Source organism: Nymphalis io, chromosome 25 (assembly GCF_905147045.1).
Source record: "Nymphalis io chromosome 25, ilAglIoxx1.1, whole genome shotgun sequence".
Lineage (NCBI taxonomy): Eukaryota > Metazoa > Arthropoda > Insecta > Lepidoptera > Nymphalidae > Nymphalis > Nymphalis io.
The window spans coordinates 7,110,019-7,232,863 of record NC_065912.1 but is presented as its reverse complement, the minus strand read 5'-3'; the positions used below and the strand labels follow the sequence as shown (position 1 = coordinate 7,232,863).

The window sequence follows — 122,845 nt, the reverse complement described above, 5'->3', positions numbered from 1 at the left end:
CCGTTAAGCACGAGATGAATTATAAACACAAAGCCTATTGTGCGTGTTATAAATTGTATTAACTTGTATTATTTAAGTAATTTTATCTCCTTTACTGCACTGAATGTAGCGTTTGTGTTGGCAGCATATGTACAAGGCGTAGACTGAAAAGCAGCCTAGCTGAGACTACGACTTTTTGAATTATGATATTGTTAACTATTTTTTTATGGTTTTGTACCTTAATTTTTTTGTCTTCATTTCTTTTTAGTGAATAAAGTTATTTATTATTATTATATCAATAATAATTCAACTATTTAAGAAGTAACGAGCATACGTGATCTTGGCGTTATACTTGATAGTTCACTAAGCTTTAGGCTACATCTAGATCATATAATAAAAAAAGCGTCAAAACTATCTGGATTTATTAATAGACAGTTAAAGATATTTAAGCAACCAAGTGTTTCTATTCTTTTATTTAATACCTTAGCTCGAAATATCCTGGAGTATTGCAGTGTAGTGTGGAGCCCTTGCTATCAGGTGCACATAAATAGACGCGATTGTGTTCAAAAGAGATTTTTATATCACCTTTCTTACACCGGTAACAAATGTCTCGAAATGAAATCGTATGCACAGAGATGAATTTTTACAAAGCATGCTCTCTTTACACTCGAAGGAAAATAAATGATATCATCTTTCTATACAAGGTAATTCATGAACTTATTGACTCGTCCGATATCCTGCAATGCATACAATTTTCCATTCCTCGCCCAAATAGTCGCATGCGATATTGTATGACCTTTTGTCTTCCTACCTCTAAAACAAATGTACTTAGCCACTCGCCTTTATACCGCATGTGTTTCTCTTATAATAGTATTCGTTTTAATTATGATATTTTTACAGACAGTTCTATAGCCTCATTGAAAAAAAGTTTAAAAAAACTGTTTCGATAGATTAAATTATTTAGCAATTAAAAAAAACTTATAAGCTTAGATCTTTGTTGCTGTCACAGACTAGACGCTTTTTTCGCAATTAATCAAAAACGCATGTCGTGTCTACATCAAGAGAAATGTAATCATTTGAATTTTTTGATTGTCATTTTGTTTTGTAGACCTATGAACATAAAATAAAAAAAATCCGCTGGTAGTTATATTCATGTCAATGAGGTCGCTATAGTTGCTGACCTTGCGATCTGTGATTTTTCGGCCATCTCTAATTCAATCGATCCGGAGAAATCAGCCACGCAACTTGTGGAAACAATGTCTTCCATCGTTAAAATCTTCCTGTCTTATTCCTGTTCCTAGCAGGAAAAGAATAATTAAGCCTTATAATTACCCCTGGATTAATTCGTTGCATTCGCTATCGTGATAAACTGTATAAAAAAAATAAAAAAAATCCAGACAATACTATTTTAAAAACAACATATATCCGTTACAAAAACTTCTGCAATAATTTATTTAAAAAATTAAGTCCGAATACGAATGCAACGAATTTGAGAAAGCTAGGAAAAGCAACAAAAATACTTGGAAATTGGTCAAATTCTTTGGTAATATACCTAACAAAAAATCAAAGACATCTGATGACCTGCTAAAGGTATGCTCTGATCCAATTAGTGCCCTAAACACAGTTAACAAATTTTTTGCTAATATTGGGAAAAATTTGGCTTCTAGTACAATAGTCTCACAGCAGAAGTATAGCCCATACCTTCCCAATACTCTTCCTATGTCTAGCTCAATTGTTTTAGATAACGTCGATGAAGCCGAAATCAGATCTATTATTTTCGGCCTAAAAAACTGTGCGGTGGGTTGGGACGGCATTACAACATCTATAGTGAAAACTTCTAAACCTATCTTTACCCCTTTGCTTACACATATTTTTAATCTTTGCCTGACTAAAGGAGTTTTCCGCAGGGTCTTTAAACAGGCCATCGTCCACCCTATTCATAAGAAAGGAGCGAAGGACAATGTCAATAACTACAAACCCATTTCGGTCTTGACCACTTTTTTGAAAGTTCTGGAAAAGGTCCTAAATCGTAGGCTTATCTCTTATTTAAACAATTTCGGCATATTGGCTAATAATCAATACGGGTTCAGAACTAGCAGATCCACGGAAGATGCCGTTATGATTAACGACACGGTTCAAAACATTTATAATAATAAAAACACCATTGGCATTTTTCTGGACTTATCGAAAGCATTCGACACCGTTTCTATACCTTTATTACTACAGAAATTGGATAGAATTGGTGACAGAGGATTGGCCTTAAGTATCTTCGAAAGTTATCTTAGTGAACGGACTCAATATGTCTCTATAAATAATCAAGTAAGTGATGAGGAAGATCTTTTCTATAAACCATAGAAAAGATCTTCCTCATCACTTCCTTAAGGCAGCGTTCTCGGGCCGACTTTATTCTTGGTCTACATTAATGATCTGTGCAGGCTTAAATTACCAAACTGCAAAATCGTAACATATGCCGACGATACCTCACTAATTGTCCATGGTGAAAATTGGTCAGATGCTTGAAATAGGGCAGAATTGCCCTTGCTATCGTAATGAACTGGCTGTCCTGCAACTTATTGACTCAATATAGATAAAACGCATTATATGACTTTTGGCTCCAGCTATACTTTAACGGCTACGTCATTTCCTATAGTTGCTCATAATTGTTCTGAATACCAAGTTACTGTTCCTTGCAACTGCAATACAATCTCTCGCACTAAGAAAATTAAGTATCTCGGAGTAACGATAGATGAGAGGCTAAATTGGAATGATCACATTCAGTCTGTAATTTCACGTATAAGAAAAATAATATATGTATTTAGAAATCTTAGGGCATCTGTTAGTTTCCAGACTTTAAAAACTGTATATTACGCCCTTGTGCAGTCTAATATCACTTACTGCATCACAGTGTGGGAGGTGCTGCTAAGATCAATACATTTCGATTAGAGAGAGCACAAAGACTTTTATTAAAAATTATGATCTCTCAGCCTATCCGTTTCTGTCCAGTTGAACTATATAAATCCTGTAAAGTTCTCACAGTGCGTCAAGTGTTTATACTGCAACAATTCTTCGGAGGCATAAAATATTCCCTATAATACTAAGCTTGTATCTAACAAACGCTAAAGTGATAGGGTTTGCCGGACCATTCCATTTAAATCAACAATACAATTGCATATAATAGAATAAATAAGAAGATAAATATTGTCTCACTAACGTCTTACCAGTGTAAAATGCAAATGACCAACTGGCTTCTCAATGGTTCTCACCAGCTGGCTATGATGAGATTGAATTATTACTTAAACGATTAATATAACATTGACCTAACTTATTTTTCCTTCCTTCCTTCCTTATTATACACTTAACAAATATTTTTAGTATATATATTTAGATGTATGTATGTATATATTACGGAAACGTGGAGCGGGAGTGAGGTGGTACTGTTTTTCAAGAAAGGTGATAAAACCCTCTTGAAAAACTACAGACCAATCTCCCTCCTGAGTCACGTGTATAAGCTGTTCTCAAGAGTCGTCACGAACCGTCTCGCCAGACGACTTGACGAGTTCTAGCCCCCAGAGCAAGCCGGCTTTCGATCAGGCTACAGCACCGTGGACCACATCCATACTGTTCGGCAGATTGTGCAGAAGACCGAAGAGTACAATCAGCCGCTGTGTATGGCATTTGCGGACTACGAGAAAGCCTTCGACTCCATCGAAACCTGGGCAGTGCTCGACTCATTGCAGAGATGTCATATCGATTGGAGATATATCGAGGTACTGAGATGTCTGTACAACGCCGCTACAATGACTGTCCACATCCAGGACTGTAAGACGAAGGCGATCCAACTGCGCAGAGGGGTGAGACACCCTGTCTCACCCCTCTGCGATGATGTAATATCCCCGAAACTGTTCACCAACGCGTTGGAAGACGTTTTCAAAACGCTGGATTGGACTAGGTATGGAGTCAATGTAAACGGCGAGTACATCTCACACCTTCGATTTACCGACGACATCGTCATCATAGCAGAGTCGCTGGAACAACTCACCGAAATGCTGCGTAGCCTAGGCGAGTCTTCCCGGTGTATCGGTCTCGGTATAAACTTGGACAAGACCAAGGTCATGTTCAATAGGCATGTCGTGCCGGGACCGATATACGTCGAGGGGAAACCTCTCGAAGTTGTTAGTGAATATACCTACCTAGGACAGATAATACAAGTCGGTAGGAACAACTTCGAGAAGGAAGCCGATCGAAGAATTCGCTTGGGATGGGCAGCATTTGGCAACCTTCGTCAAGTCCTCAAGTCGTCTATTCCGCAAAACTGGATGCGGAAGGCGGAGGACAGGGAGCTTTGGCGCACCTTGGGAGAGGCCTATGTTCAGCAGTGGACAACGATTGGCTGTTGATTGATTGATTGATGTATATATTATATTTTGTTAAATTAAATGATATTTTATCTTTATGTTTTGCAATGAACAAATAATAAATAAATGTGCTGTCGAATTGGAGGGCGTTAGTAGCTACGACACGGTATATGTATAATTTGTTCAAAAAAAAAATAATAATAACGTAAGAATGTATAACTGATATAGGTTGCTAATAATTAAAAATTAAAGTCAATACAGTTAATTAGTGTTTATTTCACCAGTTACATGGGAGTAATCAACAAAAACTATAATATTTTTTCTTAAAAACGCGAATGAACTAAACTTTATATATATATATTTTTATTTCATACAAATATGTAGGTATTTAAAATGGACAAAGTGGCAACATCGTTGATCAGACATCGGGAAGTTGACAGGCAATCAGATTATGTACACACTAAAATGCAAAATAAATAATTTAATAATAAACCTGGCAGTACATGAAGGGTCTGAATAGAGATTCAGGGTTGCCATTAAATTTATAATCGCTAAATATAAATTTCATTAAGAAATCGATACAAATCTAAATATAAGCACAATTAAAGAGTATATAAAATAGCAACTTAATTATAATACCAATATGGACACGAGTTTTAAAATAATGATGACTACGTGAAAGTAAATCAAAATATTTATATATACATAAATGTAGTACGCGTACGTTTACATAACGTAGACTTTTTCGACGCGTTTCATACAAAACACTTCCTTCGTTTTCGGGCATATGATCGATCCGTGTTCCTTCATCATCTCCTTCAGTGCCTGAAATCATTAAATTAATTACGATATTAATCACTGTTTACTGAAATAGATACTCTCTGTTCCTCAATTATTACTGTGAAGAGTGAGTCAGTTTAATTGTAGGCATTGAGGGTGGAATATTAAACATACTATGTATACTTCTTAGTGTCAATGCCTATGGATAGACCTGACAATTTTACATCGGGTTACTCGTGCATGCTTTATAAAAAAAAAGTCGGTGCTGTGAGACACCCAAAATTTTTATTCTAATTTAAAAAAATACATTACTGGTGGTAGAGCTTTGTGCTAGCTCGTCTGGGTAGGTATCACCCACTCATCAGATATTCTAGCGCAAAACAGCAGTATTTGGTATTGTTGTGTTCCGGTTTGAAGGGAGAGTGAGCCAGTGTAATTACATGAATTTTTACAGGCACAAGGGACATAACATCTCCGTTCCCAAGGTTGGTGGCGCATTGGTGATGTAAGCGATGGTAAAATTTGTTACAGTGCCAATGTCTATGGCGTTGGTGACCACTTAGCATCAGGTGGTCCATATGTTCGTCCGCCTTCCTATTCTATAAAAAAAAATTAATGGTATTGAAGTTACATTTCATACGAGTTAAGTTAATTTTAATTAAAAAATAATTATTTAATTTTGACGTTTTTACAAATATAATGATAATATGCGCCGGCCGGCCAGATAAGGTGCACCGCTCGGTCGTTAACTTAACAAACGTGTATTACAAGAGATACTAGTTCGGCACTGAAGCGGGCGGACCTTCTCGCCGTAGACCTGTCCGTTGGGCAGCACCATGGGCTGGTTGTGCTCGTTGAGCGGCAGGCGCGACAGGCGGCACACGAGGCGCGAGTGCGAGCAGTGCGCGTGCGGCAGCGTGCGCGCCAGCGCGTTGAGCGGCGGCTGGCACGCCGGGCACGCCGACACCTGCGTGCTCTCGCTGTAGCACTGAGTGCGCGGAGTCAAGGCGCTCACGAAACGAATTGAAGCTACTAAAATTCATTCAATACCATTTTGCTACTTTTCTCTCTCTCGGTTCTCATGCGTAGTCTAATAGTTTTAATGCGGAGGCAAGCGAGTGCGTGATCGATTACTGTGTTTTATAATGGACTCGATTGTAAAGCGGCAGCAAAAATTTCAAGTAAATCTAAAATCAACGAAATGGACAAGCAGCACGACTTTTTCACGTTTTAACTCGTTTATTCAAATGACCGCGCCGATAAATACTCCAAAAGAATGTAGAGCGAGTGTTGAGTGCGAGGTGTAGCGAATTCAATATTGTCATTTTGACCGATTTTAATCAGTGACTAATCTCAAAGATTCTCCCGGTGGGGGTCGAGGGGGGGGGCTATGGCAAAGGATATGGCGTGTTGAGCGCGGCGAGGCCGAGCTGCAGCGCGACGGGAAGCGCGGGCAGGCGCGCGGGGTGCAGCAGGCGCGCGTGCTCCCAGCGGAACTGCGCCACCAGCGCGCCCCAGCGCCACGAACCCAGCAGCGCGCGGTACGGCTCCACGTCTGCGGGAAACGGGGCGTCACGCTGGGGATCCTAGGTACTCGTTTAACCTATTCCGGGGGAGGGTGACCTTCCCGTGCCGAGTGATGTACGATATAGTAAGCAAATAAACTGCGATATTTCACGGAGTACATACCGGTATCCTTCGGGAAGGCCAGCATACCCATGCAGTGTTGGATGTCCTCCAGCTGGCCCTCCTCGTAGGAGGAGAAGTGTTTCTTGGCATACCGAACCGCATCCAGGCGCTTATCCTCGCGAACTAACTCTATAAACTCCTATAAAAAATTATAAATCATAAAATTATTTATAAAATCAACGTAACGTCTTACTAAAATAAATTAAATATGTAAAACTAATTAAATAAATCAATAAAACTTATTTATATAATATAAAACCCCACGTACCTGTATACGTATTTTGAACTCCATGGTGGAGTTGAGCTTGCGCAGCTTGGACCTGTTGTCGGCGCACCACTGCAGGCAGCGCGCCGTGCGCCGCGCAGACAGCTCGGCCTCCACCTCCGCCGCCGCCGTGTAGATGTCTGGGGGGGGGGGGGGGGGGGGGGGCAACCTTTCGCTTACACGTCCATTCATTCGGAATTGTATTAAACTGCAATGATTTTGCAGTATTTTCCGCTCGAAACCACTGATTCTTAGGATATGGATGACAGAATGTAGTTCCTGCTTTACGTGTAGGATTGGTTGCGCTTAACGAAATTCCTTTAGCTCTTATGACACTCACGATATCTCTTGATAGCTCGTGAGAGCTGATAAAACTTCTATTTGTCATGGAATCAATGGAAGCTTTTTTTTTCTTTTTTTTTTCGCTTAAATTTTATTTCTAATTCCATTTTTCATCACAAGATATGAATTATTGAGATCTGATTAAGCGTTAGAGCACCAACTTGTAACTTGTAAACTATAAGTTTAAGACTGAGGAGTATTGCAACCTTGTTTTACATTCCAACTACAGACATTCTTGTATCAAAACTAATTACATAAAAAATTTGGTTCAGCGATTCATACGTTTGCGAATTCGATTGCGATTAAAGTAGAAGACAAAACAAAGTAAAAACGACAAGATATTTAAAAGTAATCCACTTGTAATCCTGAATAACTTCACTTACGTGAAATTTCAAGGCATTTGAGGTAAGCACAAAACCATCCAATTATATATCTTATGAAAACTCTCATTCCGAGACTAACCCTGCAATAGCTTTATTTTATATCAAAAATATTATTGTTTTTTCCTGTCGTTTGAAGGAAATATAACAAAAAATATTTAAATACATTTTATTTTTAATAAAATTCAATGATAATTTTTCTTACCGACATTAGTCAGTTCTCTGAGACCGCGAGCATCTGCCAGTTTGTTAGCGGAGTCGTAGTAACCGTTGCGAAGGAAATAATCCACTAGCATTCTGTCCAAACGAACTTTGCGCCATTGATTAATTTGTGTCTGAAAAATAAACTAAAGGTACTACACGTTTTTCAAACTAGGAAGTCTAGCCTACTGTGCAAGGAGATATTATAGTGCACAAGTGTGTGCGCAAACACAGTTGCACTCTCTGTTCCCTAACTCTCATAATCCGATGGGACGGCAATCCGACACGACCGGAAAGAGTTCTGGCGCAAGACCAACCGCTTTACGTGCTATCCGAAAAGTGTACACACTTCCATCTTCCAGACTCCAAGCTGCTACTGAGAATCTTCGACGGAAAAACCGTATTAATTTTTATCGTTTGCAACTAGACCAATTAGGCGAGCCAGTAGATACACGGAAGGGTAGACATAATCCTTACTTTCATACTCGAGAGGACACGAACGGAAATAAATCAGGCATAGAATAAATTTAATCTGTCCAATCCATTCGGGTTCAATTTCGTAAGCGTATATCTGGAGCCGTACAAGCTACTAACTAAACAATTAATCCAGTAATTAAAATAGCCTTTACCTTTGCTTGTGGTGCGCTGGGATCGGCTAAAGCTTCAGCCTGTTCTTTGAGGTGCTCCAGACGCTTCTTACAAACAAATGCAGCTTGGACTTCTTCTGTTATTGCTTCAGATGCTTTTCGTTTCATGGTTGTTAACTTCTCTACCTTTAATTTTGAATAAGTTAAATATTAGCGCCATATATATATATATATATATATATATATATCTATTATATCTATTATAGAATCTATTATAGAATATATCTATTATATTCTATAATAGATTATAAAATATATCTATAAATATATCTATAAATATATCTAGAAATATATCTATTATAGAATATATATATATATCTATTATAGAATTGGAAAGCGGACGAGCATATGGGCCACCTGATGGTAAGTGGTCAACAACGCCCATAGACATTGGCGTTGTAAGAAATGTTAACCATCGCTTACATCACCAATGCGCCACCAACTGCACTGCTGTTTTGCGGTAGAATATCTGATAAGTGGGTGGTACCTACCCAGACGAGCTTGCACAAAGCTCTACCACCAGTAATATAATAAGAGTCTATTCACGGATTGAAGCCTACAGCTATAAAATTTTCGGTTATAAGTTATTATTTTAAATGCCATTCCAATCAACGTTTATAAGTACAAAGTCAAATGCATATATGTGGTACAAGATTTGACTAAGAATTGATCCCAGTGGGACTCCTACTTTCACATAAAATAAAAAAGCTGTCAACTGCATCATTATATCCTTTTTTAAATTGATTTGTAATGGCCATTTTAATGTTAGGCTAGTAATAAATACGGTCAACAAATAAAGATTTATTTTTCTGGAGATATTGTTCATAATTATTTTCATATAGATGTTTAAACTATGCAAATTAACTATCAAATATAAATTAATTATTATGTATAGCATGCAAATATTTCAAATTTGCTGCTATGATGTTAAGCTTTCTGAATAATTCACTTAGTTATAAAAGGATCTGTTCCACTTGCAAGGAACACTTGCCTTTCACGCCGAAGGTTGTGGGTTCGATTCCCACCCAGGACAGACATTTGTGTGCATGAACATGTATGTTTGTCCTGAGTCTGGGTGTAATTATCTATATAAGTATGTATTTACAAAAAAAAAAGTAGTATAAGTAGTATATCAGTTGTCTGGTTTCCATAGCACAAACTTTGTACAAGCTTAATTTGGGATCAGATGGCCATGTGTGAAAAATGTCCCAGGATATTATTATTATTATTATTAATTACGATGCCTTGTTACGTCATTATAAAACATTAAAACGAATTCATCACAGAGATATTGCAGAACTTCATTTGTTACATAAAATTATGGCAGGAGATATAGAGTAATTAATGCACAAAGTTTCTAACGTAAGTTCTCCAGAATGAATTTAAATTCCCCACTAAACACAGCTGGTATATGCTACAATAATTTACAAAAAAACTGTTAATTTTGATATATTTTATAAATCTTTAAACCAAAACTTAAAAAAATATTTTATGTAATTTTTTTTTTACAAATACATTTTATTTTTAGTTAAGAAATTTCAAAAATAGATGATTTTAATTTATTTTAGTTATTTATTTTGTTATTTAAGTTAAAGATGTTTTTTTAGTTTTTCGTCAATTAGAGATTTTTTAATTTTTTGAATGTTAAATTAACCTGTAATTGTTATTGTTATTTTTAAATGGACAATAAGACATTGATTGATATATAACGTTAGCTTCCTATTTGATAAAATAAAATAAAGCCTCATTTGCTTTTGAGAAGAGAGCTTGGAGCTAATACCACATTGCTCTAATGTAGGTGGGGGACACATTTTTTTCCAGCAGGTTTCCTCAGAATGACGAAATTCACCACCGAGCATGAATCACCTTATTACCACAAATATGTAACTGTATCTTAACAAGAGCTACAGCACAAAATTCTATTATAAATCAATATCAAATTGTTTGTGATTTGTATTTACTAAAGGTTTAATACAGTTGTTGGTACTACTGTTTAGATTTACCGTAGATATATAGTAGGTAGATCCCAAGATTGGTGGCAATTGAAAATTGTAAACATTTTTGGTGACAACAGTTGTGGTGACAACTTAGCAACAGGTGGCCCATTTGGCAGTCGAACTGGAGATAAAAACAAATTTAGTAGTTAGACTATCACTTGCAACCAATTTATATACAGGACTTATCGTGAAATTGAATTCTATGAATATCTTACCATACCACCGAGCAATTTATCTATCTCTCCAGAATTGGCAGCTTTCTTTGTAGCCGTGTCAATATCACTCACTGATGTAGCTACTTGTCTCGCTTCCACGTCTAACACCCTCTGAGCATTACGATACCTTTTGTTAAATACCTCGTATGGTACCTGAATTAAAAATATACGATTTCAGTTATAGTTTTATATATTAGATATACTAATACAACTAATTGTGGGTTCCAAATAATATAATGGAAACATTTTGTAAGTTATGATATGAGCATTTGTAAATAACTTTGTTTGGTAATTTAAATAAAAAGCTCACAAGTCACAGTATCAAAACTGACTTGTTTCTTTAAAAAAAATTCTATTCAATTAAGTATTATTTCAATATATTAAGTTTTATTACCTATAACTAAAATAAGGGATAAAAATAAACTAAGTAATTGTTGTATTTATTGCTATTTTTCGTAGTATTCCTTCAATTTTTTCAACAAATTAAGTGTAACCTTTTTACTGATATAGTAAAATGATTGTTTGTTTGCAAAATGCGTCGTAAGACTATGAACGTTTGAAGAGACTATAAATATACTGTTATAAGTAAAACTTAATCAATATTTAAATTAGATTTTTAACATACCTTCAAAGTAGCATGTTCTAGTGATTTTATTTCGTTCATTGTAGATATTTTTAGTTACTGCTTCGAAAAACGGGTACACGCCTCGGATTACAGACTCCTCTACACAACGAAAACAAAACTCAGCTGATTGGTTGTTGACTACCATTCGATTATCATAACATAATACACAGCTGACAAAACTTTGTTATTAATAATGCAGTTTATTTTGATAGATGATTATTGTACTTAATGATAATGAAATAATTACGTTTTACAAAAGAAAAACGCAAATATAATTATCAAAACGGGGTAGGTAGGTAATGAAAGAATACGTCAATGGAGGTCTAGTCTAGTGCAGAATCCAAACTACGTGGGATCGTTTAGATTTTTTTTTTATCTGTTATTAATTTTTGTTTCTATTCAAAGAATTATTTTATATTATCAATTAATATAATAAAATGTTAATTGAATATAGTTAAGTTAAAATTTAACATGTTTAATTTTAATTTAACTAAAGCAAATTCTGTGTTATCTGTATTGAACAAGATCAAATATGTATTTTAAAAACTAAAAAATTTTAATATATTTAAAACCAACGATTCATATTTAGTAGAATTTATATATGTATAAAAATTAAAATATTTTTTAATATTAGAATATTTATTTACCATAGACAGAGAAAGCTTTTATTATCTATGCTTTTGTCGGCGCGTCACCGCGTCACTTTCATTACGCGAATCCGCCATTTTGTACGTAGCTGGCGGTGATTCAGGGTTCGCTTTCCCGGCTAAGTGTTTATTGCGTGAAAAAACTGGAAAACTTCGATCAATTACTTTCTTAAACTGACTGCAGGCTAAAAAGACAAAAAAGTGATACGATTTTGCTTCTGTACCAAGTGCTTTCGTGATTTGTGTGTGCCCTGTAATTGGAGCGCGTGGCTGGTTACTCTTTGTTGTTGGATTCTGCGTAAAATAGGTAAGTTCTATATAGAAATCTTTTACAAAGTTTCTCTATCATACTTATTAAATAACTTGACAAGAAAGTTAGAAAAGTTTTGTTGTGGCATCATAATATACGAGATTCAGATAGCGTCATCGAGTTGGTATTAAGTGTGGCGCAGTGTGCTAGGGCTCCCGGCTTCGTTATACTTGCGGTTGTATAAGCCGCGTCATAAGTTGCCAGGCGCTATCAAACTTAATTGATGAGATATGTTCTAGAATTAACTATTCGAAGTGACTATAGTATCCATGCGGTTCACTTGATAAACGTCGGGACGCTGACCTACTTGTTGTAGAAAGTTGGTGCAAAATAAAGTGTAATTCCATAAGTTGAATTACACTCTATTTTGCACCAACTGAAGAATGAATGCAACTTTAGCAAAGAATTTATTTAGCTTTGTTTATGTATTATTTTGACCACTAAGTCTTGCAAATATATATATATATATATATATATTTAATATTTTACTTTATTTCAAAACTTTTTACAGTACAAATTATTATAACTATTTAGGTAAAATATACTTACTGTTACAGGATACAGTATATAATAGGCGACTTATAAATTAAGCTTAATATTTCAGTTAGTATAATACAAATTAAATTTATGATTGAATACATTTAATAAATACATTACTAATTTGAGTGTATGTTTTTACATATGGTTTGTAATGAAATTAATAAAGTAAATTATCATTTACTTGTTTTGTTTAAATTGATAAATTTACTTTACTTAAAAATCCCTGACTTAACTAGGCTTAGTAGGTTAGGGTCACCCAAGTATTAAATGAAATACATAAACTTATATTAATTGCATGCATGTATAAAAACTAGCATATGAATTGTTATTTAATATTTGTGAATAATTTATTTAAAAAGTTTTTGTAGATATGTCAACTTTAGCACCAAACATTTCCTTATATCTGAAAGACGGAGATAATATTACTGTTTTTGTCATATTAATTTATTTATGAATACTCTTTAATTTTTGTTTTGATATTGCAAACAGTATTTAAGGTAAAGGGTGTGGTTTGTGTAATATTTCAAACCATTTTTCGTAAAACTTTATTTACGTAACCGAAAATGAATGAAAATTTCTGAACATGTATGTAATGAAAACAGCATACAACGACATTTTGTATTTTCATAATAAAACTATAATTTCGTAAATCGTATTTTTTATATACATACGACTTTTCCTAAAGTACAATGAAGTGGTTACGATGTTGACGGCGAACCGAATTTGTTTGTCAATCGCTTCAAATATATTTATTTGACTTGTTAATAATTAAAGGTATTTTATTTATAAACGTTGCATTTAGTTACGCATTGATTTCTCTCTTTCTTTCATTATTGATTTAAAATTTTAAAGAAGAAGACACGTCATTGCTTACTAATCAATTTATTATTTAATAAGCTAATCATGTTTCACTACTAACTACCACTGATCCGTACATGATATTATTATTATTCAAGTGTCCGGAGCATTATATATTATTATATAATTTTATTTACGTGATTTATTGAAGCGTGCTCTACAGATCGCGTCGAAGTGAGTCGACACGATATGAGTTCGATTAAATTATAATCTTTACTAATGAATTACGAGACGTTATTTTTGTAATGCCTAACAGACAAAAAAAAACTACTAACCAATATATAAACTTCCGAAGATGTAACACTTTTCGGAGGTTTTAATGTATAATATTATTATATAAGTAGTTGCGTTTGTGTGAGTGTCTATATAAAACTTTTATATCGTAATATATGTATATACTTTATTGGTTAACGCCTCGCACGGTTAATAAAGCTCCCAGTCGGCATGATTTTATTCCGACATCTTAAACAGTCATCGTCATATTTCAGCAAATTTACATGCCTTCATTATTAATTATGCATCTAAACATTCGTTATGAACGACGCCGTCCATCAGTAAAAACCGTACGAAAATCCGTTCAGTAGGTTTTGAATTACAATATGTAAACGTATACAATATAATAACAATAAATAATGTTATTTAGTCACAGTATCAACATTGTTCCAGATGTCCCCTTAGTAAAGTTAAATTAGTAGATACTCGGAACTAACTTCGAATTAGGTAAAAAGTTTGAATGGATTTCATTCGAAAGTTAAGCTCTTCATTATTTACCTATTTAGCTTTTGTATTTGTTTTGAATTGTATGGTTTAGTCTTGTTTGAATACTTTTCGAGTTTCATTAATTGATTGAAGTTTCTTTGAGATTGGAAACAATGCCGTATAGAACAAACCGAAACTTTTCTATTGAATATAAATTTGAAAACAATACTAAATGTTTCGACTTTGTTTTTTTTTTTTTTGTATTTCCTTTGAGTCGTTGACTTTTGTTCGTAAAATGTATTAAGCGTCTTTAAATTTTGACTTTGTATTCAAAGTTTGCTCGAATTGTGTTTTAAGTTGGAAAGTTTATCCGCAAATATTATTTTTATTATTATAAGCCTACTTGAATAAGGATTTTTTGATTTGTTTAGATTATTGCCATTTATGACTTTCTATGATAATTTTGACAAAATCGACATAAAATTCAAATTCGTAATACTTGACGATTGTACCGAAAGAAAAAAAAAACGTGTTAATGAAAACAGTATCTTAACCGACAGAAAGTTATTATTATTAGTTATTGATAATTTTTAATATACTATTTATATATAATGATAATTATAAAAATGCTTATTTTGTTATTAAAGTATTTCTCTTTATCGTCAGACTCATACTTAAAAAAAAATAATACATGTGTGATTTTTACTTATTACTATAAAAACAATTTTTAGCGATTAGCGTAAAATTTTGACTTCGGTAATACCAAACATTTCATTTGCTATAATGTCCGCTTACCTAATAATACTCGCATTTCGATACTATTACTTTAAAAATTAAACTAACCTTACACAATACACATATATACAACCTATTATGTTTTAAAAAATCCTTATAAAGTAATGCAGTCAAGAATATCATTTGTCCTATGAATACTTATATTATTAGTGTATAAATAAAATACTACTTAAACAGAGAACAGAGTTTTTATAAAAGAGGCACGCGTGATTTGTAAATGTACATTTTATATTTGAGAGTAGAAATATATTCCATAATTCCATCTTATATTTGAGAGTAGAAATATATTCACTTTTATTAATTTGATTTACCCCCTTTCCCTTCTTTATTCACTTCCAAATATCTTAGTAAAATGTGATTTTGCTTTCATTATATAAAAGTATGATTCATTGATCGATTGCCTCGTTGGTCTAGTGGCTAGATGTAAGGCCACAGACCCCGAGGTCTTTGGTCTGGGATTTGAAACAAGGAAGGTACAAATCCCAGGTCGGGCTAAAAAAAATTGAGTTTTTCTGTCGAAAATTCTTAGTAGCAGCCTGGAATCTGGAAGTTAAAAGTGTTTACACTACCGTACCACGTAAGGCTGTCCTACGGCTGAACTCTTTCCGGTCGTATCAGATTGCCGTTAGGGAATAGAGAGTGCATCGTGCTTGCGCACATACTTGTGCACTATAATGTCCTGCGCAGTTGGCTAATCTCTCTTGACATTGGCCGCCGCGGCCGACATTACTTTTGTTGTATATTCTAGTAGCTAGCTTCGAAGGACAGATCCTGTGGGTTTGAATCCCGGACCAGAAGAATAAAAGTTAGTAATTTTAATATATTTACAAATTCACATAAAATACTTTTTTATAAATATTAATGATGCCATTTCTCGTAAAACGCGTTCTAAGTAAGCTATACAGTGTGTTCGTAACGATCTATGTCGTAAACAAAGACGCAGCTCGCCTAGACCTATCTCTACACTATATATAGCGACTGAAGAACAGTCGCATGTACATAAGACATGCCTATGTATATGTAGTTTGATATAACAGGGACAGCTTGTACAGTTCGCTTTGTAGGGTTGTGACGCTTTGTATATATATATATATAAATAAATATATATATAATTACACTATCGTTGTACAAATAACCTAAGGCGTACAATTATAAAGTAAAAGCATAAAAATAATCAAATTTATAAGTACAATGTGAATAAAGTTTTATCGTATTTGTCCAGTGATATTAATTATGTAATTACATTTAATTGGATAGATCTAGTTTTGTTTTTGATATCTTTATAATACGTGATAAAATAATCCTTCATTAGATAGATAAAGAAGGATAGTACTATATTTATTTTTTAATTTAAATGTGTACCTAACCGTACGTAAATTCACACGACCGTGACCGCTGTAGACATATCTCTGATATATTAATTATCAAAGTCACGTATCTTATAATTATCGATATATTCTTAGCAATATTATTCAGGTTTTTTTAATGACAATCTTATGTATTTAAGGCTTGAGGTCTACGCCGGTGTGCAAATATTTTCACACACGAACAACAAGAACAATTTATTTGATCTTATGTCACAGGGACGTCTATAAAATACGCTACACACAACTCGACACATCCATACATTTCGGTCGATACATCTCAGCAAATAGTACGATGTGTGCACAACCACATCCGTTCTCACGCACACACTCGCACGACAACCGGCTCTGCCGCTTGATCGGCTATCGATTGCGTTGCCTTTACGGACATGGATTTATTTCACATGTATACTCTATGGGCTTTGATTATTCTTTTGTAGAAAAAAAATGTATTGAAAAATCTCCGGTATGAAAAAGTATTTTAGTAGTTGCTTTCCGTTTACAGTTATATATAAATATATGAACTTATCTACGGAGCTCTTTTTAAAGTGTTCAGAGATTATTTTAAAGAAATTTTGCCGTAAAAAAGATTTAATTTTGTAAGAGTATTCAATTAAACTGCATTAGATTCTGATTGATAATACAGAGGCCAATAAATTATTCGATTAATGACAAATCTTTTAAAGTCTTTTTTTACGAGGAAACCTGTTAAAAGAACGTAATTGGATTATAAACGCCCGTCTTTTTGTATTAATCTTGACCCGTTTTTTGACGGGGCTTCAGTATCGTAAAGTTGAACGAAAGGGAAGGGGTTCGAAAAGTTTTAATCACCCAACGAATTCAGTATTCAGAAACAAGTTGGACTCGAGTTTGACGCAAAAATTAATACTTTAGGAAGCTGAAGATAAGTTTTATGGTACCTCTTCCATGTAGCGCGTAAAGGCTGAAGTTTGTTTAATTCTCTTTAAACTCGTCTGAATAGCTGCTTTTCGATTTCTAGTTAATCAGTATTTTAACCATATTTAAATCGCTTGTTTTGTTCTTTGAATTTAATGTTGAGCTTATATACTGTACTTCATTTAATAATATTAAATGATACATTAAATCTCGGAAAGGGCTCTTTGAACTTGGCTCAAATTTTGTATTTAGAGAAGGGTTTGTGTATTAAATATATATGTGTTATATGGTGTCTTGCAATTATTCACATTAAAATAATTTTTTTTATAAGTCGTCGAGACACTAATATATTTGAGGCCAGTCCAGTTGACTTGTGAAATACTGTCTAAAGTGTCAATTGTCTGAAATTCAACTTTCGTATTAAATAAACGCCTAAAGACGGTTGTCCGTCTGGTTCTTGTTATAAAAACTGCTGAAATAATCGATCACAGTGTTGTTCCAAGTTACGATTCACGATATAAAATGCAATGTCATTTCGGCTTCCTGTCCGTTGATACGCTTTAAGTGAGGGCTATTATGATCATTTTAATGCGTTTTTCCTTACTCTATAGTTGTATTATAAAAGGCGTTCTGTTTAAAAATATTCGAGTTTACTTATAAACGATGCTCAGCAACGGTTTAGGTAAAAATATGATTCCGCTCTTTCTGTCTTAATTAATTTTACATTCGAAAAAAGTAGACAGTATTGTTTAACTAATCATCCGCTAAATAACGTATGTAAGGCCGCGGTTTTTTTTATTATTCACCGTTTCCTTTTCTTCACCAATAAGTAATATGATAATATGATAAAAAATTACACCAATATAATTCATTGAATTTACTATAGCTAAGTTGTCTAATTTCTATACAATAATTTAATTTCTGGTTTAAAGAGTATATTTATTTATTTTAGTAATTTAAAAATAAAAAGAGAACAAAACATCGTACGTTAAATTGGAATGTTTAAAAATTAAAAGTTTAATAAGAACTGTACTTATTAATTTAAACTAACAATAGCTATAAATTCAAATGAATAAAAACATCGTAAATACAAATTTATAACAAACGTCGCGCCTTGTGGCCCATATATAAAAGTATTTTTGAACGGAACTTTCTTTGTCATGCGTTAATCCAAAACTGCCAAGTTGTAATATATGCGCATAAATTGCTCGCCAAGAGACATCAACGTGTTAATATTTTTTTTTTTTCGACAACGGACTCTTTCCAAGCAAATTAGTCTCGTCTGTCACGCAAAGCGTTTTCCCCTGGTGCCTCTATACACTACTGTGAGTATTTATTTTACGTAGAAACTTAACAATGTATAGGAATGTACTATGGCTTTAAAATAAATAAAGCTGAGACAATGCTTCAGATAAATCCAATACCTTAAAAATTCAAAATAAAACTAACATTTTTATTGTTATTTGCACTTAAACTAAATCAATACTTACATTTTTTTATAGTATAAATAGGCGGACGAGCACATGGACCACCTGTTGGTAAGTGGTCACCAACGCCCATAGACATTGGCATTGTAAAAAACGTTAACCATCGCCCATGCGCCACCAACCTTCGGAACTGCCTGTAATTTCCCTGGCTCACTCACCTTTTAAACCGAAACGCAACAATACCAAGCACTGATGTTTTGCGGTAGAATATGATCTATGATGAGTGGGTGGTACCTACCCAGACGAGCTTACACAAAGCTAGTACCAGTAAATTACACAATTAATGTATATGTACTACATAAGTTAATATCAAGCAATAAAATGTATTTTGTGAAGTATTATAATTTTTTATTGTAATAAATTTAAAAAGTATAGATTGAATTATTTAATAACATATTATAATTGTGATTAAATCTATATAATATACAAATATTATCTTGAAATGAATGAATACGAACTCTCCGCATCGAAATCACATTCAAGTACGGTCGTTCAATAATATTATCGAAACCTATATAATTCGAATTACGTAAAGCTCCATTGTACTGCGGACCAGTCTCCCCGGCACTTCATCTCACCGATGTTGGGTGGACTCCCCCATTGACCTACCTATTAAATTTGTAATTACCAAACCGCTTTGCGTATTGTTGTAGAAATGATCTCGTATTGATTTTGTCCAAGTTATCGTTAATATTAATCAGCTTATTAAATAAAATTTTAACTTCGTAATTGATATGAATGAAATGTAATTTGAATAATACCAAACTTTGTATTTGTTGAAAGATTTTTTTTAATAAAACTAGACAAACCCCAGCAAGGCAGACATCTACCTGTATATATCAATTGTCATGGCAATCTCTTAAACGGTAAAGAAGTTAATATACTGCAGCGCCATATATGGCGAGCTGCAGCAAAATTGGTAAGATAGTATAATAATCATCACCGCGATGAAATACATTCATGGGCCACCAGTCATGGAAATCAATAGACCTCGACACCGTTTATCCGAACGAATCAAAAATATATACCAAATATGTTTAAATTATATTTAATATATAGGTATTCTGATTATGCAATTTATTATTCTTTATTTACATAATGATTAAATAGTAATGAAGTAGGAGTTTAAATAAGGGATATCAGGACGTCCTTCGAGGGCCTAGTCAGAGGAAATCGTCATGCAGCAAACAAAACAAAACAATGAATTTTTATTTTATGTGTTATTATGGGAGATAAAGGCAGTATTATAGGTAAGCGCACTGGCAAATGGGCCATTTGATGATAAGTGGTCACCACCGCTCATTTACATGGCTGCTGTAAGAAATACTAATCCTTCGCTAAAACCTTGGGAGTTATGTCTTTTGTGCCTGAAATAACACTGGCCCACATACCCATTAAACCACACGGAAACAGACAACAACATACAAATTAGTGCTGTTTGACGATAGAATAAATAATGAGTGGGCGGTGTACCTACTGTGTACGGCTTGCACAAAGCCCTACGACCAAAATACACCTAATATAAAAGCTTAATCCTAAACTGAGATGTTAAATTAAGTACATTTGTGAACAAAAATCTACGAATTGTGGGGACTGAATGAAGATGTCAAAAGAAAGTTTATTTATAGCGGTTCTTCGATGCGGCGGCTATAAGTATGTCAACTTAATTGACATCATTTGTAACATCGGGACGGATGACTGCGTTCGGGCTCTTGTTGCCGTCCACATTGATTGTCTATCTTTAAGTTTAATAAAGATGTAACGGGACTGTTTATTTATGTAATAAAAAATATTGGTTTTTTTTCTTACAATACTGAGGTTTTTTTTTTAATTTTTATAAATAGTATTTTGATTAAAAAAAAATTATAAGTTATCAGATATCCACATCTTAGTTTATTAATTAATCATTGTATGTTTAAAACGTCGGCGTCCGTTTGTAAATCTTTAGTTAAGTAGTAAATCTTTTAAAACGAAGTCTTTATCTGTTAAATTTTAATCAATGATGTTATATGTTGAACTTAAAGGTCTGATTAATTATTTTCGTGATATTAACATAATGTATATATATATATTAATATCCTTTATATTTATATTAAAATGTTCGAATATTTTACTAAATTACATTAAATTTTGAAGTAGGTACCACTGATTCGGAATGTGTGTTGGTTCTACCGCCAAGAATGGAGAATTGTATTCTTCTTTCAATTTTATTACCCAAAAATATCATATCTATATATTTAAGGTGCCAAAGGAAATTTAATATTTATTTCAGTTAACTTGTTTCTCAAGTACAAAAGAAGAGGACAGAAGTTTTTTTCATTTAAAAAAAAAATCATATACAGTCCTGTCTTAATAAGCAGATTTGTTCACCGACTTACAAGCCAAGCTATAGCTGGCTAATAAATGGCGACAGTGGCTGCGAAATCGTGTAATAAAACATAACTGTTATTGCACCACTATTCACGTTTGAATTCATAAAATATAATTTCTAACGCAGATACGTTGTGTACATAACAACGTGTTATCTACGAGTAATATCGTAAAACATACTATTGCTTGCACATTTTCGATGTTCCGGAATGCAATTACGTGTGTATCGTCGTATTACATAGGACAAAGAGAGATTGAACAATGATAAATGTGATTTCAGCACAAAGGATGTTTGAGAGGGAGTAGAGCAGGGTTCAAGTCCCTCGAGGAACGCTGACAGTGGGACACCTTCCTCAAGATTCGAGATACGACCTTGTTTTGTCCGCTTCGCTAACTCGCTTATTAAGGGGCGAGGTTATGTACGGTTAGTTTGATTTGTATGTCGAAGTTGGCGTTAACGTATATAAGTTAGCTCCACTGTGTTTCACGAATAATTAGATTATATACATTTTTTATGAAGTAATGTATTAAGTATTCTGCTGATAATTTTGTTCTGTTTGAGATAAATCGATATCGTCACTTTTTAAACAATTGCCGTGAATGTTGAAACGTGTATGTATTTTTTTTAATTTAAAAGGTTTTTTTAATATTCACTTGTAACTGGCAGCTATATGACACTTCAGCACAGCAAATGATGTTAAACCAACCGTCATAACAATTTATATTTTATATATATAATCTAACCCAATAGATATACCGTTAATGTTGTAGTTATTGTACGGATTACGCATAAACAGATTCAAATGTAATATATTTATTATTGTTTGAAATGATGCTTCAAAACATCATTGTTTAAGTTACAATTCTATTATGAAATACTTTGTTAATATGTTATACTTTGTTTCCATTAGTTGGACGGTACATATATGTACTGCAGTGCTATTTTGTAGGGCGGGCGACACGTCGTCAGTCGCGAAATGTCGAAACCAAGTTCCGATGATAGAGCTATTTTGTCGCGATTATAATTTAAATTTTACAATTATTATAGTCTATTTCAAATATCACTTTCTATTATTTCATCGCTTCATCGTCTTCTGCGATGAGTTTTGAATTATTACTTATAGAATAGAATCATTTAATACATGTTGTCAAAACGTTTCCTAGAGAAACGTTTCAATAATAACCATTATCAAAATACCGTCGGTTTAAATTCAGCATGTCTCAATCTACTGATCGTGGGGGCGTCGAGTGCTGCAATATTTAAGGTTATCTAAAAATACACGTTGCGTTGGCTTTACACACGTAATGAATATTTTTTTGCGAGAGGCCCTCGTAGACATTTTTTGCGATTAATTGCGTCGACATTGAATATAAATTTCGAAAAGATAATTAAGTGTTGCTTGTACTTAAATTATTAATTTAATAGTAATGAATAAGTTATTGTAGATGTATGTACACTAAATATAAAATATTATATGGAATAGTATGAGTAATAAACTTCGATTACTAGATTCAGTTCGCAATAATAATAAGTGGTGTTTATATTTTTAAAACTATACTTCAATTTATATAACAAAATAACCTTCGAGGAATAATAAGCGAATGAACTCTTGTTGTTTTTTTTTTTAAAACGACACAGATCTTGTTTACATTTGCTCTTAAAACTTATGTATGGCAACTTGTGCTTAACTGTCAGATATCTAAGCACGAGTATTTCTTTTTGGATGTAAATGAGCGATGTCCAAAATAAATTTTAAATGGCCATTGTAGGCGCACACCGCACGTGCAGTATCATACAAACGATACGATACGTCTGCCAAAGTTATATAAACACAAATTGGATAATTTGTGTTCAATTTGATAATTTCATTTGTTTATTTAGAAGACGCGTATCGATAAACAATATATTATTCAATTACACAAACCCAATACACTTCATCTTATTTCTATAGTTCACGATCAATAAATGTTTTACTTATCTCATTGTATCGTTAATCCACTTGTGTTAATGTACGATATAACCACAATGTCGTATAGTCGAAGATTTTTTAAACGTAATTAGAATTACGACAAATTTCCTTGATTACTATTTTAATAGCGATGAATAAAATGTATCAGCTTAAATCGCATCGAAATAATCGATTTGATAAATTGATTCTACGATCACCTGTTGTTATGACATCGGTGTATTAATATCCTACGGAATGTTACAATCTTGTTAAATGTATTCATAAATTATATAATGTATATTTTTAATTTATATATTACATTAATTTAGTAAAATTGTTTTTAATCGCTAACTAGTTTATAGGCAATAAATTAAAAAGGCCATTCATTAACCAGTAATATATCCAGTTGGCAACAATTTTGACCATAGACGTAAGAGTTTTATTGCACACTTGATGTAATTAATCACATATTATACGATGCGGAGGTCGTTTGGTATTTAATGGATGCTGTCTTCGTCTCCTCGCTGAGGCCGTTCTCCCGGCGATGGTATTTTACGGTTTCCGCTTATTCAGCATGTTAATAAAAGCCAGCTGGTTGGGATGGCTAATTGGATTTCGTTTTGTATCGGATACAGCCTTTGATATATATATATAGAAAATAAGAAACACGTCTTAAAGGGTTAATCACCTTTCAACCATTTTTTTTAAACTTTTAATTTGCGTACTTTTATACAAAATACATTATAAAAAAACATACTCGGCGTGATTTAATTCAATGTTTAATAATATTGTATAAAATGTTATTTGATTCAGTTGGAAACTTCCGCGGTTTGTCTAGGTATAGAAGTCAACTTTAACCTTGCAGGCGAAACTCTTAAATAGGTCTTGGAAACTCGACGAACTTTCTCGTACACCGCGTAGTCTTTACTTGAACTTCTATTAAAAGAAAGGAGAAGTCCATAATTTATTCTCAGTTGCTCACCTTTATCATTGGCGATAGCACTAATACGAAATGTTTTATTACTAGAAAAAACTACGTTACAACGAAAAACAAGTCGCTAAAGTCGCACGACGTCGAATTTGATATAAAGCTTGGTGCTGAGTCACGTAAGTGGCGGCCGTGGGGAGCTGAGTAGGTTTGCAGAGAGGGGAGCGAGGGGTGGCGGAGGGGGAAGAGGAAACCGCTCAGCTCAGCCACCTATTGTAGTATTGTGGAGGCACGTTGTTTTTACTGAGAGTGGTGTGTCAGCGACACACCAGGACGTGAGTCGACGCGGCACCACTGAACTAGGTTTTTAACGTCAGTGCGGAAACAAGATTTATGCCATAACATGTTATTATAGCTGGAGATATATTCATACTTTACTTTCAATAAAATAATATTCATTTCAAAATTATTATTTAGCGGCTTGAGATAAGAATAAATGATAAACCCCTTATCGATGTGACGTGACACATACCTTAATGTTACTCCTGAGTGCGTGATATTCTGATAGTTTTTACTTTAATAGCCAGGTATAATAGTATGATGGATTAAAAAAAACGTTAAATATTTATAATACATACAACAATGTTTTATTAAGCGCGTCGAATTAAGGACACATCTGCCTATTTGCGTCATTTATGTAAAATGATACTAAGCCTCGTATAAATTACGATCGACGCTCGATTTTCTAACTTTCTAAATCCACGAGGCGTTCTTTATAGCGGACGTGGACGTAGGATGAGTCAGCTCGGAACTTACAGCGACAAAACTGTAAAAGGCAATTACTTAGTCGACACAAAGTTGGGCACGATTCGTCTGGGAGCAGTTGAAACTGTTTGAATTTTTATTTTCATCGTGTACGGGCCTCGAGCCCTCATAGTTTGCTCCTTTTGTCTTGTTTCCGACACGAATGGTTGCCGATGTTTTCGTTTTAACTTCGCCGTGCCGTTGAATCAATTTTGTTTCAACTTCGTGTATTCTTTATAATTGTCATTTCGTTGTTTGATCGCGGTTCTAATTTTTTTTTTCTAATGATACATTCATTAACAACATTTAAGTAATAAAAAATATATATGTAAAGATAAGATATTTTAACACTGTTTATGTTATTTGAAATAACTTTGTCCGGAATCATTCTACAACCACATCGATTAATGTCAACGAGGTTATCATTATTCATACTTATAAAATACCGGTTAAACGATAAAAATTAAGCTCGAAGTAACGTCATATCAGGAACATAAAAGATGCCGCCAACAAGAAATACTTCTGTCTAATCTAGAACGCGGAATACCCAAGATTATTTTACATACCATTAACCGTGGCCGAAACCACGGACGGACCATTTGCAATTTATTTATTCCGAAACCGAGTAAATTATGGATAAGAATCTATAAATTTTAGTGGGGTGTATTTTTATTACCACTATGATATGTTAAAGGTGCGAATATTTTAAATTTTATTTTTAATATCGATAGTAGATTCAACGAATATAATTATTTAGTCTGGTTATATTAAAATGGACGCCAATTTCAATCGAGTCATTTCGATGTCAACGGTCACGGTGACTCGATAAAAATTAAATTCGCGTTAATTACTATCTCTCTGAATGAATATATAAAGTATTCTGTAAACTTAAACTTTAATTTCTATGGAATTATTTACATCTGATATGACTTATAAAAATGAATGTCTTTTCCGGTAGCATTTCTCAAGATATGTTATGTAAAAGTGTATCAACCATCTGAGATAGTTACACGTGTAACAAGATAAGTAGATGATCTTTGTGATATTTGCTTGTATATCTGATCCAATGTCGAACCTGTTCTTAGATTTTTAATAAGAAATCGTTTTCCTTACTAAAAAAAAAATTCCAAATTGTTTCATATAATTTTAGATTTTAAACAAATCATGTCATAGTTTTATAATCTGTGTGTTGAGTTAGCCTATATGTTTGTGCACAATGTTAATCATAAGATATAAATTGAATGGCCATAGAATGTGTTCTTTGTGTGCCATTGGCTTCCTAATGAAATAAATGAATAGCCTCTAGTAAATAAATATTTAACACTGCGTAAGCGATATGATAAGTACTCGGGATATAAACCTCCCGTTACTAAACTTAATGTTTACTGATCCAAATTTAGTATTGTGAATACTGCACGTGTCAGATATGCGTGGCAAGTGATATTTCGCGGCGTAGTGACCATATGGGTCAATTTTTTTCCAAAACATCGAATATAGATACAAAAGTGTGACGCAAACGATAATAATGTATCTCGATGTCGTGGGATTTCTCTATTCGTGTGGTTTAGGAAATTGTTATTTAATGACTGTTTGTAAATACGAATGACAAATAAACAAATATGATTGTAATAGTAGTTTTTTGTTATTTTCCACTTCGGTCTAACAATTTAGTTTTGCTTTGTTAAATTTATAAACCATTTACTTAATGACTTTTAGTTTTTAAAATTGTTTACTGTTAAATCTTTACAATTATGTAAGTTAATTTACTAATGTAGAAACGTAATCGTAGAGCTAAAATATACGCTAATTATAATGAATTATAAGCATGTATCTTATCACAAAGTATATTTTGCAATTCAAATACTTTCACATGATAAAGTTTCCGAGAACGTCGAAAGAAATGCGAAACGGTTGTGCAATCAATGGAAAAGTAACATCGTCGGCGTTCCCTTTATGCGAGGATTGTGCGGAGTTGACAAAAAGTTGCCGACGCGCCTCCGGCTCTGCACACCTAGAAGTGTAGTTGTAAAGGCGTTTATGTATTGAACTGTCAGGGTTGTCACTATCGACAATTTCGTCTCACCGCTGGCTCCGTTACCGTAATATTTAATTAGATAAATATCTATAGCGTACTTTTGACAATAGTTTATCATTAGATATTTTCTTAGTACTTTCAAGTGATGTTTTATTATGAAAAGAGTTTTAAGGGAACACGAAAAAGTATAACTTTACAAATTAGTTTTAAGAGAGTCGTGAAATAGCATTATCTAGTACAGCGATCGTTTCGAGAACTGGTTTCCGCGCCAGGTGGCACCTGACCGGCTTGTCAATGTCGATTAAAGAAAAAAAAACTCATCCACGACCCAGCCGGCTAGCAGCGTAATTAGCGTCTTCTGTAAATTTCTTAAAACTTTACATTATTAGTAAGTATTGTCTGTTTGTTGACTTATTCCACTAGCAGAATGAACAAACAGTTTTTTTTACGATTAAAGAAAAAATAATTAGGTACTATGCAATTTAGTACGTGTGCAGATGGTTTTAGAAACCTTATTACTTATATATATTATTTAAATAAGAAGTTTTCTGCGATGTTTTTTCTTTGCATGTAATAAAAACATTATTATAAGAACTTGTTCTTTGATTATGTTGCATTAAAATATACAACATTAACAGTATTTCAGCCAGTTATTATATACCTAAATAAAAAATAGCTATTTATATTCTTTCAAGGATTCGATTTAGTGACGGCACTTACGCACTGAAGATAGCTTAATATTGAGTTACTATAAAAAAATCTGTATGACAAAAGCAACAAAAAACGAAAAAAAAAAACGTCAAATTCTTTAATTATATCCGCACTGGGTTGAGTCAGAACGCTTAAACGTCAATTAAAAAACGCGGAACATCTGTTTTGTTAAACGACCGTTTGTCAACGTCCGATATAAACGATGACTTAGTAAACGAGAAAGAGTCAGAACAACGAATTAGTATTTGTCCTATTTATTTCTGTAATCAATTTCAAAGTAACGAATTAACCAATTAGGACTTAATGTCAGACAATTATCTAAAGCAGTTTGTCTATAGTGAATTAGCTAACGTGTTGAACCAAACGAGCCTACTGTCAAGATGATTAAAGTTTAACGGCGTTTTAAACTATTGCTAAATTGAAGTAAGATTATTCTATTGTAAAATTATAAAAAAAAATTCTAGTTAATCTTCAGTGACTTTTAGGTGAGTCAGGAGAGCATAGACTCGATAATAATAAAGGTTTGATTAACGTTGACAGCTGTGTTAGATGATCGGCCATTAGATTAGCCTTGCGGAAAAGGAGTATGGGTGTATTATTGACATAAAAAATATTCTTAATTAAGTATAATGACGATAAAGTATTTTCTATATTTCATAATTGTCAAATAGATTGATTATTTTATATACATAAACTAAACTATATAATATATAAATAATGAGTAAAGTTGAGAAGTTTCTTATAAAAGGAAGTGTGTGTTTGTAAGATAGTTTTTTCACTCAGCTACAGCTATAACGAATCCACGTGATGTTGATCGAAACAGTGTATAGACAGAGAGAGGATTATTACATATTACATTTTATTTCAGATAAAATGCACGAAAGCCTCCTGTAATTTGTGTCTGCTTTTAGATCCTTATATTCTTAGAACTTCGATATATAGTTTAATAAAAAAAATAAAGCATCATTAATAAAATCCCGCGACGCGAGTTCCTTGCCGTTTCTTCTCGCTGGAGGCTGCTTCCATAACGGTGGTGGAATTAACATAGCGACGATTCAAGAACGCTTTATTGTAAAATTTACTTGAATATTTTTTCTTTCTCTATTTATAAAGTATGATGCAATAAGAATGTAATATGCTTGAATGAATCACAGCGTTTGCATACGGACGCAATTGATCTAGATAGGTTATATACGTGATTATATTTACCTATGTCATTTTATATATAAAAGCGGATATTCTTTATATAAGTTTCAAGTTACGTTTTTATCTACAATTTTTATTCTTAGTCACCTCTTTGAACGATTGAATGCAATAAAATTGCGACGCTTCGAACGTCTATAAATTAGTATTCCCTTCTGAGATTTCTTATGAAAATCCATCGGTAGCCAATACCATTGTACGCGAAAGCGTTAAATATTACTCTTTTATATCATAATGTTATTTGTTTGTCATAAGTTCAAAAGTCTCTCAATAAATAAATATAAATGCAATTTGCACATTGCTGTCCACATAATTTATGTATCGGCTTTGAACATTGAGTAGATATTTATGTTCGAATGAAGTCGATGTACATATTTATTCACGTGAAGGGGCAAAGAAAACTATCATGTTTTGTTTGTATTATAATCGTTTGCACGTGAATTTATTATTCTTAATAATCATATTTTTTTGTGTTATCGTCGATATATATTAGTTTGTTCTATATTTGCACTCTTTGAAAATTGCATCGCTAACATATTTTCTACTTATAATTATGACAGACGTCAAGTTATCAAATTATATTGCAATTTGCAAGTTTTCTGTGTCATTTAATAGTGGACTATTCCTTGTATGTAAACATAGACGGCCCATAAACGCAGAAATTAAATGTTTATTCGAATTATTTACAAAGTAAACTTAACAAACACGTTCACTTTGTAACTGGATTACTACATAGAGCGAACACAAAAAAGTTCCATAAAGAATTCGAAGCACACTTGGATAGATAGCTATGTAGGAACGCTCAGAAGTCGACTCACATCTCGGCAGGGAGGCTGGGGTGGAGGGTGGCGCCAAGGTCACCGGCCTGTCTGCGTAACCCAGCGCGACCTAGCTGTCGCCGGGCTCACGCTTTACGATTAATATCGACTTTGGGAGTAAGCCGAATATATCTATGCAAACTGCTATTGTTTTTTACGTTGCGCTGTTGTTTTTATAGTTTAAGGTATTTTCGAATTCGTTGATATATTGATGGTAAAATAAAACCAGGTTAAAAATATAGACAATAATAGAAAAGTATTAAAATGATAATTAATGTTTTGATTGTAAACTTGTTTTAGAAAAAGTGAAAAAGTTGTTAAATATTAAATCATTATTATCTAATTACATCATAATGAAATCGTTACATATACTTATAAAATTGTTTGTCACAGCCAAAACTATTGAGCCTAGTAAGCTGAAATTTGGAACATAGGTTTTATAAAGTAAGAATAAGCTAATAAAATAAGGTTTTTGGAATTTTAAGCTTTATATGGGATTTACAACGTTGTATAAATTTTCACTGTAGAAATTTACATTTACAAAGTTTGGAAGGGCAACCAGTAGCTTAGTATAGCGCGTTTAAAACAAAAGTTCTGCTAGATGTATCTGAAGTTTCTTAGTAGTTTGTAATTTTCTAAATACAATAGAAAAAAATCCTATCTAATTAATACACTGCTATAAGAACGAGTGGCCATATAGCAGCGCACACATACACACACACACACGCACGCACACACACACACACACACACACACACACACACACGTCTATTAGACTATATGTCTGTATGATTTATGTGCGCGCATTAATAGTAGTTATATTAATTAAGTTATTAATCGTATTTACCCTAACGCATGCTCGTCCCAATTGTTTTATGTAGAATAAGGTAACACAAGGACGGCACGTGTAGAGTAAATGGCTTAATTTATATATGTTATTATTTTTTGACTATATGCTCAATATTTCATTTTCAGGTAAAGCAATTAAAAGCATAGCAACACCCCGTCGCCGCGGCGGCCGGTGAGTCATTTTCGGCTTTCACGTTAATGAATTGTGCCCGCGATATTTATTTTCATGAAAAAAAAAACATATTTCGAATAAACATGTTATTAATATATATATATACTTTTTTGATAGGTATTTCAATTCTTTAAAACTGATTATTTTAAAATGTTTGAACTGTGATAACCATATTACCGGTCTAGGAATTACATGTTCTTTATTTGATATTGTTAATATATAGCTGTTAAATATAATAAATGTATATTAATCATATATAGTCCTAAGTCTCTAGTTTGCGGCTAATATTTTAAACATAAAAATAAAATAAAATAGAACTTCGTTGGCTTGTTTGCCTCGGTCAATTAAAAATTGTAAACCTAACACGTCTTGATAGATTATACTTTCGAGTTCGTCGTATTATAACTACACATACGATGTGAATGGCTCATGACTATATCTGTTTTAATGATTTATAGGAAAACTGTTGTGTTAAGTATTTACATGAATTAATTTGGAAGATTTCTCTTTACTAACATTACAGTTTCGAGTTTGTAATGTACAACACAGTTATGCCGGATTTATTAACGTATGTTTTAGACGTCGCTTATGAAAAAAGATATAGGATGGATGGAAGACGAATGAGTAATTAATACTAAACAAGTTGGTACAGAAAAGAATATCATTTGAAATTGTAGTATAGTACATAGGTTGCTAGTAAGGCTTTGTGCAAGCCCGTCTGGTTATTCTACCGACAAACGACAATACGTTGCATTGCTGTGCTCCGATTTGAAAGGTGAGTATTCCAGAGTAATCATAGGCACGGGAGACATAACACATTAATAGTTTAGGGAATGGTAAATATATCTTAGAATGTCATTGGCTGGGTGGTAGTAAATACATATCAATGACGTACACTGCCCCTCTATTTTCCTTTTTTTATTAAAATTTGTATTAAATTTAAACAACAATAATCCTTTACTATGAAAGTGAATTCTTAAAAATTTAATGTAAATTAAATAATTTATTTAATATTACATTGAAACATAAATAATTATGTCTAAGTTAAAATATTTTACACGTTAACACAGAAATATAACAATGTCGATTTTTTTTTTTATTAATTATGTCAAATTTTAAATAGTCCCTCCCGATTCCCACCCGATTAAATAATTGATATTAATAATTAATGTAAAGGTACCACTACTACTATAAAACCGATAACAATAATATATACCTACTGGGCATATATTAATTATAAATTGTAACCGTACCGTAACCGTAACAGCCTGTGAATGTCCCACTGCTGGGCTAAAGGCCTCCTCTCCTCTTTTTGATGAGAAGGTTTGGAGCTTATTCCACCACGCTGCTCCAATGCGGGTTGGTAGAATTCACATGTGGCAGAATTTCAGTGAAATTAGACACATGCAGGTTTCCTCACGATGTTTTCCTTCACCGTAAAGCACGAGATGAATTATAATCACAAATTAAGCACATGAAAATTCAGTGGTGCTTGCCCGGGTTTGAACCCACGATCATCGGTTAAGATTCACGCGTTCTAACCACGGGGCCATCTCGGCTTTTTAAATATAAATTGTAATATTAATAATTATAAATTGTGATTTCGTATAATGCTATAATATAAATTATTTTGCTTCGAATTCGTTAATTGGTTCACTCGTTACCTTAAATACATTCGTCGTTATTATGTAAATATTTCATAGTTTATAATAAGGTAAGCCAGTTAAAAGCGAACTCACCGCCACGACCGGTATGGTCGAAATTATTAATTCAAACGTATTCAATATTATAATATTACGTTAATAGTATAACGTTCGTGGTTATGTATTTTAAACATCGAACGTTTTTTTTTATAATCTGTTAAATGTATTTAATAATATTATATATTATACAATTTTGTATGTATTTGTTGGATAAATACTCTTTTGGTTATTTAAATTTGTTATCCGATTTAGACTTGGAATTGTTTTAAACAGACTTTTGAATTTTGTGACTTGCTGTATTCGGAATTAAATTAATTTAATTTTCTTAAAATAATATACTACTCTGTTTTATAACGCATTCTAACATAATACAAGTATTATTTAATTTATATTCTATAAAAATGACCGTTAATGGAGTGCAATCATATTATTTAAATTTAGATTTGTAAGTTGAATTCATAGAATGTCTGTTTTGTTTTCAGAAGTTTTAAAAAACCTATCTAAAACTTATAAAACCATTGCATCACTTTTGTTTGCCAAGTTCGATCGGTCGGTCGAGCTGCACAATGACGGCGCATCGCAACTGCCTCCCTCAACTTTGAACTATATTTCACTGCTCGCTGCTCCCCATCGCCGACTCGAACAAACTTCCCAACATAAAGTAACATCTACACCAACTTCCATACTTCTTATGAACAATCGATCCATTATACTTAGAACTGAAGTTTTACTTTATAAGAGAAAAAATACTAGTTTTACTTTGGCTAATTAAATATTTAATTATATTATAAACATTTAATAACACATTACACCATAGTACAGGTACTGTTAAATTATTATGTCCATCATATCATAATGGAATTTATACAATTAAAAATTAAAATATTTAAAAATAAATAATTAAATTGTATAATTTTGCCAATTTAAAAATGTTACGCTAATGATAATCTGCCGCCGCTAAAACGGGATTAATATTCCGAACACAATTCTTACCAATCGTATATTTCATTGTAACGATTTGCATACGATTCTCTCGGGCATTATTATTCGCGAAGCCGTTCACCTTGTACGCTTCGTAGCGTGCCACGTGTTACTTTTTCATCATACTCATAGTAACAGCGCGGAGCTATCGACGATGATCGCTGTTTATGCCGTTTGCGCTCAACAATCGATGTCTTTGTGTTCGAGTACAGGACGACTAGCGTCTGTTATTATTAATAGGTATTATTGCTAGCAGGAAAACGTGTCTCGAAATAGCGCAATTGTGCGACGTCGAGGCGGCCGACGTCCGTCATTATTCACTTTTTGCTAAAGCGCACTAGCATTGGGCGGCCTGGTCGTTTGGTCGACGCGGACGTTTTTGCGCCACGCTTCGGTTAATACGCCGTTGTCATTTTTGGACCACTTCGATTTCCGGACTCGAACTGGCCGCTCGGCGAATCGCAAAAAACTATTTCGGCTTTCATTTCGGTCCGTTCTGCTTCATTTGCGTTGATTGCTTCATTGCTTGTTGTATTAAAATTGCTCTTTAGGTATTATCAGCTTATTAGCATTACTCGTTTTCAAAAATGTGGTTGATTACGCGTCTCGTCGCGTCGCACAGTTGATATATGTCCATATTAAGACAATAGCTGCCTTCGCTGACAGATGAACTAATTTAGACAAGTCAGACCATACTCGCTTCAATAGAAGTAGCGAGACGTATCCGCTCGTTTTTATTGCTTTGTAGGCGACTTTAGTGAGTCATTGTGCTCGTAATATTGATTGTCTTTGTGTCGCTGAGTAGTCGGCTTACCCTTGTGATATTCTATTATTACTTAAGCCACACAAAATCAAATAATCGCATTAAATGTCTGACCTGAAATGAATGACATTTGTTACAAATTTCTACTTCTACAGTTAAACAGATAGACATGTTCAACCTCTAACCACCTTCGCTTTAATATTACATGTTAAATTGAAGCAAACGTTCTTATCAATACATTAATGTTGCGCAATTCTCGCCGTTAATAAATAAACACGTGTTATCTCGGCGGTATTCGAGAAGGTTCGGCGTTCGCGTGTCGTTGCGCCCGCGCGCTTTCGTACGTCCTATACATTGCCGACCGAAATCGTTCGACTCGTGAATAACTATCGCCGGCTCAACCTCGCAGTGCCGTTTGCAGTGTTCATAAATTGCGTTTTCGTCGGCGTGAAAGGCGACCGCCGCAAGCGGTGCATTCACCGCTCGCCGCGCCGTGTCGAATTTATCGCAAGATCGATACGTGCGCCTATCCGCCAACGCGCTCCGTACCACACTTACCTGCGCCTAGCCGGCGACGTCATCACACGTGGCGGGGACGCGCTTGTGTGAGTGCGCCACGATTATATGGAATTCAGCGATTACGCCACTTATCTACGCCCGAGCCGGTGCGACCGCGCGAACAGTAATAATAATAATTAGCCGCCTCTTTATTGTTATTCGAGGCGACCGGCGTTCGCTCACTGTCATCGACAGATAAACTCGCCTCGCAACCGAACCCGTCGCGCACGCCTATTGCAAAACGTTCTACGATTGTGCTTATTGTTTGGAACGATGTTTCATTGTGATATCTAACAGTGAGTGTACCTGCGAACCATTGTGAACGGATCGTTCGAATACAACGAAGGACTTATCAGGTACGTTTGTCGAGTAAACTTCGCTAGTATCGTAAACAATAGCACGGTGCCTGTTTACCGAGTGCCAGCACGATAAACAGGTGAAGTATGCGAGGGTTCGCCTAGGTATACGCGTTCAGTGACCTTGTGACGCGACGCCATGCGCTATCGACTCGCTTCACGTGGCCGCTAAACTATGTTTATTTTCTGATTTACCTGATTTGATGGCTTCGTAATATTACAACATCCATGCACGAAATTGCTATTTGTTTCGACCGATAACAATATCGACTTGTGTAATAGCTATGTACGTTTGTTTTGTCAAATTAATATTCGAAGTTATTGAACGAAGTACATGTATAACTGAGCGCGGTCAGTCTTAAGTTGTAAACTTCTTTGATTAAACTTTTGAGATCGTGCGCGGAGTTGCCGTTTGAAGTACCTACTCTCGCCAGTACAAGGTGTTTCTGTGTTGGCAACTGTAAACATTTCTCATCATGTTTATTTATGCGGTTTTACTACGAAGTTATATGTATTTATATGCGGAGCTATCTCTGCTATTTCAAAAGTTTATCTTCAGTTGAGAACATTAATTGGGTTTACAATCTTCAGGCCGAAGTTTTGAAACTTGTACGCAGACGAGATAAAGCCCTGTTATGTAAATTAAAAAAAAAAAAGATGACTCGTAAATAATGTTTTATATTTTGCAACTTTGAATTACTTTATCGTATCGTCAAATATTATATTATTTCGTTAGTTGTTGAAAATTAAAATCATTTATCCGTATAAAATCTTTATTTCGAACGTAATATTATATAACTGTAAACAAAATTAATGAAAAATTAAAATATGATATTATATTAATGTCATGGATTGTTTAAAGTTCGCTTCATCTTCTATATGAATAAAAATGTTTGTTTGTTCTCTATGCGTTCCTTAACTATTGTGATGAAACTTGCAAATATTCTCCTAGCTCAATAAAATTTAATTTAGCGGCAGCGGTGGTAGCAAATTTTGAATAATTAATTATCATTAATATAACTTCAAAGTAAACTTTAATTTATCTTAAATGTTTTCTCAACGCTACCAACTTTAACACATTCATATTTCCGTACATGTTAATTATGAAACTAAAAGTACACGTAGGAAGCGATGCACGAGGAAATTGCATAATTTAAAACTGCATACGATTCGTGTTATATCAAGTTTTACGCTGTTCACAAGCAGCTAAGCGCTTACGTTGCGTTCCGAATGTCGCTGTCGGCGCATATCAAAACGTGATAGTTATTACAATATACGTACGTACGTGGTTATAATATAAGCAAGTGGAAATGTTTCACTAATGATGTCACACTAGTGAAACGTTGATAGCCCTGATTATGATTTGCGTGCGGGAAACCGTCTCGTGTTTTAAGACCATTGTGATATTATAACGCACATATATATATATGAAAATTATATTCTGCATCACTTATAGTCTATACGCATCGTTGTTGATCATCAACGCATTAGGCCGTTGTGATATATGCCCGTCTTTAGCACATACGTATATCAATAAATATGTACAAATATATTTATTTTATATAACAAACAGTAATGTATAGATTTAGTGATTTTAACTGACGTATATATTACAATTACGCGCGTGGGTACAAGCGTCTGAACTAAGCCGAGCCTGTGTCTCAGAGGCTATGTTTGAACTCCATATGTTTGAATTTCGAAGCCGTCTAAGATTTATCATCAGCGAAAAACAGAAATATAAGTATGATAATGAATAAATGAGTTAATATAAATTATATAAGTTAAGTTATAAACGATGTGCCTGTTATTATTATGGTTCACTCAATGACATTATAAAAAGTGATGAGTTGATAGGATCCCTCCCATTAAACAGAGGCAAAAAGACAAAATATATTTATAATAATAATAATAATTTCACCATCAGTATAATACCTCAAATATTTTTAGACAGTTTGGACTTAAAATAGTTATATAGTAGGGTTTTTGCAAGCCATCTTAGTTCCGAAGGTCGGTGGCGCATTAACGATGTTAGGATCGTCGATCGGATCGATAGGAGGATGTTGTGGTGACCACTTACTATCATGTGGCCCATATGCCATTGCGTCCCCCTAGCTATGATTTAAAAAAATACGATATTATTAAAATGGCTACATCATAATATAATCATATAAAGAGTAAAAGTTATTTTCAAAAAGGTGTTTTTCTACCGTACAGTTAAATAATATTTATGTCGGTATCATAGCAACTGTTGACAGTACATACAATATAAATTAATAATAGTAGTCTCTGATGCATATATGCAGTGACTTATTGAGCGAGAAAAGCCATTTCATTGAACGATTACTAGCGAGACCATGAAATAATCCATTCATCATCGCCTCTGTTGTTCAGTTTCAAATGAACGCGTATATTATATATAGACTAAATATCCCAACCGAGATGGTCTAGTGGTACGAACACGTGAATCATAATCGAAGATTGCGTGTTCAAACCTCGGCAAAACACATATGAAGTTTTATTTGTTGAATAGTTGAAGTTTACAATAATTCATCTGGAAACCATGTGCCGAATAAATACACATGTAGCAGCGTGATGAAATAAGCTCCAAATCCTTCTACTCAAAAGAGCGGAGGCCATTTACTGTATTTATAAAATATATTAAAAATCTTAAATGATCTCGGTTTCAATTCAGCGATTCTCGTTTTCACATAATGATTCCGAGCCAGCGATCGTCAATTGTATTATATTCTCCAGCTTTCTATTCCGTTCGTGTCCGCACAGTCGAGCATTGTAAACTCAGTTCGACCTACGGCACTACAACTTTCTTTGATCCCTGAGCCGCGCTGCGTGTATTTTCTAGGCTGGTGCCTATGTGTGCCGCTATACCGGTTTTAATGTATGCCGCACTGGCTCGGCAGGCCGTATAAATAACGTCTGGTTACTCGTTAATGGACATTTTGCTGTTGCGATTATAAAGGTCGATGATATTTAGAAAATCTCTCCAGTTTCTAAATTTTTTTTTTTAATAGTTTTCGTTATATTGATAAATTTATGACATCATTTTCTTTGACGAGATAAAAATGTGTAAAGGGTTTGTCTTTAATATCGTCCGATAGATAATAAATCACCTATGACATTTCTTATCTCACAATGTGTGGATATAAGAATCCTTTTGGTAAGCTTATAATAATTGATTGTTATTTTAAATTGTTTTTTTTTAATAATATAATATAATTTATCATTAAAATTCGATTCTATGTTAGCCTTGTACTTTAAATTAAATAAAAGGAGAAAGTTAACCTCTCTTCTCTGACCTAAGACTGCAATAACAATTATTATGCAAATAAAATATGGATTTACGATTTAATAAACAAATAAATAAACAAATCGTTATATATATCGATAGTAACAGTAACAGTAACAGCCTGTTAATGTCCCACTGCTGGGCTAAGGCCTAAAGGGAGAGCCTTTTGAGGAGAAGCCGAGATGGCCTAGTGGTAAGAACGCGTGAATCTTAACCGATGATCGTGGGTTCAAACCCGGGCAAGCACCACTGAATTTTCATGTGCTTAATTTGTGTTTATAATTCATCTCGTGCTTAACGGTGAAGGAAAACATCGTGAGGAAACCTGCATGTGTCTAATTTCATTGAAATTCTGCCACATGTGTATTCTACCAAACCCGCATTGGAGCAGCGTGGTGGAATAAGCTCCAAACCTTCTCCTCAAAAGGGAGAGGAGGCCTTATATATCGATAACTGTTATATATTTATACAATAAAAAAGAGGTTTATTTCTTATACTGCTTAACTAATAAAAATAACAAACCAAATATACATTGAACCTATGCCGGTATAAGTTATCATCTTCTGAGATGCAGCGCGTTACGCAGGTTTTATTATGTAAGATTACATATTCACCCGTTTTAAATTCAGATTACAGATGTGACATGTTTGAAGTTTTTTTTTTTACATATATAAAAAAGATTTATAAATAATTAGCTGTCACCAGCGCTTCACTGACGCTAAAAAAAAGTATCCATCTTCTATTCCAGGACAAACTCCGCGCATATATCAAGTTTCATTTTAATTCGTCGAAAAATATCTGGTAAAGAAATTTCTAGGTAAAGTAAATGCACGAATTTTCGTTTTTGTAATATTAGTAAGATTAAATTTATTATCTAATATAATAAATATTATCGCTAAGATGAATTTATATTAAAAAACTTTTTAGATCAAAGCTAGTTAAAGAAACAAATTGTTACGAAAAACGAAACAACATCACTAAATTGATTAGAATATGTTAGTTGATGAGTGACATGACGATAATCAATAATGACGTAGCTCGGTTGTGTTGCGATGTGATTTTATTATGAATTACCAAGGTATATATAAAAAAATTAGTGACCGACTTACTGACTAAAATATCGAAACATAGCCTACAAACTGAGGTTAGCACCATAAAAAAGTACTTCTTTACAGTACAAGTTAGGTTAGCACTAGGGAAGATTTTTTTTGAAAATTTAACCCCTAAAGTAGTGATTGATGGAGTGAAAGTTTGTACAAAAAGCCTTCATTTTTAAAGATGATATTGTTTTTTTTATATAGAATAGGAAAGCGGACGACCATACAGGCCACCTGATGATAAGTGGTCGCCAACGCCCATAGACAATGGCATTGTAAAAAATATTAATCATCGCCAATGCGCCACCAACCTTAAGAATTACACTGTTATTATACTGACTCACTTACCCCTCAAACTGGAACACAACAATACCAAGTACTGTTGTTTGGAGGTAATATCGAAAAAAGAAAAGAAATAAAAAGACAGCATTGTATAACTATTCACTTGCTAAATAACATTTAAAAAATAAGTCCGTTATTTTCTAATAATACTCATTATCGATATACGAGGAATGTCTACGTATTTTTCACATACAAAATAAATACGAATATATTTATTACTCGCACCGAAATTTGCCATGTCACAGTCCATCTAAAAATATTGCACTTGGCACTGAATGAAACGGCGTTAACTCTTTGATACGAAGCCAAGGTATTCTTATATAGTTTTGTTATATACATTTCTCTTATCAGTAACATTTTCGACACTCGAGTTATAAATAGTGATAAGAATGTCTATTTTGACTTGTGCATTTAAAACTGTTAATAACACTTATTTCTTTGAAGATTTGATTCTTTTGTTAAGACAAAGTCTTTCATGAAGACAAATAAGTAATTTTTGTTTTTCACTAAATTTTGTCACCGTGACGTGTCTTTTTAGAATAGAATTTACGTTCACAAAACTCGGGCTTACATTCCGAATAATGTATGTATGCCTTGTTTTTGTTTATTATCCTTAAGTATCTTATTATTTTTAAAAGTTAAATTTAATGTATAACACAATTAATATTACTATATCTGTAAGATTTGTAAATTTTTTACAAGATTAATAAGGACGCTCGGTGTGAATTATCATCGTCAATTAAAAAAAGATTTCATTAAAATGAAATTAAGCGCCGCCATCTTAGTCTTGTAATGTGACGGGCTGATCCGAGCGTCACTCGACCTCCACGAAGGCCGAGCCCGGCTTTTATTGATTTTTTATGCGCGTTGTCCATTTCATTCCTACCTACCAACGTCCAACGCCCCACTCGATATCGGGCCGCGTATTATAAATGTATACAAAAGAACATCCGTTTGGGGCACTTTTGCATCTTTTGTCAACTTAAACCTACTTGTTAATTGGTCCAGGTGGCAAAGGAGGCACATAGTATTTACTACATTTCATATAAATCTGTTATGTTTCACAATGAAAATAATAGACCAAATGATGTAGGTAAATATACATGTATGAACAATACAAACTTAATAATAATTCTATTCTTATTAATATAAATAAAATTAAACATAAGGGTTTTTAAAATTTCGAGGAAAACAAATGAATTTGCATGTTTCGAACATTTTTTTTTCTACTGGTTTTTTAATTTTTGACATTAAAACAGTTGACGACAAAAAGAACAAAAGTTACGGACAAGTATTCTCTTCGCCTATTTATATATAGATTTACCATTAGATACAAAATTTAAGCGACAATAACTTAATAAGAGTTCAATGCATCTGTAATTTAATCGAGTAGTTATTCACTTTGACGTTTCACTAAACCACACCTACATAAGTGTATAGCTTTGCAACTAGCTACGTGAAGGCAACGCTCGCTATTGTCGAATGAACTCGTCAAACTCGTTGTTTTGTATAGAACGTGCGATTGTTGGAATGGCTAGCAATCAATCGATTTTCACGGTGGACCACATACACGGCGCGGTGTTACGTTCGTTAAAAGTATTGTTTATTATATTATATGTTTCTTTCGTATATATCACATAATATATCCTTATTACCGTTTGCTCTGCGTGGTTCCGCGTTAAACGTTAACGCCCCGCCTCCGTGGGTCGTAGCATGTTGTTATTACTTTATAAACTTTTCTCAATAAGTAAGCAATTTAAAGCAAAAAAAAAAATACTAATTCGGATTGGTCGATTAGCGCATTGAAATAAATAAACTATTCGACTTTTTATTTCTAAAGTATGTTTTTAATTTTGCATATATGTAGAATGATTATTTTATCCAAAAAATATTGTGAGCGGAGCTGGGAGTGAAAACTAGTGCATTTTAATGAAGTTTTCAAATTAATTATATCAACGGAATTGTATTTAAAATTAGAACATAACATTTAATTATAAAAAAAATAGCTATTTAGCTATTAAATCTATTTGTCGTATTTCTGATTGTTTGAATCAGAGCATGAACGTGCTTACAAGCAGTTTGTAAGTTCGGCGAATATCCTAAAGCCATCTCAGTGACATATTTATGGCACATTATTAATTTAATGTTCTTATTTGTTTTAGGTTAAAGTTGGGGCAGAAAACAGTTCGGATAACAGAGTAAGTAATTATTTTATGTTTATTAATTGATTTATACGTTTATCAAGGAACTTTTTATATATTTAACTTGAATGAATATATTTTTACGAGTTTGCATTGGTACATTTTAGTAATGCTTGTCAAGTAAGTTTTAAAAATTGTGACGATTTCATATCACACCACGTCGTATGGAGCATTGGCTTTCATGTCAACTACTCTTACCCTCGTGTCATCTCGACGGAATACCTATTGTCCACATATCGTTAGACTCTACAATCCGTCTTTGTTAGAATGAGTTATGTTCCGTGCCTCGACAGTTCGCTAGATGAACGTTAACCGCACTACAAATCATCACTCCGACCAACTCTCCGCAAGAATACCCCTCCCACCACCTCTCGCCGCCTCTCCACTCCGTCTCAACTAATTCCCACCCTCGATACATTCTAGCACCATAAACGATTCTAACACGAACATACCGACGAAGTAAATGCTAGAATTGCACGACTCGGCCGCTGTGATCATATCGGATCGTTTGAACACACGATCATTAAACGTATATCTGTTAATAATAATTGCGATTGTCTGGTCGTACGTGCGCGGCGAGTTATGGCGCAGTTGCCGGGCGGCCCCTCCCCCGCGCCGCTAACCGCATCTTGAGACGAAATGGCATGCTGCAGTTTGAATGAGTGCCCAGTATATACTTGCATAAGTATGTTACGGGGTAAACGCAACTTGCCGTATCATGAAAAAAAAATGTATAATGCATTCTAAATGTCAGTTATAATTACTTTTAACGCTCGAACTATGTTGGAAATTTTACCGTCGTGAATACTTGAAGATTCATTCATTTACGTATATTTTATATGTAGCAACATTATTAGTTAGTATACTTCTTTAATAAAGTAAATGTAATTAGCATTATTGGGTTAACCTTTTCATTAAAAGTTGATAGCTAGTGCATCAACTGCAGTCACTGAGCCGAGTTTAACGTTATTTCAGACATATTTATGACTCGTCCACCGAACATAAAAATTGAAATGTGTCCAAAAACGGCAGCTGTAAAATGTAGATAAGCGTTTTTCAGCTTACGGTGCTATATAGTACTTTTTCCGTTAGGTTGCACATTTTTACGAGCACGCTCGACGGACCCGAATGGCGGTAATTTAACACAGGCGGGCGGGCAGACTCTCACGACCGGTCCCCTACGTGATCTCCGGCGACGCCCGCCGACTCGCTAATAGCGAGAATGTAAGGCCCCAAATACACTTACACTTACTTAACCATGAATTCGAAACGTAATGCCTAATACCGATATTGACCGATATCGAACGCAGCCATCTCGTGAATTTTTCATATAACGACGATACTTTAATAATAATATAACATTGCAATGTAATAAATATTTTAATGTTTTTATAAACTGAATATGCAAGAAATGTGATAATATTTATGTTATACTACAATCGAACCATTTCAAGCAAAGGATAAACGTAAAGCCAATGCGGAAAGGTCACTTTATTTTTATTCTAGATTGAATTTTTTATTTATAATTTGTCATAAAAGGCCTTGTTAGATGAGATTTTTTTCCATTTTTTGCGAATCGCTCTCTGAATTTATATCAAAGGCAGCCGCGGTGATTGCAATTGCGTCGATTGTCACTCGTTCGTCTGAATTGACCCGCCTCAATTATTGTGACCAGCGTCCATTAGCACCCTCGCCATCAATCTCGAACAAATACGCTCCAATTTATGCAAGGACTCTTCGGGTCTATTACGTCCTTTTATAGCTACTGATAGTCGACAATAGTTGGGTCTGGAATAAAGTTTTATGCTTCGAAATTTGTTCAATCCGTTTCAAATTATTTGGTAAACTTTATTTTAAAAGGTAAGGTATTAAGGTCAGTTCCTTGAGATTTACGATTATTTGCGATCGTAGAGTTCTAGGAACAAGATTCGACAATCACAACTCGGTAGTTTGATATTAGCTTAATGTATTTAAGTGAAGTATTTTTTTCGTACATGACAAATCGTAGTCATTGAAGAAGACTTAAAGACTCCTCTTACAACCCGGGTTCCTTCAAACGAGGCGTGAAGAGGCATCTTGCGGGCCGGCAAGGAGGGGACGGCTAGTACAGAACATTCTTCCCGACTGTACTGGCCGTCGTCGCGTTTAGACTCTACTACCACTTACCATCAGGTAAAATGACTTCATTTGCCATCCCGGGGCATATAAAAAAAAGAAAAAGAAGAATAAGAATATTGTTAAAATAACCGAAATATTTTTTGCATTTAATTCGGCGTTTTATCCAATAATTATTAATGATATATATAATGTTTATTAATGACGCAAGTGTAAAGTAAGCCTAAAATCTTCAGCCTTTCGCAAGAAACAAGAGTCGCTATGTATTGGTATGCGAGAGTCGATAACGTTGAACAAGGCCGGCGTTTCGTCTGTGTGTACGAGACAGGTGTGTTGTATCGTGCAGGCATACTGGTTATTCATCATTAGCCCGGCTATGGACCGGCGATGATTTTTGGTTGATAATAATAATAAAATTTTACTTTCATACGTTCCGTCTGCTAAAAATTTTTAATGCAGAGTGACTAAATTAATATTGCTACAGCTATTTCGTTTGTTTTATAATTTTATTTAGTTGTGCGCTCTGGTTTCTGTGTCTGTTTCATACAGTTTGCAGTGATGCTTGACATGTAAGAAATATTAAACATTCCTTAAATCGCCGATGCGTCACTTATCTTGGGAACTAAACTAACTAGCTCACTCACCCTTTAGACCGGAACGCAACAATACTAAGAATTGGTATACAAGGTAGAATATCTGATGAGCGGAAGTTACCTTCCAATACGTTTGCACAAAATCCTATTACCTAGTAAACGAAACTAAAAACTAGTTGTAAGTATATACGCCAAATTTTATCATAATTATATATCCATAAATGGGTTACGATTTTATTTATTTCCGATTGTGTAATACCTGTCGCCTCGCTTTTGGCGTCGGCGACGTTTTATTATAATTTCTTTTGTTATTTGATGTAAATTATACTTACTTATTATTATCGATTTAATAATTCTATTGTAAAGCACGGAAAGGAAATTAAAAATAATCTTATAACTGTGTTAAGCTGGCCTAAAGTAACATGTCAATGAAGCCGTAATTTTTTTATGCTTTTTACAAACGAATTCCTCGATTCATTAACATATTTACCTATAAATTTTGGGGGTGAATACTTAAATAATGGTGTTTCTTCTTTCAAATGTCAAATTAATGATCACCTAAAGAGAGAAATCGGTCTTCAATTAAACACTCGATAAACTACGCTTAGTAAGTAAGGACAAGAAATGAAATAAGTATTCGATATGTCACATTTCAAAGATTTACGAATTTAATGGCGACAGAAATCGCTTCGGCTCGAATCGATTATACCTGGGTATCTGTTACTGCCCGCTGATTTTTATATTGATTGCTCAGTACCTACACAAAAACCAAGTTTTGTAAATCATTTTTGATTAAAAAAAAATATATCAGTCCATTAATAACTTCTATATTCTTTAATTATATATTATATATGATATTGAAATAAGACCTTTCCACGTAAACTATTGTAAGAGTTCGTTTATTCTTATTACTATGTACACACGTATGATATTAAATGTTCTAACAATCGATATGTACTTAACGAGATTAGGTATGAATCGAGATGCTTACATAAACATGACGTAATAGTGCCATGTTTGTTCTATAGAGCACATACAGGAAAATTAATTACGGATGATTTTTTTTTCTTTGTGACTTTAAATTATTTGAAATTGAAATATATTTTAGCTGGAGCTTTTATTGTCTTTTGCTAAACTTCTTTTTCATCATTCCGCTTCGTTCGCGTGTACCAAAATAACTATAAATAACCGATAATCGAAATTGATACTAAATAAAAAATAATTATATTATTTATAATAACTTTAATTTATTCTTGTAATGTAAATATTTTTATGGTAACGGCTTGAAACTTGTAACGGGAATTCGTATCTCATCAGGTAATTAAAAATTGATTTAAGCTGAACCATAATAATTAATGTTGTAATAATAATTAGTTCCAACATTCTTTGTGTTATTGTTACATTTTATATTATAGCATTATGTTCGAATTTACCATAAAATACGAGACTATTTTTTAAATTTAAAAGAATTTATGCTTTAGTTTTTTTGTGACATAATTGTCTTGTAACTGTATGGCTATGTTTTACCTCAACATGTATATATCAATAGCATTTTTAGTAAATAAGGAATTTACCTCATTGTTGATTTAAAACAATGTATAAAACGCAAACACGAGGTAATATTTGTCCCTAGTTAATATCCGACTTCACGCCGTTTTGTGTTACTAACGGCACTAGGGTTGCTATATATTTAATATATTGTATTAAATAACGAATAAGTATATTTACATGTGATTGTGTTTCTTAGAGGAAGAATCGTATTTAAAAAACAGACGGGAAATATAAATGACATCATCACGATGAGGATAACCACGAAGTTTTTAACACTTGCCAACCCTGCCGGCCCTTAGTATTGAGAACGATACGGTAAACAGGAAAATGCCTGGAGGCATCGCTGGTGGCCTTCGTCATTGAAGAAATTCTGCAGTTTTGAACTTTATTACTTTGGCAAAAAGTAGAAAATTGTTTACGTACTCCGTTGTTTAGTTAGAAACTGTCGCTAAGGGTATGTTCACATCTTTGGAAATGGAAGCTTTCTATACATTCTAGAATTACGATGAGTATAAAGTCGAAAAGTAATAAGTACTCTAGCGGTAATATTACATTTATATACTTATATGTGTAAACTTCTTAACACATAGGTAATAAAATATTATTGCTGGTTAAATTATATATAACATAAAAGGATACTTATTCATACTCGCCTGTAGTCTAATGTTAGAGCAAAGCAAATATTATTCGTTTCGTTGCCGCGTTTAAGCTATTCAAATTATTATACGAATTCCTCGTTACCAAGCAATTAGAGTCCGTAAATACATTGCAATGAATATCAAGATCGTGCGTCGAGATGACAGTTGAAGTGTAGCGTTGCCCAACGTAACTGTTTGACAGATGATTTGCAAAACGTGCGTCACGTTCGGCGAATTATCCAATAGTCGCGTTTATTTATTTTATGTATGGCTGACAATATAACTATTTCGTTTTATCGTGAGGGATGTACGCTTATTTTGAAACGTTCATACTAACTCTTTATGGTTCCGTTAATCTTACTAATTTTATAAACTATAATATTAAAGGACAAACATAGAGAAATGTTTTAAAGTCCAGGAACTTATACGAGAGTACTCAGAATTCACAGAAGTTTCATCACTATCGGATTAATGATTTAGGAGAATATAGAGGACAAATAAATAAATATTTATATTCATTTATAAAGATAGATATAAATAAACTATGTGTGTTTTAATGGGTGTTACCCCATCATGCCCAAATGGTTAGTCGCATATAGAGCAAAGCGGAGAACTCGATAATGTAATAATAATAATGTTATAATAGTACATTTTTCTAGTAATTACATAAAAAAATCTTCGCATAAGCTATGAACACAAAACAATAAATTAGCTAATTGTCAATATTACTAAAATTCAACATCACCCGAATGAAGTATCAGGTAACAATTATTATTTAACACTCAATCTTATTTGGTCCTTGTTTCGTTGAGTAGTGTCGTGTAGGCCATGTTTATGTTATTTCGGGTCGATGAACTAAGTACATAATACATTTGTTACTAGTGTTATAAAAACAGTAAAAGTTCTCGATATGTATATATACGATTTTGTCACTTGTATGAAATTAAAAAAAAAACAAGTAGCCGTTGCAATTTAATTCAATAAAAATGTATATATATGTACATTAACATAATATAACCTTATATATACAAAATATGTATCACATTGTTCGTAATCGGTTATAATTAGACTTATTCCAATGAATAACAATAAAAAAGTCCTTTAAATATATCGTTAACATAATACAATTTACAAAAGTTAAAAAGATACAGCCCTTAAATGTCATACGTATGTGTTTAACGCTCCTTTTCTTTGAGAGGCTTATTTCAACAAGCTTCTACCATCAGCAGAATTTTAATCCAACTATTGTGGCATTCTTCCCGATGTTTTACAAATTTAGTGATGCTTGCTCAGACTTACCCTTGCTCTTTTTATAAAACTCACATTTTCTAATCACTGGGCCATCTCTGCTCTACGATTAATCTGCGACTTAAAAGCATTGACTAGGCTTTGTGCAAGCCCATCTGGGTAGGTATCACGAAATCATTAGATATTCTACCGCTATACAGCAAGCAATATTTAGTATTGTTGCGTTCCGGTCTCAAGGGTGAATGAGCCAGTTAGTTTAGTTCCCTACGTTGGTGGCGCATTGACGGTTTAAGAAATGTTTAATATTTCTTACATCGCTAATGTCTATGGTGGGGACCACTTACCATCGGGTGACCATTTGCCCATCCTTCTATCTATAACATAAAAAAATATAATTGTAAGGTCCGTCCTACTACTAAAACTAACATCTCATCTTCGTTGGATTTCTTTTCTTTGAATATTTCATATCAATCGTTTTATAAAACCGTGTCCATCGTTATATAATACCGTTTTAAATCCCGCACCGTGTTTACAATTCAAATAGAAGTTTCCCAGTGGCAGCGTCGAAACAAAAGTGTACAAAAAATATCTACCGTTCGATATCAGGATAAATAAAAAAGGTAAAATGGCCGCCAGGGTAACAAAAGCGCGTTTGAATTGTTTGTGAAAATCAACAGAAAATTCGTATATTTTGCGTATACTATATTATATTTTATTTGTATTATTTATTCAATTCAAATGAAGTTTAGGGATATAAGTTAATATGTACTTATTGTAATATACCAAGCGGCGCCTTAAAACCGTTAAATGCCTTCGAGTGTGACAATTAGCAATTAATTTATCATAATCTGCGTGTAGTAGTAAGTAGTAACAGCCTGTTAATGTCCCACTGCTGGGCTAAGGCCTCCTCTCCCTTTTTGGGGAGAAGGTTTAGGCTTATTCCACCACGCTGCTCCAATGCGGGTTGGTAGAATACACATGTGACATAATTTCAATGAAATTAGACGCATGCAGGTTTCCTTACGATGTTTTCCTTCACCGTCAAGCACGAGATGAATTATAATTACAAATTAAGCACATGAAAATTCAGTGGTGCTTGCCCGGGTTTGAACCCACGATCATCGGTTAAGATTCACGCGTTCTAACCACTAGGCCATCTCGGCGTGTAGTAAAACTTTATTGAAGCCTAGCTTTATTAGTTTTTGTACTTGTTTTTCGCCTAACTACGAGGGCGGTAACCCCTGACAACGTGTATCAAAAATTTTATGTAGTTCATACGATAACATAACAAAAAAAAACAAATTAATTAAATTATTTTCGCATTTATAATATTAGTTAAGATTTATATGTAATGAGTATATATTTTTGTTATACATGTTAGCAAAGCACGTGAAGAAAATAAATGAATTTCTTTAATAGTTGTTTGTTAATTTTACATACGTTAATCACTATGTATTTTAGCAATATATATTGCTTTTTATAAATGTTCTTGTTTTCTTTTTAATTTTTTATGAACAAACTTATCTGTAAGTTAAGTTCTATTGTATAAGTGAAGTGTGAATGAAAGTAACAATTATATGTATAACATAAATTACATACGAACAGTATATATAATTTGGATCTTTCTCAAAATTGTTAACTGCTTTGTTGGCGACTACAAAAGTAATAAAATAGTATCGCTTCGAAATTAATTTAATTAAACGTCGATATTAATATTCAAAGAAATTCTACATTTTTTTTTCAAATTAATATATTATTTGAGTACACATATGTATATAGTTTTTGATATACGTTTTCTTAATTAATAAATTGATAAAAGTAGCATAATATTATTTCTACATTTGTTGCCTTTAACAATGATAATAAACAATAAGTAAAATTCTTTCATGCTATAATTTTTTTTTTATTATGAATGTAACATAACTGGCTAGAAATATTATTTCGGAGCAAAAATGTCGAATCAATTATAGCTTCCTGTGTATTGTGTATATCACTAATTAATTCGACTTATTAAAATAATCTTAATTTTATAGCAGACTAATTTAATATATTTGTAAATAGGATACGTTTTAAAGCGTTTAACGAGAATTGATAATAACTTTCTATAACATTATTATAATTCGTTCTCGATAAGAAGGTTTGAATATGCTTGTGTATCCGGACTTGAACCGGTAACTTTGGCTAAGTTTTGGATTTTTCTCACTGGTCTGTCTCAGCTTTTTAAATATATTATATATATAATTAATATGTAAAATTGATACTCGTATAATGGATAATTGAACTATAATATTTATTGTCAGCGATGCTTATTATTAGTATAATTAAATTATGGGAGTGGTGGGGGTAATATACGAAGTAAGCAATAATATAACTGTAAAAATAGTTTTAAAAAATTGCCTCACAAATCATAAAATTCAACAAAGAAATAAACGACGAGGCACGCGTTCAAAATAATGCTCGTTGTTCCGCAGAGCCTTTATGCTAATTCAAGTGCACGTAGTGGCTATAAATCTGCGGCTAAGCGGGCTACGTTGCTTCGCACTTAGCCAGCTAGGCTAAGGTCAGATTCGGATAGTTATATAATAGGTTTAATGGCTACATCTCTTCATCGTCACCTAATATATGTATTTAATTAAAAACCACCGTTACTAACTTATTTATACCCATTTTAAGTACGACTTTGTATTTATACATTTTTAAGAAGTACTTAGTTTGGGAATGTTAAAAGTATATTCCGAATGCGTTATTCATATAATAGTTAAACTACCGAGAAGTCAATATCGTTTTTTGAAAACAAAAAAGGTTATATACATAAAAACCTTATTTTATAAAAAACAATTATGTCATATTATTACAATTCATAATAATTACATTGTTGCAAAAGTTAAGTAATATGGTTATCAAGCTTAAGTATACGAACATTCATTAAGTATCCACAGGTTTTTCAAGTAAAAGATGCCCTCGATGAATATTCAAGGCACGTTACCACCGGAATGGTGATCGGAACGCTTTCAGGTGTCCGTTAAATTTCGGTGTGGGCAATAAAACGTTTAAATTGGTTTTATGTTGTAAAAATATACGTTTAAAGTGGATTTTTATACTCGTACAATAGTATTGTGTATGTAATAGGTATAAAAATAAGCCTCCTTGAAGCTTGAAGCTTACTTTTAATAAAAATCGTTTCAATACTTTACCCGTGAAAGCGTAAAAGCGAAAAAATAGAAAGAAAAACAGGGTTACTTTCGCATTTATAATATAAGCATAGATTTAAAGACTTTTTTTTCCTCTCTAGATCATAACCAAACAAACCTAATATAAGGAAGATAAAAACCGCGTCCTTTCCATTTTACGGTGGTGAACCGTAGTATATTCTCCTAACTTAGCAATTAATGATCAATCGTTGATAAAAAACGTAAGCGAAATTGAAAAAGTCAATAATATAGCGAATAGTTTATAATATTAAAGTATTTAAAAATATAATGCGTTATTCACGTTTCGTTGTGACGGTAAAATAATTTTTCGTTAATGGTGAAGTGCTAGTACGAAGCGATGTAAATCAGCAAAGAGGAAGTATTTTAATAAAATATTATAATAACGATTTTCTGATCGCGAACACATTCGAAACTACGTAGCATCAACCTTTGCAGCGTATTTTCAGCGCTGAACGTTCGAGTCTTGAGTGTCCGCATTCGAGTTTGAATATATAAAGGTTTTATAAACCGAGCCCGACTGGCTTGGGTATTCTAACTACGTATTCGTTGTGACAGCTGCTGCACAAGATGCAGAATTTTTACGTAAGCTTGTAAATATATAACTGTTTGTCTCGTTTAGCGATGTTGTTTTTTTAACTGTTAACTACATTTCGTTATAAAAAAAAGTTATTAACTTTTTTTTTTTAGTATAAGTCCTTTCTGCAAGTTTTTTTATCTATATGGAATTATCTATCGCACATTGCCCTCAATATAACATTTTTATAAAGCCAATATCCTACTTAATACATGTGGGAAATTTAATTTAAAAAAATAATCTTATTATAGTAGTTTTTAAGGTTATCTATTCCCTTGAATACTAGAGGTGCTTGTTTGTGTTTCTTACACAATATAATGAGAAGTCGCCTACAGTTCACCAGAATGGATAGCTTTTATGGTTACTGCTCTGCGCCTTTGGATCGTAACGTCGAGTTTCATAGTCCTACCTCAATATAAGCGCTAAATATAAACGGGCTACATCTAACGCTACATGATTATTTTTTTATTTTTTCAAATCGCACACGTAGTCTTCGAGATTCGCTCGTTCAAACGTCCAAAGTACAGAAATGTCCTATACGACCCAGCCGTAAATCTATGTTGAAACTTTAGTATAAAAGTTTCAAAACAGTACAACTCGTTGAAAACGAGCAATTTAAAATCGACTTCAACACAAGTTAGAGTATAACGTATAAAAATCGATTTCGATGTCCCTATAATTCCGACCCCTGTTGGCTTGTGACCCGTTTCCCATAATACTCGGTAACAATAGCCGATATCCACTTTCCGAACGCTGGCATTGAGAATGTGCAGTATTCAATTACTGAAGAAACAATAATGATAAATACTTTCAATATTGTATCTGGCTGGTTTAAGGGGCTACTTAGTGCTTTAAGACATCATTTCAACGTATTAAGTTTTATTAAATTATTTTTATTAATTTAAATAGCCGTTTTTATAAACCAAGTTTTTCTTATTATGTTAATTGCCGTTATAAAATATTTTAATTTTTCAGTTCAATGTCAGTTTTAATGTTCGTTGCGCAATATTTGTTTTAACATTCATAAACTCATTGATATCCGTTTATTACGATTCTTTTTTTAATTTAATTTAATTACCAATTATTGATTAAAATTAACTCGAATTACTGATTCTTTTACAGGTAATTGTACTTTTCATATATTTAAGTATAAGTTGAACAAGAACCAAGACAAAGCGAATCAATCGATCTATTACTACAATAGCTTGTCTATTCAATAGTGTGAAAACGTTACAATTACGTGTGTGCGTGTTAATCGCTACGAAGTCTACACAGATACCTACGTTTTTGAAACGTGTGTGTGACCCGTGCGGACTTTGAACCTTTCCTTCGCAACAACAATGCGAGATGTGTGAATGCGATGAATGGCTAAGAATACTGAACATGTACAGACAGCGCTTAATTAGCGCTTTAAAATCTCCCGTACGTTAAAAGCCAATGATCTAAATAGATAAAAAGAAGATCGTCTGCTCTAGTAAACAAAAAAAAAACAACCATTGTTTATTCTTAACAAATGTTTACTCACGTACCTACTGAAATAGATTTCAGTCTTTTATAAAGATTGTCCAATACATAAATTTTTAAGCAATCTTTGTGGGCGACATTGCTTTTAAATTAGGTGTCTAGGTTCTTTCGTATTCCTTTAGCAATCGAACATCTAAAGATCGAATTATTCAGTAAACGTACCGCGTAAGTAAGTTATTTTACGTCGTGTTAAGTCTCGTGTCCCGTCGAACGGTAATAAAATTTGTTCCATCATCATATATAATGCTGTGTCATGATAAATTCACCGTTGAACCTACAGTTAGGACCGATATGTATGTATTTTTATGTAAAAGTTTTAGCATAACTTTGTATTGGAATGATGTATTGACTTTACAATATAAAATAATAATTGTTTATTTATATGTTCATATATAGAACAGTTTGTTCATTAAATTTATTAGACTAAAAAGTAGAACAAGATTAAACTTACATTTAAGTTTTATATTTAATTAAATCTTGTAAAATGACGATTGATTGCAAGAACTTGCTTAAATAAAATTATGCTTTTGTTTTTGAACATGTAGAGTGGATGTTATAGACAGGATAACTCCTAAGCATCTGATAATAATATTTAAACATGAACTTTTATTTTAGAAACTGGGTTTTAATTTCAGTAACAAACTTATGATATGACGTAATTATTTAGAATTGTGCTTTTAAAATGTTAAAGTTAAATTCTTTATAACGCAAATGTAAATAACTATTAAATCATTCTTTATTTTGTTGGAAAGATAATTGTTTGTCTCAAAATGTTAGTTTATGTGCTGCGCGGATATGACATCGTTTATGCAAATAAAAGTAATAATCAATAGCAAAGACAAGCTCTTCCGGCTTAGCTTAGATCGCTTAACCGAACAATCGACCCGTCGAGTAAGCGAAACTGTAGCCTAGCTTAGCTGAATACGAGACCGAGCAAGTATACCATATTATTTAGAGTTATATTTTAAAATAAAGAAATTTTTATGCAAATCATTGTTTTTTTTTTCTTTTGCTCGATTGACTCAAACAAATTGTAACAATATTAAGTATACAAAAACATGGAATAAAAACAGAAAATGATATCACAAACATTTTTCAATGTGCAATTTTAATGTTTAAAATTCATTCGACTCAGCTATTACCCCGCATTGGCAAGTTTCACTTCCACGAACCGGTTAGATTCCTTTATCACTGCAAGGGGGCATGGGGACCGCAACTCGTTTCACGTTCAACCCGCTCGTCGCTAGCTGACTAAGCGATTAGGGTGTCGAATGATCTCGCAACGAAACGAACTTATTGACAAAAATTGCCAATGCTGTAGATGAATCTATAATCTCTTTTGGAATTGTTATATATATAAATGTCATTAATGCAAAATGCAAATGATATCAAAACTTAGATGTCTTTGTTTTAAGCATTGAGTAAGTTTAGGTAAACAAAAACATACGTATTCTCTCTCTCGTTGCATATTTCATTCGCATATTCCGAAATAATAAAATATGTGTGTTAAAAGAACTAAGTCGAAGTGTGTACAAGCGTGAGAAGTGTTCAACTCACGACAAATGGCACCAGCGTTAAGTCTTTTGTCGCGTGATGTTTTGTCGTTATAAAGTAAATCTACGATGTTTTTTTTGTTGTTTTTATAGTCCAGTACCAAATAACCCGACGAATGAACTAGTATACGTTGGCGTCGTATTGACGATGAATGTTTAATTCCAAACCACGACAGTGACAGGTATTGAAAATTGATACATAATACGTTTGAAAATTGTATCCTCACTTATAAGTGTCTGGCATAATTTCTTTTAAATTAGATTTAATTTCATTCGATAGAATTCACATTGAACGCCGGTGTTGGAAACCAACTCCAAAGTCTTAGAGAAATATCTTTAGTAGATGTAATTTGCATTTATATAAAGTATAAAGTTTTTTTTACGGTATCTAACAAATTTTAATTTCAAATTATTCATTTTTTGTTATCAAAAAAGTTGTTTTTGAGAAATCATACAGAAATGAACTCGAAATGGTTTGACCATGTTTCAACAAAATTTTAAAGTTAAAGTTTTAAATTTCAAGATAGTAGCCAGAGCTTTGTTGAGATGGGTTTGTCTTTCCAATTCGTTCATTGTTCGGAAGCGTCTTTGTGGAAACGCTGACAGCGTAGTTTTGCTGGCGTCGTTTCGCGTGCCACCATGAATAAAAGTTTGACTTCGATACTGTATTTTTGAGTAGCGCTTTCCTCTCAATGTATTCGAAAGTGTTTTATTACGATCGTCGAAATTTTATTTATTGTCATTACAGTTTTGTGTAACTTTTATTATTGTTATGATGATAATTTTATTTTTGGCATTAATTTAGTTTCTAATTTAAAAAAAAAAACATACGCAACATAACGATTTATTAATGAAAGGTAAATGTTACTTTAAGTTTAATCTATCCATATATAATATTTCAATATTATATATTTACACTGGCCGCCAAAAAAATCGACCCACCCGTATTTTTTTACTTACAAAGTTGTTATCTTAACTATGCGACGACCTAGGTGGATTGTTTTACTTATGGGACATACATTTAACATTTTATTACCCACTTGATATTGATTTGGAGGAGTTGTAAGTGTTATTGAGGATATTTGGAATATTTTTAAAGTATTGATAAGAAAACGTTACTTTGTGCACAAAGTGCATGGTTAGTTTATTTCCAGTTCTTAACGCGGAGTCATCTCGGTTCGATGTTTATTATTGATTAAGTGTATGAAACTTTGTTGAAACAATAATTTTAATAAGTTTAAACATAAAAAATGGATACTACTGAAGCAGAAGCTGCTCAAGTCGTAGCTCTTCTTCATGAGGGGTTAAGTCAGCGAAATGTGGCTAGAACACTAAAATTAAGTCGTTCAGCGGTGCGAAGAGTGTACAAACGCTACTTGGAGACTGGGGAGTATCGCCGGAGACCAGGATCTGGCAGGGGGCGTGTCACGAACCCGACCGATGACCGTTTTATTGGTTTGACGTCTTTAAGAAACCGACATCTTTCGGCTGTTGACGTTCAAGGTAGACTCCGAGAAAGTCGTGGAGTGTCTGTGAGTGAAAATACTGTAATAAGAAGTCTTCGAGAGCAAAACTTAACCCCTCACAAGCCAACAACAGGACCAAAACTCACAGCATCCCATCAACAAGCAAGACTACAATTTGCTAGGCAGCACGTCGATTGGACACTGGACCAACGGGAGACAGTATTGTTCAGTGATGAAAGCCGAATGTCTCTAGTAGGCTCTGATGGACGACGTAACGTCATGCGAAGGCCAAGAGAACGCTACTCTCAGTGTTGCATTCGAGAAACAGTCCGATTTGGTGGAGGCTCTACAATATTTTGGGGAGGTATTTCTTTGACGGGACGCACAGAGCTGGTTTTTTTCCGTAATCGTGCTGTTAATGCTGAAACTTACATAACGGACATTCTGGAGCCTCATGTGATGCCTTACGCTGGATATATTGGGGATAATTTCCAACTTATGCACGACAACGCACGACCTCACGTCGCTAGAATTGTTAAAGACTATCTCAGGGAAGTCGAAATTCCAATTATGCAGTGGCCAGCCAATAGTCCGGACTTAAACCCGATAGAGCACCTCTGGGACCAGCTAAAACGTACGGTTCGAGCACGAAATCCAATTCCAGAAACCCTGAATCAACTGGAAGCTGCCCTAACTGAAGAATGGCAACGGACCCCACAGGAAGACATTAAAAAGCTAATCAGGTCACTTAATAGGCGTATGCAGGCAGTGGTCAAGTAGCAGTAGGTCAAGAGGAGGAAACACTCCCTATTAAAGTAAGATTTAGGCACCCAAATTTAAAAACAAACGGCATAATCGTTTTGTACACAAAAAAATAAAATTGCGTAAAATTTTGTGTTTTCGTGTTTTGTCACATATTTACCTAAAAACCCTTTTTTTTGCGCACTATTTCTGTTTTTGTACAATCCTACAATTGCATTTTTTCATTATCAATCTTAAAAATATAAATATGTGGTAGTTTAAAACCATAAGATAGCTTTTTTACAAAAAATGTAGGTGGGTCGATTTTTTTGGAGGCCAGTGTAGTTTACAAATAACATTAAATTCTTATTGCTTAACAAAAAAAAATGTTTGAAAGTCTAGACAGATATGGGTTTTTATGTCACTCTTACACGCAATGGTTTTTCGTCGGAGCTCAATAAGTGACAAAGGTCATATGTTTATACAGTTTCAACGTCCGAGCACATGACCATCTATCGGGTTTAAGCAACTTATTGATCTGTCAAACGACACCAGCGGCCATCTTCGAAAAGCTTACGGTTCACGAAGTAGCAAGCGTGTTAAAACTTGGAAATGCTTTCACTTTGTTGTCACGCGACGGATACGATTAGGTATCATTCGTTGAAATTACACGTTCGAGGGTTTTTTGTTTAACTTTTTTTAATGCCAATAGCAACTGGTCTTTGATGTTAGAAATTAATGTTACAATATAAAATAAACATGTCAGTACGATGTATATCAATATCCATTTATATACGTACTAATTTGCAGTATATGTTCTTTATCGCAAATATATAAAATATTATAATCATTGGTAAAATATCATTTTCTTTAATTATTATTTATATATATCCTGTCTTGGCTGTATCTCAAAGTGATATTATTAGATAATGCCTGTCGATAACGCTCAATCCTGTCCCTTGTTTCGGTGTAAAATAAGACATGAATGAAAGTGTAACAGACGATAAAAAAAATCCACAAAGAAGGCTTTACATATTTTTTTAACCTAAGTTAGGTTTTTCAGTTGATTGCAGTCGAATTTTTATTATTTGAAAATTAAATACTTTTAAAATGTTATAAATAAGTTCGTTGTTTGTTCCTCGTATAGTTTACAAATGTAATTGTCAAATATAATCGTAATCGTTCTCGTCTCAGACCGTACAAACGCTAGCTCGCGTCGCGGCCGGTCCGGTCGGCGCGGGTGAACGACCCGAGCGCGTCCCCGCGATCGAACGCCGCCTCTCCGCCCTGCCCCACTTGCGCGACAGACATTTTACCGTACTTTCTGTTTTCTGTGCTACTGCTATCAACTAACCAACAGTTTTATTTTATTCGGACATCGTCCTTCATCTGCAAAACGAAAAAGGGCCTTCGTAAATAATATATACAACATTTGAAAGTTTAGTTTGTTTAGTATGAATATTTTGAAGGTTTTGAAGTTTATTAAATGAGTTTCAGTTACATCTGATACAAATAGATAGTTATATTCATTTGAAAGTGAAAGATTTTCTTTATATTTTTTAATTTCTTTTAAAATATTATATAATAATATATAGCATAATAGCTAAATATTCGTTACAATTATTAGTTTACATATATATATATATTTTATGCGTCATTAATAAATGATAATAACTTGTATTATGGAATTTAACATTCAATTAATTTGCACGGAGTCCAATAATTAAGATATTAAGTTAGACTTTGTTCTAAAATTTCAATTTTTGCATATGCACAATTAAAACATATAATTTTTCTTTCTTTTTCCTATTACGAAAGCCATGGTGACTCATAAAGTGCTATACACACCCCGTTGTACATGAGTTATGACTTCTATTGCAATGTCGAAAGGATGCAACGTGTGTGTAACTATACGTTTCCGTTCTTCTAACAAGTACACGGTCGACGTTTTTTTTATTTTTTTATTTTTAAGCTGCACTCGACAACGCGACAGTCGGATCCTATCTCGTTTTTTAGGTTAAGTTCTTAATCCCTTAAAATGCATAAAGATGCAATATTTTTTCTGATTTCATTACATTTGTTTTTGTAATAAAAAAAAACATGTGAAGTAATACGTTTTTTTTTTAAACTTCTTCGTTGAGTTCATTAGTGGTTTGAGTTTTCACTATTCTTTATTAAACAAGTAAAAAAGGTATTTTTTATTTAGGTAACTTAGAGCGTGTACAAAATACACGTTAATTTTTTTTTTAAATTTATTTCTTTAATTTAATAATATGCCAAGTTGTTATTTCATTTTACATAATAATTATTATTTTCCTTCTTTATAAATTAATATAAAACGTAACTTATAAATAAGCTCTAAAACCTTATCAAACAGGGAGAGGAGGCCTTAGACCAGCAGTGGGACATTAACAGGCTGATACTGTAACTTTTGAAGCACTTTTTATTTATAAATTGATTTTGCATTTACAGTATCAGATTGAGTAGGAAGAGATTCAAAAATGTTGTTACATTCTCATTGTTAACAGTGATATAGCAGCAGAACTAATAAACAGTTTGAATCGAGTTTAGTTTGATACAAGTTGTGCTATTGGGACTGTTACTAAAATTTCCAGTGCATACGAGTACGGGCTTCTGTCGAACTCCAACTAGTTAGAAGCTCCGTACTTGCAACTAATCCGTCAAAAACATGCTACCAACTACACCTATCTTCAGTTTTAACTAACTTAAGTTCGAAATTTCCCTCGTTACAACACTCCGCCGCTTCCTATGTGAAAGTAATCGCCTTTCATATACTTTACTTTGACTTTGTACTTAGTCTTGTTTTCTTGTTTCAAACAACTTTGTTACATATCGTGTATATGATGTATATAGAAATGTTGGTCTTTGTTGTAGACATTAGTGAGTTTAGGCTTGAAATATATCTAAATCTATTTAAAGCACTTTGTGTATTCAGAGGACAGTTTTAGGTTTGAATGTTTAATTATATATATACTTAATAGAAATTTAATAAAATGTATATTGTTACTATTTATAGCTAACAAATTTGTTAATTTAATTTTATATATAAATATTACTTCATAGATTGATGAAAAATAATAATAATAAATGAGTTTCATTGTTAGTTTTTTTTTGGTTGCAGCTTTAAATCAAATTTAATCTTACAATATGACCAGAAGTGTTTTTACGAGCCTAATTCTTTTTTTGTAATATCGATATTTCTTTTAATAATATTGCAGCAATCCACGTAAAAAATGGACCTTTTGTACGAATAAAGAATTATTTATAATAGTGCTTGCGGCGACAGACGACGTTTTATAAAAAATGTCATTGCGTCTAAGGTAATGTATTTGAAAAAAAAAAATAACAAGTGTTTGTTAAAGTTTTCAAACCTTTAACATTAATCCGATTGAATAATTTTATAAGTACATAGTTAGCGAATGTTACACCATTCGTAATGATAACTAATTAATATAGAAACTGCATTTAATTAATGTTAATTTCTAAATTCATGGAAAATGATTGCATAATTATCATTAGTCGCGTAAAGCGATTGCTTTATATGATTATATATTTATATAGCATACATATACACTAATAAAATTAAAATGTTAATTTAATCAAACGAATAGTTTAATAAATTTAATATACATACATAATTAATTATAACATACACATGTTACTTAAATGTATCGAAAGATATTGTATTAACCTTAAAATTGAAAACGCACCTTTAGAATAATTTATCATGAATTATAATAATTTTTGTACATACTTAAAATGAAATAGAATTGCCATTTTTACGAATATTGTTAGTTGAAATCTCGAACGAGAACTTTAAGATATAAGAAGGTTTATATCTTAATTCTTATGTCGGAAGAATGATGTTACTGAACGTGGTTTTGTTTGAAATTTATATTTGATTTAAAAAAAAATTGAAATTAAATTAAACTAATGTATACGTACTTATATAGTAGTAAACATAGTCGTACGATATCTGATCTCTATCTGAACTCTTGAGGTCACTAAACGACACACACTTGCATGTGTACACGCACACGCTCATGCGTTTTGTATCCTTAAACTCTGCAATTTGTGAAAAATAGTTAATACTTCTCATACTCAAAGTTATTGTTTTTATAAATATGCTTAATTTTATGTTTCATTACAGGCATCGTTATTAGAATAGATTACATTGTAGAACATTTGAGATACGGTCCGTTTCGAAATATGTCTGGCAATGATAATAATTTATTGACCAATTCGCCTTTACCCATTAAGTATTATAACGTTTAATTAAACATTGAATTACTTATCTATAGTAATAAAATTACTTATTCTAAATTTGTAATGAAACAGCTTAATTGGATTTAATGAAAAATTATAACTTTTGGCGAATTTGCCAACATTTTAAAACAGCGTGGTGGTTAAGTTTCAAACTTTCTCCTTAAGTAGAGAGAATGAGTTTTCCCAGCATTATGTCATTAATGGAATGATGCTTTCCTTAGAATTGGTTCAAAAAGTCTTTATATATAAATTATATTAATTATAAATATTTTATGCAGTTGGTAACCGTAAACTAAATCGATTAATTAATTAGGCTGTGTTAACTACAGTGCTAAAATATTGCCATTACGTTTTTATTTGGGGGTTAAAATGGTTATCACGTCAGGTTATCGATCTTCCTCGATCCTATCAGATATATTTTGCTTAGAGGTGTTTACATAATTTGTTTCACTATACAATACACATCAGTCAGATTCAATATAAAGGGAATTAAAGCTGATGCGTAAACGACAACGCATTCGAAGTTAACAAGCTAGCGGACGAGTTTTCGACCAAATTTCTTAGGTAAGTATAAGTAACAAACAGGCAGGAGTCAGCGGGGACGTGGAACTTGGTAGCAAAAGATTTAATGGAAGTTAGTCCCCCGTCTTTGTCTAAGTTCGGGCGCTCGTCTGGTCGCGCCGCTACGTTCATAACTTCACGGAATTTAGGGTTGGTGATGGTGATATTATTTAGAAGTTTCTTTTAAAAAAAATATCCTAATTATTTATTATGTTGTATTGCAAAACTTATGCGCACGTGTTAAGATTACACGTACAGTTCATTACTAAAAACTGTTCCATCATATAGATATTATAAATATTTTTGCCAAGATGTAATATGGATTTATAAGTAAGTATATATTTAATATGACAAAGTCACTAATATCCATGTTAAATACGTAAATACGTGAAAATATAAAAAGAAACAACAATACAGACTCGTCGTCTCGACCTGAATGTGACAATTTGAATCAATTTAACGGTCATTAAATTTGCATTTTCCCGTCCTCGCGGTCCCGTCGACAACCCTACAGGTATATGTATATATAGAGGTTAGATTGTAGGGAAGTTTTATTGCTCGTGAATTTCATTATAACTTTCGAAGCCTCTCTCTCCTCTTTAACGTCTTTAAACGTGGATTGTTGTCTAATTTGTACGAATTATGTTTGAATCGTTGTAGATGTTTGAATAATATTGTTTGATTTTTACTGATGATGTGTTCTTGATTCTATTTATAATAGCTAATTTATAATAAACTTTGTATTATTTAAAATATAAATACAATTATAGTTTAAAATATAAAATACATTCAATCAACCCGCTAATGTCCAAAACGTAAGCCTCCTCTCCTAAGACAGTGCTTTAAGCTTATTCCACTGCGCTGTTCTCTGTTGCCTCTTGGTGTATCTATAAATATATTTTAAAAGAACCCGTACAGAAATGAACTTTAAGCCAAATAAATATATCAGTTTTCATTCTACGAGAAACGTATCCGATTGAATGGAAACAAAATAATTTATTTCTTAAAGGTTGTTTCTCATGTTTATGTAACCTTGCTGCAATTTATTGACCCCGTAACATAAATTGAAACGATAGCGACCGTGAATATTTATTGGACACGTAATTGCTTTTATCGATTGTACTAACGCGATTAAACCTAAAGCCCGTTGCGTTCATTACGAGATGACATATGAAGTATAACCAAGTACATAATATTATAAATAAAACAGTTTTAATTACGTATCGCATTATTTGTTTGGATAGTGAAAATCGGTTTTAATTGTCGATTATATTACTTATAAGGCTTTTGATTTGATTTTATTTGGTACATATTTTGACTATCACTGAAAAGTGTTAGCTTTACCATGTGGCTTTCGTTGCGTTTATCTAGTCTCATGAAGAGAGGCCGCATTAAATTTAATAAGTTGACAACTTCTATTGTATCCTACCTTATAGCTGTCGTCTCAGCAAAACGAATGACACCAATAATAATATAATAAAATAAATGAATATATATGTATATAAGAAAACCTTAAATATATACAAATAAAATGGTGGCTAGAATGCTAGCAGTATTTTCCCTTTGAATTGCAATACTGATCCTCTGGCCGAAAAATAAACCCGCCCAGTTGTCACTAGTACAAAAGGCAATAATACAAGGTTTTATATTTTTTTTAAAAAGTTTTCGCACCATTACTCCAAAGGTCAAAGCCATTCAACTGAAAACGGGACAATGACATAATTTAGAATAACACACGAATATTTTCAACGTTTCTTAGTTTTAGCTTTTTACCGCGATAAGGTAAAGTTATGATTACTTTACTTTCATTTTTAGAGTTAAAAAATACCTGACCTGTTTATGTTTTTTTTTTTTACTATTAGTTATAATAGTATTTATAAGTAGTATATAAACATCTATTACAATAACAAATTATATTGTTAAGACACAGTCGTAATTTAAAAAAAAACTTGTAATAATAATAATCACAATGATTATATTTTTTTTAATATTTTATTGTATATGGCATGATTTTAATTATGTATTTAATATAAAATAAAAAGTAATTTTATACCCTTCTCCTCGAGGCGAGAGAAGAAATTACCCAGGTGTGAGATATTTACTGGGTTTTACATTTTTTTTTAAAAATTTTTATTCAAACTTACAAGTAAAAATTAATAATTTTTAAATGAATGCAATGTATAGTATGATAGTTCGCATTAATTGAAAACAGTCTTCGAATAAGTTTTAATGTCGTATTCTAAGTAAAATAATTCACCTTGACGCAACCGAAGGCAGATTAAATTGAAGATTTACGTCTAATTGCCTCAGTAATCCCGATAGGACCTATCTGCGGCAATCGATTGAAGGATTATCCGTCTGTCAAGATAATCTGGCCAACTTTAAATTAATGCATTTGCCTTTGTGTCTCCTGTCTATATCAGGAAACGATACATCTGTCTATACGCATGTTACGTATAAAAGGTATCGAGGAGATGATACATATAATATAACAGGTAGGCGGACCTCACCACCGCCTATAGACATTGCCGTTGTAAGAAATATTAAACATTCCTTAAATCGCGATATGGCGATGACAAAATCTTATACAAAATATATCGCAGATCACATATTATACCAGTCAATTATATCAGTATTCAAAATACCGAAAATTGTTTAAGAAAACTTATAATATTCTCTGTAAGTCTAGTAATTATTATTATTATGATATTACTTAATTACGGATTTACATAAACTAAAGATTTTAATCTTATATACCTTGCTACTTATTATAATATCCGGCACACTTTGGTTTTACTATAATTAATCAAATATACTAACTGATATTATTACGAAGATTGTATCAATTTGACATTTGTAATAACGTTTTTACATATAACGTTTTTAAACGTCTGGTAACGGCTTTAAAATATAAGGACGTAAGATTTGTCCTTTTAAAAACTAATTAATTATTATTCAAACGTATAAGTTTTACGTAATACAGCTATGTTTTTATTATAAATTATGTTTCTTTTGATGTTTGTCCTTCAATTATTCTCGAAGCGCTAGACGGAATTTAATGAAATTCGGTACAGAAGTCGATTATGTTATGAAATAAAAATATAGTCGTTTTTGTTTATATTTCATATAAAAAGATTCCGTTCCATTTTACGCCTATCGAGCGCGTGAGTCATTACTGTATGTGTGTGTGTGTTTTACTTGTACATATATATAATAAAGCTTGTTTTTGTTTACGCATCGTTCATTTGATTGAATTGAAAGGTTGTTACTTGGTACTTGCGTGAATACGGAATATCAGTGTACTATAGGCGGCACGCGAGCTGTATCGAATAATTGGTTGAATTTAATTAAGTAAAAAAAAAGCGTTGTATTGCTAGCTTTAACTAGTATTACATGAATCTTATTACAAACTGAATTTAGTTATTAATTTTGACTCTTAAGTTATTAAAAGGATTAATTTTACGGCCATATAAACGTTTCATAGCGGCCGTTTAGTTAAACAACGATTTCGTTCTTTCTATCATTATCTATTTTATTGATGGTAGGGCTTTGTGCAAGCTCGTCTGGGTAGGTATCACCCACTCATCAGATATTCTACCGCAAAACAGCAGTACTTGGTATTGTTGTGTTCCGGTTTGAAGGGTGAGTGAGCCAGTGTAATTACAGGCAGAAGGGACATAAAATCTTAGTTCCCAAGGTTGGTGGCGCATTGGATATGTAAGCGATGGTTGACATTTCTTACAATGCCAATGTCTAAGGGCGTTGGTGACCACTTACCATCAGGTGGTTCATATGCTCGTCCGTCTTCCTATTCTATATAAAAAAAGTGACATTCGAAAAAACAAAGACAGCATTGTTTGACTAATAAACCGCTCTAAAATTTACAATTAAGGGTCCGTTCACACAGACCGGCTCGGAGAGGAGAGCAGATTTTTATCACGTTGGAAACAGTGTTTTGAGTGATTGTAGTAAAGTTTATTTTTGCATTTGCACCTTTTTTGTCATTAAAAATGCCTGAACGCGCTTCGTGTGAAGTAATAAAAGGAGCCGACCGGCTCCGCTTGCGTGCTCTTTCTCGCTCGCACCCTCTTTCAGATCTCTTCCAGCCGGTCGATGTGAAATAGTTGGCGGCTCCGCTCCGGCCAATTCCAAGCGTATACGACCCGGTCTGTGTGAAAAGAAAAAAGCAGGCCGATGCTCTCCGAGCCGGTCTGTGTGAACGGACCCTAAGGCGACCATTGCTAGTTAAAAAAGAAAGAAAACGAATGTGCATCAATCAATGCTTTTAAATAAAGTTCACAGATGTGCCTCTGTTGTTGTTCCCTTACCTACAATAGTATTTCAAGAAAATTGTATTAAATTTTCAATATATTTGAAGCGGAGGATATTGCAAGGGTAAATAACCAAGTGGCCTTTAGAAAACGATCGGGTTAGAATTACTTGCGGTCGGACTGCGACGGTCTTTTGTGTCGGTGAAAGGCAAGAGATAGGTACTGGCCCTTTATTTTAAAACGTTTAAAATTTAACATAATTGAATTAAATGTTACATAAAATGAACAGTACTTTGAGTGAGATTAGTCAATTTGTTATTATATTTAACTAGTTTTTGCCCTCGTATTTGGGGGTAAACCACCTGCTAACTGCTTAGGTATATAGATGGTAGCCTTTTTCCTGAATTGAGGTTTTCAAGCTTACTTCATACAAAATTTTACAAATATCGGTTCAGTGGTTTAGCCGTGTAAGCGTAACAGACAGACAGAAAAGTTGTAATATAATAATAAAGTAAAGGCTTCACTCCAGAGTTACTTTCGCAGCTACAGTGTTAGTATAGATAACGTTTGAGTACATTTCTCACTTGTATATAATCAAAATAAAATTATGTCTTCCCATACAATAATATACGTATCATTTATATTTTTTACCTTTAATATATCCATATAGAATGTTTTAATTAAGTAAAACGTTAAAGTATGTCACGTACCTCAACACAAGACAATAACTGATCCGCAACTAGCTTGTATAGCAGCGAGCGCCCTTGGGACACCGCAATCGATAGTTCATAGACCCCGGTTACTAGTTATTGGGTTTCGAAACCGTGTACCGTAAGACCCGTAGCGATAAGAAAATGTCCGTTTAGCTGATACTACTAATTACATACTAATATTGATGTCGTTTCGATTTGCATTTTGTTATTTATGTTATATTTTACTTTGAATACAAATGTCGCTCTGAATGTTAATGATTTTTTGTAACTAAACAATTTTATATTTCTCAGAAGCAATTATTTAGTTTTCGGAGAACTTATCGACAAACATTTTTTTTGCCGAGTAAGAAACACTTAAATATTCAAATTTTAAATTTATTTTCGACTCGGCATGAATAGCCTCAATAGACCTAACGGTATACGGACTGTCTAACAATTGAAAAGATGTGGGTTCGTACCTGTTACTGTAGGGTATTAGCATCCCAACACAAGCTTACCACTTAGTTGGAGGTATAATAGAAATATTAGTATACGTTTAAAAAAATTGTATTCTTTTTAAAATAATTAAAAAGTGTTTGTTCGGAAGTCTTTATATTTATGTGTCGTCAATCGCCATGTTATATATCACCCAGTAGATAATAAGGAACATTTTAAACATTTGAAGTGAATAATTTCTACAAATATTCTTTTTATAAATATTTTTGTTCTATTTTCAGTGATTAAGTTATTATAACGACTCACTAATTCTTCGCCGTAAGATACTTTTCCGTGCATCAATCTTTTCAAAGAGATTCCGTCGTCGTTTGAAAATACTTATCTCTCATCGTTCCGATAATATCGTAGCTCTATACTCGCTGTCTAAGAACTGTTTCACACTAGGTCCGATCGACACTTTGAATGACGCGACACGATAAATGTGTCGTGTGTATGTCGTATGGATTTATCGACAACGACGTTTGCCACAATTGAACAGTGTCGGTCCGGTCTAATGTGAAGCGGCTCTAAGAGATGACTCGCTATTAATACGATAACTGCGCGACCGTCATTATCTTCAGCATTTATCTTTTAATTGAAGCGTTATCTCGAGTTTCATTACGAGTTACAACGGGAGATGTAACGTTAATGGAATACACAATCTGTTTTAATACGAGAGGTAAGTTAAAAGTGTCTCTTACTTACATATAAATGTTTATAAGTAAAGTATTATTGAACTAATAAAGACCTATTAACGATAATAAACCGTTAATTAGATAAAGTATTTATCTAAATGCAACGGTAACATATAATATGTTACATGTATATTATTAAATAAAGTACGAGTATTAGTTACGCGCTTACTTTCGTGCGACTCATTCGCCCGTCTGCCTGCCCACCTGCTAAAATAATAATTTCAATATCGGCTACTTGCAATCTGTTATTTTATGTATTTAAATTTTCTCTAATAGGTATAAAGGTAATCCCTCTCAAAATTAAATTAGATTATTTTTACTATAATGTATATTAATATATTGAGTTTCACTATATATTGAATGTGTAATTCGAATAAAAAATAAATCATTTAATGCATTACATAGAGGTTTTTATTGCTTAGATATAAATGTTGTTTTGTTCATTTTCTATTCTTAAGGAAATAATTAGAATAATATGAACACAGACGCGGAATGATTACATTATGATATATTGTGATTTATCCGCATTCGTATACTATATGTCTATGTAATTTATATTGTATAAAATGAACGCACAACATTTCGGTATTTGATTTATAGGCTACTACATATCATTACTCTTTTAAAAAGTGAGTTGATGTATTTCCATTGGCTCGAAACATTCCTCAGTACCAGTTCAATATTGTTCCTGTACGCTCGTAAATAACGTAGCTTACTATTTTTGTCACAATTAGTGTTCATTTTTGATTACGTACCATATATTTTTTGTAAGTTTTACATAATATACAAAATAGTAATATGTGATTATTTTCATTATTATTTCATTTTTATTTACATCGAATATGATTTAGTTTGTAACGATCGGTATTCCTGATTATTATTTTTTGTGACGTGACTTACGCGACTTTGGATGATGTGAGTTGATTGATATTTTTTATGTGCTTAAAACTATATATATTTGTGGCGTAGTTGTGTATAATATTTTATAATTAATCTTTCCAATCTTACATTTATAATATTACTTCATAACGTTCGGATAACCAAGATTCTCGTCACCGGATTCGATCAATGGCCCTCTCAATTAAAAGTTACTTGAGGCGGAGTCGCGTCTACGTTATATCCAACTATCTATCTCTTTTTTTTTCGGGAAATGTATACACTTGTACCGCTTCATCCCTCCGCTAGTTTATTGTACACCTAGGTTTGTACCTGAAAAATATATTTGTATATATTCGGTTTTTTTTTTTTATAAATACGTGATAAATATGAATGAGAATAGAACGTCGTTGGTTGTAACGATATTTTTTTATGAAAATGTCGTTGGCGTATGCGATCAATGGCCCTTGCAATTAAAAGTTCCTCGAGTCGGTCCCGACGCTACATAGTTCCGAGTTGTCTGTCGGTTACTTTTTGCGGAAATTTATACACTCACCTCGCTTTCTATACCTTTGTTGTAGTTTGTGTTTTAGTAAAAGTTTGCTTTGGCCAACATGTTTAGTTTTTATCATGTGATGTAGCAGTTTTTATAATATCAATACTTTGTTTATATACAATGTTCACTTGTTAGAATTATATATTCTTTTAAGTATGAGACACTATAATATTACTTAGACGATTTGATTTGTGATGACGCACCTCCTTCAAGACGACGGTGGCCGTGGCCGTTCCTTCCCAAACATCCTCGTCGAACGATTCTTGATAAACAAAGATGTTAAAATATATTGAGTAAAAACTGCATACATACATATATTCCGGTTTTTTTTTATTATTAAAATTCAAACTAAAATTATACATACAACATGTATTAATACATACATGTATATGAGTGAAAGATGACTGAGCTAACCTAATCACGAACACGAGGGACGTAACATCTCAAGTCTGATATCGCGTTAGCAATGCAGCTCGTTGGAATTGTTAATTTATTATTTTACATATAAATCACGTCATCGTTACTGTTTCTATAGTAGATACAGTTTCAATCATATATTTAGATTGGTATATATTGTTATGGATTAGGAAATATATATATTTTTTTTAATTTATAAAGCGATTTATGTTTCTTATTGCTAAGTAAATAAGCGTTTTGTCCAAAAAAGTTCACAGTCCCTGTTGGGCTATGTAAGCAGTTGTTGAATGTTTTAAACGAACATGTAATTGCATGTAATTGCTCGTAGTCCGGATCAAGTCTCTCGTCATCTATTCAGAGGACAAAAATATACGTCTAAAGTTTGATTGTCCATATGAGAAATATCGGCTCAGTTTCGTATTGTATTATGTATTAAAGTAATCAATACAGGAATAAATACATATGACAACGTCATTGAGTTTAATAAGAAGCGGTCCGAATTGAACATATGATTTATTACGTTACCGAGCATTTATTGGACAAATGTTGTGTTGCTAGGACATAAATTAGAAACACGGCTATTAATATTAGTGTACTCGAAATCATATCGTATAAATAAAAAAAACTCGTTATATAATATTCAGTTATATTAATACATTGGCTTCTGAAGCACTTACGTTTTTTTGATCATCTTTATGTATTACTTTAATTTGTTTCAAGCATTTTGCGTTTGTTTTTTTTTATTGAATATGTAGCTAACGTTTGTACAAAATTTATATATCCATATGGAATTTTGTATACTCCTATTTTTTTGTCATATATTGTTTTTATTAAGCCTAATATCGAGTATATTTTATGACGTGATTTAGATTTTAGCATACACACCCAATGATGATATAAATTATCATTAGGCATGCAGAGTCAGTGCGCGTATGTACACCTCTTATTAACCTAGTTTTACTTTAGTTGCATATTTAGTTTGTTTCATAATTAGAATTATGTACGGGTTTGACTAATTGTTTCATTTTAAAGTAATATTTAGTGAAGTCAAATCTCAAACAATAATTTAAATTTTTAATTTTTTTATTTTAACTTCGTAAAGAAAAAAATATTGGAACTAATTTGAGTGGTACATACAAGGAATAAGATAAGGCCGTAGCCCAGCGGTGGGACATTCACAGGCTGTTACTTTTATACAAAGAATGTTCCTGTCTTATGTATAAATATCTGACTTTCAGCCTGTCTATCTATATACATTTTCACGAGTAAACGACTGAACCGAAAATGATGCAATTTAGCTTCATAAGCAAGCTTGTACCTCAAAAAACGTTGGCTGCTTTTTCATTCCTAACAACTGCTCCCCCGTCAAACGGGCTGGCGAAAACTAATGCGTAATGCACATATAAAGGTAAAACAAACTTTCCTTCATTATTAATAATATTACTTTGTCTAAAAATGAATGAAATGACTAACTGGCAACCCTAACAGTAGATAATATAATAATAATTTCACATAAAGTTTGCTTATATAATGTTAACTCGAATGTATCAATACGTGCACCAACTAAAGCGTTCGTTTATCAAAATTAACAAACAACATTGTAGCTGCGAACGCAGTAATTACATTGTTATCTCTGCTTGCAAAATTAAACAATACGAATCGATTTGAATATTCATCATTGTATAAACTAGTATAATATGTGGCGTGGATAAAAAAACTGAATTCGCAAATACATAGATATAGTATTGTGAAAGTGGTTAGAATAAGAAATTACCTTAACCTTTTTAATTATCAAATCGTTATAATGACTGGCTTTTATCGTTATTATATTTAATGGCTACTTAAAACTACTGAGCCTAGAAAGCTGAAATTTGGAACATAAGTTTATTTTATTTTATAACCTAAGCATCCGCTAAAAATAATATTTGAGAAATTAAATTATAGGGGTCACGGGTTTGGTATTTTTGTTTGAATTTTACTTAATTAATCTTTATCGATAGTTTCTAATCTTATAATTTTACAAGCTTAAACAACAAATAACGGAGCGACGAAGAGCGGGATTTAAACCCGCAGATAAACGTTCATAAACTTGTTGCAGTGAACACTGCACTATTCGTTCGAATTATATCACGTTACCTGTGTATATATAACCATATTATTGGAGTAAATTTCTATTATCCTATATAGTCTACGACGGAAACAATGCAGGTAACATCTGAATCATAAAGTTTACATTGTTACTCCGTACCTGTTTTATGGACCGTAAAATATTACGCTGGTCTCCGTGTAACGCTATAAAAATAATCTTTTTGAGTGCCGTTACCGTGTGGCGTGCAATATGTGGGTCGGTGTTACAACTATGTCTGAAATTAAACTTATTTACTTTTTAATCAGATTTTTCAATTTTTAAAAGTTAGGCTATTTGCAAGTTTGTTGTTTCTGTTCAAGTTATATGTAAATAAAAATGTGTACCAATTATTTAGATTTTCATGTATGTGAAAACATTTGATAATGGATATACTTGTAGTTTTTTCATACATTAATCAAGTGATGAACAAATTTGGAATTGAATAATCATATGTATAGAAAATATTATTTTACATAAGTATAATAAAAAAATGTTATAATTGCAAAGGCTGGATTAGTCTGACGATATTATCTCGCATGTGACGTAAACGGAGCAATTAGTCTGTTTCCATGACGGTTTGTGAAAAACGTTTCAGTTGTTATCATATATTTTACAATTTTCGCTTTATAAAGCTATAAAACGTGTTTACAACACGATTATTATTCAGTAAAGCCGCGTGCAAGCGATATCTGCACTCACTGTTGCGGTGTCATCGTTATATTTACACTGTAAATGTAACAAGCTCGTAAAACATGTTGCATAGTAATCAAAACGCTAAATAGCCGCGCTTCAAGTAAAGACCACCCGAGAGTATCCGGTTTTAATAAGCGTATTCATAAATTTATCGATGGTTATTATGCTGACATTTCAATTTTAACTCGCAATGTTTGCAACGTTCCAAATACTTGTCTTCTAATTTTAAATCTGTCGACGGCTTCATATAACCTAAATTTTTCTTGTTCTAGGTGACATAGTGTGCATAGTCAGCGTGCAGGTGTGTGACGGCGCTGCCGTAAGTGCGTGTCAGTGCTGTGTTGTGGACGCGTGTGTACAGTGACAGTGACGGTGGTGTGTGTGTGCGTACGCGCGTCCGAAGTGGCGCCGACGCGAGCGTCAACTCAATGCCGGTGCGCCGATGGATCGGTGATCGCAGCCTGACTACGTCACAAGAGCAGCGCTGGTGAGTCGAATACACCCCTAAAACATTTCAAAATACGGTTTCTTTTACAATAATGTTACTCTCGAAGAGTTGCCTTTTCGTGCACTTGACCTCCAAAAATTTATAAGGTTACTGGAGAGTACACCCTTGAACTTTCAGTATACAAAATATTGACTGATTAAATTGGTTTTTTGCATTTTGTTTCGCGAAGTATTCGGGATAGTAAAATCATAACAATGTTATTCAAAAAGAGGTTTTCAAACATAATCTTTATTTGTAATTATAAGCTTAAGATTAAAATGAATTTAAATATTTTTAAGTAAAATTTAAATTGATTAATATTTGAATGTTAGTAATGCCTGGTGCATATTTGACATGATTAAAATATAATCAAATATTAAATGATTAATATTTACGTGACCAAAGACACTAAATAGATTAAAGTCATGAAAATAAATGTATTGTTTTTTGTTACATTAATATCTTATTTATTTACAAACATTTTATATTTGCAAAATATTATATAATAATTTCAAAGAAGTTCTGCAATATAACATTTTAGCTATCATAACCTTAAATAAACAATTATTTAAATTTGGAACTTGCTTACCGAATCTTCCGTCTATTCCGAATAAAATAAAGAATAAAGGTGACCTACTTTCATGAAATTGATATTCTTGGTTATCTTCACATTTCATTCAAGTGAAACAGTCACGGTGATCCTTAACATTTTTATTCTATACGTACTGAAATAGAGAAGTACGCCTTACACATGTTATATAAACGTAATAAGCCTTATAATGTACGATAAATACTAACTTACCTTAATAGTTGTCTGCTATTATTTCGAAGATAATGAAACGCGCTTCTCGTTTGCTTACAATAGTAAGTGATGGATATGTGGTATTTAATGAGGTAGTATATAATCATTAAGTTATTTGAACATTCATTTGGTATTGAATAATATGAATGTTGCTTTGAATAGTCCCTGCGAATAGATAAACTAAATATATTGATAATTTAGGCTTACCGGGTCTTGTCTACATTTCGCATCTGAATGATTTATTAACTTTATTGTATAGTTGAGGGAACATAGATTTGTGTTTGGGAGGAAACTTGTGCACTTAAACATGTCCTGTGTAGTCGCCTGTTGTTTCTCGACAGTGAGCGCCGTGGCCGAAATCGGTCAGGATGACATCAGTATTCATTTGTATAAAATTTATAACGCTTGACAATATTTAACAATAAAGCATTTTTTTTTATAAAACTCTTATCAAATATCTCAATAAGAAATAACCGAAATCAAAACGTTTTATAAACCAAAATGTTTGGGATTTTTTTTTTTAAATTATTCCATACAAATATGTAATGGTAAGAAGTGGAAAATAACTTAATTTGTATAATGATTATGAAAACGTAATACGTTATGTGACCGTGAGTTTAAGCTATATAATAAGCTCCAAAACCTTCTCCTCAAAAAAAGAGGAGAGGAGGCCTTTAGCCCAGCAGTGGGATATTCACAGGCTGTTACGGAGTTTTTATTGACTATGATAATTTTATTCGAGTTTCTTGTGAAATCTAAAAAGGGTAATAGTATTTGTTCTTTATTATATCTCGTTACAATTTGAATTAAATACTTAGACAACATTTTGACAATTATTTCTTCTTCTGAAAGCACTTTTAGTTGAATAAAGTATATATAATTACGTTACCTATAACGAAGTATAAAATATATAAATTGCTGGATCATGTAAATTATATTAACGTGCAACACGTTTCAACTTAATTAATTAAGTTCCAAAAATTAGTAAACGATAACGAAAGCAATGGTTCTTGGTTATTGTAAAACTATATATTTATTTAAATAATTTATGCATTATGTTGGTTCGCTACAGACATTGCCGGCGTAAGTACATAAAATCGTAATGCTAATTCCCTTAAAATATTCGTGTCTTCGTATTCATTTGCTTATGTTAATTTTGAAAACGTTCTAGATTATTGTAGAAACGTTTTTACGGTAACGTTTATTTTTTTAAATCCTAGATTATATTTAATATAATGTATAAATTGTAACAAACTCATGTTTGGGCAATAGATGGCTATTGCAATTTCTTATTTATAAAATTTCCAAAGACCCATAACGCAATCAATTCCATAACTCGTGCCCGTCCCTTTTTAATGTTTTTGAATAACTATGGATATCAGTTTTGTTATTCGAAATTAATTTTAGAACTTATTTTAATGTCATTCTAAACAGACGTTTCCAAATTATTTTAATTAATTATGTTGAGCCCATCTGTCCAACATTTAATTGAATTACTTATTTATTTAAAGTTATTATAACTTTTATTAAATTAGTTTACTTTGTGTTTTGGTTCTCTATAATCTTTTGTCAAATATTACACATACAACAAAATAAAGAAATGTACTGTTTTTTTCTTTTTTGTAACAAGCTAATTCATATAATACACATTACGATTAATTTCAAGTATAAAATATACAGAAGAAATTAAATTCCACGAGTTAAGATAAATTGCACGCCGTAGTAACGTGAGAGAACGTGTAATTAATTCAGTGCAAGGTCGCCGTCGAGTGACATGTTCGAGCTCAGAGATAACGACACGTAACGGTTAATTGATTCTGCGAACCATTCGTTATATGCCTAAGCAAACACATTAAATGACAGCGGCGAAACTATTTGTACTTCTATTGCTATACGTATTCGTAATCTAATATAAAAATTGAAAAGTAAATAAGTCTCCTATTTTTTTCCATCCAATTGCGATGCATTTATTGAGGTGATATAAACACATAAGGTCAGGTTTAAATATAATAACGGATTGAAGAATCTGGAAAAGGAAACTAATCGAATTACAAGTTTACTTGTAGCCTTTCTCATAAGGAACAAAGTTCCGAAACGCAGCAGATGTGGGAAACTATTCTTGTGAACTTTGTGTATGTCAAAATATTTGTCGCATTGTTAGGGGTTATAATTATAGACCGCCTCGTTGACCTAGTAGCTACATGTAAGAGTTCAGACCCGGAGGTCCTGGGTTCAAATCCCGGGTCGCGAATTTATTGAGTTTCTCTGTCAAAATTCTCAGTAGGAGCCGGAGTCTGGAAGTTGGAAGTGTGTACAATTCCATGCCTCGGAAAGCATGCTTTGAAGCAAGTCTTGCGCCTGAACTCTTTCAGGTCGTGTAGTAATGCCGTCCCATCGGATTATGAGAGTTAGGGAATAGAGAGTGCACCTTTATTTGCGCACACATTCGTGCACTATAATATGTCCTCCGCAGTTGGCTAATCTCTCTAGAGGTTGGCGGCCGTGGCCGCTTATTTTACAAGCTTAAATGAAACGTACTACGTTTACATTATCATCAGTTTGGAATGTATATTTAACTGATGTTAAACGGCAGGAAGCTCAGTGGTTAGGTTTTTTCCAAACTGAAGTATTATTTATAATTTATAGATTAAAATATTACTAAATATTTCAAATTTTTATATCATCTTTTGATTCAGGGTTAACGGAGCTGTTTGATTAAACTCGAGTCAATTAATAATTAATATATGCATCCCAATTAAACCCTTGAGTAGACTAAGGAATCGTAGAAAGTAATTAAGAAAAACTAAAAATCCAGCAAATGATCACGGAAGTTGGACCTAGTGAGTCTGCCAAATTATTTTTCTTGCAATGTTATATAAAAAACTACATTGAAGCCCAAAAATGTGGTGCGGCTTAGCGAATAGTGTGATTAGATTAGCACGTGATAGAGATTACAGATGCTTATCTAATTATATTGTTTTGAGGAAGATAATCACTAAGCACATTTCGTACGGGACAGCTCAGAAACGAACATTACATCAGCGAATAAATATCACTGTATCAGTATAAAATAAATCAAATCAAAATCCTATATTTAATACTTATACTTACTTATAGATTGTCAAATTAGGAACAACCACCGATTCGGAAAAGAGAATATACTGACCAGAGTAGAACCAGCTAAAGAAACTCAGTTTTTTTTTTTTTTTGTATTTTAATTGTTTACAATTTTTCAATATAACAAATAAATACCTAAAATTAGTATAATTAGTTATTATAAGTCATTTTCTCTTGTGTTTTATGTTAACGAATACTATAATTTTAATGAGAGTTTAATAATATTTATTTATTTTTACATTTAACAAGCAGAAGAGCAGAACAGACTCAAGCTAATTAATAGTTTTATTAACCTAAAGATAAATTTAAAATATATTAGAATATCGTTTTAAAACTTCTAAATTTAACAGTAACAGCCTGTTAATATCCCACTGCTGGGTTAAAGCCTCCTCTCCCTTTTGAGGAGAAGGTTTGGAGCTTATTCCACCACGCTGCTCAGAATGTGACAGAATTTCAGTGAAATTAGACACATGCAGGTTTCCTCACGATGTTTTCCTTCACCGTCAAGCACGAGATGAATTATAAACACAAATTAAGCACACGAAAATGCAGTGGTGCTTGCCTGGGTTTGAACCCACGATCATCGGTTAAGATTCACGCGTTCTAACCGCTCGGCCATCTCGGCATATATTTACAATAGGAATAACACCCAATTAAACATAAATGAACGCATATTTGTTTGATTTTTTCCTTATATTGTTATATAAATTGCTTAACGATGTTTACGTTAAAATTATAATTTGTGTCGTCACTAAAATATAACTATTGACTACATACAACATTGGTATTGATTAACTAATGACCTACTTCAATATATATATTGTTTATGTTTTGAAGAATGCTGTTACCATATCTTACATATTTAATTCTGTTAGTTTTATATATATATATCAAAATAATGTCTTTAAATAATTAAATCCGGGTGTGCGGTTTGGTACTTGTGCGTACAATTTAAAATTATTTATTAAAATGGCTATCGGAGACGTGAAACAGAAAGACAGACATATAAAAAAACCTATACAAAAGTGCACGTAAAGGTTTACTTGCATAAGGTATATTTTTAATTTGATTGATTTTAATGTTAAATTCTTGCATCAGTCGATTTTTATTTTTTCTGTTATTTATTATATAGAATAGGAAGGCGGACGTGCATATGGGCCACCTGATGGTAAGTGGTCACCATCGCCCACAGACATTGGCATTGTAAGAAATGTTAACCATCGCTTACAACGCCAATGCGCCACCAACCTTGGGAACTAAGATGTTTTGTCCCTTGTGCCTGTAATTACACTGGCTCACTCACCCTTCAAACCGAAACACAACAATACCAAGTACTGCTGTTTGGCGGTAGAATATCTGATGAGTGGGTGGTACCTACCCAGACGAGCTTGTACAAAGTTTTACCACCAGTAGATATAATTTCAGACAAGATTTCAGATATAACAGATATATATATATTTATTATAAACTTTATTACCATAGCACTCCGTCTTATATTGAGATAAGTTATTGATAAACTTTAAGAATACAGACAAAAATACAAGATAAATATTTTATGTCTTATACATCGTAAGGAGCTTCCAGATTGCGATCGGCATGTATTACATTTGTATGTTTTATTGTATGGGATAAAGTTAATTGGCTATGTACATGTTACATGACATATGTCTGCCATAAAACTTTGTATAAGGGCGTTGTATATCTTAATATGTATAGTCTACTTAAATGGCGGGAGTAAAAATAAACAAAGCTATATCTATAATAGAACACAATTTCGATAACAAATTATCGTTAGCCGTTATTAAAGTTTTTTTTTTTTTGCCAAATTTTTCACGAATTTATTTTTGCCCGAAATAAACAATAAACAGTACAGATAGGAAATAATTATATATAAATTTTCTAACGATGACTTTGCTTCTAATTTTATTTAAAATTCATCATTTAACAGATCTTACAAAGTCACACGCAATACACGCGATTACGTCAGAAAATAACTGACTTAACAGTTAAGTAGAGGAGGGTCGTTCGTAGTTCAAAGATTTAAATTATTATTGATAATTATCTAAATTCCTAAAAGCCTAAAGATAGCAAGTTTCATATATGTAGGTAATTATAATAACGATTAAAGAATCATCTACATATAGCTTGATTAATCTGAAAACTATTTAATTTTGTCATATATAGTCATCTGCTTGTCCTGAGTGAAACATTGTCCGATAACGAGGTTTATTAGTAATATTAAAATGGTGACCTACTAATGAACGCATAACATTTATAAAATTACCACAATACAAGTTCACTAAACACATAATATAAAGCTCACCCCTCAGTAGGTAAGGTCGTAAATTAGACTAGTAACTCAACAAGTTGTTTCTGCCCTAGGTAAAATGAGCGCGGCGAGACCAAGACCGTTTTGCGAACTTCAACCCTAATGACATTGAAATTGTGAGTAGATACAGTTATTGATCGTTCATTCATTCTCATGAATTACGTTTTCGAACCCGTTCAACTTTCTTTTTTTTTTTTCGTTTGTGACGCGTTACTCATACGATATACTCTAAGCAAATTAACGGTCCTTGACGTAATAATCGATTGATTCAATTAGAACAATAAACATATTTACAATGTTAAAAGAGCATTTAGTATGAAATTCATGTTTATTCGTAGAGAATTTAAAAATGAATATTTTTCGTTATACGTGTAGTTTTCATGCAATTAATTATATTGATTTAGGTTTACTAAAGCTAAAATAATTCGAATCTATGAGATTAACGCGTATAACCATATTTATAATATAAACTAGCTGCCTTTTGCGGCTTTACTCGCGTTATATTTGGAGTAAACATGCTTGTTTTATACATTTGACTGTTTGCCAGAATAACTTATTTAAGCCTTCCTCAATAAATGGATCACTAACGCAAAAATAATGTTTCATTCTTTATCGGGAGTTCCTGAATTTAAACGCTATGAAAAACGTCTCCAGCTCCTTATAATGTAGACTACTACTGTGATTTTCGCGGTTCCATCCATTTTAAATGTGGGTTAAACATGCCTATCTCATACAAATGAGTACTTGTCTACATTTTGCAAGATTGATTGACGTTTAGCGTAACGTTATCTTATATAGCATTGTGGAATAAACGGGCTATTGAATTTGTCATGTCAGGCTTTAGACGCGGTAATTTATTATTGTTGTCGAAGCGATCTCGCATTAATATTTTTACATACAATTGAATATCGATAGGTAATCGATAGGCAAAGTCGAATAAGTTGAGCAGTTCCTCCATACGTTTTGTCTGTTTTACAGAAATATTCATCAATTGTTATTAAAAATCGTCTATGCCCGATGTTCAGTTTCGAAATTTAAATAAAAAAACATTTGAACTAACGGTGCTAAAGCATTAACTGCGATTAAATTTTTACTACATATAATAATAAAAATAATTACGAACTCATTGTTGCCATGCTCAAGTATAATAATAAAATAATCGTAAAAACACATAAATATCCCTGTTTTATTATAAGTTTGCTTATAACGACAGGATAATTATGTATTTATATACATTTTCAAAATGATTTAAACAGTATCGTGTGTGCCCTTTAATTAGAATCGTAGCTAATAAATAACATTTATACGTGGGCGGTTATTCGTACAAGCACCACTGTTATCTTGTTATCGCTCGAATGTTTGCACAAAAACTAGAATATTAAATTGAAACAACACTTTATACGACATTTACGATCATTCATTCACTTTAAAATTGTTGCGAAATACACGAACATTGAACATCGAACTTATGTATTTTTTATATTGATTCTCATTATATGTCTTCTCATTTGTATACATGCAAAGATTATTGTTTTATTTAAGTGGTCTTTAATTAATTAAAGTATATATTCAGTACTTTTAATGAAATATTTTTCGTTACGCATATTCTGAATTTCATGATATACCGATAGATCTAAAAGCTGTCGTGAATAACGGCAAGAGGATAAACAATACGTTGTTTTATTCAGACAGGATTATATAGACTACTAATCCCATTGCTGAGATGAAATCCACATGAATATTTAAGTAAATTTCATTTAAAAATATAAACATATCAATATTTGATTAGGTAAGTGGTTATATATTGTATTTCGAGAGAACTTTTTTTGTTTTTTTTATTGGACGAATATCATTTTATCATATTTACTGTAATTTTACCTTGCAAAAGAGATATTTCAGTGTTTACTTTTCAAATAACGAACTCATTATTTTAATGGAACTCTAGTCTCGTAGGAATTATAATACGCATTGAATATAATGTGATTGTGACAATAAACAAGAGTCAAACTAGTAAAAATGAAAAGAAACCAAATATGCAGAGAATATCAGGTTTAAAAAAATATATTAATAAAAAAATTTAAAGCCTTACGCTTTATAAATTTCAAGCTTTAAACCTATACTCCCTCATTTAAAACGTCGTTTAGGACTTTAGGTTTAGTTGAACAATACTGTGACTTCTTCTTCTTTCAAATAAATCAAATCAATAATGCCTAAAAGAGCGAAATAAGTGTTTAACTAAACAGCTGCTAAGCTACTGGTGGTAGAGCTTTGTGCAAGCTCGTCTGGGTAGGTACCACCCACTCATCAGATATTCTACCGCAAAACAGCAGTACTTGGTGTTATTGTGTTCCGGTTTGAAGGTTGGGTGAGCCAGTGTAATTACAGGCACAAGGGACATAACATCTTAGTTCCAAAAGTTGGTGGCGCATTGGTAAGGTAAACGATGGTTAACAATTCTTACAATGCCAATGTCTATGGGCGTTGGTGACCACTTACCATCAGGTGGCCCATATGCTCGCCCGCCTTCCTATTCTATAAAAAAAGTAACGTTTACAAGTGAGGCCGATCATAAAAATAATAACATTTAAACGAATAAAGTTTAGTATATTAGAATTGTATTGTCACCGGCGTTAAAAGTGTAAACAAAATTTCAACTCAATAGGTTGAGTGGAATTGATTTAAAAATTTGTTGTAAGATTTAATCCACGCAATACACCCACACACTCACACATGTTTAGATAAATAAATATTACCTTAATTATTTTTATTAATAAAATTACATAATAGCTTTGATTAATACTTTAAAAAATAACATGAATAATAAAATTTAATCGTAGTTTATATAAGAAGCGCCAGTAAGTTGATTACTTCGTAAAATAATGGGTGCCATCGTATAGAACTACCGAAGGAGTGGTTGATTAGATTAGGGTTCGTTTAAACGGCACGCTCTAATAAAATTCGTGGAAGCAAATCAGTCCGGTAAAGATATTGTATTTATTTTATAAATTATTTTTATTATACTGCTTCGGTTTTACGCGGTTTGACGGTTTGAAGGTTTTTTTTTTTTTTAGAATTGGTAGGTTGGTGGCGCATTGGCGATGTAAGCGATGGTTAACATTTCTTACAAGTGTAGTGATGTAGTTCATGAAAAAGGTGTTTGTGTTGTTCTATTTTATTATGAATGGTTTAATGACTGGTGTTAGTGCTTTTTGGTAAGCAATTATCCGATATGACTCACGAGCCAACCAAGATATTATCTCGGACACCTTCACACAAGTGAAAAGCTTACATCCAATCAGATAAATGATTCGTGAACTCGTAGATTGAGAACATTGTTTTATTATTCATGTTATTTTTTTTATATTTTAACTAGCAAAACCTGGCAGACGTCCTGGTTTACGTGGAGATCAGTTGAACGGTGCAGAAATAAATGCGCTGTTTAATGCCATCTAACGGCGAGTTAGAATAGAGTGGTTAGCATAAAAAAAAATTCATGCATAAAAATATGTATATAGGGGCCAATTTTCATAGTGGTAGATCAAGTCTATTTATCTTAAACGGATATACCCACATCGAGTTTCACTAATACACACGCACACACACACATGTATATTGCATAAAAGGTATATATTATTGATGACGTCAAAAAATCGAACGAAGTTTTTTTCACTGAATATCTTTTTATGCGTCCTAAGGTCAATTGGAAAGGTTCCAATGCTCCGTAAAACAGTTTAGTCGGCTACTGTTTGACCTAGTTCGTATATTAACATGTCTGAATGATTTGCTGGTGACTTCAATTGAGAGTTGTAATATTGAACAGAGACAATAACACAATTAGAATGTATATAAAGCTATAATTTATTCCTGATCGATTTCGACCACAGCAATCATTCGCAATTGGAACTAGCGAATTTATACTGAGATATATGGATCGTTCTCATAGTCCATTAGGCTCGAAATTCGACACTATTGTATTATAGGTTTTGAGATTATGGGCATAATACGTTTAAGTTCAATTCATATAAATAACATTGATTTTAAACTCGTTCTATCAAATTGATCAAGCTGAAACTTTTTCAAGAACACACTTTCAATGCTTGGGCTTATACAATTAATTATACTAAAATTAATTTTTTATATGTTTTTATTTATAAGAACTTGTTTTAAAATAATTATTTTGAACTAGATAGTAAAAGATATTTTATATGATTTTTTTATATTTGTTTACGGCTATACGACATTGCATTTCATTCTTATCTTATCTGTACTTTTGGTTATTCTTATCTTAATTTGATTAACAGTGATAACCGTGTTTAAAAGTTCGTTCACACATGGTAATAACTGCGTATGTTGAAATAATATGAATAGGTATTGTTAACAACTTATGCCTGCGAAATGCGAATACTTTAGTTTCTCATGACAACAAAATATGTACACTCTGTTTGGTTGATAAATGGCTCATTATAAAGTTTCGTTTATCATATCAGTTTCGTTACCAATGAGAGAACAGCAATATTCATATACATATATGCATAAACAGACAAAAACACTGCTTAGTAATTTTTTCTCCGCTGCTTCAGTGTTCAAAGCATTAAAAAATTATGTTTGAAACACGCACAATCATAACATGTCTTTCTCGAAATATATACGATCATAATGATCGAATTATAAATCGTCAGCTTCTCTCTTGTGAATGATGATGCTCTCGTGTAGCATTTGTCCAGCAATTTTATTTTTTATAATAAATACACTTTTATGTTACAATAATAGTTGATAACTAACGTAATCGTTCAATAGTTTCATGATGACAAAGCTCTCGAACTGTAATTGCTTTCGTTATCATTAAAGCGGTTCTCACAAGGCATTATTATACACGCCCTGCTCTTTAATTATCGTCATTGTGTATACGGTTCACGCGGATTTATTCTCGCATACAAATTAAAAGTGAATTATTGCGATGCATGAAAAACGCGTAGCTACGTTTAGTGCATATTGACTTTGCGTTTAATCGTTTTAGTTATGTAAATCTAGGTTAACTATTTGTATTCAAATAGTATTTGCTTTAATATCGATCGTATTATTATTGTACGGGTCATTGAAATTTGTAACCAAATTTTAACAAAGAAACGACAAACCAGACTAACTACAACTAATTTTTGGGACAAGAGATTCTTCATTGTTATATTGTGAATGTGTCGTGTTCAATGTTCATTGTTTTATTATGTTTTTATCTGTATATTTCGGTTATGTGATTTTATGATAATAATTGGTGGTAGGGCTTTGTGCAAGCTCGTCTGGGTAGGTACCACCCACTCATCAGGTATTCTACCGCAAAACAGCAATACTTGATATTGTTGTGTTCCGGTTTGAAGGGTGAGTGAGCCAGTGTAATTACATGCACAAGGGACATAAAATCTTAGTTCCCAAGGTTGGTGGCGCATTGGCTATAAGCGATGGTTGACATTTCTTACAATGCCAATGTCTAAGGGCGTTTGGTGACCACTTACCATCAGGTGGCCCATAAGCTCGTCCACCTTCCTATTCCATAAAAAAAAAAAAATTATACAATTGATATACTATATCTATTGGTGGTAGGGCTTTGTGCAAGCTCCAGATACTGTACCGAAAAACAGCAGTACTTGGATTGTTGTGTTCCGGTTTGAAGGGTGACTGGGCCAGTGTAATTACAGGCACAAAGGACATAACATCTTAGTTTCCAAGTTTAGTGGCGCATTGGTGATGTAAGCGATGGTTAACATTTCTTACAATGCCAATGTCTATGGGCGTCGGTGACCAATTACCATCAGGTGGCACATATGCTCGTCTGCCTACCTATTCTATAAAAAAAATATAATTATAACCCATTACGTTGGGGGTAATTTTGAGGCACTACTGTTCTGCGTAGCCGTTATATTATATTTACATTAGTACTTAGAAGAATATTTTTTTTTAATTGTTAAGAATTTTCGTTTGTAAAAAAACTTTTTACTTGTACTTCATGTAAGTATTTGAAAGGCTTCGAAAATAATGATTACTTTTGTTGAAACTCAGTCGTTCCATTGTTTTGAGCTTTAATTTTTTTTAATGGGAATTTTGAAATTTAGAAAAGTTTATGGATTAAGAGAAGATTGTAAGTCTTCCGTGTAGGGTTTCTCATAATTTACAATTTTTCTGGTTTTGTTATTAGTTATTTATTTTACGACTCGAATAATAATTAATATTAATCGATGAAACCAATTATTACCTAATGTGGAATGTCAGTGAAAAATGTGATAAATTTGAACTTTGCATTTTTAGAAGAACGATGGTTTAATTTTTACTTTAAAATAACCCCAGTCCACTGTAAATAAAGTACGAGGTCGTTTGTACATGAAAAACGTTTTAAAAGATCAGTAGAGAATGATTTTACGATAGTAAAATTAAATATCTGTTACATGTCGGCTATTCTATACATAAAAGTAAATAAGAAAGTATACTATATTTTATTACAGTTACTTGTATAATTTTAATGTGTTTCTTTAGATGTAACGAACACATTTTAATATTTATAATAAAAATAAGATTATGTTTTACAAGTTAATTAAAAATACAACTTACATTTCTCTCTTAAATTAGAATCATAAGCATAGTCGCCCGCGAATACCAATGAAGTGTATACAATACAGACTGTATAATATTATTCTCGAAGTTTCCTCAAATATTAAATCACGTATAATTAATTTAAAAACTCACAAAATACCTAATACTTGAGTTTCATAACACGTTTTCGTTTCGTAGCGAAAATATTTCAGTTCTGCAAACTTATCTCGACTGTCACGTAATTAATGGAAATTTGTTCGCAGGTGACGCGCTGCGGAGCGGTAGTTAAAGCGGCTCTGCCGCTTTAAATGGACAAACGCAAGATGCTGCCAAAGAGAGCGCGTATGGATAGCATGCGGGGTCCTATCGCAAATGGACCCCTGCAGTCGAGGTAAGCAAAACGAATCATCGAAACATTTTTTCAGAAATGTATTTAATATGTTTTGGTTTTTATTACTCTAATTATATATTTTTATATAAGGTAAGATACAAACGTTTGTTAGTTATGGCATACTGTTATAATTATACCTGTAAATACCGATTTTTGTTGCTATTACTTATCATATTATTTATTTCTGAATACCGATCACACTGATAATACTAGTAAATGTTTTGCTATTAGTAAGCTAAGAGTGACAAAACTGTGTTTTATACCAAATAATTGCAAAGGCACGATTTATACAGAACTTTAAGAGAGCAATCACCCACTGCAGTCGACCGCATTGCGTTTAACTGCCCAGAACGGACCACTATTCACGTTCATAATATACATAGCAACTTAAATAAGTTCCACAGTTCTTGAACGAAACTTTAAAACGGTGCCATTCATTACTTAGTCCATTGAACTCGTGATCTTGATAAAAGGACATAGAGTACAAACACGATAAAATCTACCGGATGCATTAACTTTGTCTCTCGTGCTAACTCGGAGATTAGAGATAAACTTTTGACATTCAGTGTTAGTCTTGCGTTTCGGAAATTTAATGACACAGACGACGGTCACCACACATCTATATAGATTTTTTATTACCGTAACAGCCTGTGAATGTCCCACTGCTGGGCTAAAGGCCTCCTCTCCTCGTTTTGAGGAGAAGGTATTGGAGCTTATTCCACCACGCTGCTCCAATGCGGGTTGGATTTTTTATTATTAATATATATTATTACAATGGAAAAAAACGCTAAAATTAGTAAAATGTTTTCGCTACATTGAATAGTATTATTTAAGTCTATATTATATTATACGAATATACAATAATCTCATATCTCGAAAACTCAAATCATAATAGTTTACTATTGCTATAAAAATGAAGTTATATATAAGTAATTTGGTTTTTTTTTCGGAACCCCTTTTTTGCATTTCATAATTTAATTAATATAATTAAAGGTGTGGCCTTTGCCTTTAAATTGTTGAGAATAAAATAAAATGTTTGTAAACTATTTCTGAAAACGAAATTATACTTAAAACATAGAAGTTATTTTTGGTATAGCTTAAAATGATAACTATGAACTTCTGTACACAAGATTGGGTCATGCCTTCGATATATTCTTTTCCTAAACACGAACTAACAACAATGTAATAACAGCTAAAAGCCGGATAAGATGTATTCAAACATAAAGATTATACCATGTTGTCCAGTTATAATATAATAATATACTTATAAACTTTTAAACGATTAACAATTATTATCTGAATTTTGATAAAATTAAAGTACATAATACGTGTGTCAATAAAATTTAACAATAATATATTCGTTATAAATTGTTATAGTTATACATACATCAGTTTATTCACAATTTTCCGCGCCATTTCCATTTAACTTTAGGATACGATACCGACGTTAAAAGGGAACAACGATGGTTTCGGATAATTGATAATAATTCAATTCCATCGCGCACAAAGAAATTTGGCAACTCCTTTCTTTGTCGCACTACCAAAAAATGGAATTCCTTACCAGCTCACGTGTTCCCCTCCTCTTACAACCCGGGTTCCTTCAAACGAGGCGTGAAGAGGCATCTTGCGGGCCGGCAAGGCGGGGACGGCTAGTACAGAGAACTCTTCCCGTTTGTACTGGCCGTCGTCGCGTTTGGACTCTACTACCACTTACCATCAGGTGGAGTAGAGTCATTTGCCATCCCGGCGCATATAAAAAAAAATCTTTTTTCGCTGAGCTATATTTCGATTTCATACGGTTTTATCGAGTCTTTATTTGCAAAAGAAATAAAAATTTCGGTAACAACTTCTATCCGAACAAATATATATAATATCAAAATTTTATAATTAACATGGACTTTATATGTGATCGTTTATATCTACTTCATAAATTTCACTTTATTTATTTAAAGAGATGCGTTGAAATTATTTATTTATTAATTAATTAATTTTGTGTAAACTAAATGTTGAAAATTAATTAAATTTTACGTAATTTGCTATTAAAGAATCACTGCCCCGGAAACTACTTTTGATTAAAACCGACGTTCAATTCGTGATCGAATCCTTAGTTTTTATGTTTAACGGTCATTCTAATCGTTAGTTGGCTGTTAATTTTCGGTAAAATTTGAACGAACTAATCACATTAAAATACTTCCTTTAAACGAGTTATTTTTTAATGAAAATATTTTTAATTAATTGTTGCGTGTTAATTTGACCGTCTGCGTGTTGTAATGATTATATTAATCCTTTCTAATGAGGTTTGAATGAACTCCAGTCATGCAATACTTCTCTTGGATTTAGCTGTAGCAATAGCGCGGCGTACTAATCGTGTGCTGAATTAAATGGCAATAAATCGTGATAAAAACATATTTTTCGCTTTTTTAGTACGTGAAATTCTTATACCATATCTTTATTTTTTGTAATTATTGTTCTTGTATTTCTAATTCCTTATAATCTGTATATAGTAACTTATTCTGGGTACATGATACAAAATTTTATTAAAATTAATCTGCAAACTGACTTTAACAATGAGATGTTTTTCTTATTTAGGATGTAATTCCTAGGATATATTCTTGCAAAAATATTTTCATATATCGTCACTACTTACTACGTATTTTAAAATGAAAAGTTTTTTTTTATACTGAATAAATGTAGAGCTTGCTGGATAACTTAAATGTGTATGTTTTTATAATAAAGAACAACATTTTACTACTTTCATCTCGCCTTGACCTATCTAACGTTTCTATGACTGCCTGCATTGCAGCTCCGCTATAAACTCGTTAGGGGAATTCTTTAGTTTAAACCAATAAATTTCTAGTATTAAAACTTAAACACATTCGGTCTCGTGCCATCTGTTATTCGATTCGAAACATTTGAAATCCGTAAATGATATATCAATAAAGAAATAATACGAATCAGTATTAGTAAATATATAAATTTAAAATTGCGAAACTCCTGACAAAATTACTTTGGTATATTTGGTATTTATGTTTTGTATAAACTTGTGACCCATTTGTTTGGACCGTTAGTCAAAAGTTTCTGCGACTAAACAATCTGCTAGTATAAGGTCTTGTCACCGGCCACTAATTGACTTTGGGAGTACGTCCATCGCTCAGCAAACCTACAAAGCCTCGTCCATCGGGTACAGTCAACTTATTCTTTTTCCGCTCTAATCCTATTTGTTTTCCATCAAAACTTGCCCAAAGGGTTCGCCTCCGATGCTACCCCATCTCTTTGTTTGCCCCCAAATCTGTTATCGTCTGCTCGGGTAAAGTTTCGTCGAAATTCCGTAACTTCAACCCTCGGAATTACTTTCTCGTTTCGCCCGCCGAAAGTTTTCGTCGGCAATAATAATAATTCTGCCTCGCTATGACGAAAGTTTAATTTATTAGTTTAATCGTACTGGCACGGCCTTAATTATTCCAGAGTCGTGGAAGGGTCTCTTCAATCGGTTTAATCTAGTTGGGATGTTAGATTCCGTGTCCCGAGTAGCCGATATTTGATTTGGAATCCAATTTGTCCATCGGTTCGATTCGGTCGTTGACATTGTGGGTTTTTGGTTAGAGATTACTTTTCGTCTTTAATATAATCGGGTTTTGCTATAATAACATTTTTAGGCAAATTGCTTGATCTCTTCATAAGGATTTTCCATTAAATTAATTTAGGTTTATATTCGGTATCTATAAAACGCTATATTTTTTATTAAAAACTGTATAATTTAAGAATCATATAAATTAAGATCTAAGTTTGAAAACGAAAGTTCATATTAATAAAATACAATAAATTATTTTACATTTAACTTTACAATAAAAAAAGTAAAATTAAAACTCGATAAATTAAATCTCACGATTTAACGAAATCACACTACTTTAATGAACGTAACTAAAATTTTATATCAAATATTAATTCCTTATAAAAATTTAATGTTATATTAGGAAAGATTTCGTAATAGTCGTTCTTATAGCATTCCTAACATGGAAACCGCAACTACGTTCAGTAATTCCCAGGCAGAATGTCCAACAATTACTCGACGGCGAAACAATTACACTTGATTAATTTGCTGTGGGAATCGCTTATTCGGTGAATTCGTGTCGCTTTAAGTATTTTTGTATATAACTAGTGTTTTAAACTGATGCAAATATTTAATTTCGTTTTAAATGTTTACGTCCAATGGTATTTTTATCCCTAAATTTAAATGAGAAATATTTTAATTTTACCTCGGAACACAGCTAACCATTTATGAAAAAAAAAACCCTACGACCAATAAACGTTCAAACAAATATATTTGTTTATATTTATACATATTTATTTTTTTTAAACGTAATAAAATTGTTCACTTTTAAAAATAATATTAATCATAAATAATATTTAATGATATTATAACAAAATATTTTATAATATTTTATAAATTTAAACTTGTTGTAGGATAAAAATGTAATGTAATTATTATAATTTTGATGTTGTTACTTCCAGGCCCCTAGTGGCATTACTCGACGGTCGAGACTGTACCGTCGAGATGCCAATACTGAAGGACGTGGCAACGGTAGCGTTCTGCGACGCGCAGTCCACTTCCGAAATACACGAGAAAGTCCTTAACGAGGCCGTGGGCGCGCTCATGTGGCACACCATCATCCTTACCAAGGAAGATCTAGAGAAGTTCAAGGCACTTCGGATCATCGTGCGCATAGGTTCCGGAGTCGACAATATAGACGTCAAAGCGGCTGGCGAACTAGGTAACTATAACATGCACACTTATTTGACTCACTATTGGCGCGAAATGGAATTGGGCGGCGCGCCGAACGTAGATAAGCGACTTACAAACAGCGAAAACGATGAAAAGCACAAAATGTTTCACATATATTTTGTGAGCACTTTCTTTTAAAAAAATACTTGTTGACTATTCTTTATATTGTTATCATATGAAATATATTTTAAAATAAAAGGAAAATAGACACAGAGATTGAGTGTGACGTATTTACACATTAAAGTAGTCAATATTCTGACAGATTTTAATAAATTCAGAACAAAATTGAAATGCAACTCGTAATACATCACATAAACGGTAACTTTTTGATTATTACAATTTTTTTAAGGGGCCTTTATATTCAGCCTGTATGTCAAGGCTCGAAAAACTAAGACTAATTTAGTTTGAGAGAATCATTAACAAATTCATATACTTTAATTGCCGAAATACTCGAAGGTTTACTAAGAATATAATTAAAAACTCCAATATTCATAAAATTTAAATTTAGTTCATATTTTAGTATTTCTCTCAAATTGTGGTTACGAACACATGCGCATAACAAGTGTGAAACAACATCTAATACATTACATACTTGACTACAAAATCTTTGTTGAAAGTTGGAGACACAGAGTAATTGAAAGCAGTTAATTAAATGTAACCTTCAACGAAAAATACTTAAGTATTTGTATTCCATTATCCATAAATATATCTATTATAAAATTCCATTTTGATTATTAACAATAGAAATGAATAGTATACAATGTCTATGTGAGATCTTTTAATAACAAATAAACGATGGTCAACAGAGGTATAGGATTATAGCATTCAACGAATAACCACGTAACCATATATGAATGTATAAATAAATAATGCGTATTTAAATTGAGTGGAAGTTATTGATCGTGTTTGAAATGGGTTATTATTATCGTCGTCTTCTTATGAAATTGTTTTATTAAAACGTTTTCTTTCAATGGCAAATGCTATTCTCATAGATTTTTCGTGCATACTAAATCGTTATAATTTTTTATTTGATTATTACATAAAATGCTGCTAACATTCTTAATACTATTTTCTCACGGTCACCGATTTATATTAATATAAGTCATAAAATTATTTCTAATTTAAAGTTTTTTTTAAATTTAAATTCACATATAAAGGCATGTGATTGATAAAAAAGAGTAATTACTGGTTTTTTTTCTTCTTGGTTTTCGGTAGTATCTACATTCCGAACCGGTGTTTTTTATAGTTGAAAAATGATGATCAAAAGTGTTCGAGTAAAATATATTTTGTATTAGTATTTCGAGTTTTGTATTAGATTAATGAGTTTACATATTAATTACGCAGTTTTTCTACCGTAACATCATATTCGAAAATGAATTTTGATCAACCGATTCAATCAATAACCATAAAACAACAACAACAACAAATATTTCTATGAAATATAAAATATCACTCGGGCACACATCAGGCTCATGTATCGGTACACAAATATGTAATACAATATGTATATACATGTTCTTAAATTCTAATACGATTTTCAACTAATAACCTCTTCACGGCTCAATATTTCCACGACACGTAAAATGTTCTTATAAGACTTTTTTTTTTTATAGTATAAGTTGGTGGATGAGTATATGGGCCATCTGATGGTAAGTGGTCAACCACGCTCATAGACATTGGCATTGTAAGATATGTTAACCATAGCTTACATGGCCGATGCGCCACCAACCTCGGAAACTAAAATGTTATGTCTCATGTGCCTGTAATTACACTGGCTCACTCACCCTTCAAACCGGAACACAACAATAACAAGTGCTGCTGTTTGGCGTTACCTACCCAGACGGGCCTGCACAAAGTCCTACCACCAGTCGATTTATTGAGGGTTTAATAATTTTCAAAGTGCATATCATAAATACATCTTGTGTTTCAATTTTGTTGTTATTCATTTCCAGGGATAGCAGTATGTAATGTACCGGGCTACGGTGTGGAGGAGGTAGCGGACACGACGATGTGTCTCATATTGAATTTATACCGACGGACGTATTGGCTCGCCAATATGGTACGGGAAGGGAAAAAATTTACAGGTACAAAAACAAATATTAAATGATTTTATTACGTATAGTATACTTCATACAATATTTAGCCTAATACGTTGGCCTACAAAGGGAAGGATCTTGAAGTATGTTATTGTAAAGTCGTATAACAACTGGTTAATTCTTGTGATTGTTCCGTCAAACTGAATTAATTAGTATTCTGTAACGATTAATGAACCTTAATTATCTTAAACATACACAACTAAAAAAAATAAAAAAAGAAGCTTAATCAGTATATATCGTAATCAAGTCTGACCTGTGTAGAATAATACATTAATACAAACAATCACAATATTTTGTAAGTGTCCATAGTAACAATGATTATCAATATAATTACTGATTTTACAGTGATAGTCTTAAAAAACACTTTTTATGCTCGTGACGAGCAGTAACAAAAACAAAACTGTTGAATATAACCATATTACTAGATAATATGGTCGACAGTGTATTGGTAATGTCGGGAATTATTATTTTACAAGCTTAATAGAAAATACTCCTAGGATTACGTTACGTCAAAAAATTTATTAAAAATCCGTATAATATACAATGTTCGTTACGCACCGGGCAGGTCCAGAGCAGGTCCGCGAGGCGGCGGCGGGCTGCGCTCGCATCCGCGGCGACACGCTCGGCATCGTGGGGCTCGGACGCATCGGCTCGGCCGTCGCGCTCCGAGCCAAGGCGTTCGGCTTCAACGTCATCTTCTACGACCCCTACCTGCCCGACGGCATCGAGAAGTCGCTAGGTCTCACCAGGGTCTACACGCTGCAGGTACTTTATATAGCCTTTGTTTAAATCTAAACGAGGTCTTACTGTATCTTATAATCTCTAATCGCGATATATGCGATTCAATATTTATCTCTTCGCCCTGTAATGTAATGTATAATTTAATACATTAGTATATTTTTTATATATGTGGATTATTTTGTTAATATACTTGTAGTTTAAAGCGAGTCTAGTTTCGATGTTCCTTCCTTGTCACTTTCACTTGAACAATTTAATAAAATATTTGAGCATTCTGTAAATGTGGTAAATATATATTTTCAGGACCTCCTATTTCAAAGTGACTGTGTGTCATTGCACTGCAGCCTAAACGAACACAATCATCACCTCATAAATGAATTTACTATCAAACAGATGCGCCCAGGTTTGTACTAAATATAATATGTTATAAACGTCTGACATCATTTTCATTCCAAAAAGTAATTTATATATATAAACTATACTATAATTATTAATGTTAACAAAAAAAAACAGCTATTGTTTATATTATTTTTGATTTAGTGTTAGTGATATTTGTAAATGTCACAAGTTCTCGACAAAATATAGATTATACTTTTGCGGGTGAACCTTTATCGATGTGCTAGATGAGTAAGTGTCGTGTGTTGTGCGCAGGCGCGTTCCTGGTGAACACGGCGCGCGGCGGGCTGGTGGACGACGAGGGGCTGGCGGCGGCGCTCAAGCAGGGCCGCATCCGCGCCGCCGCGCTCGACGTGCACGAGAACGAGCCCTTCAACGTCTTCCAGGCGAGTACCTACCACACCGCGGAAGTTACGTCTGATAAGCGCATCCATTGTGCACCAAAACATATCTAAGTCACCAGCTATAGGATTCGCAAGGAGTCGCTTTAGGCAGGCCTTTAATACATTGTCCGATTGTACCGACTCGAGGCCCAGCGATTGAGGATAAAGATGAATCATAATAAAAACATTAATAAACACTATGTCGATTTTTAAGTATAAGTAAACTATGTAATACGAACACAATGGAAAGTTATGTAACAATATAACTCATACATAAATAAATATACTTTGTACATGTTACGCTCTTGATTTCATCTGGACAAATACAACAGTCATTTCCTTGCCAGAGCCAATTAATTTATTAAAAATGATTATTATTATGATTATCGTTTATATCAACAAGTTACTATCATAGATGACCTGCACGTACATTCAATCTCAAACGCTATCGATCCCTATCTATAATTAAGTCACCGGCAGGACAAATAATCGCAGGTACCTGTAATCGAAACACGAGCTGCATTAAAAATAAAATATTCAACGTTCCAGCAGGGCCCACTGAAGGACGCGCCCAACGTGCTGTGCACGCCGCACGCCGCCTTCTACTCGGACGCGTCGGCGCAGGAGCTGCGCGAGATGGCGGCGTCGGAGATCCGGCGCGCCATCGTGGGCCGCATCCCGGACTGCCTGCGCAACTGCGTCAACAAGGACTACTTCCTGGCCGGCGCCGCGCCCGTGCTGGCGCCGCCCGCGCCGCCCATCCCCGCGCCGCAGCCGCCGCCCGCCACCTACAGCGAAGGTACCACCACAACTAAACACGACATAGACATTAGACATCGATTCACTTAGTAATTTGTAAAAAAACACACAAATTATGTAAGTAATTGATATTTATTACACGTGACTTAGATTTTTTTTTTAAATATAAGTGTTTTTTAATATGATTTATAAATGTCCTGGAGTTATAAATATCCGGTTTAACGTGGTTGCGCGGCCCGCAGGCATGAACGGCGGGTACTACGGCGGCGGGGGCGCGCAGGCGGCGCACTCCACCACGGCCGTGCACGAGGCGCCCGCGCTGCCGCCGCAGCCCGCGCCGCAGCCGCCGCCGCCGCAGCCGCCCATAACGCTCGTACGTACACTTGTTATATCTTATAAGTAGTCAAAGTGTTACATATCATTGAGTTTCGATTGCTGTACTGTAACAGCCTGTTAATGTCCCGCTGCTGGGCTAAGGCCTCCTCTCCCTTTTGAGGAGAAGGTTTGGAGCTAATTCCACCACGCTGCTCCAATGCGGTTTGGTAGAATACACATGTGGCAGAATTTCAATGGAATTAGACACATGCAGGTTTCCTCACGATGTTTTCCTTCACCGTCAAGCACGAGATGAATTATAAACACAAATTAAGTACATGAAAATTCAGTGGTGCTTGCCCGGGTTATATTATGTTCTGATGGGTAGCACTTTCTCAAAGCCCATTTGAGTAGGCATCACCCACTTTTTAGTTATTTTAACTGCAATAGTTTATATATACAATAACAATGAAAGAAATGGTTTATTTATGGAACAGCATCAACTGTTTAAAGAGAAAGTGACCAGCTATTGATGTGGCTTATTTGCTAAAAAAGCAAATGTGTTTCATTAAACTGGACTTTTAAGAGTCACTATCCAATTTTATAAATAGATTGTCGAAACAAATGTGAATTTTTGTTGTCAGTAATTTTGGAACATAAAAGTAAACTTAAATGAAATTGTACATTACAGCCGATCAACACTTCGGACCCGGCGAACCACCAGATGAAGCAAGAGAGCTCCGACGTCCACTAGGCGACACGCTACGTTACAGTACCGTACAGCGCCGAGCAAAAAATATACAAACAATAGTTTTATTGATTCCATCGCAACTATGTCATAAGTACCTACGTCGTAAGCCAACGAGTGATATATTATGTGGAGCGACGTTTGCATACGCATGCGATTAGATTAGACGAAACCAAACAGCTAGAGAGACCGATACTACACGCAGGCGAGAACTGGAGCTACGTTCACACACGTCCTAAACCGTCAGTGCTCAAAGACATTGCATTGTAACACGACACAGGGGTGAACTACTACAAAATGTAGCTTTACAGTGACGAACGTGATGGTATTCGGGTGTTTTGAATATATATTTTTTTGCAAAAGAAAACAAAATCGATCCTGTCCAACGGACGCGATGCTTACGGACTTTATGATTATAAGTATAGATGTGAATGAAGAAAAGTAATGTATAAGTGAAGCGTGTTGGTGCAAACGTCGTGTATTTGAGCGAATAGTTGATTCTGTGTTTGTATTTGGTAAGTTGGGACAGCTATATTATATACTGTTATGTGAAATGCGTGCAACAATCGCAGGACGATGTATGTATGAGGTGTAGGAGGGGACGATGTATCGAACGAGGTTTTTTTGTACATTTTTTTCCATGTACGAATGTTCTCTTTGTTGACATTAAGTGAAATTATTGGATTGATTCAATGATATTGTAATGTACAGAACGAAAAGAATGGTAGAAATTTAGATATCAGACTGTAAAGTATAGATTTGAGAATGGATTGTATTATAAGCAATTGAAACGGACGGCGTCGTTACTCTACTTGAACAAATAACTAATGTCACGTGTCGACGCACCGGGATGTACTACTGGTTTAGTAATTTAGTTAATTGTGTTATTGAGACGTGCAATCATATTTAAATGTGATTCGCTAAAATAATAAGTCTGATAATTATAATAATTGTGGATTCGATGGATCGCCCCCTCCGTGTGTTCAGCATTTGTTCGCATTTGTACCGCCCGCTCCGAGAGGCGTGCTCCGTGCAGGCGCACGTGCATACAAAACTGTTAATTTTTAAGTATCAACAATGGATTGTAGAATTCTATCATCACACTAATTAACGAGTAAACAGGAGGACTTGTGTTTTTTTTTATTAATTTGAATTGTACAAAATCACGCTTTCATTTGATTATATATATATATTTTTTTCTTTTCTAAATAGAATTAAGTAAAGGATTTGTACATGAAACGGAACACCAATAAATTAGACCGAAACTCAATAGCGGGCCGCACCCGATTAAATCCGACGATCGTGAGAATTGGTATTTAAAATTAGTATTTACTTACAGTTTAGTTTAATGACAAAAAACAATGTGTATATTTTATGAGAAAGTGAAAAAGTTCTTAAATAAAACTATTGTTTTCGGATTAATGACTCTGGCGTTTTATTTATTCATAACCTCCAATATATGGCAACATTAAAATTCGTGTAAAGTACATAAATATAAAAAAGTATATATCATGATTTTTATATAGGTTTTAATTGACACTGCTAACAATTTTTATTTTAAGCACTACTTTACTGTAATACTACTTTCAGGATTATACTTTTTTACTCCCAGCGCTAGAAGTGCAAGGACTGGGTTATCACATTTATAGGCGGGTCTTTTTTAGCGTGGTCGCAATAAAGCTCAATTTTATATAAATAAATAAATAACCGTAATATATATATTTTGTATACATAGTATACAAAATTTGATAACAATTTTTAATTACGGCCTGATAAAAGTGAGCCAAATTTTCCAGTGTAGACCATATAATAAAATGTAGGACAAGAACAAAAATATTAGGGTAAAAATAACAATAATTCTAGTAAAAGCTTAACAAGAAAATTGTCCTCAAAAGTCAAATTTAAAAGAAAGACTTTTTTTATTTCTTTTTAAATTTGTCGAAGCAAGAAAAATTTTGAACATTGATCTTTTTATCTACAGCCATATTGCTAGACTTGTAGACAGTCTAGCGGCACTTCACTTGGGATGGTGTAAATATACAATAGTTGTATCTCTGAGTGTATTTGCTTCATTTGCTAAAGCAAATAGAAAATAGATTTTTCTTGATCAAATGCGCCACTAGAGCAAATATTTGCGTTTACTTTCGGTCTTCGTGCGCTCAGTAACATAGCACCGCTCTTGGGTTTAAGTTTTTTTGTTAATAACCAAATATTTTAGACATATTTGGGTTTCAGGGGCTGTGTAACACCAAAAAATATGTTAATACACCAAATATTTGCTCAAACGTCCCAGTATTCTTTTATTTGTTGACTTACAGGATTTAAGTTATAATATAGTTATATTTTTTTTAATTTCGAAGTCTTCAATTATTTATATTCAATAGTAAAAACTATTCTTATTTATATAAAAACATATTCAAGTGAACATCACCTTTAAGTCATTGTGAATTAAAAAATGAAACATTCATAGCGTATTTTAATATATATATATGTTCAAAATCGAAGATTGTTTGATTACAGCACTTTTAAACCATCATGATCACAAAAAAATATCAAAAGTCAGTCCTTTCCATTATAAAATTCGGTTCAAAATTTGTATATCATGTTGAAAACAACACATTAAAGTTACAATACAAGCTAATTTAATAAAAATTGTATAATTATGCTACAAATAGAAAATAATTTTTATAAGTCCACCATCATTGTCCTAAGTTTCAAACATTCAAAAAAATACCGCCAAAATCTTTTCAAAATTGGAATATTCCACAGATGATGTACAACTGAATGATCATATAATTTTAAATATATTATTTATTTTCGGGTGTAGCCGGCGTGGGTACGCGAAGCCTTCTCGCTTCATCCGCGTCGAGCGCTCGTTTTATATCGTAATACTTTTGCTTGGACGAGTTAAGTTCAGCGTTTACTCTGTCGAGTTCGAGCCGTAAGTCAGTCACCTGTCGCTCGCGCATGTTCAACTCTAAAAAATATATAATATGATTTTATAATCATGTAGCTTATGTATTTTTGACACGTGTTTAATCCTTCTGTCCTTTTAATTAAACTTCAAACTAGACCGATTAGTTACAAACTTATATACGACATACGGCATCGGTACTTATTGCCTACCTCTTCTCTCCCGTGTTATTCTTCGTATGTTGGACAAGATTAAATGTTATATATTAATCGATTGCATCAAATCACCGGTCATTAATTGAAGGTGGTTAAAACGGAGATTTGTATAGGTATTAGTATTTTATTATGAGTAACGGTAGGTACAACGTCATCATGAGTCCGAGATGGCCCAGTGGTAAGAACGCGTGAAAAATGATTATAATTAATCTCGTGCTATACGGTGTAGGAAAACATCGTGAGTAAAACCTGCATGTGTCTAATTTGACTGAAATTCTGCCACATGCGTATTCCACCAAACCGAATTGGAGCAGCGTGGCTCCATAACGTCTCCTCAAAAAAAAGGAAGAGGAGGCCTTAGCACAGCAGTGGGACATTCACAGGCTGTTACTATACAACGTCATCAATAATACATTATTTAGCATTACTATGACGGTAAAAGTAACCTATGCTCTATGTCTATGAACACCGAACATAGTAATTATTACTAAGTAATTATTCACTTTTACAATATTCCTACAATTAGAAATAATTATATATTGTTCATATTCATACAGTTTTTTTACACTGACATAATATATTTGCAGGAAGTTATGTGCGTTTGTCAAATGTCTTTAAATATATATCTAAGCATTAGTTATTTTTTTATAGTTATAAGTAAAGCTAGTTATTTGTTTGTAGATGAGAATGTGGAAAATTCGTGATCACTGACCGGCAATAAGGCATTTCATCTTCGTAGTCCTTTGCGCAAGCGCACGCTGCGTCCTGTTCAACGTTTGCTGTAAAAACAAATGTTTCTATTACATCACTTATCTTACTACAAAATAGTAGAAATGTTATTAGTGAGATAATTAGGATAAATTTCTATTATTAGTAATTCTCTATAATATCACACGGCCATCTGATTCCAAATTAATCTTGTACAGAGCTTGTGCTATGTAAACCAGACAACTGATATACTACATATACTACTTTTTTTTTGTAAATACATACTTATATAGATAATTACACCCAGACTCAGGACAAACAGACATGTTCATGCACACAAATGTCTATCCTGGGTGGGAATCGAACCCACAACCTGCGGCGTGAAAGGCAAGTATCTACCAACCACGCTAACCGGCTCGTCAGTTTCTCTTAAGAAAGTAATTAAAGTTGGATAGAAGAATGAAGTTTTATTAACACAGTAGTCTAAATGCGGATAAAGGGTGGATTTCATACTCTGGTTAGTGTAGGTCGATGGACGGTTGCCGCCTACTCTTTGATTTTTTTGTAAAAGGAATAATCATACGGGTAATATTTTTTGGGATATGCTATGGACAATTAGTTTTTAATCGTTGATGTTTGGTTTTAAAGAGGACAAACTAAAGGAGGACTATAAAAATAACACCAAGTTCTGCCGCTCTAGGCTCGGGCTTACTCGGCCAATAGGGAAATCCGCCCCGGGCTAAATGTTTAGGTGATAAATAACCCGCTCAGAAAAGGAGGCACTTTCTTAGCTGTGTTATATTTACGTGTTGTTTACAGTACTTTTATAATAAATGTTTATTTAATACATACAATACCTGTATCTCGGGGCTGGGCTGTAAAGCAAGCATGTCTTTGACAGCGCTGTATAAATTCTTCGTCTCTTTCAGCTCACGATCTCTCAAAACCAACATTTCACTCTGCGCCAGTACTTTTCTGAAACAATCGTAATGATTCGTAAAAATCGTAATAATTTTCGACTTTAACAATTTCTTTTGGTATTCAAAAAAAAAAAAATCGGCACACATCAGTTATTTCCCATTAAAAATAAAGATATTAGTTTTCTTATAATAATGTTTATTGTTTGTGAATTGTCAAACAATTGCTTCTATGAATTTGCTACAACTTTGATATGATTTTCTCATATATGTAAGATCTAATTTGGAATTCGCTTCAACGGTTTGGAATCCACAATACTCTAAGTATGTTATGGCTATCGAAAATGTTCAGAATAAATTTATTAGAAGATTAACGCGTAAATTTGGGTCCAATGCTATTAATAAGCTTAATATTTTGTCGCTTGAGAAACGCAGGGAATGCAAAGATCAGGTTTTTCTTTACAAAATTGTAAATAATTTTGTCGATTCAATGTACTTAGTCAACAACATTTATATCAAGTGCTCACATTCCATTGCCCGTTCAAAACATACCTTTTATGTCCCAATGTGTAGAACGAACTATGCTAAAAATCGCTTTTTAGTAAGAGCATGTGACAATCATAATAAACGCTACACTAGTATAGATATATTTAACGAAAATTTATTTAAGTTCAAAGAAGCTCTAAAAAACTGTATTTGTCAGTAATATACTTATCGTTTTTTTTTTTTTTTTCTGTTTTAAATTATTTTTAATACTTTATTCATATATCTTAATAAATTGTTAAATAACTTGTTATCGTTAGGTTCACTCCATGTTTGTTTGTATAAGTGGAAACTTTGTTGGCTTAAGTGAAATTTATTTTGTTACTAAATTTTATGTATTATATTATGCTGTATGTTTCCCAAATAAATAAAAAAATAAAAAAATAAAAAAATAAATAAAAATATATTAAACTTCGAAAATATGATTTCAAATATAAATTGAAATATAAATTTACTTCCGTGATTTTTGTAGTGCTATCATTTAATTGTTATTTGGTTGTTTATATTGTTAAATAAATTAAACAAAATACAAACTTTTGCGTTAGTCGTAATTTCTGCGTCAAGTGCACACTTTCCGGATCAGTGCCTTGTAGCTTTCTCCAGCGATGCACGTTGAGTGGCGTCTCCAATGCTTCTTCTAAAGCACGGACGCGAAGTCTCTCACGACCTAATTCCCGCTCTAGATTGAAAACCTTGAAAAAAGTGTATAGAACAGTATATATAAGAAGTACTCACATTCCATTGCCCGTTCAAAACATACCTTTTATGTCCCAATGTGTAGAACGAACTATGCTAAAAATCGCTTTTTAGTAAGAGCATGTGACAATCATAATAAACGCTACACTAGTATAGATATATTTAACGAAAATTTATTTAAGTTCAAAGAAGCTCTAAAAAACTGTATTTGTCAGTAATATACTTATCGTTTTTTTTTTTTTTTTTCTGTTTTAAATTATTTTTAATACTTTATTCATATATCTTAATAAATTGTTAAATAACTTGTTATCGTTAGGTTCACTCCATGTTTGTTTGTATAAGTGGAAACTTTGTTGGCTTAAGTGAAATTTATTTTGTTACTAAATTTTATGTATTATATTATGCTGTATGTTTCCCAAATAAATAAAAATAAAATAATAATATATAGAATAAAGGAATATTGCCCGTTTCTAAATTATGAAGTAAAAAATTAGTATAATTTTCAGTATATATGACTTGAAAGACATAATCGCCAATGTGCAACCAACCGGCAATCTTGGGAATTAAGAAGTTATCTATAGTATACCATTATGCCTGTGATTACACTGGCTCACTTACCCTTCAAACCGGTACACAAAAATATTAATATATTGTAATTATTGCTATTTGGTGGTAGAATAAGGTCTTGCATAAAGCCCTCTTACCAAATAAATATTTTCAACATGGCGATACAATGTTAAATCTTTCTTGGAAATTTATGATTGACCATATGTGATCATTGTCTGCATTAAAAATAAACATAATAACTATAAGATTAAAATGATGTCTATCGACGCTAGGATTGTAATTAAAAGTCAGTCAGCCAAAAAATATGAATTGAATGTATGAGTTTTGTTTTGGTCTATTTAATGAATCTAAAATGTATTCTAAAAAACGACCTTCTATTGATAAATCCGTGAGACAACCAACAGAGTACAAATAAACTAACTAAATTTAAAAAATGAATCAAAATCTGAGCTCGGGTTATTATTATTCCGTCATTATGTAAATCATTTCAAACCAATAATCATTACATTTGCTCATCTAATTTACCAAATTACTAATGTCAGTTTTACAAAAAATTTAAACACATTTTTCAAATTTTAAATTGTCTTGAAAAAAAGTTAAATTTGAGAAAAAACTGGTTCAGTTAACGTTTTTAACATTTAATAAGGCATTTTCATTGATTTCGTTGCAAATTTTTGTGTTTGCAACACAGCAAGTTTCATTATTACATTTATATAATTTTTCACCTCTAATCTCAAGTCTGTCATGTTTTCGATGCCTTTCGATAGAAGGTTCTTCTCTTTGCGAAGACGAATAATTTCTATTCTTAAAAGACGGATATCCTCGACTCTTTGTTCATATTGGCGTTCTCCTGAAATATACATCAAATTTTAAACAAATCAGAGTTATAGCCTAGATTCTATAAGACTGGTAACATTTTTCAAGATATTTGTATCAGTACAGTACAGTAACAGCCTGTAAATGTCCTACTGCTGAGCTAAGGCCTCCTCTCCCTTTTGAGGAGAAGGTTAGGAGCTTATTCCACCACGCTGCTCCAATGCGGGTTGGTGGAATACACATGTCTAATTTCATTGAAATTATGCCACATGCAGGTTTCCTCACGATGTTTTCCTTCACCGTCAAGCACGAGATGAATTATAATCACAAATTAAGCACATGACAAATCAGTGGTGCTTGCCCGGGTTTGAACCCATGATCATCGGTTAAGATTCACGCGTTCTAACCATTAGGCCATTTCGGCTTTTACATGTACTATTATACCTATATAATAAAAATATTTGAAATTAACACGTTAGACTTCGATATTTGTATCGCTATATATAAATTAATTTACATAAACAATCAATGATAAAAAATCCATTATAATTTTGTATCATAATATAATTATACTTTAAGCCATAAAGGCTTCGATCACTAATAAGTTTTTATAGTTAATATAGTTAATAAGTTTTAGTGATCGAAGCATAAAGGTCACAATAGATTTGAATCCATATATCCGTGTATGATATATAAATCCACAATAGATAAGTGTGGTGGCTGATATTTAAGGCTAAGGTCCAGCAGGAGTAGAACTGGCGTTAGGTCATTACCATTACTGACAACTTAAGTTTATTTATTTAAAGCATATACGTTTATTCCATTTATCTATTATTGAAAAACCGCGACGTTTTTTGTGTGGCATTCCATAATGTCGATATATACATTATATACGAGAAATGTGTATTTACAAGGTTTTATTAAACTTCATCTGTTAGTATCTATGTCGAATATTGCAACAAAATTTTAAAGCAATTGACCTTAATTGTGTATTGGTGACTTGGTATGTAATGCATGTATTATAAATTTTAAAATTTACGTTTTTAAATAATGTTTTTATCATTATCCAACTAGTAGGACGTCCAGCGCGAAGATGGGCTGACGATATAATCAACGTCGCGGTTCAAATCTGAACCAGATTGGTACAGGAACGAGGCAGATAGCTTGCTAGGAGAGGCCCAGCAGTGCCTCTTCCCAATTACCAATTAATTAAACAATATATTTAGATGATTAATTGCGGCCAATCATAATGATAATTTAAATGATCAATGGAATGAAAGTTGTTTTGATTTTGATAAATTCCAAACAGCTATACATATTAACTTAAAACGCGGCAGTTATATTGAAATCACAGGCAGACACTTCAATTTTACTTCTGTATAATTAATATGTACACTGTATATGTTTATATGAATAATATACAACATATTATTACTTTGTTCTATCTGCAATTAATTCGTAAAACCGCTGTTGAATGATCAAACAAATTAAACAAAAAAATCGTGTATTCGCGCATCTCACCTCTGTGTAGCGTTACTTCTAAGATACGTATCTTCTCATACAGTAAAGAAATCTCGTCGTTTCTACGCACGAGCTGCGCCCCGACAACATCCCGTTCATTTATTAAACCTTCTAGCTCTTTCATAAGCTTAGCTCTCGCTGTGTCGCCTTCCTGTGATAATATTAAACATATTATGAATGTTACAGTTATTTGCGGTCACTTCGTATGGTTAATGGCGATGTAAGTTACCTACGCTAATGGAGAGCAGTTTTAGAAAAAAAGAGTTAACCTTGAACTAATTTTGGTATCGTCATTAAAAGAAACTTATTCATGTTCACTATATAGCAATAAAAGTAAAATATACATAAATAATCTATGTTGCCGCTGGTTTGGGTGGCGATATTTTTCCACTGTATTGAAATATTAAAATATCTAGTTGCATACAATTACCTATCAGACAAGCAGTTTAAGTGTTATTAATCAGTTATTTAAAAATATATATATTTAATCCTAAGTTTCGTATCAGTAAAAATGTTGTCCATTACAAATCCCTGCTTCTATTAATTCTTGCAACCCAAGTCACATTTATACGCCCATTAGATCATGAACGATCAGTATTATAATTGCATAATATCTCGCAGGGAATCTTTTGTATGCGATCTCAATCGAACGGTAGGGTTAGGGTAACTTTAAGAATAAGTGTGAAATTTTGTGAGGGTTTTTGTTAGTTAATCTTACTCTACTGGAGGTATTCAAATGGACTATTTATTCAAAAAAGTTGTGAAGCAAGACAATTCTGTGAAAGATAATATGTAGGGGCACCAGAAACCAACATTTTTTTTGTGTTAAGCTTTGGATGATGTTTTCATCAATACCATGAGAACTTAATTACGTATTTTGCGGAATGATATATCGATCGTAGGTATCGTTGTTTTTAACAGGAATATAGGATATTTTTCAACGTTTGTAGATCTTTTGTCTGATATTTCTTCCGCTAAAAATAAAACTAATTACCCAACCAACATAGACAAACCCAATTTTTACCTGAACAATTCTATTTAGTCTCGCCTCTTCTTGTCTCAATGCCGTTATATCCGCCTTCGCTTCAGATAACTTCGTCATACCCGCTTGTACTTCAGAACGAAGCTGTTCGTTCTTCTTGTTGCATTTCACGAGCGTCCCTTCACATGATTTTAAGCCAGTCTCCTTGCCACTTATATCTTCTTTCAATTGCTCAATTTGATAGGCTAACATCTAGAAAGAAGTTACATTTGTAGAAGACTATAATAAATAGAATTGACAAGGGATTGTAAATATATATATATATATTTGTTATAAATATATTAGAACGCAACTTTAAGTATTACTTTGTTAAACCGTCTCAAAAGTTTGAGATTATAAATAAGTTAAGTTTATTTTGTAAAACGACAAGACCACCTCATCACAAGTCACCACAAGTATTTAATATTAATTTACTGTAGAAATTAATGTTGTCAATAAAAGTTACACGTAAGCTCCGTTAGAAGAAAAAATTTTGACCACATTATCAGTAAAAGTGTTTCACTCTTCAATTTATAACTCTTGAACGCTTAGTATATAAAAAAATTACTTTAAGCTTTTGTTTCAAATCCAGTATCTCATCAAGCGCCTCTGTGTAGTTCTTATGTAGCATATTTCTTTCAGCGCGCGTAGTATCCAAAGCGACGGATAGTTTTCGCCCTTTGAGAGACTCCTCGCGTAAAGCTTTCTTGAGATCCAGTATGTCTGCTGTTCGCAGACGTACTTCCTCTGATGGGCAACAAAAATTCATGATTATTTCTAAACCTCTTTATGTTAAAAAATAATATATTCCTTTTTTCAACATTAACCTAAGTATTAAAAAGATATAGCTTAATATTCCTACACAAAAAGATTAGTATTGTATTGTACCTACCAGATATCTCGTCTATTTTTTCGTTTAACGCAATAGTCTCCTCTAGCATTCTGTAAAATGTAAAAAAAGTTATTAGATTCTAGAAAAACTCTCATCGTATTGTATGTGTGTAGTTACTTTATGTATCATTGTCTCGTTTTATTATTTCAGTCACCTATCTTTGTCCTTTTCTAACTGTCGTATTAACAAGCGTTGCTTGTTAATCTGCGCGGCACTCGCGTCCAACTCATGTTCCAGCTGCTTACGTCTTTGTTCTTGACGGTTGATGATTTGCAGATTTTCCATAGCTTCGTCTAGTTGAATCATTTATGATTATATATATTTTAATGAATGTTAGAATTCAGTACAGATTTTATAAATAGTAGTCATTATTAGGTACAAAATGCGTCTGTTGCTAAATTAAAAAATGTGGAGGAACGCTTGTGTGCAAAAAGTTATTATACAATTAGTAAGTCCTTGGATGATAACACACCTTGGGAATGCAACGATCGCCTTCTAATTTTTTATTTTGTATATTTGTAAACAATTACGAAAACTGACAATGTAATTTTTATTTTAACAATCAATAAATAAGTTTATTAATGCGTCTATATTAAACGAATGATTTTGAATTGAAGTTCTTATGATATTTCAAAGATAATTGATGAAGATTGGGCGTTGGTGACCACTTACCATCAGGTGGCCCATATGCTCGTCCGCCCTTCTATTCTATAAAAAAATACGATTTATAATGTACCTGTGTGTAGAAGTTGTAATTTTCTAGTTGATTATTATTTAATGTTTTTAAAATAAATTATACCAAACATTCAAATACTTTTTAAAAGACGTACTTTGTATCTTCTGCATATTTTTATTGAGGATATCCTTCTCCCGGTTGAGGTTTTCTATCTCTCTCCGGTCCGCCTCGGCCTGTTTCTTGCCCAGCATTATTTCCCGCTCCATGACACTCACTTGTTGCCGAAGATTATCTCTGCGAAAACGTTCAATAAATGGCACATTTTAACGTCTATTACTTAAACAATAATTATATTGTTTTTGATGGTTAATTATTATAGGCACAAACAGCGACAATAGAGGAGATTCTGGACCTAACACTGGTGTTCCATAATAGAGATAACCCCATCATGGCCAGGTTGGCTGAACACCAGATTCGCCTAGAAATCCAGAATCTCATTCGGATCAATCGTTAACAAAAAAAAAACAGATATACTTCCAAAATCTAAGTAATATAAAGATATACTGATGACATGGACGACGGTGACTACAAGACTAAGCATTTAAAAAAGATCCTTTTTTTTACGCTGGAAAAACGCATTACGCGTTTCCCCCACGGGAACAGTGGGGGGGGGGTATGTGGGGCTCGCCGATGTCATAGGCGCCGAGTGCGCCCTGAACAACGGAATACCCACCAAAAAACCAGCGGTACCCTTTCCGTCATAACGAGGAGCGCCACGGGATCGCTTGCGCATGCTACCGCGACGCTCTGACGGGTGGCCTGCGTATGCAGGCCTCCATTCTCTATGGGGATTACCAGGGTACTGAGAACCCCCTAGTCCCAGCGACGCCTATTGCGGCGGAGGGAGAAGGTGCGCATAGCGCCTCATTCTTCTCCCCAGTCTTCTTCGGCGGAGCAGGTTTGCAGCGGCGTCCTCTTCCCGCTCCCGCTCCGCGGCCTCCTTCTGCGACATTACATTTTCACAGAAGGAGACCATTTCCGACCAACACTCATCGCTTCCGAGCATCGCGTTGATGGATCTCGGCAAGGAGAGTTCTCCGCCGACAACTGCCGCCAGAGAAAGCCTCTAGGGCCCCCACGCGGCACACTCCGTCAGGGTGAGTTGCGCCGTGTCGGTTGGCGCACCACACTCGTGGCAGGAAGGTGACATTTCCCGCCGTGCTATCTTGTGCAGGTACTTACCGAAGCAGCCGTGCCCGGTAAGTACCTGCGTTAACCTAAACGAGAGCGTGCCTCGTTTTCTTTTGACCCAGCGATTTAAGTGGGGACGTACCGCCTCCACTGTCACCAGACCCGCTGTGGGGGACCTCAGATCTTCCTCCCATCGGGCTATCAGGGCTTGCTGGGCTAGAGCCCTGATCCGCCCGACTTCCGCCGACCCTGGACGGTCGCCGCGGTCTCTCGCCTCGGCCCGGAGTTCCCAGGGCGGATCGCCCGCGAGGAGCGTCGCCGCTGTCCAAGACACCGTACGATACCTTCTTATCGCTATGACCCTCTGCGGCCTACGCAGGAGGGCCCGGTTGTGAGCAGTGAGCGCATCGACCCATATCGGGGCACCGTACAGTGCCATCGACCTCACTACGCCAGCATAGAGGCGCCGACATAGCGATCCCGGTCCTCCCACGTTGGGTAGGAGGCGACCCAAGGCGGCAGCTGTGTTGATGAGCTTCGGGCCGAGTTGCACGAAGTGCTGTCTGAAGCTCCATCGCCCGTCCAGGATCAAGCCCAGATACTTCATCTGGGCCTGCACCTTGATCACCGTCCCGTGGACGGTGATACTCGCCCCCCGAAGGGGACCTCTCCGTGGACCGTGGAAGAGGAGAGCCTCCGTTTTGGATATAGAGACTCTCAGGCCCAGCATTTCCATTCGGTCCACGGTCAAAGTTGTTCCAACTTCGGCCAGGCGGGCCGCCTCCCCAAAGTCCCATCCCGTCGCGGTAATGAGGGTGTCGTCCGCGTAACAGAACACCCTCATACCGGGAAGGACGGGTGCCTTCAGAAGCCAATCAAAACCGACGTTCCACAGAATTGGGCCGAGGACCGACCCCTGTGGAACGCCGCAGCCTACCCGACGCCGGACCAACTTCCCGTCGCCTCCTGCCCATACGACCTCCCTGTCCTGGAGGTACGCCTCCAACAGTCTTCTCAGATAGATCGGCACCCCTTGGTATCGGAGTGCCTCCCTGATCGTCTCGAATGGGAGACTGTTAAAGGCGTTTGCAACGTCTAACGACACCGCCAGGACCACTTGCCCCTGGGCCACTGCTTCCGTGGTCCGAGTCTTCAGGGCGTTCAAGGCGTCGATCGTTGAACGGCCCGCCCTGAACCCGAACTGAGCCTCCGAGAGACCCGGACCGGCCTCGTCAAGGTGTTGAACGAGACGAGCTGCGAGAATCTTCTCAAACAATTTGCTGTCTCGTTCAGCAGCACTATCGGCCTATATGCCGAAGAGGAGCCTGGTGCCCGCCCCTCCTTTGGCAAGAGCACCAACTTCCCTTGCTTCCAAGGCTTCGGAAACTGCCCACTGCGCAGACATTCGTTGAACAGCTCCCGAAGCCTTGTACCTAGGTATTCCAGGGCATTGCACAGAACACGCCCTGGAACACCGTCCGGACCCGGCGCCGTGTTTTTGGTCCTCAAGCGGCCTAGGGCCATCTCCATTTCTCGCTCCATGATCAATGGTGGAGCCACTAGGTCTTCTATCACAGAGCGAGGGGCCATCTGTGGAGGGACAAACTCGCCTGGGTGGGGAAACAGTTCCCCGACCAGGCGCAGAAGGAGCTCCGGCGGCAGCGTCTCCGTCGCGGGGGTAATTTGGGTGCGGAATTTTCCGCGAACCCCTCGATATGCTCGCCCCATGGATTTCGGTTGAGGCTCACCAGCAGCTCTTCCCTCGCCTTCTCTTTGGCCCGACTTATTGCCAGCTGCAGGTCCTTTTTTAGCTGGCGGTAAGCGGCCAAAAGCTGTCCCTCCAGGTCCACATCGAGGCCGTTGCGTCTTCGACAGCGGACGTAGGCCCGCCACGCCCGATTACACGTCGCGCGAAGCTCGGCTATTTCGGGCGACCACCAGTACACATGCCGGTGCTGGGCTCTGCGGCGGGTCCTCGGCATGGCCACATTGCAGACCTCTTTGAGGGCACGGCTCATGCGGCCCGCCAGCTCTTCCACGCTGGCACCCTCCCTCCGTCCCGCGGAACCCCACCGTTGCACAATGGCGGCCTCCTTGACTAGCTCGCGGTCTAACTGGCCAAGAGACCACCTCGGCAAAGTGGTCGGCACCCTCTAGGCTTCCGCCAGCCTGCGAGAGGTAGAGATCTCGAATAGGATGTAACGGTGGTCCGACAGAGTCTCCACCTCTTCCTCTACCCTCCATTCCGACACTGTGCGTGCTACGACAGATGTGGCGAAGGAGACGTCCACCACGGACCCTCCGTTATGGCGCACGCAGGTGTGAGCCTGCCCCTTGTTCAGTAGGGATAGGCCGGAGAGAAGTGCCCACACTTGGACAGCCCTTCCTCGCAGGTTCGTGGCGGGGTTGCCCCAGGCGCGTGACTTCGCGTTTAAGTCGCCGAGAACCAGAATAGGTTTCGGCGACTGTCTGGCCACCGCAGCTCTGAGCGATCCAAGATATGTCTCAAACTCTACCAAGCTGCGGTTAGAGGAGAAGTACGTTCCCACAACTACGTACTCTCCCCACTCCGCCACTACGTAGCCCGAGCCCCTCTCAATGAGTGAGAGGGGAGAATTTAAAAAAGATCCTACAAATCACACAAATGTTTTTTTTTTAAATATTTTTTGATTTTTAATATTATCTGGGATATATAAGTAAAAGTAATATTGTCTCTCTAATTCTGTGTTGTCAGTTAACGTAGTAACAAGTTTATTTATTTACAAAATATAAGTAAACATTACAGGTTTAATCTAAAGCATTTACTTATTTAATTAATACACTTATTCTTTAATTATTATTGTTTGTATGTATTCCGCTGCCGTTTTGCGAAATACAGCAGGTGATGAGTTAAACAAGTCGAGGCTTGGATTCCAGGCCAGGACACCATTGAGCAAAGTCAACGTGCGTATCAAAGGTGACTCGCTCACCAGTACCAATCGTCAGCCAGGCACCGCAAATAGCTTGTGTCGACGAGCGCGAGTGTATTTGTCAGGAACGTTCATTAACTCTAACACTGAGGGATTGAAAATGGTACCCCTGAGTAACAGGAAGAAATAGCTTAGCAAGGCCATATGTCGTCGCACTTCGAGGGAATCATATCCTGTCATTCCTTGTATAAATAAACTAGGATAACAATAAGGGTATAATATAAACTAGGATAACAATACGGATTCTTCCTAGGGTATCCTAGGACGAATCCGTATTGCTTGTGGTAAAGACACCTCAAGAATTTCTTTTGGATTTTCTCCACCATGAGTTTGTATTTTACCTCATGTGGACTCCAAATAACTGAGTTACTTTTTAACGTGCTTCTGACGAAACAGTTGTACAAAATTTTGACGGCTGCAACACTTTCAAGGTATTTTGACTGCCTCAAAACAAAACCTAGGGATTTGTATGCCGTTTTTGTAATATAGTAAACATGGTCGGTAAAGCTCAGATTATCACTCATCAAGACTTCTAAGTCTTTGATAGTAGATTGCCGCCCTAGAACAACGTCGTTTAAACGATAGTCGTATTTGACTGGCATGTTTGCGCGTGTGAATGATATTATAGAGCACTTTTCATCATTAAACTTAAGCCTATTCCGCTTACTCCATTCTTCAACATTTTGGATGTCTTTTTGTAACATCAAGCAATCCGATGGTGTTTTGATTTTTAAGAATAATTTCAAATCATCTGCAAATAACAAACTATGAGCTGCACTAACAGCATCACGCAAATCGTTAATAAAAATCAGAAACTCAAGAGGCCCTAAATTGGAACCTTGACTTAACGGAAAACGTAAAATACGGTTCTGAAAGTTGTCCATTAAACTGCACATACTAGGCAGTATGTGCAGTTTAATGGACAACTACGGTTACGGAGGTAGCAGGAGAAAAATTGTAACAAGGCAGGAGTAAATCCGGCGGCTGCAAATTTTCGGAGCAATAAGTCGTTATCGACCGTATCAAACGCCTTCCGGAAATCAAAATATGCAGTGTCAACTTGAAAGCCCCTATCCACCGCCATAGCAGTGTATGAGTAAAATGATAATAAGTTACTCGTAGTCGAGCGACCAACTCTGAATCCGTGCTGGGCATCAGACAGTTGTATCTCAACCTGTAGACTTATCAAGCGATGTAAGATACGTTTACGTTTTACACTTACGTTTGTTCCGAAATTATTCTTAGGTACCGGAACCACACGTGTGATTTTCCACACATCATATGTAAATTACGATGTGTAGAAAAACTTTATATATTTTCGTATAATGGGGTTTATTCTTATTTATATTACCGATCAGTTTCAACGCCAGCTTTTGCTTGTTCTAGCAGCTGGTATTTCTTCATCTGCTGCAGCGCTTGTTTCGTCAATTTAGTAACTTCGTTGCGTAATCTATTGCCATCGTCAATCATATTCTGTGGAAAATATTTTTTTTTATTACAAATTACATTAAAAAATTATAATATTAATATAAAATAAAAAGTTAAGTTAATAAAAAGCGAATATTATGAAAAAATATGTATTTTTTTTAATACAATAACAATAACAATAACAGCCTGTTAATGTCCCACTGCTGGGCTAAGGCCTCCTCTCCCTTTTGAGGAGAAGGTTTGGAGCTTATTCCACCATGCCGCTCCAATGCGGGTTGGTAGAATACACATGTGCCAGAATTTCAATGAAATTAGACACATGCAGGTTTCCTCACGATGTTTTCCTTCACCGTTAAGCACGAAATGAATTATAAACACAAATTAAGCACATGAAAATTCAGTGGTGCTTGCCCGGGTTTGAACCCACGATCATCGGTTAAGATTCACGCGTTCTTACCACTAGGCCATCTCGGCTTCTTTTTTTTTATTATTTTTTTTATATTATATATAATTGTAGAAATGGCAAAACCTTCAACTCCTTTGTGGTGTTAGTGAGATTTTGCTTCGCCTTATCGAACTCAGCGTTAGTCGTGTCCAGCTGTTGTCTGAGCTGAGTAGCTTTGTTTAGAGCGGCTTCTTGCTCCTCCTGGGCTAATTCCAACTTGTTTCCCATATCGCGAAGTTGACGATCACGGCGATCAATCGTTTTCTCCGCTTTTGTGAGCTAATTGATTTTTGAATATCTTATATAACCTTATAGAATTGAATCGTTGATTGAACCAGTAAATCGGTTATAATAATATACTTACAATTAAGTAGAATAATTTATTATTAAAAAATTTACTTTTAATCTTACTTGTTTATTTATTAGAATACTACATTTGTTATACAGCTAAAGAAATTATCTTACAAATAATCTATTATAGGTGAATATTCTAAATAAAATTGAAATGTTTTGTTTCTAAAGAAGTAACTTTATGAGGCGGTCTAACAAGTTATGTAAACATAATACTAACATGGCCGCGTATAGAGTTTATACAGCTGCACCCTAAGTTATAAACGTTGTGGCGTGTAATTAGTTAATCAATGCTGTGTCTTCTTCTTTCGTATGTGAAATCAATAATGACAGAAAAGGCAAAATGTATAACTAAACACCTGCTAGTAACGTTTGTAAATAAGGTCGTTAGACAATTGTAACACATCAGATATACACAGAGACAGAATTAGGCAACTTATTGTTAGATCAGGTATTCGGTAGTATCAGTATTTGTTAGGTATTATGTAGTCGAACACTGATATAAAACGAATATTCGATTAATTGCTTAATATAAAAATAGTTAGACGCTACACGTAATATTTCCACATAACGTTAGTTTTACCATAGCTATTAATTAATTAAAGTAAAATAATAAATCAGACACGAACTTTATCGTTAAGACTATTAATAGCATTTCCTCGATTTTCCATTTCCGCCTTCAGCGTGGCGCTCTCCCCCTTCAAATGGTCGACCAGACGGTTCTGTCGTACTGCGTTATTGTCTGCTTCCTAAAATATTATAATGTGATTTTCATTATAAGACATCAAATATATATATTGTAAACATTACATAAAAACGCAAAGAATCGATTCAGCATTTTTTGAAGGTTACTTGGCATGTTAATATATAATATTAATAATAAAATTAATTGTGTTTTAAAGAATTGTATAAATAAATATATTTAGATTTAAAATATGATAACCGAATATTTATTACGATCTTTGACAATTTTAATACAATTGTCGTGTAGTTTCATAATAAAAACAAGAATATTTAGTCTGCAAATGTTTTTACACAAATGAATTGATTTTAAATGCTGTATTAAAAGAAATTTCAAGGTTCAGTTGTTTGTAAAAACAACATTTAATTATATAATTGTTTACAGTGACTGGTCTTAGAACTCGAACTCACCTACTTTTATAATCATGTGTAAAAAAACATTAAAAAAAGCTTCAAAACTAGATATTTTTTAGTATTGATATAAATAAGTAGCTGTGAGTCTTTGCTAGACATTCAATTATCCTTGAACCTGAACCTATATCAGAGACACATTATTAGTTTTTTATAATTCGACTTTTTTAAATTATTAATAATACACACACACACTAGCAAACTAAATGAAATCAAATCCGTTTTTTACTTTTTAAAAACACATTGTAATTTACTTGGGTATTAACTTACAAAAGTGTGGTAGACTTTAAAGTTTTTCAGAAAAAAAATATCGTAGTTCCCATTGTGTAGGACCCATAGGATGTGTCCTACATTCAATATCCCCCCTCACTTCAGTGGGAGAGTTGTATAAATGCATTTCTGGCGAAAAATCTGGTCATCTTGATCACATGGTATGTTGGATGATAATTATCATTTAGACAAATCAATTATTGTATTTGTATTGTAATAATTGTAGACCATCTGTAATAGGCTTAACTTTGTAAATAGACACCGTGTGACTTGAAAGTCATTGAGGAATTCTAGATTACGTTACAAATTTTACACTTATTGGAGTAGTGAAGGTTAACTATTCTGATCACCTCTAACTGCTCTTCCATTTTCCCTATCGTCTCTTCAGCAATAGTGTTCTTCTGATCCAGTTCTTCGATGTAACTTAGCGCGTTTGTTAGCCTCTGTTTAACACCATCCAATTCACCCTGGAGACGTGCCTTTTCTTTTTCAAACTTCTCTTTCTCTTTTACCGCTGACGTTGCACCGCTGAATGAGAATCAAATAATTAACTGTGTATTGTACACACACATTTCAAAACTAAATTAAAGATACTAATATTATTTAAAAAAAGAATAAATTTAGTGAAGAAATATATATTTTTTATTGTTTCCGCTCTCAAAAGTGAAATTACATTGAGAATTGCTAAGATCAAAAGAGAAAAGTAAATCTTTTAAGTATTTGACTTCAAAAAGAAACTCTTATTCAGAATGTACTTCAGTTATTTCTAAGAACCCTCCATTGAATTTGTGTTCGTTTTGTAGTCAATCCAATTAATTATATATTTTAGGTACTAGAAATCAACCGTGTTTTCCAATAATAATATTTTGCGTTTTGTTTTCACGTTATATTATTATGTCGTTCTAGTCGCTAGACCATCCGTGCCCTCATATCTAGCCACTAGTAATAACAATATAAGGCCGCAGAGCCCGAGCTCCTAGGTTGAATTCCCAATAACTGTCGAAAATTCTTTGTTGTAACCCGGAGTCGAATTTGGAAGTGTGTAGAAGGCACTTGCGTGCCTCGAAAAGCACCTTAAGAAATTGGTCCTGGCACCTGAATTCTTTCCGATCGTGTCGGATTTCCGTCCCATCGGATTATAAGAGTGAGTATATAGAGTGCACCTGTGTTTCCGCACACAATTATGCACTATAAAATGTCCTGCACAGTTGGCTAATCCCTCTTGAGATTGGTCGCCGTGGATGAAATCGGTCATTATCGTCATCATTTTCCATAATCTCTTTTTGTTAGTTTTCATAGATATTTGATTTAAAAAAAATTGATTACTAATAATTTATTTTACTTTAAAGTGAGATCTACAAATAAGTTATATGATACTATCCAAAATAAACTCAAAGTATTTTAAGATAAAACATTTATTGTTACTCACGCATCATCGTCACCAGCTCGTTTCCGTGCATCGAGTTCCTTCTCTAGTCGGGCTACTGTCTTCTTCATGGTTTCCAAACTTTCAACGCTAGCTAATTCCCTTGCGTGCATCGCATCGGCGAGTGCTCGAGCGTCATCTAACGTGAAAATGTTTAATCAGTATATCCACGTACAGCCTATTCGTACCACAATATACGATTATGGTTTCGCGAAAAAATGGCATCTTGAATATCAGCGAAGTTGTTATCGAAATTTTGGAAGTAAATAAATTTATATTAATCAAAAACTATTTGTAGTGCATAATATATAGAAGAGCTATTAGTAAATCGCGCGGGATACGGAAATCAAAGGTTTGTTTATCTTAACTTCTCTTCGCTTTATTCTTTACCAATATAATGCTATGTTAAGTTTCTTGCATTGGCTTTAATATATCGAATTATTGGGTTTCACCTTTGATTCCCATCTAAAACAGACATTTGTATTGCCTGTCCATTTATATCATTATTTAATTTATTAATTTTTGTTCTTCAAATAAACATTCATTCGTAATTTTGGACCTCGGGATTTTCTACCTTATTAGGCAACCACTCGACCAGTCACTAAACACATATTAATTATAATTTCCTTCAGACAGATTTCCGCCACGGCGGCAAATCTCAAGAGAGATTAGTCAACTACGCAGGAGTTATTATAGTGCACAAGTGTGTGCGCAAACACAGGTGCACTCTATATCCCCTAACTCTATGAGAGTTATCCGAAGGGACGGCAATCCAACACGACCGGGAAGAGATCAGGCGCAGGACCAACGGCTTTACGTGCTTTCCGAGGCACGTGAGCGTACACACTTCCAACTTCCAGACTCCGGGCTGCTACTGAGGATTTTCTGACAGAAAACCCTAATAACTTTTTACAGTACAGTAGGTAGATAGGTTTGTAAAAACAAACACTTTTAAATCGTAATTTTACACAATTATATTAAATCTAAGGCTACCACCGGTTCAGAATGTAGAGTCTAAACAGACCAAACCAACAAGAAACTGTAGTTATCTTAGTGTCTAGACTATTTCCATGTATCCTAACTTCCTGTACAGATATTAATTTGGATCCGCTCTTTATGATATCGCTCTATAGAAGCCAGTAATTAACTAAAGCCTAAATGTACTTACCGATTTCTCCTCTTAATCTGTCGACGGTTTTAGAGGAGTCGGAAATCTCCGTCAAATATTCTGACACCATCGCGTCGTATCGCGCCAGCCTGTTCTGTTATAAATAAAATACAAATTTAGGATTTTTCATAACATCATAATCTATGCCGTTTTGTTTACAGATTGTAGAATCGTCTACGAGGCGTTATTCAGAAGTGTCCCTATTAAACGATACGTTAGTAAAGCTAGAAAGGTATTTTATTATTATTGAATTAAAACTATTTATTAAATGTTGATTGCATTTTATTAAAACTTATAGGAATGTCTTTAACATATGATTACTACTAAACGATAAGCTACAAATTATCATTTTTTTAAAAATAACAATCAGGAGAAGCATTAATAATATGTTTTTAAATTACATTATTAAAAACAGTAAAAGGGCCGTAGATTTTACAAAACAAGTGCATTTTTGAAATATGTAATTTGTTAATACCGTAAATCGTTACTCACGAGGTCATCTGATAGTCTTAGGTCGCTGTTTTTCAACAAATCATTACATTACCTTGAGACTGGTGAGTTTTTCTTGATGAGCGACGTTCTCTTCTTTCATCTTGAAATACGAATCGTAGAGCTTAGTGTACACATCGGCATATAGTTTGAGACCTTCGGCCTCTCGCAACTGTTCTAAGATCTGAAATAGAAAAAAAAAAGAATAACGCGTATTAAAAATTGTAAAAGCGTAATGATTACTCCGTAAGAAAATATTAATAAGTACAAGTAATTTAATTACCAAAAATCACAATAAAGTGGAACATTAAAAAAAGTGTTAATAATAAATAAATTATACGTCAATAAATAGTAACTAGTGGTATTTATCACTTAACATAGGGCCGCATATATGCATAACTCTTTGACAAGTATGCCTGTATTTTGTAATATCATATAAATCATGGATATAAGTACAAGTAATAAATGTGTTAGCCAAATTAATTCATTACAAAGCAGTTTCATTGGCTTTATAATAAAATATATGCCCAATAAAAAACAAGAAGGAATCATAATAAAAATTAAATAAATTACTCTTTCGAACTCTTTCTCTGCTTCTGTAGTTTCCGATCCGATGGTGATAGCCGCTCCGAACTCCTCATCATCATCCTGTTTCTCCATTGTTGTGCTAATGCTAAAAATCAGCAAATAAACACGAAATAATAACAATAGCAAAGTCGTTCAAGGCGTGCCGAGTTTTGGTTGTCATGGTTACGTCACCTTGACGATAAGATTAATATGTAGGTTAAATAGGTTTACTGAAATATAATTTCAAAGCGGTTTTTTTTTTATATATTCGTCGGGAGGGCAAATGACTCTACTCCACCTGATGGTAAGTGGTAGTAGAGTCCAAACGCGACGACGGCCAGTACAGACGGGAAAAACGTTCTGCACTAGCCGCCTTCGCCTTGCCGGCTCGCAAGATGCCTCATGATTTATGGTTTGATGGTACAGTTACTTTAATAAATTATAAGTGACTAATTTATTAAGTTAATTCCTGGGATTAGGGTTCTACAGCTTTCTTAGCTAAACAAAATATCAATGATTATGTTCACAGTTTATTTCTTAATCAATAGTATTCTAAAGCATGAAAGTATGTAAGTATGAGCAGACCGCTCGTAATGGTAATTTTAATTCTTACAAATTCTTTTTATAAATTATTATTGCTGTATGGTTATTTTCAAGAATAAATATCATATAATATAATAATAAATTTAGTTTTCGTTCGGATCCCATTTGCCAGTTCGCCTACCTATTTTGAATAATAAAAAAAGATTACGTATATTATATCGTTTGTAATTGAAACGTTTGACAAAAATATTTTTAATTGTAATGTGACTATTGAAATGTTACGATTTCGGTAATGACCTTGTAGCATATATATCTATAACCAATTATCTAATTCAACCAATTCAAGTTTAAATCAAATCATCTACGTACATTTCAAGAGACCCTGCACTTTATTTAATGAAATAGATGCCTTTTCCCTCTATCACTATATAATAAAGTGAGATAGTGGTATAAATTGATTGCAAAGTGGTCAGGAGATGGAGTAATTGCGCACGAGGGTTAATAATTTTATCTGCGAGTAATGAGGAAGTCGTCAGTTTAGCGACAATAGCTTGCTGGCGTATTTCATACGACTTTTGAAGAGAACTGCTCTCTTCAACTAGGTAAATAATATATATAGTTTAGTTTTTAACAACTAGGAAACGCTCGAAAATGTTTATTTACTTCTGTTATATTTAATGAAGTTGATTTGTAATACGTTTGCGAGCGTGAAAAGTGGATGATTTGTTTTCAGGTTACTCAATGTTGAATATTTTAGATGGCATTTCAAATTATTTCTAGTACTTACTTAAAGTTTCGTGCCAGATGAATCCAATGATAGTTAAGTTGTGTGTGAGAAGCCGTATAAAAAACAAGAATGTATTTTATTTTTTTTTTTTTTTTTTTTTATTTATATTTGGGAAACATACAGTGTGTTATTACATAGAATTAAGGAATTATTACTAAATCATAAACCAATAAAGTTTCCACTTAAAAATAGTACAAATGTTAGAGTATGCATGTAAAAAAGACAACAGAAAGAGACAAAAATACAATGCAATCTACGAGTACAATCAAATCGACTAATTACAAAGTTAAAAAAAAAAATCAAGAAGTTAAATTACAATAATATTAATGAACATATTATTGTAATTTAACTATTTTAGAATATAAATGTTTACCATGCTCAAATAATACATATACCAAGTTTCATGCGGTCGGTTAAACGCTACAGAGTTGTTGAAGAACGCTATAGAAGCTGCAGCGTCGTTTCGTGGCGAGTTTAAAAAAAACAAAGTTGATAGTGTTAAAACCTTCATGGAAAAACACGTGCATATACATTTTGACGACAATCGGCCAAAGCGCCAAAATTGTTGTAATTCTAATATATATATTTAATTAAACATTAATAAAATTTGTATTCTGTATACAAGCGACATATTCCACTTCTATATTAAATTTTATTCAAATCTGTCCAATCGTTAGAGCCTGATTGAATATAAACATCCAAATAAGTGGAATAATTTATAATAATAAATGCGACGTTGATTATTATAATTATAACATGTAAAGGATACGAAATGAGTTCTTACATTAAAATATTATATTTATTTACAACACTAGGAAATGAAACCAATGACAGGAAAGAAAACGAATCCCATTACGTACGTTCGTGACATACGGATGTATGGTGTGGATGCAAGAGAACATACATGCGTGAGTGAAGCCCAATCGGATTATAAACATTTTTGATTATCGAATCATTTCTCAGTGTTTAAAACTTAATTGAAATGTCAAAGAGTTATACGTTATTTTTTTTCAATAAAAATAGATTAAAATTCGGATTGCTTATATTATTCGTATTAGAATATATGGATAATGTCAAAATAAATATACAAAAACATGAATATTAAGTCATCGAATAATTAAGTAACGATCAATATATATATATCTGTTATTTATATAAATTCTTAATTATGTTACGGAAGTATATTTGTGATAGCACAAACCAATCTTTAGCTGTTCGTCTGTACGTGTGTTACCTTTAAATTTGAAGTTATTGAACAGAATTCTACTTAGCTACTTATATATATATATATTATAATATAGGTAGGCGGACGTATATATAGGCCACCTGATGGTACGTGGTTACCACCGCCCATAGAGATTGGTGACGTAAGATATATTAACGATTCCTTGTATCACCAATGCGCCACCAACCTTGGGAACTAAGATGTCCCTTGTGCTTGTAGTTACACTGGCTCGTCCACCCTTCCAACCGGGATACAATAGTACTACGTATTGTTGTTTGTCGGTAGAAATTGTGATGTTTGTGGGTGGTAGCTACCCAGACGGG

General features: G+C 33.6%; 3 protein-coding genes across 11 annotated transcripts; 1 reads left to right on the top strand and 2 right to left on the bottom strand.

Annotated features, from left to right (window-relative positions):
* Window positions 1–4,590: 4,590 nt before the first annotated feature.
* On the bottom strand, window positions 4,591–11,809 carry LOC126778212 (E3 ubiquitin-protein transferase MAEA). Of its 2 annotated transcripts, XM_050501689.1 has the most exons (10): window positions 11,476–11,809; window positions 10,851–11,003; window positions 8,621–8,764; window positions 7,996–8,125; window positions 7,072–7,208; window positions 6,804–6,942; window positions 6,520–6,669; window positions 5,917–6,107; window positions 5,059–5,159; window positions 4,591–4,794 (listed from the first exon to the last, which is right to left on the bottom strand). In XM_050501689.1, the coding sequence occupies exons 1-9, from the start codon at window positions 11,512–11,514 to the stop codon at window positions 5,061–5,063; spliced, it is 1,182 nt and encodes a 393-aa protein (XP_050357646.1). In that variant the 5' UTR covers window positions 11,515–11,809; the 3' UTR covers window positions 4,591–4,794; window positions 5,059–5,060. The 2 variants fall into 2 exon arrangements, with proteins under 2 accessions (XP_050357646.1, XP_050357645.1); XM_050501688.1 differs by having other exon boundaries at window positions 4,591–5,159.
* A 383-nt stretch (window positions 11,810–12,192) lies between these two features.
* On the top strand, window positions 12,193–98,450 carry LOC126778200 (C-terminal-binding protein). 8 transcript variants are annotated; one of them, XM_050501665.1, is made up of 13 exons: window positions 12,193–12,429; window positions 42,178–42,213; window positions 73,375–73,589; window positions 79,891–79,953; window positions 86,680–86,807; window positions 91,320–91,579; window positions 93,543–93,674; window positions 94,252–94,451; window positions 94,728–94,827; window positions 95,076–95,199; window positions 95,746–96,002; window positions 96,205–96,335; window positions 96,969–98,450. In XM_050501665.1, the coding sequence occupies exons 5-13, from the start codon at window positions 86,725–86,727 to the stop codon at window positions 97,029–97,031; spliced, it is 1,350 nt and encodes a 449-aa protein (XP_050357622.1). In that variant the 5' UTR covers window positions 12,193–12,429; window positions 42,178–42,213; window positions 73,375–73,589; window positions 79,891–79,953; window positions 86,680–86,724; the 3' UTR covers window positions 97,032–98,450. The 8 variants fall into 8 exon arrangements, with proteins under 8 accessions (XP_050357622.1, XP_050357623.1, XP_050357621.1 ...); XM_050501666.1 differs by lacking the exon at window positions 79,891–79,953 and adding an exon at window positions 30,866–30,911; XM_050501664.1 differs by lacking the exon at window positions 79,891–79,953.
* Window positions 98,451–99,683: 1,233 nt separating this feature from the next.
* LOC126778060 (cilia- and flagella-associated protein 58-like) lies at window positions 99,684–120,060 on the bottom strand. The gene is made up of 19 exons (XM_050501408.1): window positions 119,974–120,060; window positions 119,456–119,584; window positions 118,912–119,005; window positions 117,747–117,882; window positions 116,668–116,845; window positions 115,525–115,644; window positions 114,629–114,823; window positions 114,023–114,144; window positions 108,666–108,805; window positions 107,990–108,128; window positions 107,836–107,885; window positions 107,512–107,690; window positions 106,947–107,156; window positions 105,923–106,073; window positions 104,311–104,435; window positions 102,857–103,014; window positions 101,720–101,837; window positions 100,867–100,933; window positions 99,684–100,002 (listed from the first exon to the last, which is right to left on the bottom strand). The coding sequence occupies exons 1-19, from the start codon at window positions 120,058–120,060 to the stop codon at window positions 99,833–99,835; spliced, it is 2,568 nt and encodes an 855-aa protein (XP_050357365.1). The 3' UTR covers window positions 99,684–99,832.
* Between the last annotated feature and the right edge of the window lie 2,785 nt (window positions 120,061–122,845).

What these genes read in the sequence shown, in the direction of transcription:
- LOC126778212 (XM_050501688.1), bottom strand. Translation starts at nt 11,514, where the DNA reads ATGAACGAAATAAAATCACTAGAACATGCTACTTTGAAG. An exon ending in CAGAGAACTGACTAATGTCG is followed by an intron (nt 7,209 to 7,995) that starts GTAAGAAAAATT and finishes CCCCCCCCCCAG; the next exon opens with ACATCTACACGGCGGCGGCG. An exon ending in GGCCTTCCCGAAGGATACCG is followed by an intron (nt 6,670 to 6,803) that starts GTATGTACTCCG and finishes CGTTTCCCGCAG; the next exon opens with ACGTGGAGCCGTACCGCGCG.
- LOC126778200 (XM_050501664.1), top strand. Translation starts at nt 86,725, where the DNA reads ATGGACAAACGCAAGATGCTGCCAAAGAGAGCGCGTATGGATAGCATG. An exon ending in CAAAGCGGCTGGCGAACTAG is followed by an intron (nt 91,580 to 93,542) that starts GTAACTATAACA and finishes ATTCATTTCCAG; the next exon opens with GGATAGCAGTATGTAATGTA. An exon ending in GGAAGGGAAAAAATTTACAG is followed by an intron (nt 93,675 to 94,251) that starts GTACAAAAACAA and finishes CGCACCGGGCAG; the next exon opens with GTCCAGAGCAGGTCCGCGAG.
- LOC126778060 (XM_050501408.1), bottom strand. Translation starts at nt 120,060, where the DNA reads ATGGAGAAACAGGATGATGATGAGGAGTTCGGAGCGGCTATCACCATC. An exon ending in AAATTACGACTAACGCAAAA is followed by an intron (nt 101,838 to 102,856) that starts GTTTGTATTTTG and finishes CGATTGTTTCAG; the next exon opens with AAAAGTACTGGCGCAGAGTG. An exon ending in GATGAAATGCCTTATTGCCG is followed by an intron (nt 100,003 to 100,866) that starts GTCAGTGATCAC and finishes TATATTTTTTAG; the next exon opens with AGTTGAACATGCGCGAGCGA.